The 144179-nt window shown below is 43.9% G+C and overlaps 2 protein-coding genes across 2 annotated transcripts; both read left to right on the top strand.

Moving 5' to 3' along the window:
- Positions 1-58908: 58908 nt before the first annotated feature.
- On the top strand, positions 58909-88541 carry LOC118770142 (semaphorin-3C-like). The gene is made up of 17 exons (XM_036517614.1): positions 58909-59030; positions 72604-72764; positions 73725-73787; positions 75957-76076; positions 78439-78529; positions 79733-79852; positions 80472-80614; positions 81051-81165; positions 81567-81636; positions 82646-82790; positions 83287-83509; positions 83632-83720; positions 84637-84678; positions 84909-85066; positions 86085-86152; positions 86503-86633; positions 88108-88541. The coding sequence occupies exons 1-17, from the start codon at positions 58925-58927 to the stop codon at positions 88495-88497; spliced, it is 2235 nt and encodes a 744-aa protein (XP_036373507.1). The 5' UTR covers positions 58909-58924; the 3' UTR covers positions 88498-88541.
- Positions 88542-99782: 11241 nt separating this feature from the next.
- gnaia (guanine nucleotide binding protein (G protein), alpha inhibiting activity polypeptide a) lies at positions 99783-118166 on the top strand. Its single transcript, XM_036517604.1, has 8 exons — positions 99783-100238; positions 111503-111545; positions 111863-112004; positions 112402-112559; positions 113956-114084; positions 115344-115473; positions 115790-115943; positions 117499-118166. Exons 1-8 carry the CDS (start codon positions 100121-100123, stop codon positions 117687-117689), a joined length of 1065 nt encoding a protein of 354 aa, XP_036373497.1. The 5' UTR covers positions 99783-100120; the 3' UTR covers positions 117690-118166.
- The last annotated feature ends 26013 nt before the right edge of the window (positions 118167-144179 follow it).

Raw genomic sequence — 144179 nt, 5'->3', positions numbered from 1 at the left:
AGTCTTAAGGGCTTAACCTGCACTCAGAAAAAAGCGTCTTAACCAGTTCACTCAGAATACCGCTGGTATTTTGTTTTACCATGATGATCCATGATGTTTCACTTGAAGATAGAGGCTGGAATCTGTGTCTAAAATTGCTAATGAAATACTGTATGAGGACACTTAATTTTTTTTTGTAATTATGCATTTTTAGAATTCAGACAAATATAAAAAGGAATGAGTGCAGAATAGAGTCAACTTGACTTTAATGATACTCTAAAAAGAAAAAATCACCTTTCTCATTTGTGCTTTTTTCACTGGTGTATATAACATAACAGTGTATGTAACATGGTGTATGTCACCCCCACCTCCCAAAATGGTAAAATTGGATTATTAGGTGTTATCACATTCCTTTTCTTCGCAGCATTCAAATTCACTCAGCTCCTCATACCTGCCCCAAACTTTAAACTTTACTGGGATTCTAGGAAATCCATTCATGGAAAGCAACCAACCAACTTCGCATTCCTTACAAAGTACATGGTTTTTACCTCATGTATTTGTTTATCATGGGTAGCACAGACTGATTATACTTAAGACACAATGACTTACATAGCATGCTGACCCAATTCCGATTAATTGATTAACTTACCTGAGAGTCAGCAGCAGTGCCCCAAACAGGATTCAAACCCACAACCGTATGGTTTGCAGGGCTTTTTTGATCATCACACAAAGTTTTGTGGACTTGGCACGCATTGCTAACCCTCCTCTAAGCATGCAAAGCGGATAACAAGGCATCTCGATGTTTTCTCAGCCCAAACAATGGTGCCATGCGTAGCTGGCGTTTTCCCAGACAGACAGGGAGGGGGGGGGGGGGGGTGGCAGAGCTGTAGGAACAGAAGAAACATTGTTTTGTTCCTGTGCCCTCGTGCACATAGCTTACAGCCCCTTTTATTCATGAGCGCATACAGACATGGGGGTTCGCTGTCACACAACCGCATCATTTTCTCTGAAATCACAAGTATGGGAGGCTGATCTCTTTGTTTTATGGGAGTTTGCATTACTGAGCAGCACTATATATGTATGCATGCATGCATTTATTTATTATTCTTTTACATAATTATTGGTCTTTGGCCCATGAAAGCCCTTGGTGCTATCTGACATCATCATGGAGCTAGTCATAGGAAGGCTCAAAAAATCAAGCGTGTTTTATGATGTAATCGGGATTGTTCCTCAGTGCCCATGGGTGAGCACTCCAGATGTTTCCCCCAGTGCCCTCATTATCTGTAGAGAAGAGATATGCAGGGATGCATGTGGGTGGATGGGGCGAGAGTGTATTACAATGAAGCTCTGTGCTTGATTAAAGCCAACTCCATCATATCTGTGTTTGACCTGTGGCATTACAGAAAGTCAGGTTTTATCGCCGATGATGATTATTATTTTAATGATTATTATTATTGTGATTAATGATTCATTGGCCTTAAAGGTTTTTGAATATACTGTATCTGTGAGTCTGCTAATGAATCTCATCACAGGTTTGGCATAACGTAGGCCAAACACAGACTGTGACAGTTGTTAAAAAGTGATGAGAGAGGCCTATGCATTTTCCTCCACCCGTTGCAGTGCAGATGTCTCCCTGAGAACAATAGGGCATTATTGAGATGTTGTTATACCTCAACGTTTGCCATTTTTGTCACGTTTACATGTTGTCTAGGTGTACCTCTGAGACAGCGGAGAGCTCTCACAAGCATTTCATAAAAAGGCAATAAAGCAGACAAAATCTTTGCTGGTTGTTTTGTTGAGCAGGAGCAAGAAACATAAAAATACTAAAGTTATTGTTTGAGTTAAAGGAACAGTAGGTAACTTCTTTTGTTGCTACCGCGCCGTGGGGCACTGTGCTCCATATTGTACCGCTGTCTTCATCTTCCCTGCGTGGTGATTGGCAGTTTCTCCCTCGTAAGTCTCCTTATTACGTCTTGGGGATTCTGGGTGTGTGTTTAATATTCCCCACCGTGGAGTGACTGGGTATGACATGTATTGCTGTTCTTGTCAGAGAGATGCTCCTATGTGACTTTTTTTGCTGTGTGCAGTGTCAATGATCTATTTCAAAGTCCAGTTTTTTCACGTGATTTTTCTGTATTCTGTGCTTTTATTTATAAGGTAAGAGTTTAATGAGGACTAGATGAAGCTGTATGACACTTGACTATTTTTAGGAGATGATTCATAAATCTTTTATTAACTTTCAAAATGGCATCCACACAAACAGCTTTAAGTACTGTATATATACACACATACATGGAAAAAAAGCAACTTGCAAGCACTAGGAGGCACCTAGGGGCAAAATGTGTGAGGATTGGGGGAGCTGATCTCCTGTCATTTGTAAGCATACCTGGATTTGGTATCAGGTACACCATACACCCCACAGAGCTGACATGGTGTGGTAAACACATTTGATTTCACATTGAGAGCTGACTTGGTTGTGGTAAGCTCATCTGATTGGCCAGTGACAGCTGACTTGGTTGTGGTAAGCTCATCTGATTGGCCAGTGACAGCTGACATGGTGTGAGCCAAAGAAATTTAGTTTCACACTAAATCTTGAGGTCACAACAACAAACTAGCCTTCCATTACATTACATTACATTACATTACATTACATTCATTTAGCAGACACCCTTATCCAGAGCGATTTCCCACACAAAAAGGAAAGTGTGTACATTCAAGTTGAATGAGCAACAGAGAATGTGAGCATAACACATTCTTACCTGGAAGACTATGATGCATGTGCGTTATGGACAGCCTCACTATAACAATTCAGGATGATTTTAATTCAGGTCTCTCTCAATGTGTGGGGGTAGAGCTCACTTCAGTTACGCTGTAACTGTCAGTGAAATTAATTTTAATTTAAATTAAATTTAATCACATGCCTTGTTTGTGAAGATTTCTCTTCCTTGCATTAAATGCTGTGCTTCATGTTGCACAAAATGCTTAGTTAGCGATTCCACTCTTGCCGTGGCCTCATAGATTGCACGTCCTGATTCATGTCAAGCAGTCACTTTAAAAAGGTTGAAATGGCACCCATTTCCTCTCTGTTGGGCCACATTACTTGTGGATACAACCAGGTGAAATAGCTTAATGGGTATACTCAACCTGGGATGAACAATGAGCTCTTCTCGTCAGTGTTATATATTATGGTTATCAGAGTACTCAGGGGAAATGATCTGGATCCTCCTTATCATATCCCACATTATTGCTTGATAAGGTGTATAATCTATTTTGCGTCATGCTGCCATATGTTTTGGCAGGCCCTCTCGTCTTTGCAGTCTTTATTCATTAATTTTGCATTAAGGGAGCATGTGTGGCTGTAGCTGAGCTCCGCTTGTGATGGCATCTTGGGCCGGCCTTTAACATCATAGTTATAAAGAAGCTGAACCTGATTTCAGCCGACGTGTACACACACACGGACACACACACGGACACACACACGGACACACGGACACACACATGGACACACAGACACACACGGACACACGGACACACACACACACACACACGTGTTAATAGCACACCAGTTGGGTGTGTTGGTTCTGTGCATGCCCCTACAAGGACAATAATTCTGAGCAGTTATCTGGCTGGCAAGTTGTTCTGTACCCACTTTAAACAGCTTTAACATCCCTTCTTTTCCACTGCCAAACCCAGAAAAGCATCTTAATTAATTAGTTGTTTCAATGAATTGAGCCCAGTTGCTTCTTTGGACACACTTATCTATAGTTCCTCAATACAAAGTGGCATGCTGTAAAAGTTCATGAAAACACATAATGAAGCTTTATAACTGTTTGCATAAAATACGCTAATATGAGCCTTCACCTTGGGTCTCTACCAGTGATGCAACAGAGAAGGAATTTTTCTGTAGAAGAGTATGTTTGAGACACGTGCACAATGTCTGCTGACAGTCTGAATTGAATCCATTACCGCAGCCACACTAAAAACAGACTCGCATCAGCAGATCCTTACAAGAGTATCACATCTCTCAAGGCCATGACCTTTTTTCTTTTATCACTGGATTCAGTCATATTTCATCACTTAATTACAAATCTTGGCCGTCTTTCCTGATGCCACCCGTGTTCGGAGTCATAACTGAACACTTTACAGCTCTATAAAAGTCCTGGCGAGTGGAGATCACTTCCTATTTCATCCTGAGGATTTTGTTGAGTCTTGTCAGTTCTTTGTCTACACGAGGAACGAAAAAAAAAAAATCACTGTACTTTATAGCTCAAAACTGCTGCGTGACTCACTGTGTCAGAGTGAAAACTTTGCTTGTGTCTGTTGAAGGGAGACAAAAGTGGATTTAGGTAGTGGATTTCATGCTGGTTTTACAGAGTGTGGAAGCAATTACTCTTCAGACTTCAAAATTTGAAACTGAGAGGCAGCGCTCTCCTTGGGGAAGTCGTGTCTCTTAATTACAGTGACGTTTTCTGGACTGTTAAAGTTGAGGACATCACATCAGTATTGGTGCCTTTGGGCTCCAATTAACTTTACTCTGTGTATTCTTGCTGGGATCTGATCAGTAATGCTCAGTCTGGTACTTAGGGTTCAAACGCAATCTGAGGTACATTCTAATGAGAGGGAAAAGTTCTTTTCAAAATGACAAAATGATCTGAATGCCTTAACAGCAATTACTTGTTGGAAGTATGTTTTGCTAAATTACACTTACCATAACCGATCTGACCTCAGGAGTCAAACCAGCTTTTGATTTTTGTGCAATTCATAAAGCATACTCAGATGCAGATTCTTTGGCTCGATGACTCTGAGACTGAACCAGCTACATTAATTCTGCTCTAAAGATGATAGTGATAGAGTCAAGTGATAGTGTGGGGTTTTGCGTATTTGGAAATAAACAAAGAACGGTTTGTGACGGTGGTGCCTGGTGGTGCTAGTGCTGTTGGCTGTGGGCCTGTTAGCACAATTAGTCTTTGTGGCAGTGAGACCCAGCTTTGCAGTGGACAACAGTGACATTGGGAGGCTACCTGAGGTTTTGGCTCAAGCCCAAACCAGCAAGAGTGTGCAAAAACAAATGACGCTGCTTTTTTTGGGGCAAAGGTGATGACAACTGAATCCAAACTGTCCTCATGGAGAGAGGGGCATCCGCCTACCTCAAGCACTGAGTATGCTGTTGCTCAACAAATGATTTACCCAGCTGCTGTTAGCAAAATGGAGAGATTGTGTCAAGAGACTGGCTTAACTAATTTACTGCCCCTTCCACAAGACATTTAAATTGGGAGTAGAAAATCAGTACTTTTGGTTGTCTCTATTCAAATCTAAAGGACTGCCAAGCCGGATTTGAGCAGGGTTAAAAGCCAGTGCTGCATGAGTTTCTTATACACCAGTTACACTCTACATAGTTAGACAACCGAAAGGCCATCAAGATCGGAATCGAGTTTCACTTCCTGGTTTCCTGAGTTGTGGGACATTTACTTGAGCTCAGGAGATCAGAGGTGCTCCACACTCCTTTGCTTAATATATTCTCAAGAATAATATTTTCTAGGAAGTTATTGTCTGGAAGCGAGGGTGCAGTTTCAGCAAGAGTCCATTGAGCTTCCCCCAATACCCTGTTCCACTGGCGAGTCCTCTTGAACAGATTTTATTATATTTCCAACAGGTATTATTTCCTTCACCTTGAAATAATGTGCCGAATCATTGTCTGATAACTAAGTATCCCTGCAAAACAAAATAACCAGTTTTCACTATTAACTTGATTTTAACTCCCCCAGAGAGGAATAAACGCTGTTATTTTGAGGAGTTCTACTCTAATTTGGGAATATAATAACTGACACCAAAACCTACCTTAAGCCTTGGTCCTGAAGCTGTCAATGGCAATGAAACTGCTGCTTATTTCACAAAACATTTGCATAAGTTAGTCATAATGCAGACTCTCTCCAAAGCCCACAGCCAGTTTAATATTGTTCTGCTGAACCTGGAAAGGTGCCCATTGAAGCAGACAAATGCCCCTCCGTATCTAACCGCTTTCGTAAGCAGAGATGTGAGCTAAATCTCCGACCTTCTCCTTTCCCTCCACCTTCTCATAAATACTGCCCCAGCCAAAAGGGATTATTGTTCTCTGGTTAACACAGGCCCTGAGGGATCCATTATGACAAATGGTCTGATCTCCAGCACTCATTTGCCTCAGCTTAGAAATAATCCGTCATTGTAAATGAGTACATCGAAGAAGGATCTCCTAGATGTAAGAAGGAAAACAGCCTTGGCTATACCATGTGGTGATGGATAACCTTGGGGATGTTCACATAAAATACAGAATATTCCAAGTGTTTAAGAAAACTTGGAAAAATAAGAGATTTTCAAGAAGACCTCCAATGATTTTCTGATCCCAGGCATTTAAATATAATTTGAAATGAATCTATAAATATTCCATTGTCTTTGCCAAATATACAGTGATCTTGCAGAGAGTGAAATCTTCCTTCTCAAATAACTTAGTCATGGTGCAATGAAAGATTATTAATTTGCTCATAACAAACCTCAGATGTGAATCTAGTTCAATGTTTATACAGAATGCAATACATTTGCACAGTTTATTCAAGTCCTTTTATGAATACAATGGCACAGCTTCTTATCAAATGTTCAAAAATGAAATGCCGTGACTCTCATAAATCAAGAATAAGGGGCCAGTAACGCCAACAGAAATTTTCATTAAAGTTAATTCATACCTGAGAATACCATATACAATTATTCAGTTTCATGAACTGGCTCTGCAGTTCATGAAACTGAATAAACGAGTAGTAATTTTGACGGCCTGTTTAAATCGAGGACATGTGAATAATTGTTACATGAGTACGCTAATGAAGCCAACATGTCTGCAGTCTGACATTGCATTCCAACATGGAGAAATGGCATTTATACAGTAGGAGGCAGATTCTTTTTCAATAATTGCCAGAGTAGAAAATAAGGAATTATTTTATTAGTAGTAAGTGCTTTAGTGTTTAGTCAGTGCTAAATATAAATACTTGCAAAAAAATAATTAACAGTGGATTATTATGTACAGCAGATGAAATTATTTCTTCATTTTGAGGCATGAAGTTATTGAAATCACTCAGTGGTTTTTATCTCAATTATTTAAACCCTCATAATCACAGAATACTCGCAAACCATCATTAAGGTACATACATTGCTATTTGAGTTCAGAAACCATCTTGATGATTATACTATTGTATGATTATGTATCCATGTCTTTTATCTTCCTACCTTTTAGTACATTCACATTCAGATTAAAAGCATAGTAAACAAATGTTTAATAAAATAATACTGAACTTATGTGGAATATATGTGGAATATAACTATGTTGCTGCCCCTGTCACAACAAATGCTCCTGTAATTGAGAAACCTTGAAAGCAAAAACTAAATTGTAATGCCTATTCTCTTCTCTACCCCATAATCTGTCTCTCTTTGAGAAAGCTGAAATAAGCATAGACATTAAATAAATTATGTTTATTATGTTTACTGTAGCTGAAATGAGAGTTGTGATAGGCTTTTACTTTTGTGTTCAAGGATGTTTGCCGCAAACGCAGTGAAATGAATATACAATACTTGCCCCTTCACTTGATGTGAACCTCAAGGCCAATGGTATGAAAACTGTACTTGGAAACAAGCCCTCCACTGTCAGTGTTAATAATACATATAGCTGCAAGCAGTTATCTCCAGGGCCAAGCACCAGCAAAGCAATAACTTTAATGCAATAAGTTACAACAAGGTTGTGGACATATTTCTCAGGTTATATGCCAAGAATTAAATGTCGATCCAAGGGATTTGAATGCCTGACCTTCTGGTCTGAGTCACTGCACTTTTAAATTGACTGTGTTGGCTATACAACCGAATCGACCAAATACAGAGTATGTAGGTATCTACACTTACTGAGTCATTTATTGCAATACATAATTGTTTCACAATTCATATTCGGCACATTTCATTATTGGTGGAACACATGTCCCCAGATGGGATCTGAATGCAATCTTTTGTTTAAAATGATGATACAGTGGCACCTAGGACAGATACTGATTTATGTCCATCCTGATGTAAAAGAGAGTTGATGAACTGATGTCTATACATTTACTACAATTCAACTCAAACATATCAGGCCGATTATGCTCTGACCTCAATTAATTATTAATCAGATTATCTTCTATTGTTCAGCTACCCACACCCCAGTCATAATTTTTATGAAAGTTTATGGCAGCATTTAAAATCCATTATATCCATAGATCCTTAGCTGATGATGGCCATATTGTTCAAGCTTTAATTCTCTGTTTAACCAGAGCTCCGAACACAGATTGGAAATCGGTCAACCCAAAGGGAATAAACTTGCAAATTCGCAGGGAGTTGTTTTCATGGGCAGTGTTTCAGACATAATCCAAAATGGCTTCCAAATCATATGACTCATCTGAAAACCGTCATTTACAAAGTCACTTGATATGAGGACTGGCAAATGGCATATTGACAATCCCTTCAGTCTGAGGAAATATATATGCGCAGCAAGTTTGGGGCTGTGCTGTGCTTTTTTTTTTTTTTATCAAAGATTTAAAATGGACACAAAAACATCTATTGTGGCGCCATCCTGAGGTGAAGTTGATGTCATATTGGTTGAACTGACTACTCCATGTACTCCAAAAAAACAAATTTTGATGAAGCATTGGAATTTAATAGCTGTTCTTCTGAAATGGTGGTTGGAGAAAATTAAGTTTTAATATAACAATGCTTTCACACACCCATTAGTGCTTGGATACTTTATTACTGCTGATTTGTACTTAAGATAAAGTACTATGGGATGGCAGTGTGGCGTAGTGGTAGGGCGCAGGGCTGGTAACCGCAAGGTTGTGGGTTCAGTTCCCCACTGGGGCGCTGCTTTTGTACCCTTGGGCACGGTACTTAACCCAGTATTGCCTCTGTAAATATCCAGCTGTATAAATGGATAATGTAGAATTGTAAGTCACTCTGGGTAAGAGCTTCTGCTGAATGAAAGTAATGTAATGTACTACACAATAATGTAATGTACTACAGGTGTTCACAGCTCAAACTCTGAGCTGTATGATAAGGCATGGTACATCCACCAGATTTTCTAGTCTATTATGTATGAGTGATGTGTTATGATAATCAAATTAATGTGGTAGAATTATGGAACAGAAATGTTCTTTTACTGATGAGTGAGGACTCCTATTGTAAATAACAGTGAAGACTGAGCGTTACATATTCAAATGTATTTTCATAAGTAGTGAAGCAGGATAAGGATAATCCATTTTTTGGCAGATTATTTTTCCAATCTATTTAACAGGAAAAATCTAATTCCTTCACGGTGGGCTTTTTCAATTATGCCAGTGTCTGTATTCACCAACCATTTGGAAAGAGCCCTCACATTCTCCTTCCTTCTGTTTAATTGATCAGATGCTTGTGCCCCCCCCAAAAAAAAATCAATTCCATGACTAAATCTACTGGTTATTCAGATTTCTGCATTAATCAGAGGTCACACATGCGCAGGATAATGCTGTGAGGATGACTGGTGCTTGTCTTAGGCTGTTAGTAAATGATGACAGGCCATCCACCAACACTTGACTAATTGCTGTTCGTACAGTGTGTTCGTTCAGCCGAGCGGGGGTTCTTGCCAGTGCTCCGAGTCTCAACTGACCCCAGTTCAGACAGACAGAGTGTAATTTTACATAACTGCCCTTCATTGCTGAGGACCTGAATATTTTGGAAATGTATTGGGGGAGCCAAATGTGTGCACGGCCAGCTGAGCTGGTTTATCTTCTGCTGTGCAGGGCTCCCTGCCCGGATGAGCAGTGTGATGTAAAATAAACACATTGCCTGAAAGACATTTTCATGAAAAAAAAACATTCTGTATTTGACGTATTTGCATTTCAATAAATTGGCATTTTGGTTAGCTTGCATATTGCCTAGCAGGCTGTCACCTCTAACTGTAATTTGCCCCCTCCTCCCATAGAGGTCGTTTCTGTAAGATGATGCGTTTTCTATGACAACGGTGTGCCAGTCTGAGCATTTTCAGCAGGACTGGTGAGGTTTGATTGGCAGATTTATTATCCTGTAGTCATTTATTTTTATCCATTTCCAACAGCCTTTTTTGAAACACTGCAAATGTACAGAAATTCAGAATTATATGTTGTATCATGTAATATTGGTCTGATTTCTGTGTCCATTATTAAGTCCCATGTGCTCTCCTTTATTGATGATCTATGCTATGGGCTCAGTTTAAATCTATGGATGGGCTTTACTTTACGAATCCTTGTCTGAATTTTTAACATAACCTCAGTCATTACTTTCCATCTCTTTGGAGCCCGTGGTACATCTCCCTGTGGATTCTCATATCCTGTTATAATTTAAATCAGAAATATATTTTGGGAGAAGATCTTGGAACAGGACCCAAAAACGGAATTTTTAGGATAACCCCTTTTAAAGCAATTACTCATACTTCATTATTTATTTCCTTGGCAGATGTACTCCTCCGGGGACACTACCAGAGCTTTCATTTCACATCTTATCTATTTATATATAGGGATATTTACTGAAGTCGGGTTAAGTACCGTACTTAAGGGTGCAACAGCACATTTTGGATTTATACCGGCAGCCCTATGGATACAAATACTGCCTCCCAAATGCAATTCCACAATGCAGCTCATCACGAACCTTTCAGGTCTGATTCTTGTGAAAATGTTTCGTGGTTTTAATTGAGCCGGTGCCACAAGCTACAGTACTCTGCAGGACAGCCATGTGTTCAACAGTCTAAAGAGGCTGACTGAATATACATCTGAGCATTCACTAGCTGAGCTCAAGGTGCTGCTGTTGCCTTGGCCGCTGTTGTCTCGAAAGGTAATGTTTTACACATGCCATGACAATGAAGTGTTGAAAGTATTTCAAACAGCATCAAGGCTGAGAATGAAAAAGTCTGTCCTTTTGGGCAATATTACAGTGTTGTTGTGCAGGACGAAAAAAGAGACAAATCTCTTGAAAACAGGGCCTGTCTGACCCACAAGAATGCAACTGAAATGTGTGTTTTCAATTACGCAGAAGCCACTCAACCATAGTCTCCCTCATCTGGCTGTCTGTCTGGGAGACTTTATGACGCTTCTTCATGATAAATCACTTCACTGTCGTTTAGACATGTGCAAAATTGCGGCAGATTTAATTCGGGAAACGGTACGTGACAAACCCAGGGTCCTCCAAATAGTTTCTCAGTGAAACCAAAATCGTTGTTAAGCCTTTCATTTTTTTTGGAAGAAACAGTGATGTGGATGAGACTGGAAACAAACAAACAAAAAAAAAAAAACAGACTTGAGGGCAAATAAGAATACTTGTGGGTTTCAGCTGAAGAAACTGGGATCTATACAAGAATGTTGAAACCACTACCAGCATCTTTTTGTGGACAGTGGCTGTAGAAAGAGAAATGACATGTAACTTCAGCAGTTTATGTAAAAATAGTTTTGTGGAGTTGCCCTATACAGTAAGCCTGTACTTCATACAGTAGGAAAATGGCCCAAAGTAATGTGTGCCATTTTGAGCTTAGATGGTTTTATTCCTTATACACCAATGTACAGTTTTTTTCTATGTTAAAGTTAAGTTAAATTCTTGATTTTTGATTGGTTTTAGTTGCATGGCTTCCTGATTTCTAATATTTTGGGCAAAAATCCATTCATTAGGCATGGAGTAGACCACGCACCTGCTCCGAAATCATTTTGCATGGATACACAAAAATAGAGCAATGATATTTATTGCATTGATTACTGAAAAAATCAGACTTTGGCTCTGTCAAATGTTTGCAGCTGAGAAACTTGGCTAACTGAGCTAGAGAGGCGTGGGCTGCTTGCATTGCAAAAATGTGTTCTTTCATTTGAAATCAAGGAAAAAAAGAAACCAGAAAAACAAACTTAAATATGTTGACCTGTGTAGACTCAGCGCTATTGCATTAAGGGGCCAAAGACAGGCTTGGGAAAAGCAACATACTGAAGATCTGCTGAGCAGCATTGGATCAGACATTTCTACAGGACAATAACATGGGTTATGAAAAACAAATGAACTGTGAAGTACAGGAAATAAGGGAGAGAGGACATTACAGTTTGGGGAGATGTTTGGTAGGGAGATCAAATGACACTTGGTCAGCTGTAATGTCAATATGTCTAAGATTAATGTCAGTATTTGCCCCAGTGGAATCCCCCAAACTTGTGTAGGAATGTTTTGTGTTAGGGAATAGCGGTGTGTTAAGTACAGTGAGGCGAGGTAATGATTTTGAAAGCAGACAGCCAACTTCGGTGTCCAGGAAGACTTGCAAAGCGTTACATTTCCGCATTTTTTCTTTTGACAGTTGCACTGAAATGCTTTAGGTTATGTACCTCGCACAAAGGTACAGCAGCAGTGCACCTCTTGGGATTCGAACCTGCATCTCCATGGTAACGAGCCAAGTTCCCTAACCATTATGGTATGCCGCTACCCAAACATTTCCTAGACTCTCCCTGCCAGATGGAAATACGTTTAATTGTTTTCCATATGTGGAATACATTTTCCCCTCCTTCCTTTATGTGTTTGTTTACAGGTTCTACTTGTTGCCTTCAGGTTTTTTTTTTTTTAAATCCCGGGTAATTTCCCCCGGGTGTCTTAAAGCTGGCTGTCAGCCTGTGCTGGAAGTGGGACAGTGGCCATTCTTGCGCAGGCAGAAGACTCCTGCCCGCTTGCTGGGACAGGGACTCTGTCTCGGCAGCAGACTGGTTCAGACTGTGGTTTGTGCTGTCCCTGAAGAGACAGGTTTTAGTACTGATATGGGACCACAGGAGGATGTGTTTTTGAGGGAATATTTCCCTTCACGGTTTCCTGTGTTCTCATACTCTCCTCTTTATCCAAGTGTTTATCTTCTGTTTATCTGTGTGTGTGAGATTTGTGTCTCACACCCAGGTCATTAAAGAGGAGCCATGGTTTCTTATATTGACCTCAACAGGACAGCCCATTTCGAGTCGAGCCCGGTTTGCAATACATGTAAATATTTATATATATATATATATATATATATTTGGAATTGGCAGATATTCTTTTTTCGGCTTTCGGAAAAGAGAGTACAAGTAGTTTTCAGATTGAGGCTTTTCTTCAACAGCTCAGGATGAGGCAAGGGAAGAATATCTATTACATCCTAAGAGCACTGATAGCTGCATGCCAGGAGAATGACAGTCAATGCTGCCGTTGTCTTTGAGTGAGCTCATTGTCAGTGTCCATGAGATTCCTCGGCCCTTTCCGGCGGCTGCATGCACTCACGTCAACGTCCCTCCTGTTCTCTGACCTCTGACCTCCGACCTCCGTGACCTTGCGCAGTTCACCGAGAGGCCCCATCGCAGGTCTTGCTTTTCGCATCATTCAGACTGTTTTCAGAGAGAGAGAGGATGAGATAAAGGCCTCTCTGATCCATAATTTAAGAGAGCCTTGGGCAGCCGTCTACCCAAAACAGCGGCTTCTTCTCTCCCCCAAAAATACAGAGGAAACCTGAACTGGCCTCACTTGATATTGTCTGGTTTGAGCCAGGACTTTTATATACTGCCAATAAAGACTAAAACAGATAGTGCTCCACTGATGAAGAACTGGCCATTCATTGACTAAGTCCTGTCACAGCACTGCAAGAAGAGCTATGTTGTGTTATACTGAGATGCTATAAACTACTAAACACACAGTGTGAGGAAGGCCATCAGTCTTCGTCATTAGTCTTCAGTCTTCACATCCGGAACAGCATTCTACAGAAATAGCAAGAGTGCCTTTATGTAATATTCAGCTGAGCTGTGTGCATTTTTTTGGTTTTAGGATTTATGTGCATCACATTTATACTGTCATTTCAGCTATGGAAGATTAATTGATGAGACCCCCTTGGCTGTTAGTGCCAGAGTGGCTTCCGTGTCTGTTCTCTCTCGGATGCAGATAACCTAATGGGCGTTCTTAGTTGGATACTGATCAAGTGACCTGTGATTCTGGGTTTAAATTGGCCATGTATTACCCATACAACACAAACTAAGTCAGCAGTAAAGAACCAACATTTCTTCTCCCTCTTATGAGATACTCGACACAAAACATTTAGAGAATTTTCCTCGATAATTGAGGATAATGTTTCTGTATGATTATGATTATCATTATGATTAAGCACAAAGATTAAGGACTACTTATCCTTAAGACATAAATATAATTCTGCACTATTAAAGGCATTCATCCTGTTAAAAATGTCAAACATGACTTTAGATATATCTAAAAGAAACAAGCTTCCGTGAAGCTCATGGATTGCTACATCATTGGTTTATTTCACATGCATGTGTCAGACTTCATGGATAGAACTTATGCATTAATTGAGTGCCAGACTATTGGGGAAGGTGGTCCTCCTTTCAATGGAGATTTATCTCCTAATCAATCACAAATATCTCTTTGTCTGCAGGTTTCAGTGTTCTGTATACAGCTCACGCATGCACCAGTGACCATGAAGTAGCTTGTTCCCCATTGAAGTGCTCCTATTGGTTCTAAGTTATTTTCTTTCTTAGCAGAGGTTTACTAATGTATTTTACCCAGAGTCACTGTGATCTCTGCATAGTAATCAGAGCTCATCTGTAGTTCTGATTTTAAAAATTATGCCATTCAAATCTTCAGTGACAGAGTGGATCAATTAAAAACGTTGTTTTGATCACGATCGTCGGGATTCTTGTGTCTGTCCCATTTTCCCACAATGCACGTCTCTGTTGGGACAGTAGTGTCTGCAGGGTGCGAGCGCTGACTTTGTGCCGATAAAGTAAAGGGAGGAGAGACGGCGAGCAGAGAGCGGACAGAGGTCACCTGCGGCCAGCAGGGTTGGGCGGGTGGAGGCGGGGATTCTGCTGTTCAGAGTCTGCTCAGCTGTTCAGCCCTGCAGGCTTGTGCTCTTGGCAGGAGCCCGGCGGAGTGAGAGTGCTCAGTTTTAAAACAGTCATTATGCTGGCTTGACCCTCCAGGTCAGAGGGAGGAAGGAACCTGTGGAAAAAAAAGAAATAGAGCCCTATATCATTAGGCCCTCCTGGACCACAGGATTCACTGTGTTAAAGCGTAACCTGCATCTCTGTGGGTAAACACCAGCCGGCAGGAATAGAAATGCACTGGGCCTTCGTCAGTTAAACATAATGCATGCCTTTCCCCTGCATTGCGGCATATCTCTTAGCTCTGAGATGTGATTTCCTCAGCTGTAGTGGACCAACGCATCCAGGCCTCTCAAACTGGTTGAATCAAAAGCTTGCCATACCCTTATTACTGAGGTTATGCAAACTTCAGTTAATTTATTTCAATATATTGCATTTCTGGGCTCCATTGTGTCTGAGACTTGGCAAACCCCTTGAGAGATATTGCTAAAAAGGTATTTTCTCAATATTTTGCGGTTTTAATTGGAATCTGCGGTACGGTTTACTGCTGCCCTGATTTAGATAACGTGCAGAATTTTGCTGCGCCTTTTCGTTTTGTTACACATAAATGCTGCCTTCGCAATTTCCAAAATCACTGTGGCTAAAAAATGTCATCCATCCTGCTGCTATAACAGTCAAAATTACCCAGAAAGCAGGGTAATAAAGGTTCCACAATATTCATAATGTCTTATTCATGTGGCTTGGAACTTCTTGAAAGCCTTAGACTCCAATCGACCTACACAACACAATTTTTTACTGTAGCAAAACCTCATTGCCTTATCCATACACACATTATACATTATATATATATATAGACACACACACACACACACACAGCGTTTCAACTTTCTGACAGCCATTTGACTTTTAAAAGTGACATTTAAATTTGGCACTGCAGTCCAGAATAAACCTGCCTTTGCAATACATTCACAGCCAAAGCGTGACGAATGTACTTGTGAACTTGAGGTTCTTTCATCCCAAATTTTAATTGGGCCAAGTGTGCTCACTTATTTGTGCCAGAGAGTACACCACTGTCCTAATCGGCAGAATTAATGGTCATATTTTTAGTTGCACTGAAGTCTGTTGCCAGATAGCACAGTGTTTGGCCCTGTGCCAGCCGCAGAAATGAGCTAGTGCATCATTACAAACCACGGGGCAGAATGCGGAGTTGCCATTGTCAGGCTAAACCAGAAAACGGATGGGCTCTGTGAAACCGAGAGATGCACAGCATGGCAAAGCATCCATAACCTGGTGCTATTTGTATAAACCTCTATATTAAACCAGCGGATGAAAAATAATACAATGCGCAGCAGCTGATTGAAATACCCTGGCCTTGTTATCCAATTCATTCCTCGGCTTGAATTAGATTTTCTCAATTTCCATTCCGGTGATTAACTAGATTTTGCTAACCTCTCCTACCTTATGAGTTTGGGGGGAAGTGCTGTGGAAACATAATGAGAGAGCTTGCTATGCATGAAGAATGAATGAATTGTAAGTGGACTGACCAGCTGTATTGTTGTACCTATTATAAAACCAATAAAGATGAGCATTTATTTATATTGTCTTGAAATGTATTTCTGTAGGCCATATTGTCATATCCTTGATGTATGTCGGTTACTGTACCAAACGTTTAAAAAGGCCCATAAACCCTCTTGAATTGCTTGAATTGACTCTGAACAAAAAGAAAAGTGGAATGTTTTCTTACCAGGGTCATGTTGTCTGCCAGACAGTTTTATTTCCACAGTTTAAAGGCATTTTGAACAGAAATGAGGGGGGTAGAATTATGGATTGCTTGCGTGAAATATGAAAGCTTAGAAATCATAATTTTGAAGTAATCGTCACCATGTTATGAAAATACACAGCAAATTATTTCTGAGGTTTGGCGGCATAGCGGAGTTATATCTCTTGATTTTGTACAAATTGCAGCAAAAAAAATTCCATGTTTTTGGCTCACTGTTTCTTGTTCATCTGGATCCAAGTTCATGAATTTGCACATTTGTATCTGTGAAAGGAAGCACAGTACATTGGAAAACACAGGTTTTATAGTCCTTTTTACCAAAGATTCATATTGATTTGTGTAAGTCTGTGGGCATTGTGTTAATCAGAATAAATTCACCTTCTCTTTTTACAGATTAGGCTGAGTAGTCTGTTAGTAAGTAGGGTAATTAGGTGGTGAAGAAGTGAGAAGAGTGAGTCAAAGAGGAAACATGGAATGACAGGAAAAAGGCTCAGGTCTGTCAAATCTGTGCAGGAAGTGATTGCTTGGGAAGTTGTCATGAAGGAGAGTAACTTCACTTTCAAAGCTAAAACTTTTTATTTCTTCTCTTAACTCCTTGTGGGGTCCACTCATGTACTGCAGCATTCACAACTTGTGGATATTGATATTAGTATTTTAAGAACAGAGGTATGAATGTATATTGAACTTATCAGGGGTCCAGAGAATATCACATTTTGACCTGAGTAAAAGGGAAAAAATGTCTTGCACAAAAAAAAAGATGCTCAACATTTGCAATAGTTCTTGTGTAGAATTTGAACAAGAATGAATGCAGAGGGGTGGTGAGGTGCATACTGGACAGGCTGGGGAGATGATGCTGTAGGTAAAAGGTCAGAATCAGAGCCCCCGCTGAATAAGGACCATCAGTGTACTGTGATACATAGAGATGTATATCGTTATTATTATTCAACTTGACGCTGCTCATTTTTTCACTATCACCATAACTTACTTCATAATTCTACCGCATTTGGTTATTAAAAAAAAAGACACAGTGCAGCTTTGCCAACAAAGACAACATTACTTAATTACCCAATTCCTGCATGGCGCAAACAACGTTTTCATTAAAAAGTCATAAATTGCCAGCATATGCACTCTTTTGCCTGGCCTCTTTTGGTTTGGATTGAAATTAGGTGGTTTTTCTGTCTCTTGGAAACTATAATTTTCTGAGATCAACCACCACTATGAAGTGAAACATCCCCTTTGGGACTCTTTTTTTTAACCAGATGTTCATCTTACAGTCCAAACAGCACTTTCCCTTCCAAATAAACACTTTTGGAGGGGAAAAATGATGGGGAAAAATGCAGAAGAAAACATTTTAAAAGACTTTTCTTTCATAAAATGAAGAATGAAGAATTTCTTCAAATTCGTTTCTTTTTTAACATGAAGCAGAGTGAAATCAATAGAATATGTCCCTACCCAGCTGCTTGTAGAACCATGTTGTGTAACCCTAATACCACAGCATTATGATAAACATTTAATGAGAACCCGTTCAGATTTGGCCTATAGATTGGGTTTGTAATGCAACTTGGGAATAAAATACTAAAATATTACGTAGCCAAAAACTGAATCTGAAGCAATAAGTCATTCATATTGAATGAATTTACGTCACTCTCAACCCACAGTGAGAACATTATCAGCAACATAATGCTGACACGGACTGGTGATTTCATACTGTGTCAAAAACTCACAGCCCTTGGCTCTTCTCAAATCTCACACGCTGCGGTCCATAAAATGCAGCTATTCATAAAAAAAGTAAGAGGGGGTAGATGCATATGCCACGCAGGAAACAGTCAATGTTATTTTTTGGTCCAGGAAAAGTCTGATCCAATAACAAGAATGTTACAGAATGATCGGGCATAGCATCAATAAGGAAGTCTCCCATCAAACTCAAGTGTGTCTGTTATCTGATGTCGGTCTGGATACAGACAGAGTAGCATGCAATATGTAGTGTGTTTCAGGTATTTGCGATGTATGTAATTCAATAATGAGTACTGAGACCAACAATCTGGAGTCAGAAAAAGCTGGGAAAGTTGGGCTGTATTGAAAATTATGTCCCTAATCTAATGGTCCATAATGGGATAAGCGTTGACATACAATGAAGCATACATAACCAAAACAGCCCATAAGCAACAACAACAATCTAAAATGACAACAGTAATTGCAGCCTTTCATTCAATTTTCACATACAGGTACTTGATAATCAGGGAAGGTGTATATACTCATCTTACTGTTGGCCCTCCCCCCATCATTGAGTCATTTTGCCATTGACAGTACGTATATAAGGAACATATGTATCAGTGTGTTGTGCTATATGTTCTACCTAATGTTGTTATATCACACATCCTGTAATGCATTTAGTCGGACAAAGACCTGAACCTGTACTGTGAGTAAAACATCACAGCATAAGAAAGTAATTATCCTGTGTTTCAGCTACATTATGGCATTGCAAATAGACACTCAGATATTATTCTCATAATGTGAAATGCTCAGGTGGTAAATAAAAATAAAAAGGTAATAACGCAATAACTGATACAAGAGTGAACGCACAGCTGGCATAATAACACTTATCTCTACAAACAACACTATCTGTAAGTGGTAGAAAACACTATTTATGGTATTCATGAACATGTTTAAGGCCATATAATAACTGGAAAAACAAATACACTGTCTAGCATGAGAGGCATATCCATTATCAATAATAGAACATCGGGTTTCTGCTCTCAGTCATAAAAAAGCCTGATATTGGAGAGAGGATGCTGTGCAGAAAAAGATCGATAATTAAGATTAATGTGCTTTTAAAGTGCTTTTTTTGGAAAAGTGAGATGAACAGAAAGAAAAATGAGCAACAAGGTTTCTTCACCTTCAGAGTGGAACAGGTGCGGCAACGTAAATTCAAGACGTGATTTTTTTACTTCAGTCATGCTGTTTCTGCCTTGTGAGTTTTTTATAACATGTGAAGCATCTCCTTTGCTTTGCTAATGTCAAACAAAAGTTCTGTTTTATCTATGTCTCAAAGACCAAATGCACAGCTCCATGTGTTTGAACAGTGCACTCAATCAGCCTATGAAGGTGTATGAGAGAGACTTCATTACATGGCTCTCCAGTCCGCCATACACAGTACCTGTATGTTCAACAGAAGGGGTACATTCAACAGAGCGGGTGAAGTTGGGTCGGTGCTGTGTCTATATGATTTGTTGGCGGTGTGTATAGCATAGTGGTCAGGAACAGGGCTCGTAACTGAAAGGTTGCTGGTTCAATTCCCCACTGTGGGCACTGCTGCTGTACCTTTGGTCAAGGTACTTAACCCAGAATTGTCTCTGTAAATATCCAGTGGTATAAATGTATGTCCGGTAAAATTGGTAAGTTGCTCAGGATAAGAGTGTCTGGTAATAACAGACCAGGCAGACTCACCATCACTGACAGTGAGACTAATAAGTCAAAGATATCATAAGTGTGAATGTACTGTGGCACCAAAGTTAAGCACTCTGTAGAGACTTACAGGAATGAAACACAGTGTTATCAAGGAATTACTAAGGGTCAAGGACATCTATTACATCAGTGCTATAAGAGTTTTAGTTTTCTTTTGTTTTACCTTTTGTTTTCTTTTGTTTTTTACATCGGGAAAAACCCAGGGGCAGTGTTTTGCCAGACGGTTTCTTTATATATCCACTAAACACTTCTGCCTTGAGATTCTGTTACAAATTCTGAATATCTTTTTCATTATTATTTTAAGCCATGGTTATGTAACTGAAATGATATGAAATAGTAACTGCAAAGTAAACAAATGCTATTTCAAATGAAAACAGATCTGAATACCTTTAAAGTAATGATATCCCAATAGTGCAAAACTTGAAATACACGTGTTATCTGGCTGTATAATCAGTTATATATATTGGCTTGCACAGTAGCTTACTGTTAAAGAGACTAGTGTCATTTTTTAAATCGTACCAAATTCAAGAAAAATAAAATGTTTTGCAGAGTAATAAATGTGAGGGATAAAGTTTCTCAGCTAAAATCATAACCTTTGTTAGCTTTGCTTGGATCTTTTAAGCTCCCTCATGTAGAAAAGGAGAAATACCTTCAATTGTTATTAAACATGTGGTTGTGGTTAGGCAGAAAGGAATGGTTTAAAAGTCAAAATTGCCCAGGATTTGCAGTCCATTTCATGAACTGTCTATCTAACTGTTCTATGAAACAGCCAAAACAAATCAAAATCCAGTGCCTCAATATAGACATTTTATCTTCTTTGCATAAGACATCTCTAATAAAGCACGTAGTGGGCTAGCCAAAGATGGAAAGTCGTCAAGAGCAAAGAAATGATTGGCTGCCTGTTAATAGTGATCTTCTGCTCTAGATCAGTCATACAAAGGATGACACATTTGTTTTGTTTGGATGACACCCCTGACTACTGATTTGAAAGTCATTTTCATGGTCAAATGTAGGCGAATGGGTATGTGGGGACTCTTGTATCAATTTGCACCACAAACAAGGTTTTCACAAAAGTCTGTCCATGAAAACATTGCTTATCATGCAGATGCATTCTGTCAGTGTACACATCCAGCTATTTGAACTGCAGTTGCCAGCAAGCAGCAGTTTTTAAACACCCTCCTCTCAAAAGTAAAGTGTAGAACAGAATTCTGATTTTTTCTGGAACATACTGCAACACTCGAGGGGTTACTGTTAGGTGATGTCGGGGTAATAGAATCTCAGGAACAGTAACATGGTGACATCATAGACGCCTGGGCATGGCTGTTCTGTTCTAGGTCATTCCTCCATTCAGATATGCGCAGGGTGTCAGGTTTTCTGGGTGATCTCAGCAAATAAAACATTCAATGAAAGGGGAAAAAAACATTTCTTTAGCAAGTGTGAATGGGGAAATATACCATTGACTGCCACACTTGGTCAAAGTTTCCTTGGCCTGTGAGGTCATGTTTATATAATGGTACATAGAGGTAAATGATGCATTAAAGTTGAAGGAATAAAATATATTTTTTCAGCTGTTTCCTCTACAGTGTATAAAGATCTCTTTACTTTTTCAGCAGTGTAGACAGCTTATATTTCAAAATTCATTGTTCTGAAGGAGCAACACAAATAAAAGGAAACAATGTTCTGGGAGCTCTGATGACAAAGTTAATGTGTATATGTTAAGATGTCATATTAGGCATTGCAGCCATGCACCATGTAAGTATCTTTTAAATTTATTCAAATAACCTCCTTTTCACCACTATTGAACAGCAGGTCCAGCTACAGTAATTTATACAGAGAATGGGATGTAATTAGCATGCTGTATTGTAGTCGAAACACCCACAACATGGTGTTATTAATGTGTCAGATACCAACAGCTGTCTGACATCAATTATTCTTCTGAATCAGCACTCCCTCTCAAAAGAGGCATTGTGGCCAGACAGTAGCTTTGATATAAAATTCACTTGCCTCCAGTTGTTACCATTGTCACATTGAAGTATTTTGTCCAATCATCTTGTTACTTGTATGTTTGCTGGGTAAATTTGGCACCATGCCAAATAGGAGTGCATCTACATTACATTACTGGCATTTAGCAGATGCTCTCATCCAGAACAACAAACATAGACTTACACAATTTTTTTTTACATATTATCCATTTATACAGCTGGATATTTAATGAGGCAATTCTGGGTTAAGTACCTTGCCCAAGGTTACGGCAGTAGTGCCATAATAGGGAATTGAACTGGCAACCTTTCGGTTACAAGTCCTGCTCCACTATGCTATACTGCCTCCCCCAAGACGAGCTGTTGACCAACTAGCAATGAATGAATGATGAATGAATGTAGAGATTTTCCTTGATCCAGGTACATTAAATTAACCCGTTAGACTCTGGCTTTGCGCCCTCATTCCCTCTCTTACAATGACTGGCTCGGGAGGATCAGGCTCCAACAAAATTGCAGACTGACATCTAATTTCTGAAACAGACATCTTATCAGACTGTGAAGGATTATTACGTGCAAATCAAGTGAGAAGATGATCAAGTGCAGTCCGCCACCCTGATTCCTTCCGGGTTCGCTCTGTGATCCATCCAAGCCCTGTATCACAGCCACAACTGTGTGAGAAAAGAGTCTATGAGCTATCACAAGCAACTTGCCTGCATAGTGTGAAACGCTATGTATATACTGCAACTTGTGTTAACAAATGTGTAAATTGGTGTTAGATGGTTGTGAGAAAACACCTTGCAATTACTATCACTCACGGTGGGAGAGGACTCTGGGACGATGACATGCCCAGACAACACCGTGCCACTGATTACTCCAGAGACGATCGCTGCTGCTCCCTCCCCCCCCCCCAAATTGATTTGTAATTCCGGCTAGCTCTCCTTGTAAGTCAGCTCATCAAATCCAAACGAGTCTAGCAAGCAGGGCTCTTTTGTTCTGGGAATTCTGCACTTTCCTCGATAGTTAAGAGCTTCTTTGCAATTACCATAATGAAAGTCACGCTCATCACTTCACAATAGCCCGTGAGTTGTTAGGCTGATTGCAAATTGTATAGCAACCAATCACTGAGGCAGATCATTCAATCATATGTTACATATTGTAAAATGCTTGGCTTTTGGAAAAAAAGGTGACTGTTTGAACTGTGAGGCAATTGCATTAAATTGCCCACAAATTGCTGTTCTTTGAATGCAGTTTGTGACTGCATTCACACTGACAGTCTTTAGCAGCTGTCAGTGTCAGGTTTATGCATATAAAACTCCTGTTTATTATTTTATTAACCGAGCAGTGTCATAGAGTAAGCCCTGCCTTGCTGAATAGCTATGAGGCAAAGGCACGGCAATAATATCAGGAACATTTTATCAGTCTCAGATTTTGCAAAGTAAGATTGCCTCGGGCTACTCCTACCTTTAAACAAAATAACAGTAAAATCTTTCCGAGAGTGGGGGGGATTTCAATAAAATAAACCAGGTGCGCTTGAAACGATGATTAGATTTCTTACTGCGTGCTGGTTAGGTCAGGTGGGAGGAACAGTTGAGGAGGTTTTTATTGTTTTACCAGTAGCAGAAAATGAAGTTTTAAAAAACACAGTGGAACGGTATTGCACATTTCAGCTTTGAAGGCAGTCCCTGAGCCTTTAAAAATAGAATTCAGAGAATCATTTCTGTTTCCTGTGAAGACTGATTACAGTTCACCATAGAGTAATGGATCAAACCTGATGACAAGCTACGTCTTTTTTTCTGCTGGATGAAAACTACAAATGTAAAATTTATTCTATTTATAAATCTATTCCTTTATTCTAAGTATATTATCCATCAAATGTATTCCAGTTCTGTATGCCCTAATATTTGAAAACTTCCCCAAAGACTTTAAACTGAATAGCAGAATACATTGCCCCTTACCCAATAGCTCTGATGAATACCAAAGAGATAACAAGTTAATTGTGAGTGACGTTTCTTTCAGTTAAAAATGCATGTCACAATGTGTCCAATTTAAGGAAAAACTCTTTTTACCGCAGTGGAAATAGAGTGGTTCCTTTCAAAACCTCTTGATCAACAGTATGACAGAGCTATGAATCTGGGATTAAAAGTCACTAGACTGTAATAACTTTGCTGGAAGAATAGGTTTTCTGGATGGTCCACACTGGTCTGTATCTGCCAGCTGAACCCAGAAAAGGGTAAAATGTGTCCAGAACAACTTCTCCTATGTTTTTATGGATTACTGTGGTTTTCAGAAGCACCTCTTTTAAAGCTGCAACCTTATGCCCGTTACAGCCAGACATAATTCCATAATTACCCTCCTACATCTCCCCCGGAGAGGTACAGTGCATGTTTACTTATTATAAACAATTAGGAGATGCACACATACAAGGTGTCTGACGTTTCAATATATTTCGCTGAACTTTCACTCTCCCTGTGATTTCAGCACTGCGGTCTTTCTCCATGGTGGTGTTCTGAAACACTGAAAAACTTGGAAACTGAGATCTAATGCCACATCCTTCTTGTTTTCAGCAGCACAAGCTGCACCATCATCATCTCTGACTCTGTCAAAGTCCATGCTCACAAGGGAAAATCCATAACAGGATAAACTGGAATTTCAAGATGAGTGCAATTCCTGCATGCAAACAAATGAGACTTGCCTTATGCTTTGAGAACATGTCATGTTACGAAGCTATTCCCACAGAGAGAGAGAGAGAAATCTGGATTTAATTGTGCTGTTTTCCCATTCTTGTTTGTCAAAATCTGTCCTCAAACATTTTGTGCACGCAAGCGCAGTACACATACACAAGAACGCGTTGAAAAATATGAACCAATATCCTGTTTGCTTTGGCAGATTCCGAGCTCCTCATTAATCTCACAGAAAAGGAAACCCCACGGGTCTCAGAACATTCAAATAAATGGTTAAAGAGGGCAATAAAACTGAAGCTCTGACAAATCGAAAACATTCTGCAGAGCTTAATCGCAGACAGCCAGAGCTGAAACTGCAACGCCTCTCTGGCCATATGTGTTTTTTTTTTGTCTTTCTCTCTGCCTGGATTTAAAAGACAAATGATTGTGCCAAACATCTCGGTGAGATATGTTTCCATACAACTCAACAACAGAGGAGAACGCTGCCCGCGGTGACAGCTGGATATATGGATCGACTTTCAATGCAGTGCTGAAAAGGTCAACCCTCCAACTTTGTTCATACTCATGTAAATAGCTTCAAAGGCAAACGCTTACCCGCTAAATGTAAAACGATTCAGCCAGGCAACGGATGTCGTGGTGATTAAATAACCAGATGACAAATACGCTGGAATGCACAGGCCCGGGTTTCTGACTCTCTCACTGAGCCCATATTCTAACAGGTGCCGGTTTGTACCTTTCACAGCCGAAGTCCCTAAAGTGGCACAGCAGTTGTTTGTTTTTTTTTTTTTTGGACAAAGTAATAGGACCGATGGAGAGTGGGCTCTCATAGTGGAAATAGTTAGACCACTTCCTCTGTGTTGCTCCTGGTTTTTGATCTTGTTCGTTATGCAGTATGAGGTGAATATCAATCGCTTGTTTGTTATGCTTCAACTGCACAAAATGAGCCCATGCTGAACATTCCAGAATGTGTTTATCTTAGCCTAGGAATTGCTCAGCGTCTGAAATCCTCACGGGCATGGATATTTGTCATGCAGCGGTTTTTAATGAATTAAACCCCTGTTCAGGTGGGCAGATGGAAGTCTGGGACTGCCCTGTGCAATACATTTCCCACAGAAACCACCAGGGTGCACTGTGCACTGTGTCAGTAAACTCAACACAGCCAGCACAGGGTGAGGTGAAGCACAGAGCTACAGAGCTGTACGTGGGGTTGGCCATACCAGCGTCACAGCCGTTTGCCTCGCATTTCCCCTTCCTTCGTAATGACTCAATGTGAAGTGCTGGCTCATTTCCCTGTGACAGCCTTAATGGATGCTTAGTTTAGATTGCTTCACAGGCCTAGGAGGTTGAGCTGAGTTTGTGCTGGAGGGCTCCCCACTCTGTGTATCACTCTGTCTTAATGGGTAGGAGGAAATGACCCCCTGTTTATTGAAAACTACACGGACCATTGGGTGTTTGTGTTTGCAGCGGACAACGGTTTGAGCTGCAATCTCCACGTAGTGTTGTGGAAGTATTTGTGTTCCTGTGGCCTGCTCTGGTTCCTCTGATTCATCCTGACCCTCTCACTGTGTCTCTGTGGCCTCCACACAGAGCAGCTCACTTTTTTTTCCCCTCAGAATAGCGGAGAGTTAAGTTTTAAAACGCACTGCCAACTTGTTCCTCACTGAAACCGTTTCGCAGGGCAACGGGCCTAAACCGCTTTAACTGAAAATGAATCACATCACAATCTTAATCTTTTTTTTTTTTTTTTCCTTAAAAATAGACCTGGGTCCCGGTGGCCAGTTCCCAGTTTGGTTTATCGGAGTAAGCCAGAGGATTCTGGCGTTTGGAGTAGCTGCCGCCTCAGATGACTCCATGAAAGACTCTGAACCGCGCTGATTCACTCTCTGGTGTCTGAGCTCAGCAAAAATCACTACAGAGACGGAACTCTCTCATCCTGTTATTTGGCCACTGCGGTTCTGCTTTGATGAATCAGGTGCATACACATGTACTGCAGTACAGTACTACCCCCCCCCCTTTAAATGAGAACTTTATAATTTTGAATATATTTCAGTGTAAGTGAATCTAATTTCATTTGACTTTGTACTCCGTCTTTAATATTCCATTGAGTCCCCTTCCACAGCAGCAAGCCTATTCCTTTAACTGTCCAGAGCAGGAACAGCTTCTTTTATTTCAGAATAATAAAAAAAGTCGTCATCTAATGCACAAAAATTACATCAATTTGTCGGAATCAAGAAACCGGAGCTGCAGACAGAGGAAATGGATTGTACCCAAGAAAGATGATTTTTTTTTCCCCTGTTTGTTTTTTCACAGTGTCTGCCCGGTTTATCTGTGTGTTGCAATGAATTTGCCAGCAGCCAATAACCATGATTAAAGTATTTTTACATTTTCAATTCACCTGACGGTACAACCAAAACAGTTCACTTTCCTCAAGCGGCAATACTGTATAGCAGTAAGGAGCAGGACTTGTTGCCGGTTCAGTTCCCCGCTGGGGCACTGCTGTTGTACTCTTGGGCAAGATACTTAACCCACAACTGCCTCAGTAAATATCCAGCTGTATAAATGGGTAACATGTCAAAACAATTGTAACCTATGTAAGTTGCTCTGGATAAGAGCGTGTGCTAAATGCCAATAATGTAGTGTAATGTAATTATTGTTTTCGGCATGCACCACATGCTGTGGTAAACGACGCGTTTAACAGAAACCCTGACAAACGTGTCGCTTGAAATGATTGAGACTCGGAACTTTACGCGGGGGCTGACCATCGGAGCTCTGTCCTGTAAGACTTAATGCTCTCTTGTGACTCACACGTGTGACGTGATCTCACATCTGAACATTCTATATGTATTTATCTACCTTAAGTTCCAGTCCTGTTGTTATAGAAGCATTCCATTTAAGGCAAGCCCCTGCCCCCAACTTTCCAGCTGTGAAAACAATTATTTCATGTACAGTTCACAATTAATAATCATAAAATAATAACGTACTGAAGCTTCAGACTCAGGAGGCTGACCAGATTAGCAGATAGACAGAAAAAGATGTGTCCCCTGGCTCAGCAAGGCAAGGCCCACCTGTAGCAGTCTGCTCCCGGGAGAGAGGATGAGTGTTCACAGTGATGTCAGCAGGCATTCTCACACCTCCCTGAGCCTAATGCTTTCCAGTGTAATGTTCTTTCAACGCTGCTAAAAGGTCCAGGGGTCAATGGTGGAGTTAATGACGTACAAAAGAAAAAAAGGGGTGGAAATTTGAGAGTTTAAGGGAGGTCATTAACCGTTCACTTCATTTTTTCCTGTCTGATCTAGCGATGGTGATAAATGTTGTCTGTAAAGCACTTTCAATTTAAGTCTCAGTATAAATTCACCTGTCTAGTCGTTCGTGGCGGAGGTTGATGATCATGTGATCAGACCCTGATTTTGAAGACAGGTAAACATGTGTTCCTCTATGACAGGTGGAAAGCCTCCGGGTACAGTGTTGGGAGTCTGGCTGGTTTCCCACACTTTTGTTGGTACAGCAGATTCCCTCCACACCTTCCTGTTGTAATGAACCCTGACATAGCTCAAGCACTGCAGAACGCTTCATCATGTTAGCATTGTTTACAACAGGACATATTATACAAAATGCTTTCTGTATCTCGTATTCTGAGTTCAGTTAGCTCCATTCACATTAAAAAAGTTGGTGTCATTTCTGAAATATCTATTGTTTTCATGTGTTTTGTGGTTGCTCTGTATGTGTACTCACTTCAAAAGCAATCATACTTCTTGTCAATCCCCTGCTGTTAAACTGTGGTTCCTATGGTTCCCAGCCTCCTCTGTGTTCAGTTTGTAATTTTAGTACTGAATAATGTTTGGTGTAGCTCCTTTTGTCCTCTTAATTACTTCTGCACTAAGTGCCAAATCCCACAGTCAAGCCAAAAGAAGCTACATGAAACATTTTATTTGCTGCAACTACAGCACTGTTGCTACACTGTCTACTGTGTGAGCCGAATATTTCCATAGTCTGAAAAAATTAAGCCCAGATTTGAGTGAACAGATGTCTCTCTCCCTCTAAGCACAATGGCAAACAGTTTACAGCTCCCAAAAGCACTATTCTTTTTTTCGAGGCTGAACAGAAAAGTAATAATAACGTTGAAAAAAGCTGCTAAACCCAACTCGCTGGAGCATTAATTACTGTTGAAATTTTTTGGTAGGCATTAGAGCACTTTTATCTTTTGGCAATATTCTGCTGAGAACATTGGACCCTGGCAAAGGTTTATGAAATTGTCACAGGCTATATTATAAATTTACATTTTTTAATAACAAATAGCTTTTTTTTTTTTCATCCAAGAGGCTGTCGTGTTGTGTTTACCCAGAGGAAGCGGCACTGAAAATTTGAAACGTAATGATAGCCAATTCTAGAAATACAGAAGCAGAGAGCTCGCCCCCCCAGCAGGAAAAACGTGTTGCAAATGGATCCCAGAAGAGCCGCCGTGGGAAAGGAGGGAAAGTGGCGATAAACACGGTCTCCTCAGCGGTGGTGGGAATCAGTCAAGAGGAGCATTTACGCTCTTTATAGAAACACGGTATGTTTGCACAGAGGGGTTGGCAGTGTCGGCATTAGGGACCCATGACACTGTGCTTCCGTGGTGATTTCATACGTCAGCTCCTTGTCATGAGGGGCACACCTGTCATGACGGACTGTGAGTTTAGGCCTGTAGGGTCAGTTCTTTGGGGTATGGCTGTGAAGGAAGGGGCTCTGTCAGTCAGACAGCCAGGTCGAGGACCCTCGTATCCCATCGACAGATAGGAGAAATTTTGGCAGAGACCCCCTTGACCCCCCCCCAACACAGGTCCTGGAAATTCACCTGTTGCTCGTCTTGAAACCATCTCACGTGGCTGCCACAGTGCCATGGAAAAAAAGGAGACGCCACACCCTGTAAAATAGTTTCAGTGGGGGGAAAGCACAGCTCTTAAAATCGCAGCCAGTGGAGGGATATGAAAGAAAGCAAGGCTGTGTACATGAAACGAAATGAAAGTAGATTAAATGAGTCTGGACAGGACAAATGCAATGAATCAAGAGAAGCTTGCCGATGTTACAGGTTGGGAAGAGCAGTCTGTCTGATGGGATTGTGTTGCTCCGCTTGGGGGTGAGCTACCTCAGAGACCAGTCTGTACCATACTAACATGTAGGAAAGCAAATGACAGAACATGGAACATGAGAAGTTCAGATCATAGGCCATTAGCCGCTACCAGAGAACTTGTTGTGTGCGTGAACACTACAAGGCATGATATAGCATGGCAGCAGAGCTGGAGGTGAAGGGACCTCATCAGGAAAGCTTACAGATTTCACCTCCGAGACATTTATGTTTTTGTACAAAAATCTCATTTGCTATATTCAGTATTTATATAAAACAGAGACACATTTTCGTAATACATCGTTAATCAAATATCCTGAATGTTTTCAATGTAAATATAAAACCCACACCTGTATAAACATTTTATCTGCTCTCTTCACCTCAACCCGAAATTTGTTTCCATGGCAATGATTTTGAATGGCTGCGAGATTCATACGTGGCCAGTTACTGCAGCTTGAACTGATCCAGCAGGAAGAAGGACCAGTTTGCCCAGAGGATCAGACCCTCTTTTCATGAACTTTTGAAGGGTTTAGAGAGTCCATTTATCTCTTTCCTTTCCTGTTTTTACATGTGCGTTTCATTTAATTCCAGTCTGTTAACAAGATAAGTATTTATGGGGCCGTTATTGTGACCAAATTGTAACTGTATTTTGTAATCAACGTTTTATGCATTGCAAAAAAGGGCATTTATAAAAGATTAACTGATGCAATCCAAGTTCTGGGTTCTTGAACATTTTGTATGTTATAGCAGTTTACAAAATCCACATCCACTAGCATTGGTGTGCAGGTGATATTTACAGCCCAAAGAGCCAGGAGCAAAAATTATATCAAAAATTTATTAAACTGTAACTTTCTCTGAATAAATATCAGTGAGTTTTAATTGCTGGATTAAAAAGAAACTTACGACGACAACCAACATTAATGGGCGTTTAATATGGCTTGGATTTTATTTTTTGTTGTTTTGGGGTCCTGAAGCAATTTATAATTGTAGTTAGTTATATTCAACACACAAAAAATGGGTCATTTATCAAAATAATTGACCTCAATGCAGAATCCAAACATAGACTGCCCGTATCTATTCTCAGCCGAGCTGGGATACCGCTAATACGGCCGGTCCCAGAGAGTTACGCTTTCGGGATATTTTTTCCCCCTCATTTTTAAATAAGTGATTATAGTGAGCCTAATACTGTCTATGAGTAACAGATGTCCAGTAGTGTGTGACTCATTCAGGGAGATGTATGATCAGGCATGCTACAACGCTCACCCTCTCTGGTGATGGATGATGGATCCTGTTCAGAGATTGGGTAGGAAGAATGGGGAAAAAAATGACTGTTGTCCACTGCTGAATGCAGCCACAGGACAGAGTAATGGCCACAGATGGATTCTAAAAACAGAACTGGCGAAGGCATGTATTCTCCACAAGAGGGGCCAAAGAATGAGCTGAGGGGGGAAAGAAATTAAACTGGTATCAGAATGGCATTCGCGCGGGGGCATGGGGCATAGCTGAGAAGTATACAGCATGGAGAGTTAGCTCTCTCTTTGTCTGTTTAAAAGGGAAGAAAGGTGTGATGGACTGCTCTGATCATTCAGCATCTCGGATTGTCTCCCCTGTTGAAGGCCCTCTTTCAGCAAGGTCTGCTGTAGTCACTATTTCACACACTGAGAGCTACTGTGAACAAGCATATATTTAGATCGGAGAACCACTTTGACTGTACTTTGAATGCATTTAAAATTTAAGAATACAATAATCATAACTATTTTAACACCCTGCTGGGAAACCAATTATGTAGTTTTACAACACATGGCTGGTAGCTGGCAGCACCTCTAGCCACAGCTGTACAGGGGACAGATTAATAGCACAACCTGTTGTGGCACCTTGTCGTGAATTTACACAGACCCATTGAGAGGATTTTTTTTTTCTTCATGCTTTATCCAAAGTACCGTTTAAGAGTTGCCATGTTGGCCTATTTCTCTGTGCAGTTTGGAAGAGAAAAAATAATCCGGTCAGACATCTCTCCTAATGGCGCCTAACTGCCATTTTATTTATGAAGCTTTGGCGCCCTCTTGTGGAAAAAAGTTACATCTCCACCAGACACTGGGCTGGAATGCCCCCGGGCACCAGCTGTTTATATCGGAGGTTGCTGAAATTAAAAGCAAGGAATGCTAATACACAGAGGCAATTCAAAGAACTACATCTGACCACCCAGGTCTCTTTTCAGTCAATTTATGTGTGAGATTTATGTTGGAGATGCAGCGGTTGTACAGACTTTCTTCAAGAAAATCTTGTACAATTATTATTATGATAGTTATTAAAACTAATCAGTTTACACGGATACAGTTTACCAGAAATCCTGATTTATACACCAAACCTTAAGCTGGTCCTGTCTTGGTTTCTGCTTCTGGAGTGTCTTAGCAAGGCAGCAGAAAGTCACTTCAGTCAAACTGAAGTCTACACCGAGGAAATGGTGGAATTCACAGTTCACTGAACCAACTGAATACCTTTCTGATAGTCACAGAGAGCAATGAGGTCATATTGCAGCAGAATCACAGCCAAGAATTCAAAACTGTCTTCAAGAGAACTCAAAGAGAATCTTAGAGGAAACTTTAATGATAAAATGCATTAACACATGTTTATTTCTGTATGTTGACCATCTGCTAGCTTTATGATGTCTGTTTTAATGTATTGTTAGAAGGGAGAGCAGAACTATAATAAATGAGCAAGCTTCTGTGCAGGCGTTATGACCATGAATCCAAAGTGAATGGATATGACCCTGAGGCCTTCAAAGCCATTAGACACACTGTAAGTGTCTGATATGTTCCAGACACCATATGACATGTGATAGCATTCTCGTTAGTCATTAATCTGGGAAAAGAAATAGTCACTAAATCACAAAATATGTTTGATCATAAAAAAAGTATATAAAATCAGATGCTTTATCACTGCTTAAATGTCACCTCTGGCTGTCAGGGACAAAATCGTAAAATATAAGGACTCTTTTCCTCGCCGTTTAATGGGAACGTCACATCAATGTTTTCGGCAGATATTCTTCTAGACACTAGATGGCAGTGTTGTGTTGATTTTTGACCGTCAATGAGGTCTTATGGCTGCATTTACTATCTGATTCTTCCCACACCAGCAGGAGGGCTATCAGTCAAAGAGGTTTTCCTCCACTGAGGAATAATATTTCACATTAAATTATCCCTCATGTGAATGTGAGTGGATCGTATTCTTGCTGCTTACTGGACGTGGTCAGCAATGACAATCATCCAATCGTACACCCAGACCAGGCAACACATAGGCTATCAGTCTATAAAAAGAGCATTGGGTTTATTCGGAGTAGGGGGCAACAACAACATGTTATGTTCACACACCGGTTGCCTTTAACAATTTAATTGAGTAGCAGAAGATATTTTGTTGGTATTTGGAGGACACTATTATCGTGTTTTTGTCCCTTCTGAAATAGTGCGGGGAGATTAAGACAAGTGGAGGTGTTCACATGTTCAGGACTCTTGGAGAGAGAGAGAGAGATACAGTACTGGTGATTCTGGGTGCTGCAGCTCCACCATCTGAACCTAATGACATCACTAGGAGAAGACATTCCAATATATACTAAGAACACTATAATATAGTTTATGAATCATCCTACCATCTATATATAGACCTCATGGCACTGGTGATCTGAATACAATTCATATAGCACAGATTATTAAAGCAGGATGTTTGCCTTTTGAATGCCGTTATTTCACATATGGTAATAACTGCAGTCTGGTAGTACCTGTCTCTAGAATTTCATATCCAGTGAAAACACCCGGTAGATTCAGAGCCACGTCTCAACCAGACGGTACGGGCAGTAATTTCTAGCAGACACTAGATGGCAGTATTTAACTGTTGCTTTTTTCGGCTGACCTTCAATTTTGTTCTAACCACTCAAATTCATAAGACCAATGAATCAGTCTCCTTAAATACCAGCATGTAAGATTTCATGTAAAACCGACTATGTGTAAAGAGGCTTTTTTTTATCAAGAAGATGTCTTCATCCGTATGAAACTCAAAATCATTTAGAGGTCCTTTGAGTTTAAATGTGGGTGGTTTTTGCTCTTGAAGTTTTAATTGTGTCGCTGGACAGCTTGTGGTAAGTAGGAGATCACAGCTGCAGTGAGCGCATAGCTGATCAAGGGCAAGACTGAAAACCATCAAAGCGAAAACGAAGGTAACTATCAAAGCCTGGGCTGGGCTGGGCTGACCGCGGGCGCTTTCCTGCTGTACGCTGGGGTTTAACAAGGCTCCGCTCCCAGTTCTCTCCCCTTTAATACGAGCGCGGCGTTCCTGATACCATCTGAAGCTGTCAGGACCCTCGATTAACTGCCGGCGTCTCCCTCGCCGCTGCCGTCCGCGCAAACTCGCTCGATCTCCTCGCCTCGGGAGCAATAACTGATCCATCACCATATGATTCCATCGGCTACAGTAACTGCCACGTTCTAATAAATCTTTATCAGCGGTCCACAGGACAGACAGCGTGCCCTAATGCCGAGGCCCGGGCCCGTGGTCCCACCCCTACCCAGCCACCTACACCTGGAAAGCCTCTCCGTCACCCAGAAGCCCCGCTGTGGGACCTGGCGCCCCGTCCCTCCTCCGGGGAGATAAATCAGGTCTGTCTCCCATGCATCAAACACATGCTTCCATTAAAAGCATTCCACTGGCAGCACGAGAACAGCCATATGGGTGTGATTCTTCGCTTTGAAATTACATTGAAAGAACATGTTCATGTCAGAAAAGAGAAGAAAAAAAGATTAAAGTGCTTTTAAGTAAAGAAATATTTGTAATAATCATCCACACACACATGGAGATATAAAACAGTTTGAATGTGACGTGTAAATCCAGATGGCAATGGACAGACTTTTTTTTGTGAAAGTCATGCGGATATTACAGACATGCCCGCTTTTCTGGCGCCCTCTAGTGGCTGGAAATCAGGTGTCGTGCAGCCATATGGTTACAGCGCTAAATCTTTCTGCACCGGTTGGCTCTCTGGCCACTAGCCTTATTCATCTTATTTCCCAGGTGCATTCCAGGATACGTTTATAAAGTTAAGCTCCATATGTTGAAAATGTTACTCATGTAAACCACGACACTGGATGTAGACACTGGAGTTCACAAAGAATGGTGTGTAACTCCTTGCCGTTTGTAGATCTCTCACACTGGTAAACTCAGCAGCTGAAGAAAATACCATTGACATTAGTCTGTAGTGAGGGCTGTTTTCCTGCTTCTTGGATCAATGACATTTCAGTAAACAGCCACATTGCTCTCTCCTGCCCCAAGCAAAGCTATCCTCTGTGCTTAATATAAAGTAAGTGCATAATTAGTGATGTTGCTGAGCACTGACCAGAGATCATCAGCTGCTAAGGGAGTCAGGTAAGAAGGTCCACCACACTCTGAGCAGTTAGATCCAGGATCACTCATCTGCTCCCCTTTACAGACAGAAGTGCTGAGTGTAACACTCACAGTACCCTGCTGTGAAAACCCAAATGATTTCCCGGGAGAAAGGTATTTGAAATGCACAGAGCGTTTGCCAGAGAGATGGGCGTCCGAGATGAGCCCTGAGGAAAATCTCTTCTCTTTAACGGAAGACAAGCCACTGTATCAAAGGGCCAATCCCACAGGCTGGGAGATATCAAAGTCAGGTTTAGGGTGCCTGCTCCATGTGCTGTTTGGTGTCTCCAATGAAGCAGAGCAAAGGTAAGTTAAGGAGCTATGATTGGCTAATGTCTTGTATGGAATGTGTAACAAGATAAAAATAGCAAAAATATGGGTCAGTTCGTAATTTTTCTCCACCCAAAAAAGAAAAAAATGTTTAGAATGCTATACATGGTATAACGCCAAGAAAAACCTTTTTTTTTTCAATAGCAGTTTTTAAAAGGATCAGTTTCCCTCTGGTAGTGTGGCGAATCGTTATGAACACAGGTTCGAGGAGCAGTAAAAATAGACTGAGACAGAGACATTGCTAGAGGTTATGAAGTTCACAGGGGCTCCTGTTATTGAAGACAACAGAGTGCAGGGTGAGTCCAACATTCCAGGCCTGCTCAGAATCCCGAACCACCAGCAGCGTGCAGATCAAAGGTGTGCCCTTAATGAGTCTGTGGCATTGGAAATCACTGATTCAGAGTTTAAACTTTTGGCATGCATTGTCCTCAGACCTGTAGAGTCACCCATAGTGTTGAGTTTTGATGATCGGTCTCGGGGTGCGCTGTGCTGAGCTGTGCACTTCGGCTGGGGTCCTCATTATGACCTCAGATTCCGGAATGTGCGTGAATGCGGGGAGATGAACACAGTTACCATGGCACCCGGTTGTGGAATTCAGATTTAATGGATTTACTGGACAGAACATCCCAGGCGCAACAGATAATCGCAGGGCTGTCATTGGCACATTAGCGCCGAGCACATACACAAATCCATCCTCCCGAGCAGCTCTTATTAAGTGTTGGAGGGTTTTTTTTTTTTTTGGTTGTGATCGCATGCGAGTTCTTCCACCTCTCATTCCAGCGCGAGCTGTTTACCTATAATTCAATTTGCCATTAGAAATCCCTCCACGGCGGCCTGGTTCCCGGGGGAATGCTCTTGCGGCTCAGGAGAGGATAATGACTGTATGCCGCAATGTTTAACTACAGCGTTTTGCACTGTGTTTGCTGTAATCCTGAATGCATTTGATTTGGCAGGCGTTGTCAACACGCCTGGAAATTTCTCCGGAGTAATCCAGCGGTCAGGCACTCGGTCTGAGGGGCAAGCTTTAGGTATCGATTTAGCTTTTGCAACCTCCTTAATGTTGATTTGTGGTCCTGCGCAGTACTCAGTGTCCTGAAGCGATGGAAGTAAAGAGTAGGCAGTGTGGCATAGTGATAAGGATCAGAGATCATAGCCGAAAGGTTGCTGGTTTGATTCCTCACTTGGGCACTGCTGCTGTATTCTTTGGTAAGGTGCTTAACCCAGAATTGCCTAAATTGCCATCCCTAAATGCTTAGGGTGAACGCATTCAGGGCCCAGGTGTGTGAAATGGGACAGGTGGAGGTCCCAGGTGTGTCCACTGCAGCTGAGGTTTTTGAATGAGGTACTTTACCTGAATGGCCTCAGTAACCAGTAATCCCTACCACTATGCTACACTGCCACCCTGTTCCTATGCTGAGGATAGAAATAGTGTTGTATGCCTATTTTTCCTCTGAAACCTGGACCTCTGGGTTAAAGGCATCCAATCAAAGGAACACATGCCCTGAAGACAGAGGTTTGGGGACACACCCCCCCACTGCTCAATAGGTCAGCAGAACCTGTGAGCTGAGCGGTTTGGATGGTTACTTGTGACCTTGAGAGACTCGGCTCATGGGCGGTCAATGAAGTAATTGTCAGCAATGGGCGAGGCGTGATCTCCATCACTAGGAATGGCTGTAGTTGTGTGAATTTTATGTGATTTGTCATTATTGCGAGACCGGGCAGGAAGCTGTGTTTGTTGAAAAGGGCTTAAAAAACCATTTTAATTTTAGATTGGAATGATCCTTTGAAAGAAGCTAATGGATCTGTGACTGAGGCATAATTTGAGTCAGAACACAGATGTGGAAAATGGCTGTGAACATTTGGGATGTGTTAAAGCATACACAGAGCTGTAATCAGAGCGCGACCAGCCATCTGAGAGAAAATGAGCTGATCACCGCTGCAAATGCAGCTAGAATCAGATATTTTACGGATGGATAGACGGATTAATGCTGTAATCAAGCTTTTCCCAAGACAAAGATCCCTTAACTGTACTTCTGACACCATGCCCTACTGTTTAAAGAGGATGAGAGAAAAGGTCTCACTTTGCTATTTCTTACTTTTTTCATGTTAATACGCTGCAGCAGTTTTCATTTCAACTATCTGCATACTCAAATACACATGTACGTACACACATGCATACACACGGATATACGCACATACAGGCATGCACAAATTCATTGATGCACCCACACACATATGCATGTATGCATGCATGTGCACGCGCACACACACACACACACACACACGCACACACACACAAACAAACACAACACACAACCATCATCAATGGGAAACATGAGTCAAACCCCGGCACCGCTGATCTGTCCTTAAGACTTCAGTGGGTCCATCATAGCGTCTGGCGGGGCACCAAACCTCCAGCCCTAATGGGAGGAAAACAGGCTGCAGTAAATGCACATCTGAAGCCTTTGCCCTTAAACGCTAACCGTGACAAACAGGATTTTCCATTCTGCGCATAGCTGTTTGTTTAGTTGTATCATGGATTTTAGAGACCAGAAATACGGATTGTGACTTGCAGGAGAGGGCTTAATTACAATGAGCTCCAGATGTGCTGCACACTTAATCTCTGATGTTTTGGGGGGTTTGGATCACCAGTGGGGAAACGGGGGGGGGCAGGAGGTGCTGGGGGGGTGAGTCCCCTGTGGGGGTGATGGGGGGGAGCCTTTAACTCTGTGCTAATCTCTGGTGAAGCCCTGTTGACTCAGTAAGAGATTGTTGTGGTTACCTCTTGGCCTGATGATTAAACAGTAGGATCAGAGAGAGCGCGGCCCCCAGAGACACCCGATCTCACTGGCGCAAGTGGGGCTCAAACTCTGCTTGGGAGCGGACTGTCACTGTGACATCACTGTCACACGCTGCCATGCACTAACTGTGCCAGTTAGAATGGCTGTAATGGGTGGCAGTGTGGCATAGTGGTAAGGAGCAGGGTTCATAATGGAAAGGTTGCGGGTTCAATTCCCATTGGGGCACTGCCGCTGTATCCTTGGGAAAGGTGCTTAACCCAGAATTCCTCCGTAAACATCCAGCGGTATAAATGGATAAAGGATGTAAAAACTGTATCCTATGGATACAAATGTTTGCTAAATGACAATAATGTAATGTAATGAAGCCGTTCCGTCTTTTCCTCTCAGTTTTTACTCAGAAACTGCCCATTGATGATGTGGGCTTGGTCCCATTGTGGGCCAACAGTGTGGAGCAGTGAAGAATGCATTGAATCTGAGACCAGAATCCTGTAGGCTTTCATTTCAGTGAGGACTCTACAGCAGCATCTTACAGCAAGGTTGTCTCTTAACTGTTTCAGTAATTACCCAGCTGAATAAATGTGACCTTTTCAAGCTGCCCAGGTCATAGGCCCCTGTTGAGGAAAGAATAATATTTACACCATTTAGCACAGTGGTTTAGTGCAGAGGAGCATCAGGTGTTTTAAGGAATTTCCAAATGTGGGTCTTGCTTTAGCTTTGGGTAGCCAAGACAAAGCTGGAACCAGAATCCAACTGAGGGAGCAAACTTAACTGAAAATCCATTTATCATCTTTCATTCAGCAATACTTCAATACATAAAATAAATGGTGTTTGTTTCAGAGCTGGCTGTGAGGTTCAAACACTGATTAATAAGTGAATTCAGCTGTTATCTTTGGCACACTTCAATGTCTCTTTTTAATCTGTTTGTTTTTGTAATGATTAATTTAACAAATAGATTTTATAATATTTTTATATGTCTCTACCTCCTTCAACTGTAATTATGATAATTTCAGATTATCTTGAATATAATGCATTGAGCTATGAAGAGTTATTACCCAAATGCACACATGAAACTCGCAGATATATGGAATCGGCACTCTGGGAATAGGTGGGAATACGTTAGTTTGTTTTTCTTAATTAAGTTTATTCATTTTTACATGTCTCATGGCAAAACTCATTTTTCTCTCTCAATTCTGTGTGCGTGTGTGTGTGTGTGTGTGTGTGTTCAAGAGAAAAAGACAGGGAAGAGAGAGAGAGAAGGAGAAACAGGGTGTATGTATGTGAGAAAGGTGTGTGTGTGTGTGTGTGTGTGAGAGAAAGAAAAAGAGTGCGACAGAAAGAGGGGCAGAGGTGTGTGTGTGTGTGTGTGTGTGTGTGTGTGTGTGTGTGTGTGTGTGTGTGTGTGACTCGTTAACACTCACTGGGGGACGGTAGGAACAGCAGAGCCTCTCTGGGGAACACCCGAGTGTTTGTTCTGAGAGACCCACGGCCGCAGGTCACCGGAGGCACTCCCATTATGAGTGAAGTGGGAAATTAGCTGTGAACAACTGGAGGATACTCCAGGGAGCCATTTCACAGATGCATGTGCGTTAGCCAAGCTGTCCTCCTGCAGGCGCATTACATTTGTGTATCTGTGTTTTTTATTTATTAATTTATATCAACAGAGCGTGTGATTTATTCGTCAAGTAAATGCCAAAAGCATGTGTGTTTGTGTGTGCGTGTATGTGCGTACATGTGCGTACATGTGCATACGTGTCTGTGTGGTGCGGGATGCATAATTCTGTTCTGTTCTCTTCTGTTTAGATGATTAGTTGAGCTTTTGGTCAAACCTGAGGACCTTTGCCAGAAACACAGTCCCAGCTGTGCATGTCCTCATGTACACACTTTTCATCAGCTGCAAATGCTACACCATCCTTTTTGCTCTTCTACATTGGGGATGTGAGTCTGGAGTCTGAGAATGGTACAGGACCTATGACTGACCTCACAATGGGCCTCTGACTATGCTCACAGTGGCGTATAGCATTAATGATGTGTCTGTGTGTGTCAGCCTTTTAATACATTACATTATTGGCATTTAGCAGATAGTCTTATCCAGAGCAACTTCCATTGGTTACAATTTTACATGTTGCCCATTTATACAGCTGGACATTTGCTGAGGCAATTTGAGGTTAAGAACCTAGCCCAAAGGTACAGCAGCAGTACCCCAGCAGGGAGGTGAATTGGCAACCTTCCGGTTACGAGTCCTGCTCTTTACCACTATGCTACACTGCTGCCCCAAATTTGGGAATCAGAATGTGTGAAAGTATGGAGATTGACCGTGTGTGGTCGTGAGCACAGTCATGCATATTTCACAAACAACTTTTTCAATGTCAAAGGCCTATGATCTCACAAAACCAAATGTTTATCCTTTTATCACATTGTGGGCAAGTTCAATGTCGTAATGTTTTTGGGAAGAGGTGTTTACTGTGTCACCAAACAGGTCCACAGATGCTTTCAATCAAGGGCGTGGATGTGCTCTCTGTTGACATAATGGTCATGCATCACGCAGAAAGGAGCAGAAAGTCTGAACCTAGGCCTTGGGACAGTCAGTATCTATATGAAGATGTTTGCATCAGAGATGCTCGTGGTGCCTGTTAGCATGGTGACAGCTGTAGTTTTGCTGAATCTGAAGGAGCTCCAACACCAGCTAACTCAATTATGTGGGAGTTTGTATCCAACACCATGTCATTCACACACTGACCTGTCATTGATTGATATTTGCCTCGGCCATGCTCAACCATAGTCTTGTTTTGTCATGATTTCTACCAGCTAGCTTGTACCTTGTCTGACCAGCTATGGAAACTTGGTCATGCAGCACTTCTGATATTTTGACTCCATGTATGGCTTTCACTTGTGTTGTACTCTCCCTCACTTATAAGCTACTCTGGATAAAAGTGTATGCCAAATGAATGAATATAATGTAAATGTAAATTTAAATAAATGCATCCAGTGTGTGTCTGCTGTTAGGTCTTAACTTTACTTGGAAAAGTCCTGGATCTCAGTGGTGGAAGGTCAGATGCTGGTCTTGTACATTATGTAACGAGTGGAAAGTTCTGTTCTTCCCAGAGCACACAGCATTTATAGCATTTCTTTGGTCCCTCTTGACAAGACAGAAATGCACACAGCATCTACAGTACCTGCAGATCTTTTACCGAGATACAAGGAAGCAAGTCACCCATACAATAACAGCAATAATTGTATGAAAGGATTTAATAACATATTAAGCTATGTACTGCATAGTTTACTATAGCATTAAATAGCATTATGTCTTTAAAAATAAGCCAAATGTGAAAAATATTTGCAGCTGTGAGGAAGTTGATTATCCGTGTAATGAGACAAAAAATATGAAACGGACATCTGTTCCGTGTTTGAGCAGTGTGACTGTATGGAGTGGGAATATAGAAGAGTTATTATGCAGTCAGGGATGCTACTTAGACTCTTTTTTCAAATGTACATATACGCAATATCTCATGCAGGCACAGGCTTCATTCTCACAGGCTAACACATTTGGCATTAAGATGTCAAAGCTAGCCAGTGAAATGCAAAAGGAAAAGTGTATAACCATAAAAGATTGTAATTAATTGTATGAGCTTTCCCTGATTATCACTGAAGCTTAAAGCAGTCTCTGTGCTAATATTTTTTTATTACTCAATAAGCATCTCAATAAGCATTTGCAAATTAGTGATTCCACTTGTTGACATTTAATTAAAATGGTGACTAAAACTACTGTTCTCATCCTGATTTCAATCCCATCAGCCATTGGAAGAAACCAAGCACCTTATAAAGGTCAGAGGTCAATCTGTCAAACAGTGAAGGAGTAAGCAATTTCATGATTATTATTTTCATTCATCCTGCAGTGTAGCTTAGTGGAGCTGGACTCGTAACTGAAACACTGAAAGGTTGTCGGTTTGATTCCCCGCTGGGACACTGCTTCTGTACCCGTGGGCAAGGTACTTAACCCACACTTGCCTCAGTAAATATCCAGCTGTATAAATAGGTAACATTGTAAAAAAAAAAAAACTGTAATCTATGTAAGTTGCTCTGGATAAGTGTGTCCTGTAAAATGCCAATAATGTAATTCAGTATAGTGTTTTGTAGAAGAAGGATTTTTTTTAATGAACAGAGCAGCTTTCTCAGAGATTCCCCAGCCTGTTTCACTGTGCCTGAGTGACGAGCTGTTCTGGGTCCCCATCTTCCTGCCCCATTTCCTCTGTCCCCTAGCTGTTAATGTTCGTCACAAACCAGTGAAAAGCCAACTGTGTTTCTGAGCTGTAATGGGGTTTGTGAGGATACTGAACCCGTGAAGTGATTGAATTCCCATTGAAGGTGAAGTGATGCAACAACCTGCCAAATCACACATGCACATTTGATCAATGCGCACAGAGGAGACGGCATGAATTTCCTATTGAGACACGCAACTCATTGCAGTTTCTCATGCTTTAATGCATTATTGTGGGCTGTGTGTGCCACTTTTGCAGATGCATCTGGTACTGCGCATGCTTTTCAGAAAAGTTGCAACGCCTGTCAGAACTGAGGAGTGTTTTATCATTTTACCTTGGCCTGGAGCAATCAATTGGGCTTTGAGTATGGCAATGTATCCATGGTCTGCATTGTTCTTTTACCTAATTGGCTGAGTTGTAATATACAGTTTTTAATGGTCCCTGAGCACATATGACCTTCATCATTACCTCTGACCAGTTAAGGCAATGTAATTAATGCTACTGGTGAACCCAGCTAGGACACACAATCAGCGTAATGCTGTCGGGGTATAGAGAGTCTCATTATGTCTGCCTATGTATTGTGCAGGGATGCATACCTCCCTGCTGAAACCTGTATTGATTTTGCCTGAGGTCGTCCCTTTAAATGCGATGGGATTGCCATGGCCCAACGGAGGGGTCACCTCTGTAAAGGTAATTGAACTGCCCGAGTCAGTTAGGTCATCCCTTTTCGTGTGATTGGATTGCTGGAGTCAGCCCAAAGGAGGGAGGAGGATCTGTGCGTGGAGGGGACGCTGATGCATCAGGAATGCAGTGAGCTGATACCCGTACCAGTCAGTTTGGAGTAGCCTTGGCTGGCTATTCCAACTACACTAATGGTGACCCAGAGTTTTGCAAAGAGGCTGATAGTTGCTCTGGAGTAAAGTCAAAGCTGAAAACTTGGTACGCAGAGATTTCAAACACGCACATGCCTAGCTGTTGTGACTTAGCCCGCACACAGCATGCAGATGAAATCTCATCAGACACCCAATGGTTGGGTCACGTGTGTACAGTGTGATGTCACTGCTGTGAGATGGCTTTTGGGTTCAGATAGCATTGCTTCATATTGCATCTGTTCTTGCTGGCTTTGGTACATCTCCTTTGAACATTGTGGTTCTTATATCCCTGCCTACGTGTGTGTCCATTATCTCGTAACGCATTACCTTCACCTTCTTCATAGCGCTCAATCTGCACTCGGCATCTGAGCGCCACGTGTTTACAATCCGCCCTGCTCATTGGCTGATTGTCACAGGGAACGAGGCGGCATCTCAGGAAACAAACACTGGCCCTGAAGAGCGTTTTAAGACTGCAGTGCTGCTGGAGCTGCCAGCTGAGAGCAGCGCGCAGTTTCCAGAAAACCATTAAAGAACAATTACTCTGCAACCAATAAATAACTATATAGAGAAATGTTGCTTTTAGGCATTGAAACGGTTTCAGACAAAGTTTTAAGAGAAATTTCAGTCATTTCAGACATACCCATAAATTCTGTTGAAAAGCTGTATATCAGAGGCAAATGGGGAATAGACTTAGCAAAAGGCAGTAAATTCTGATCACATTTTCCTCCACTGATCTCCATGGGTCACCCTAATTCATTATTTCTATTCCAAATATAAACCCAATAAACATGCATGCGAATTATTCATGCACCACACTTTGCACAACAACAAAGTTCAGTCGTCGTACTTGGTTAGTAAGTACATGGTTTCAAGTTCCTGACAAAGTGATACACAAAAGAAAATTCATTATGCATTTATGAGTTCTTTTACAGGCTGATAGCTGTTGTATAGCTGGTGGGGACAAAATAAATTGTTATGTGAGTAACAAGAGACCCAGGGCAGCAGCCCAGATGTTCTTGCTGTAGTGTTTCCATGATCCAGTAATTTCCGACTATGGACATTACAGTGCTGAGACAAATCACTTATCATATTAGCCCGATAAAACACTTCGATAATACTTAATAATAAATGCTTCTTTGTTTGCCAATCTAAGCATTGTTCACATATTTTTAAGTTTGCCTAACCTAAAGTGTCACTTATGGACTGAGATTCTGTTGGATTTTTTTTTTTACTGCAATAACTACGATTACTGCTCCAATTTAATTTGAGGGGAGGTCAGGGTTAAATACCATGCAAAATCGTGCTTACTGAAAAATAATTTTAAAACAAATGTTTGCTCCAGCGATGTTAATTCTGTGGGTCACATGTAAGGAAAATGTCTATTTTAGATTTCACTGTGTTAAAGCAAGCTGGGGAAAAGACAGAAGAGTGTCCACCACATGATTTGTGAGTGTGTAGTGTGTGTTCACACATGGGGACTGATTGGGCTGACCTGTCACCTGTTTTAATGCAGATCCAATTGCAGATGTTACCACAACATCTGGCTTCACCAGTTATTGTACTCACGTGCACATAAAATCAGAGATGAGCTTCCTTTCCACGGGTGAGAACCACAATGGGTGACAGGAATTATTATTATTATTATTATTATTATTATTATCATGATTATTATTATTATTATTGAGATTATGGATTTAGAATATCTTAAAGTCCAGGACAAGCCTGAAGAACTTACTGTTACCTCTGTACATCTAGAAAGAGGGAAAGCTCACAACTCAGCTACGTTCGGTGATGCAAAGGAAAAACAGGACGGGAGTAATATAAATGATGGATCTGGAGTGGATGGAGCGGTGCTCTGCAGATCTGCACTCGCACCGAGACAAAGCAAAAGTCAAAGGCGTAGCTCAGGCAGGAGAAAAAGGCCATTCTGCGGAAAGGAGCTGTGGTTATTGATTAAACAGCCTGGAGCTCGAATCAGTATGTCAGGGCACTGCTGATTAGTCAGGCCTCAAGGGACCACGAATTGAACTGCTGATACAAGAAAATAATGATCTGTTGCAATGGGTGAAAGGAGCCATTTATAGCGGATTGAATCTGTCTTGCAAGCAGGAACCAAGCGTCACTTTTTTTCTTCTCCGTCTGTGATAAAGCGCTGGTGGATGTTTCTTTTATGTGGACATTATGTATGTGCCAAATCTATTAAAAAGCTCATTCATCATGGAAAGTAACAATGAAAAGGATTCCAGACCTATAACATGGGTTACGAGGTGATTGAATTGTACTGTACTGATGACAGAAAGTGCACAGATCGCATGATTTACGTGATGATTGATCCTGCCTTTATTGAGGTGACCTCTGACCTCTGGAGGTATATAAAAATACAGGAGGTCTGAAGAAAGCATATACAGTATTGTATGTAATATAGGGCCCATACACCTCTCAATGACCCCTAAGGGTTCTCTCCAAGGAGAGGCCGTTAATCAAATAAGTGAGTCACTGTTTTAGTCATTTCTGCATTGTATAAAAAAAATAGAAAACAAATGCACACATCTCCTTTCTCCTTTCGTTAATAAAAAGCAGCAATGTACAGAGAAAATACGTCACATCATTGATGATGTGATTAATGTATGTGACGGAATATTTTGTCCTTGGAGAAAAATGAACCAAGAATTTCATGCAGTTACATTTATTATAATTGGGAGCAGTAATTTTATTTTAGATTTCTCCCATAACACAGGATGCAACAGTGTAAACTAGCTTTTCCAGAAGCCTCTTGCTCCTTGGAGCAGAGTTTCTAAGTTAAAATTATTGTTCTTGTTGCCGTGGAAAAATAAAACCACAGTATCACTTGAGCGGAAAATGGGATGTAAAATGTAATATTATTGGAGAATGTATATTTTGGCAATTTGGTTCTGTCCAGAATTTGGCCTGTTGAGTTTCCAAGGGAAAATTGGCACGGGTAAACCAATGATTATCCAGTAATGCTAGGTATAATTGATCATCGCACTCTGTGATTATTTTGAACGGACAATTACATGACACAAACTGCGAGTCTTTTAGAATCCCTAAATGTTTACTGCAGAGGGGGATGCACATATCAGCAGGATAAACTGCAGCCCGTATTCATGCAGTGACCTACTTAGTTGTTGCAAATTCTAACAATAAAACGTGGTGGAACAATGCGTGGTGGAATTCCCTTTCTTTTAGAGACCTTTCTAACCCGCAGACATGGTGAGTTCAGGGAGAGGCTGTGCAATTGCAGGTAAGTGAGGGTCTCCCCGGGGTCAGGAGGGGTATTAGGGGTAATGTTGTGGAGGAGACTGCTGCCAGCCCATTGGGACAGGCACTCCTGTTTCAGCCTTCATCATGGGCTCACGCGGAAGGACAACTGACAACCTGCATCTGTGTTTAATGTCAGACTGGGAAAGGGATACCACTTGACCTCTGACCTCTGGTAACTAAAGCTATTCATCATGCGTAGTGTAGCCGGGGCCAGACCGTTCTGACACATATGTTACCGTGCAGGTAGCATGTGGAATTCCTTTGCTGGAAAACGCTGTCTGCGTTCCTTAAGATGACGCTGATGTATGCAAATTGGTTGCGCTTGACCTTCCACTTGTGAGAGACCCTGCCCCTCGTTCACAGAGATTTCACATGGGATAAGGTGCACCCCATTTAACAAACGGCTATGAACATTGCACCCTGAGAATGAAACTGGGGAAAACAGCTGTCGTGGTGAGGACAGACAGAGAAGCTACACACAGGTATATCGTGACCAATTATCAATTGATTTGTTTTTATGCTTTATAAATTTTTCATCCAATTCCACACAACACATCAAGTAATCAGAATCTGGGTTTTCCAGCTCTCATTAGTCAATGTATAACACAGAGCCCAGGCTGTAGCACTGGGTTTCATTGGAGTACCTGCTACTCTACCTGATCAAACAAAGGCTGTACTGTGTGGTAGTCACTCAGTTTGACTGATAGAGATGGCTGTTGGCAATTGTTGGGGGTCAAAGGAAGTATTTCTCCCAATCTTGCAATTCCTTCTCTGGTCTGTAAGGTGCTTCTAATGCGATGACCAGATATTCAGCTCTTATTGTCTTTCTCCATGTAGGACGTTCCAGTTGGTAAGTGAAGGTACTAGTGTTTGTGTTGCTGTGCTAGCTACACATATCCTGTTTTAGCCAACTAATGTTCATAATGAGTTCATAAAATCTCAACACTTATAACTTCAGTAATGGCAGAGACAGACCTATTCTAAGTAGACAGAATATTTATTGTGCTTTATCGTAATATTGTAATGTTTTATTTCGGAGAATCTGCTATCTGGCTATCTCAACATATAACAGATCAGTGGTGCCTGCTTTGATTGGTTCATGGATGGTGATGGACAAGTTGACCCCTGACCCCCACCCAACAGGGAAAGAATGACCACTGAGAAGAGTCGATGCTGACATGTACCCTTTAGAGGAGACTGGCTGTAAAGAACCTCCAGTGAAGTTTGCTGCCGTGCGTAAAAATTAGAGACTGAGCAGACGTGACCTGAATCAAGGATGATGTCCACTTACTGTTGCTTTGATTTTAACTGATTAAATTTTAACAGAATAAGCCAGATGGAACGCTGGGCAGCGGGCTACAGTGGTGATATTTTATGACAGTAAAATGAAGAGTTTGGATAAATGGTATAAGCTGTTCTCAAACCTCCTTGAGATTATTTTCTACTGCTGTCATTGCACAGCTTTCACTAAAACAATAATGCATAATATGATGTTCTTTTTTTCTATATAAGAGGCTCTAACTGCATAAGCCAAAGCCATCAATGTTCATGTCTGTAATGTTCAATGTCAATGAAAAAACAAGGGATGATTATATCAAAGCTTTGACCCACCCTCAAAAATTACTAACACATTGCTAATAGAGCGTTGAGTCTGTGGCTGAAGCTACAATCTTGACAAGTATTAAAGCAGCTTTTTCATGCCAGCTTTTCACTTTCTAGGGAGTGGGCGAATAGGCATTTAGCCATATTCATTTTTATCAACTTTGCCATCAAAGCTGCAATCTTTCAACAGCCAATATCTGAGACATGGAGTGAACTAAGCCCACCTGTTTGGTGACAGCTGTGAGTCAAACAGTATTTCGTTTTCTTTTATTAAGCGTTCCACTTTTTCTCCAACAACAACACAGGCCAATCAAAACTGCATGACCGTCAGATTGGGGTATTCTGTGTACTCCTGGTAATGTGGTTCAGGAAGAGTAAATCAATTTCAGGTGGGATTTGCATGGGGGAAACCACAGCTGGGTTTGCTACTGATACATACACTCCTTCTCCGTGCCTGTTCACTGCATTACTGAATGCGTGCGTGGATACAGAAAGGAAATCAAACCGCTCCACTTGAATCGGTCTTATTAGATCATCTCTTAAAATAAAGAAAAGCATATACACACTATCCGCGGTGTGAAATGAAGCATGAAATCAACTGAAATGTATAACTCCAGTAATAAGTGTTTAAACTTTTTTGTAATCTCTTCAACTTATTTATTCTTTACACTATAAGGAAAGGCGTTAACATGCATGTATGTATATGTGTGCATTATATAATATCACAGTTTGCTGATAAATGAGACTGTGACTTTGGGCTGCTCTGTGGCTCTCTCCATTGCATGTTTTCAATTTTCCCAACACAGTCTCCTAAGCACCAGATGGTGGTATTTGGAGTGTTTGGCTCTCTGTACAGGAATCTGGTAAGGAAACTTTGTGCCTTCACCTCCGAAATAATCATAACCGCACCTCCCTGATTTCCTTGCCGTGCCGCATGCGAACCGCTGTTGCTTGACATTGGGCCTGCCCCTCTTCTGAGTCATGCAGCTGTCAGGACAACTTAGAGGAACTGGTTGTCTTGCTGTCCTTCCTCTCTGAACCTGCTCCTCGTTTGGGTAAAATCTGTTTAAGTGTGAGTAACATCTGAGGAAGAATGACACACAGAGTGTGCAGTGTGTAAAAGGGAAGCCATTGAGCAAATGGGAGGAGAGGGACATTAGGAACGTGTGTGTTTGAGGGGAACTTTGTCATGTGACAGAAATGGCAACCCAGAAGGGGATATGTGAGTCATTTGACTAAATTTTGCCTAAGTGGTTTGGAGACAATGTTTCATCATCGTGACCTTAAAATGGGTTTGCATGCTGTATCCCGACTAACAAAATGGGGATATAGCACTTTCTCCTCTGGAGGGACACATGGACAATACACGAGTCTTATTGCAAAAAGGGATAGTAACAGTTAATCAAAATTACCCTCGTGGTGTTTGTCGCAAAGCACCCTGGGATTTCACATGGGAAAGAAGAGCACTAAGCAGATAGTGTTCAATCTCCATTGCACAGGCATGCATGACCTATACATGTCAATAATGTCACATTCCACTGTCGTCTTTGTCTGTAAGGTTTAAGAATTTGCCAAGGGAAGCCCCCTGCAACAGTTATAGAATCCTTTCTGTCAGCCACAGATTAGCATCTGGAATGAAGTGAATTCGATCCATCACCTAATCAGCCACTCAAGGTCAGAAGTGACGGTTTGATGGGGGAGCGAAATCCAGAGCCCCCCAGCTTGGATCTCCGATGACTGCTGCTGTAGGTTGTGAACTCACCCCTCCACTGTCTGCAGAGCATGGACTACTGCTTTGCATCCTTGTCCCAGACAATGAGACCTTCCTCCATCTTGGTCCTGAGGAGAGGCAAGCAGCTGTCAGGACGGCAAGGCTTTTTACATTGCATTGCATTACATTATTGTCACTTAGCAGGCACTCTTATCCAGAGATACTTACATAGGTTACAATTTTTACATTATCCATTTATACAGCTGGATATTTACTGAGGCAGCTGTGGGGTAAGTACCTTGCCCTGGGGTTCAGCAGCAGTGCCCCAGCAGGGAATTGAACCAGCAACCTTAAGGTGACGAGTCTGTTTACATGGTTCTGCCAAATTCCAGCCGTATATAGGAAGAAGGTTTGGAAATGTCTTCATGTAAACCATTTAAAGGATCCGTCCGTTCACATTTTTTTGTTAGGTCCAAGTGGCATCAGAATTTGATTGGATTTGCAGAGGTTACTCATTTTAAACTCGCATTTCCCGCAGGATGAGCTCTTGGACGGCTCTTACACACGCACAGCCAGGGAGCATCCACGGGACTGCGGCTCGTGTCACAGAGGAGACAAGACGAAAGGCACAGGTGACCTTTTAAACTACAGGAAATGGCCTGCATCCCATGCCTTGGGTTCAATACCTTGTCCCCTTTTCATTTCAGTTCGCTAATTCCCGAGAGAAAAAGCTAAATTAAGAGCACATTATCTGGGATGCATGTTCTGTACTCTCGTATTCCCTGCGCCGAGAGTATGCCGTCCTCGTAACTTAGATATATTACATTAGGATGTAGGCAGGGCGAGGGGATCGGACAGCGAGCAGCACTGCCTATATGAGCTGTAATTACAGGAAGTCCTCCTGCACGGCGAGGCAGTCTGAGACACAGACGAGAAAGAGCTGAAATATAATGATGAAGTTCTGTGCCGTGAATGCTGAGGTGGGGGGGGGGGGGGGGGGGGGGGTGTGATGGTGCGATGTTAGAACTGATCTGAAACCATGCCCGCCCTGTGGGAATACAGCACCAGGAGGAATGGCACTCCGTAGCAAACTGTGAAAGACGAAGCTATTATTAGCAGCCTGACTTTAGACGTGTTGAGCGAATGGCCGCGACTTTTATTTTGGACTCACTCCCACTGGAAGAAATCATGTCTGATGTGTAGAGATAGTATAATAAAATAGTTTAAGTGCAGTTGATTATCAATGTCTGGTTTGCATTGGAATTTGATATAATAACTACCTCATATATTTACATTCACATTTATTCATTTAGGTGATGCTCTTATGCAGAGTGACATATTATTGTACAAGATATTGCCTACTGGATTTAATTAGCGAAAGTATGTATATTTCTGTCGTGCACATCGCAGTCAAAATTGAAATGTCACCTTAGATTACTTTTGAGGTGGAAGGCCGCAGTTTTATGCACACAAAGGCCATCTCTCAGGGACGTAGCCTGTGAGCCCCTGCTATAATTGTATCACACCGAGGGAATGCAATACTGGCATCACACAAAACGTGGACGTGACGTTGGAACCCGTCTCACCCACGAGCTGAGAGGCCGCTTCTTCGGAGTGGCAGTGTAAGAGCTCCGGTTTCATCCGTAGTGTTGAGCCCCATCTGTCTGATGTCCTTTAGATATGGTAATGCATGCTTTCCTCCAAAATCTGTCTTGATCAATTTCCCCTCTATGCAAAGCGTACCCATATTACAACCACAGAAATGTCCTAGCGTTCACGCTAGGAAGATGTATGGAGCAGCGTGTTAAAACATTAGATCTCCAAGAATGGTCTAAGTCACAGCTGAATGCCCAGACGGTTGGAATATTCTAGGACATCTCACTTCGGTGGTTTCAGCATGAGTGCTAATGACAAGTGGCATTCCCATCTCTTTGAAATCTGTGGGCAGACCCCAAGTTTTGTTTAATGGGGCTCGAAAACCACCTGGCTCTCCCACTCTCTTTCCCCACCCTTTCCTGCCAGGTCTGCCTCGGTGTTTATTACTGACTTCATTACTCTATTTGCTTTGTCATTTTAGCCTTTTTAATGTTCATGGGCCAAGCTGTGGCCAGGGGTATATGATACTCTCTATATACATCATATACAGTGATGCAAAATAAGACCAGCCTTTTCTGTGAGAGACATTGTGAATGACATGGGTCATTATTCAAAAAACATGCACACCTCATTACATTTTTGTCATTTAGCAGATGCTCTTATATACAGCAACTTACATAGGTCACAGTTTTTAATATGTTATCCATTTATACAGCTGGGTATTTACTGAGGCAATTGTGGGTTGGGTGCCTTGTCCAAGGGTACACCAGCAGTGCCCCAGTTACCACTGTGCTACACTGCTGCCTTATTAGTCATTATTGTAATTCACACATTCAGTGAGTTCGACTCACTTGCTTGCCTCATGATGTCCTCACAAAGGAGCAATGATAGCAATTTCACCATCAGCGGTGACCTGTTCTGTTCACAGGCTGCCTCTCCCTCCACCCCTTTCTCTACCTGGGTGTAGGTGTCAAAAATAGAGGGAGACTCTGGATCAGTGAAGCAGCAGCATTATTCCTGAGGCTTTCTTAAAAGGGAGACTCTGGATCAGTGACACAGCAGCATTATCCCTGAGAATTTCTTAAAAGAGGGACCCCGGGTTAGTGAAACAGCAGTATTATCCCTGAGAATTTCATAAAACAGGGACCCTGGATCAGTGAAACGGCAGCATTATTCCTGAGGCTTTCTTAAAAGAGGGGCCCTGGATCAGTGAGACGGCGGAGACAAACTCGGTGACCTTCTGGCAACAGCCATTGTTGAGTTCACGGTGGCAGCATGCGGGTGATTGATCTCACGCAGTGTGTAAAAGCTGGATGAGTGCTGATCCTATCTCTCTGTGTGGGATGAGATGATTGAGTGTGGCTTCCCGTTCTGACGTTTTAACATTTCAGCTGTTCTGGCACAACAGCCGCACGTCACTGTGACACGGCAAACGCCTGCAAGCACAGAGCAGCATGCATTCTCGTGTATGGAGTATGAAACGGTGACATTCAGGGAGCGCAGGTGAGACCGTGCCGGTACAGGTGAAACTGAGGTACAGGTAAGACAGTGACAATACAGGTGAATGTGGGGTGTGAGTAAAAAAGTGACATTACAGTTAAAACAGTGAGAGTGTAGGTAAAAGGTGACAGCACAGGTGAAATAGTGACTTTACAGGTAATAGTACAGTCACATATTTCATAAACCCCACACTAATTCTAATACTAATATCTATACTATTTATTTTCTTCTCTGTGCGATTTGGTGCAGAGAAATCACATTGCAAAGACTCATTGAAATGTGTTCATATTATTCAGTGCAGCCAAAAAAAATAGCCTTCATACCTTTATTGTTTAGATCTGGAATGAATGGCTTCGATGCTCAGAGCAAGCAGCTGATGCATGTGGCATATAATTAGTCCTATTATGAAGGTAAGACCTCTAAACACTCCCACTAGTCAGAGAGAGTTGTAGACGTGTCCTTAGAAAAAGGAAGTTATATTACCAGAATCAAAGCTGATCTAATGGGGTTTCTCCCCTTTCCAAGATCTGTATTATCATTTCCTTGTGTCCCATTAGACCTGTCTGTCTGGGAGAAAGGCTTTCAGCTTCATTATGCACATGATAGTAATTTACAGTCACTTGTCTGCAGTCCGATTGGAAAATAGGAGCCCCCCCCCCCCCCAGCCTTCCCACCCCCCTTTCAAGTGCATAACGGTTTACAGCCTCGTGAAACACTCTCTGGGCCGGCACGGCCCTCTGACAGTTTAATTGGGGAGGCGTAAATCAGTCCATCCATCAGAGAGGAGGTAATTATTTCCGTGTGCCTGTGCCTCACCCCCCCCCCCCCCCACCCTCCCCCCAACCCCCAGCCCCCTCCCACCTCCCCACCCCACCCCTCCCCAGGTCTCAAAGAGGATTTCCACCCTCTGCTCACGGAGGTTTGATTCTTCGGGAGCTAAAGATCCGCAGAGTGTTAAGCGAAAAGGGCCTGTGCACTTGGCAGCCCCTGTGCAATAAATTTACACGACAGCAACCGGTGCCAAGAGAACAGCAATGCGCCCGTCAAAGGGATCTCACCTTAACACGGACTCCTCAGCTCTCTGAAGCCGAACGCGCAAGCAGACCGCGTGACTGGCCTAGTGTTCATGGCTGCGCAGATTTAACGCAGTTGTTTATTTTAAGTTTGGCTTAAGTAGCAGTGTAAAACTTCACTTTAGTCATGTGATTTTGAAGATACCTGCATTCCCCCCTCCACATCAAAGCTGGGGACTGGACCTTTCTGGCGATGTCACACTACTTCTATTTTTTTTTTTTTTTGTATGGCAGTTTTGATGAGCGGTGACAGTGCAGAGATGAGGTCACTCCTGCATCAAACAGGTGAGCAGCAGCTATTTCTTTACCAGTGCGCCCGGGTCAAGAACCCTGTGGCTCTCACAAATATTATGTCCCATCTGTTGACACACGCTGTTGCTGTTATTGCAATCCCACAGGACTTTTGCCCTGCTTAGGTCCATATTTGTCACCATCCAGTACTGCCACTTTATAGACTTCTTATTTTTAACCCCTGCCTTGCTGTGTCAGCAACTTTTAGTGACACCACAATCCCCCCCGCTCCGTACCCCCCCCCCCCCCCCACCCTTTGCAATGAGGCCCCTCTCGTGCGCTCTGAGAGCGTCTGTAATGAATACCGCCTCCTCTCCGCACAGACCACACGCTACTGAGGCTCAGGTGAACATGCCCTGAGTGGCATTTCCACATCTCACCTTTAACGCTCACCTTTAACACCAAACCCCAAGCGGCCATAACGCACGCTCCTCCTTACAATCGCCTGTGTGGCCTCATTTTAAACAAGTACAGAGCAACATAAAGGTAACAAACAGGTAAACTGACACAGCACACATCTGTAAATTGATTTGCTCTATGACTTTTTTTTTGATAGGTTTTAATGTTGGCGTCAAGGGGGATTTTCTTTCTGTCATGTTGGTTTGAAGGCCATTATGCAATGAATGACTATTAAAGGAATGGCTTAAACAGGCAGCAGTGACTAATGGACCAGAGTGGTGTAAGACTGCACCCACAGCATGTCCGGTAGGACAGCAGTGTCTGTCTGTGTGTGTGTGTGTGTGTGTGTGTGTGTGTGTGTGTGTGTGTGTGTGTGTGTGTGTGTGTGCGTGTGTGTGCGTGTGTGTGCGTGTGTGTGTGAGGGAGCCCTCTCGTTCCCTGTTAGTCTCTCCCCGTGGCTCTCACTGGTGTAGGATTCTGCAGCAGGACCAATGTTTGTGCAGAGTGGGCCGGATGATCAGTCCGCTGTCTCGTTAGCAGAAGGAGGGAGGGAAGGGGGGGGGGGGGTGGAGGGGGCAGAGAGGGAACGAGAATGAGAATGGAGAGAGGGAGAGAAGGAGGGGGGCTGAGCTGAGAGGAGGGTAATAAGAAACCAGACCTTCCCTCCCTCTCTCTCTCTCCCTCCCTCCCTCTTTCTACCTCTCTCTCTCTCTCTCTCTCCTGTCTGCTCTACGGGCAGCTTGATCGGATAGCGGTGTCTGTCTCTCCTCCGTCTCTCTGGGGAAGTCACAGGGAAGACAGCTCATTGCTGGAGTAAAACGTTTCGGGAATAGACCGAGGAGCGCTGAGGGACCGTGTCTAAGGAGCGGCCAGGAGTGAGGGGTGCCAGAGGAGAACTCCGAGCAGACTGTCAAGGTGGGTCCAGAACTGCGCTGATCTCAGAACGGCACTGGTACACAGACACTGTGTCTTTACTCACAGCGAAGGGGGCAAGGCAGAAGGTAGCAAAACAGGTGCAGAGAGACGGAGAACTCAGAGGGTCCCGAATCAGGTGCAGGGTCCCCCGTGGTACAGCGGGGGACCCAGAATGACAGCTGAAATTCTGAAATGTTGAAACATTAATTTCTCCTAAATTGACATTATCAGTAAATCTAACAACCAGGAGCAATATTTTGAGTCATTTTAAAAGTTGCTGAATATATTGTGCTGAAGGTCTCTTGTTGTTTTGTCCGTTTGCTCAGATTGTGTATGAATATTACTGCTGCTCTACACATTTGTCTACAGGCTATTTAATTTTTCCCTGATTTTGTCAGGATGAATGCTACGGTTACAGCATCTTTATCTGACATGTTTGTAATAATAATAATAATAATTCACTAAGAAGTAACTAACAGAAACTCATCTGGTTCATTTACCCCCATTTGGGGAAATTATACATAACAACTGTGCCACATTGAAGAGAAGATATTTTCTGTGAAGTTTTCACGCATTGTTTTCATTATGGATGACTGACAGCATGGCTAACTGACAACAATATGTTCTGAAATTCGATAGGGCAATAGTAATAAGTAGATTGCCTTCGTTAGGGCTGGCCTGTCAGTTCGGTCTTTGAAGGAGGGCACAGAGAGAGGGGCAGAGATTCAGAGCTGAGGAGAGACAGGGAAGCCTCCCAACTCACGGACCGGGGCACACAGCTTCGGCTTCGTATGAATTCTGTGGAATTTGAGAGAGTAGGGTTTGTTATTTTAGGGGGTTATCGTGTGTGTGTGTGTGTGTGCGTGAGCGGAGGCGTGACCACATGTTCGCGTGTCAGCAGGGCGCTGATAGGTGAGTGGCAGGGTGTGGTGGGGATTCTCCAGGGGAGTGGCTGTTCACTCCTACCGGACTCAGCCCTCAGTCAGCCGCTATTCTCTTTATGTCCCTTACAGACTGAGCATTTTAATCTATCTGTGCTTGATTAATGTTGCCTTCCACATGCACAATTCTCCCCGTGTGTGCCAGTTTATCTCGGAATTGATATTTACATTAAGAAAACCAGCGAAAAGACTGAATGAAAAAAAAAATGAGACCATTCACTGGTGAATATGGAAAGCAAGTATGCAAGCAGCCTTTCTCTCGTATCTTTGGTAAGAAGCCGAATTGTGCTGGGGGGGTACAAGGTGTTAGGAGCAGACGAGACACTTCTTCAAAATCGTGATTTAATGGAAATGCTTGGTTAGTCACAATCGTAAGAAAGAAGTTTCACAATCCCCCGTTAGTGTGATGACTGGGCTTGTCTCTCTCTGGGAAAACACTGGCTTGTGAAATGTTACTGGCACAATTAGCAATTAAAACTGAAACAGGTTCAGAACAATGAAATGGGCGAGTGATTTCATGCAGGCAGCCAGAGCATGCACAATGAACATAATTAAGTTTATTATTGGTATATTTTCCCCCTCATTATTTCCCTCTGTGTGTGTTTCAGAATGGGTCTCTTTGTTCAGTTCGTTTTAATTGGTATTTCAGGAGCGCCTACCTGCCCTTGAACGGCATGTTTACACGGATCCAGTCCTTCGAGACAAATTAAATTGGACATTATCACAGGCTTCGTTCTCCCTTTCAAAAAGGTTAATTTTGTACGGTCAGGCTGCACAGGTTGATGCACAGGTTGGATGTTGACGAGTGAACCAGGAGCCTCTCACATCCATCACTTCACAAGTTATCGGTTTAGCAGCTGTTGCAGATTTGCACCAGTGTGGCACGCCTTATCGCTCCAGCCATTTGGAAAGCAGATGAAAATCCTTTGTGATAATGTCCTTTTGTGATAATGTATGGTAGGAGGAGGCGGTGTCCCCTCTTGCGGTAATGATTTCTGGCACTTGTTTGTGCGCGGGGTCTCCTACAATTGCTTTAGCAGCTGCACGGCTAACATCTACTGTGCTGTATACAGGCCTTTTCCTGGGATGTCTCCCCATTATGGGGAGTACTCTGTCTGCCAGGCATAGGACACCCTGCACTGCTGCCAAGATATTTCACATCGCCTCCATTTTCCATATGTTAACCCCCTTCAACCCCCCCACCCGCTACGCACACGCACACATACACACGCACAGACAGACACACACGCACACGCATGTACACACACACACACACACACACACACACACTCAAATTCCCATAAACTCCCTCAAACCAAAAATCCAGCTCCTACCTGTGTGGCCTGCTTTATACCATTCTGCAGCATATTGTAAACCCACTGTCCACCTGACCCTCCTGACTCACCCCTTACCTGCAGCTGCATCTTAAATGGAAAGCTGCACAGATTGCCAGAGGCCTGGTTTCATCCTCAAGGTCCGCATGAATCTTTTACGAGTCTCATGTATAACGCATGAACCTGGAGATGTGTTATATAGAAGCATTTTATTTCCCTTTATATATAAATAATATTCTGGAGTGCTCAGGTACTGCAGGCGCCGGGGCTGAAGAGGTAGACATACTTTTAGATTTCCAGGAGCAGTCTGAAGATGTGGAAGTTCTCACGCAAAAACACACTCTTACACATCAGTACAGTACCTGTCTATAAGTCTGCTTTTCTTCCATAATGGTGTGAAAGAACTGGCAACATCTGTCTTTTCATTCTCAAGTACTGGTCCATGAAGAGAGACGGTGAATAATATTTATGACTGTAATGTAGTGCATAATTCTATCCCATGTCTCTGCATTCCTGTCACCTTTGCTAAAAGGTTATTGACCATGAACCTAATGCTCTGACCTGATGCATACAGTAACACTACCTCTCTGTGGATCTGTGTTGGCTCTTCTCCTCAGGCCCTGAGGGCTGGGCGTGTTTCCTGAGCCCAGCGGTCATGGGGTGGCCGGTGGGGGTTGGAGTCCGGCCAGCTGGGGTCATGGGGCGTCCAGCGGCGTGGCCAACGGCCGTGGTCCTCCTGGTCCTCCTCGCCGACGTCTACAGCTTCTCCCAGCCTCTACCGAGAGTCTTCCTGCCCTTCAAAGGTAAAGACGGGGGACACTTCCTGTTTATGTCTCCAGCCTCCTGAAGCGAAACGTTGAAGAACCGCAGAGGCTCACGCCAGCCTTCTGTGGACCATGTGCAGGGCGCCAACTCGGCTGTCTGTCTCCATTCTGCTCCAATTCATCACACTTTATCTGTGATCAGCTTTCAGAATGCTGCTGCCACTCCAGGCCTCAGTGTACTGCAAACAACACATTTTGACAGTTTGTTTCCATTTCGTTTACCTGGATTGAATTCCCTCCCTCCTGTAGGGGCCCCCGTGATATAATGCCAGGATGACCCACAGAGAAATATGTCTGACCTATTTAATCTGGAACTGTGAGGTCGAGGACCGTTGATCACTCCTGTCCAGACTCCACTGTATATGTGCCTTTACAATACACAAGCCGCGGTGCTCAGAATGGCTCACAGTGGCCATGACGGGACATGGCTGTGCCCTCCGTCTCTCTCCCGTGGCATTTTCCAGGCCCTCCGTCCGCCTGGCAGGCCTTTGAGCTGAGCAGGCCGTTCCTCACTGAGATAATAGAGCTCTCCTCAGGAAGTCTGATCGTGGTTAAAGTTTAATTTGCGCCGAGCGTAACGGAGGCCCAGACCACCGCCTCTGCGCACTGTCACAGCACAGCGTTGCTCTTGTTCTTTTTTCTCGACAAAGAGGATTAAATGAAATATTTATGGTCTGATCTTGGGGTGAGTTTCAGCGGGAAAATGGGGCGTGGTGGGAGTGGTGGGGGGGGGTTCTCTGCCTCTTTTTATACGCACATAGAGCTCCTGTTGATGCAGACAGTGCGCAGGTACGACTGTGCGGGTTACAGCGGCGCTGATTGTGGTAACTGTGATTAATTGAGCTGCACAGCTCTGTGGGAGTTCAGGGAAGCACGCTCATAGTGTGGACAGGACAGACCGGGGGGTGTCTGCTCTGTGTCTTCGGCGGTAATTGAAGGCTGCGAAACTGCTGCACGGCTCGTTGCGCCAGATACTATTCCGGCAATCTGCACATTCTCTACTGGCCCTCCCGTTCGGGGCCCTGCCGAGCCCGGCAGCATGTGCTTCCTTACTTAGCGGTGGTTCCTCGGCACCGTGCATTCGTGGCCAGTGAGTAACCGCATTGCGCAGCTGATTGCCAGAGAGCCCCTTGTTTAATAGAAAGAGTTTTGGGATTGTGGAATGAAAAGAAGGCTAGCTCTGTCTCTTGCTCTCGCTCCTTTTTCCTCCCTCTCTCTGTCCCGTTTCTCTCTCCTTCTCGTTCCCTCTCCCTAGCTCATTTCCTCCGCACCTTCTCTCTCTGTCTTGACCTCAGACGGCTGCGTTGTGCCGCTCAGCAGCGGCAGAAACACACTGCTCATCAGCTCTCACAGAGCAGAGCACTGGGCTACGGGCCACGTGCAAGCGTGGCAGCTTGAAGAGCTTATTACACAGGAACTGCTCACGCACAGAAACATCTCCCAGCCTTAAAACATGGCTGTACTGTTCACTTCAGTTCAGTTCAGAGGTCAAAGGTTAGCACGGAGAAAAGGTGTCAAGCATCATGGTCAGACTCTCGATGTAGGTGTGTGTCTTCCTAATGGGCGTAATTTAATCATAATAGACACTGTGCTGTTTGGAATGGAGGAGGGGTGTGTCTCTCTGGAGTGTGTTTGTTTTGGAGTGGTGGGGGTGGAGCGGGGTCTGTTTGAAAAAGGGTGTCAGAAGATTTCTATAATGTGAATCTAGGGCAAAAGGGGTTCAAAACTATTTGAGAGGACCAGCCAGGGATCGACACTCAGGGCTGAGAGGGCTGCTGCCGGTCAACGCTCCTGCTTTCTTGTTTTCGCTCCCGTAACTTTATCCCGGGGTAACGTGGGTTCATGGGGCCGAACGAGTCTGCTTTCACTTCCAGCGGGAGAGAGTTGCTGTCTCTGACATTCCACCTCCCTCTCCAACTGTTTGCACTGTCTCAGGGCGGCAGAAGCCGGCATACAGTGATAATAAACAGCTAAAGCCATAGCTGCAGCCTTCACTAATAAACAAAGATACGCCAGTGATAACGCTAGCTCAGTGCTCAGCAAAAACAATAAGGAGATAGCTATGGCTAAACTCTGGGCAAGAGATGATAACAAGAAGCTAACATCAGAGCTTCAGCATTTGGTAGAACACAATAATAAACTGATATGACTCCAGCTTGACAAGACTTGTTGAGATTTTGGGAAAATTTTTCATTTCTACTGAGTAATTATTCACAACCGCTGAATTTGTTTATGCCACCATTGACAAGACTAATCTCGTATTGCCCTGAAGTCTTCATTAAACATCCCTAGGCTTGTGCAATTTCCCCACTAAAATAATTAACATTGACTTTTCTCTATGAGCTCCTGCAAAAACTGCACCTCACCCTCTCGGATTGCATCAGACCATCATGCTTGTTTTATGAGGGCAAATCTGACTGAGCAAAACGTGGATAAACGCAAGATTTCATGTAGAATAACAGTTTGAATTACAAAGCTAACATCCTTGAAATAATATTAGAAATTATTATGATGTATTAGTTACAAAGTGGATTTGTGTTTATTTCTGCACGGAGGATTTTACAGTTGTTTGGAGGCTATTATTTCTCAATTATTAATCCTAGAAAGACAGTATGTTGTGTGAGTTTCCAAGAAATGGGCCCTTTATTTTAAAGATCTTTTCTGGGTGAGATATTTTGGCTTTATTTGCAAAATTTAATTCATTTTAACTTGTGTATAAAATGGCAAAAGATGGATTATCAACAAGGAAGCACAAAGCGGCTTTATTATCAGGGATTTTCTAATGGACTGCCCTCCTGTGAACTAGAACTTGCCGTGGTATAGAGGATCCTTATACATTTACTCTGTTTCGAAGGGTTTAGTTTCACCCTCCTCCGTGCTTGTCATAACTTCTATGGTTTATATGCAGATATTCCTCTTACCGTCATTCTGCTGTGTAATCTTCTAGCATCTGTAATCTCCACTGAATTCATAATGCTCCAAACTAGGCACCCCCATATGGTCTGAACGTGATTTATTCAACAGTCTGCATAATATAGCATGGATGACCAAATTCAGTCCTGAAGATCCAGACTGGTTTCAATGACCTCAGTTGTTCAAGGCTCAGTCAATAGTTAGTCATTATTTAGATGGGACCTTGCATCAACTGTTTGCCCAGGTGTAGATCCTGGGTTGTGTATGATGCATCTAAAAAAATCCAGATTTTGGTTTTTGATGGCCCAGTTCTATGGGTTACTATACTTACTGGTTGTGCAGCAGGTATACAAAAAAGTTCCTTTTTCTGTCTCTGTGTCATTGGTTGCAGAAGAGCTACTTAGATGCTGCTTTGTGTGTGTGCGTGTGCGCTCGCGCGTGTGTGTGTGTGTGCGTGCGTGCATGCGTGCATGGCGTGAGTGTGGGTATGGGTGTGTGTGTGTGTGTGTGTGTGTGTGTTTTCTTCTTAAGCAGTAGGAAAATTGCTGTCGTGGAACTTTTCCCTCATTCCATTTCTGTAGTAAGCTGATTATATCAGCAGCAAATTGGAGGAGCAGGTATTCTGAAAAAGCCAACTAAATTAAACTATTTCCACTGTAAAATATTTGCAAAAGGCAGTGAGTAACTACAAAGACATACCTCTATAATCACAGTCAGAGTGGGATTAGAAAAGTCAAACTTTACCGAATTACTCTGAAACCTTGTGAATTGAAGTGTTTCACTTCTCTCTGAAGATAATGATGGTATAAATATGCATAGAAATATTTTTATAGCTTTGGGATTCCTAAAAAGTCTTTTCTAAACTCCAGATTTTAATTTAATTAAGAGCTATGTGTATTTTCAGTGAAAACACAAAGATTAATTTCAGTAAAACTGAAAATAGTCCAAGGTAAATGTCAAGATTTATTATTTAACAAAGATATCGATTTAAATTAAAGATTAAATAATGCATCACAGAGCCAATGCTCCATGCATCTCTCATAAGTTGATGCCTAGGTCATATTTTAAATGCACAGGTCAACAAAGATGGTTCAATATTGAGTGAGTTTTGCTGCCTCAAATAGACCATAAATCCACCATATTCCTTTGAAGAAGAAAAGAAACAAATTGTAATGCAATGGTGAGGTAATTCCATATGGATTTGACCTTTGACCCCATTTTATCCCTGTGATCCTGATCGACTTAACTGGCCCAATGGGTCGACCAGCATATGGTCCAAAGTTGTCAGGCTGGGTCACCCAAAAGCCAAGGGTCTGACATGGTTACTGGAAGGTCAGTTCCAATCTACCTGTTTTGGCTATGTGAATGAAAGCCGTTAAACCAAAAGTCATTTATTATTATAATGTTTTAATTTTGCTTGTTGTGTAATGTAGTCTGATTGTCACAAACCTCTGGATCTGATACTATCCCTATCCTACAGACACGAGAGATTCCAACACCCACATCATATTTTCACTTGTCTTCAGTAAAATACCTACGTTCAAATAACTAACTGTCAAAGGACATTGTACGACTCTTAAGTCAGTTAGAAGGAAACAGAAGTGTCTTCATTTCCACACATTTCAAATTAATCACACATTTGCCTAATGTATTTTTCCACTTCTTTCCAGGATTCTGTGCCAGCTCTTTTTTCTAATTCACTTCTCGAGGATTTAGGCTCTGATATTGTACCGCTTGCTAAGTGTCTCCTGTGGACGTCTAATCAGTCAGCATCAATAGCCAGGACTGTTTCTGATTACAGGCTGAGGGGGTCATATGGAAATGATTGTTGTGGACTTCAGCTAATCATGTGTACCTCTATTTAATCTGGCTTCATTTCAGGGCTCATTCAGCTGTTATAATATAAGATATTGCTTTGGATCCACACATGCCTGTCAATGTATCAATAGTACACCCCAACACCAACTAAAATTTGAGAAATATTTCAACACCAGATCTCATCTTCTTAGTTTCTAATCACTCTCAAAGTAGCTTAAAGCTTGAGTGTTTTTCCAGACAAAAGTCCAAGCCTCCATATTTCATATAAGGGGAATGTATTAGAACAAACAAATACAGAAAACACCGCTCCACTGGAATGCACCTAAATCTGTAATGCTTGGCGATTTATTGCTAGGTTTATCATTTAGTGGAAACTGTTAGTCCTATTACTGTGGCTGTACTGAGCAGCACTGGAGGGATATTTAAATGTATTTGGCGTCTCTGAATCCAAGAGTAATAGCTCCTGTGAGTAATAGTAATAGCTCTCTTTTAGAGTAATAGCTTGTCTTTTTAATGTTTCAATGAAAAAAATTGCCTGGTCTTGCCGAAATATTCCACAGCTGACCTATGGCATGATAAACCCGAACTCTAATGACCGTACATAATGATTCATAACCCTGTGACCTCACCATGCCTATGCAACAACGGAATGACTGCATGACCTTACCGGAGTCGGCCAGGAGATACGGCATTTTAAATTTAAATTAAAAAGTGTGAATATGGCCAAGCAAAAAAACATGCCAGCCATTGTGTACCATCCCACCCTCCATCTGATTGTCACTTTATGAATATGAGGTTTATCATAACAAAAATCAATTAATCTGAGAGTTCTTTTATCCAGAGCACTTTCACCTCTGTGGGATCTCCACACCAGCAGTCTGGCTGGGCCAGTGGCACTCTGACAGTAAATAGATATACATTTACAGCCACCCGGTTGGAAGGTCATGGGGGGCCCACTGGTCAGGGTTAAAGGTCGCAAGGGGCCCAAAGGAAAGCCTTGACAGGTGAAGAGGGGGCCAGGTGCTAACTGGGTAACGTCAGTGGCAACCATAGCTCTGATTGGCAGGTGTACCTCTCTCACTCCGTTGCCTGAGAGAGTATTACCCGACACCGTGTGTCTGCAGTAATCGCGCACATACTTGGACCTGTCACAACTTTGATATTAAGTAACTGCACATGAAATTAGATCGCAAGACCTTGTGTATGTACATGTGGCAAAGCAGTACTCAGTACTCACCCGCTCACCCTCTCAGTACCCTGTTTGTTTAGGCACGTGCGATCACTCATATGAAACAGAATATATAGCATGATGATCTATACACGGGACTCCTGTCTGGCAGAGAGAGATGGAGAGCAAAGGAGAGAGGAAAGGGCATTTGTTAGCTGAGGGCTGTTTTCCCCATCTCCTCCTCCGCTGTCAGCACATTGCGGGAGAATAGGATATGTGCTGATGGCTCTTCAGCAAGCGCACATTCTGACTGCCTGTTTAAGAATGCGGGGAATGCCGAGAGGACAGACATCCAGACGGCTCCGTCGGCCCACGCCGGGCGCCCTGGGTGGTCCCCCCGCAAGGGCGCAAGCCGCCAGCAAGCAGGGCCTCCTCTTCGATGGGCTGTCCTGTCTGTCCCGCAGTTTCACCTGTCAAAACCAAAATACCACCTGCCAGTCATGGAGCTGTCTGGTTCTTTATTAAATCGGAGAGGAAGTCCTCCTAACCGAAGGCCGGCCTCATTGTTTTTCCTTGTAACTGAGGTCTGTGCTGTATGTGGTATGACAGCACGGCATTGGGCAGTTTGTGTGAGTGTACAGACAGGGGGCAGTAGATGAACGAAGCAATGTAACTAAACCCTAGAACCCTATGAATTACCGTAACACTGGCAACTGCTCATGCCTATGTTTTAAAGGTGGGTTTCTATTGTGAAAACCGCTCAACATGCCCAGAGAATAATAATGAGCATGCTCATATAGTTTCTTTCATCCCTTTCATGAATTTCAGAGCACTTTAAAGTAAGGTGGTGACTCATTTGTCACCAATGTGTAGAAACCATTTGGGTGATGCATTGCAGCCTTTGGGTTTATTCAGACAGAGACAAATAACCTGGGCATTGTTAGATTGTCAGATTAAGACAACCAGATTGGTATTTTGGGCAATACACTGAGGGGAAAACTATTGCTGTTTGTGATAGATGTCAGTGTATCATTCGGGAGCATAGTTAGACCTCAGTTAAATGTCACATGCAAAAGGCACCTCCTGCGGCACAGTTTCCCCATCCCACACTCCATGTGTCCTAACCGAACCCAGCCCCACTTGGCCTTGGCTGCTTGTCGGATGAGGACCTCTGGACGATGTGGTTGCTGGCACACAGAGGATATGAATTCTGAATGCTCCAAGCTCTTGCTTAAGAGCGCTCAAAGCGCTTGCTTAAATATTTATCGAGGTGGGTGATTGAGGTCCGGCCCCTGAGGCTTCCCTTGACAACAGCGGCGCGGGTTTTGTTCGCGTGAAAGACGTGACGGCCTCATTTGCATGCGGTTAATTTATTCAAGCTTCCCTTTGGAGGAGCAAGTCCATTGAGATGAGAAACAGGGACTCAAGAGCCACAAAGTCTGGTGGGAGTCCGGCCCAATGGCGGTGGCAGCAGGGCTGAGTCGCACTGTGTCCTGTAATCTTTGCAGAGTTAATGCACACTGCCGAGCATCCAGGGAGTCCCTCTGCCCTCACACAGCCAAATGCTGTCACACCCCAGCTGAAAAATAACGTGTGAACCCCAGGCTATGTAGACGGGTTTGTATTTGCGTTTTTGCTTGCTCTTGGGCTCTTTTCTTAGCCGGTCTATTTTAGCTAACAGTTTATTTACTTCTCCTTGTGACTTCTCCTTAGTTCCCTTTTTAGTGCAGCCAGAGGTGGTTCTGACACCAGCCAGCGCACTGTCTCTCCCCGGCAGCTCTCTGTGGGAGAAGCTTGATGCCATTGTGTTGAGGTGATGTCACCCAGACTCCACGCACCTTGCTCCATATTTCTAATCCCCTACCCAGAGCAACCGACGCATGTGGTCATCGCTCCCCAAAAGCTGCATAGTTTCCAGAAATCATGGATCACATTTTACGATCCTGCGAGATGATAAAAAGGCTCCTTGTACGGCGAGCCAAGCCAAAGCGCGTCCACACTATTTACTGCTTGAGGCATTCTGGGCTTACTTGTTCTGATGAGCTAAATAAACAGACTGTTTGACTGCGATTCAGTAGGCGGAGAGGACTCCGGCAGAGCCTCTGTGAAAACACCTCCAGCCAGCTCCTCCTGTGTATTCAGTTTCATCAAAATGAATGTGGAAATGCCCCTGTCCATTTAATTACATGATCAGAATGGCATGCCCCCCCCCGCATTATTCACTGCAGCCAGACCATAGACGCGTTAGCTGAGCTGCCATGTCCTGTGACTGTGGGGGATGTCAGCCATCCATTTTTCCACTTCCGTTGTGCGCTCCCACTTAATCTTACACCTGCCCAGTGGGGGATCACTTCACGCCCCTCAAGGTTTCAGATAAGCGTTACAGGATAAGTGTCAGCGCTCATCGTCGTTCCAACTGCCCCAGCACGGGATGATCCTGATAGATTTTTCTTTCTCAGACAAATCAAGGTGAAAGTGCATTCGGTGAATTGATTATGGCTACAGGGGTCGTTTTGACCTTCAGCTACATGAGTCTGCCGTGGATTAGCAGTGGCGCTTGTCCTGCTTATGAAGTGTGCCTTGTGTGTCCAAACAGCCATGCTTGTAAAAACATCTTTGCTGCTCTGTGTGACCCTGCAACGACCCAGCGGTGTTTAATAATGAAGGGGTACAGCGGCATCGGGGACTCACCAAGGGGCTTGTCTTCCACTTCACAGACCCTTGAAAACACAAAACGCCCTTCAAAGGGGAATATTGTCTCCGCGCTGTCACCTGTGACGACTAACAAGATGTGCCGACGGCTTGTACATGGGCGACTGCTCACGGAATTGCTCCCAACGGTGTGGTCCCATGGCTTCATGGGTGAACGTTCATGGTCAAAGTCGGCACGGGAGTCCAGCCAAAAAGCAAGCTGGGAAAGGCGTGGCCCACCTGGACCCCTGAATAATGAAAGAATCTTAGCCCTCAGGATCTCCCAGTGCTGCTCTTAGACCACTCAGAGCTGGAATGAGGGCTGAGCATGTCTTCTGTGAGTACACAAAGAGATGAAAAATTTAAATGGTGCATGCTTGTTTTTTCTTTCTCTCTTTTTTAATATTTTTTGGTGATAATGACTTTTTACAGAGGCCTCATTTTGAAAATTGATGGAAAACTGTACAAAAAAAAAAAAAAAGAAAGATCTCAAATTATGATCTTTTCTGTCTCTCATGTGTTTTTGTACACTTTATGTAGACATATATGAAAATTAAATTCAAAATTAAAGGAATGTTGCTGTTAAAAGCAAAAAACAGTATTTAGACTGCATTATGAGATTTGTTTACCTTATAGTCGTTAAGTTCATTCAACAGAATCACAACTTTGCTCAAGAACCAACTTTGTATGGCGAAGGTTTGTTTTCCTGAGGTCTGCAGTCGAATTTATTGGCCAAACATTTGTTTACTGTGACCCCTTAGTAATGGAACCAATCTAGCTATGGAAATGGTCTCATTTAGTGGTGCTGAGTTCAAATCACGAATAGCTGGCAGAATGAATCACAGAAACAACACAACCCACAACAAGAAAATGTTTTGAGGGGTTTCAAACGGCATGACCAGCAAGCATTTCCACAAATGTTTGTGATATCTGGATTTCTGCTTGTGATTTCACTGTGGAGGAATGTGTCCAGGCCCATGTCTAACAAAACACATGTGGTCAGGGAACACCATAAACTCTGGATTTACCCATTATGCAAAAACGACGGCTCAAATATCAATGTTAGAATAACAAGTCGTAAGCTCACGTGGAGTACAGATCCCTTTGGTTTTCACAGCAGTAATTCATATTCTATCAAACAATAGCATTGCCATACAGTGCTTTAAGCAATAGCACTGTCTATTGCTTAAAGCACTGTATTCTTTCTATTAAGAGAATACAGTGAATACAATATTATTATTACTCTGTTAAGCAATAGCCTTTTCATACACTGAACATCAAAAGAAGTGTATCACTACGCATGCGTATATGTATTTAGTGCAAAGGAAGTACACAGATTTTGGAGATGGGCCCGAAAATTCATAGCTGATCGTGATACACTCAAGAGACTGTGGACAAAGCATTTAAATTGCACCCTTAAGGGGTATTATTTAACCTGTTGCTAATAGTGGCGAAAATAATGGGAGGAAAATGCAGAAATGAATCAACGTTATACGTTTATTAAGACAGCAACAGTATAATGCCATTAGTGGGCTGTAGGGCTGAGTCTGTCAGTTTACTGCTGCCCACTGTATAGGGAACACAGGACACCAGTTATGCATGGAATGCCTCTGTCCCCTGAGAGGCACCGGTCATTTGGCGATTCCACGATATAAAATTTAATGAAATGAGGTCTTTTGAGACCTGTTGGAGCCCAGATTGTCGATACAAAATACAGAAGAGGCAACGACGTAATTAATACGATGAGTTAATTAACAATGATGGAGGCAAACATTGAATATCCGATGGATGAAACGAAACAGAACAAACTAGCAGAGCTGAACAAACAGTCGAAGAGAAACATGAAATTAATTTAGCGAATAAATTATGTATAGTATTATAGTGGAGACAAGACAGTAACATGTACAACCATCTGCCATGTTCACAGCAATCCGTTCCAAATGTGGCCATACATTACAGCACAGTATATCCCTCCAACAACAGGCAATGCTCTGGGAGGCCTGAGCCAGAACCCTTCAAACTCCTTCTATATGATGGTTTTCACATTGTCAGGTCCGGCGCATCAGACAGACCAGGTCTATACAGTTTATTTTCTCTGAAATCATCCATAGATCGCACAGCGATACATGTCTTTTGATAATCATTACATATTGAAGTGAGCCAAGTGTCTCTTAAGGATTTTTGGCATGTCTCCATTCTGCCAATGAGAGGGTGAGTACAGATCTGATCATGTCTTTTATCAGATTATCAGTTAGTGGGTGGGACGTTTCTGTAGTTATAGTCCCACATTTTTCCATAATGTACCGTCTGCCCAATCTATATTAAGATAATGCTATCATAACTTAATCTGCAATGCAGCCATGTGGGTCCCAGCTTGTTTCATGACGGGAGTGGCGGTGAAATTAATGAATAATAATATCTTTCAACAGCGAATGGAGCTGCAAACACTGGTTATGACTTGCCATTGAAAAGGTTAGATTTAGGAATGCAAGTCTGTAATTCTATTTGTGGTAGAATAAAGACGGCCCCCAAAGCCATGTTTTTTTTTTGGTGATTCAAAATGTCTTTTGATATTGTATACACAGAACTCGCAAGATGTACTGTTTGTGTGTAATTCCACGAGGGAGTATAGATGTGAGATTTTAGGCGCTGATGTTGGAGTGATTAATGATTTGTCCATTTGGGCAGGGATACAGAGAGACACTGGATATGCAGGCGCGGCCGGCAGTGCCGGGTCTTGTGTCCATTTAGCTGCAGGTGGCAATGTCTTGTGACGTCCTCCTGCCGATCTCCCCCTGCTAGGAATGATTCCATTTGAAGACAGAGAGATCAAAGCCCTGGACTCTCCTGGCTGTAGAGCAAATTTTACATGAATGCGAGTCGGGTTAGCACTTTGTTCTGCTGGCAGACCATTTTGAAGGGCGAAAGGGCGGCAGTGTGGCATAGTGGGAAGGAGCAGGGCTTGTTACCAAAACTTTGCTGCTTCGATCCCCTGCTGGGGGTACTGCTGCTGTGTCCTTGGGTAAGGTGCTTATCCCACAATTGCCCCAGTAAATATCAATGTAAAAATTGGAGCCTATGTAAGTAGCTCTGGATAAGAGCACCTGCTAAATGCCAGTAACAAGGAGGATGGACCAGTTTTCATAAATGGACATAAATGTGCAGCTTCAGGACCATGTATGATTATAATGTATAGCCAAAACAAAGAATGCAGGCTTGCGACTTGTGATGACTCTTCCCTCTTGCAGTAAAAGTTCTTAAAGCTCCAGGCGTACTGTTTCACAAGAGACAGAGCGAAGCCTGTTGAATGTTGTGTTTTTAATTACGGTCTCAACCTTGGTGGCACACTGGCCTCATAGCTCGCTGGGAAATCTACTGTTTAACATTTTTATCCGGATCGGGCCTCTGCTGATCTGCAGTAATGCTATAAGCATTAGAGATGAGAGGTGTCTTCAGCTTTGAAGTCAGCCCCATGCCAAGATGGTTCTCCTCTACTCACATTTGTCTCGGAAGTTCCACAGTCAAGCTCTTTAGAAAAAAAGTCCATACATTTTGGAAGACATGGCATTATGTTTGTGATTATGCCTCCATAATGTCACACAGAGCATTAACTTCAACTATAAAGCCTGTATGTATATTTTAAAAAAAGTAAACAAGTCACGGGGTCATGCCTACATGTGTTGTACACTCTTGTGCTTCAATGTGGTGCGACTGATAAGATCATGAGCAGGTCTATGCAGAGCAGATTTATGGAAGCACATTGGAAACATGTTGTCATACCATAACAGCCATGAATCACCTATTAGGAAGAAATGAGAAAACACGGGAGTATCTCCCTTATTATCAGGAAGGACATCTGTATAGAGGACTATTCCCTTGAAAAGCAAAAATAATTCTTCAGCCTTGAGATGAGCAGAGCAACTTTTTTTTTACTACTTACAGAGGAAAAACAAGTGCTAAAACAATCTTGTAGAGGCAGTGAGAGTGTGGGTCAGCTAGCTCTCCACCTCTCCTTTCATTCAGCTCTGATTAGGAAAACAATTAATATTCATGAGCAGGGCTTAGCAGCTGAAGGGCTTTGATCCTCCCGCTGAGGGCCCTCTTTCTGTATTGATTCTTAAGGCGAAGGGAGAGACGGAGGATGTTTACCTTATCCCTCTCAGATCGGCACAAAGAGCTGTTCTGAACGGGTCAGAGAATCGACCACGGGAAAATTGCCTTTTCAAGGAGCTCTCCTTTCTCTGTATCTCCCTCTCATCTTGAGGGATGCCAAGCTGGCCGTCTTATTTAAGAGCGGCTGCGTTTGTGTTGCTGCTGTCTCCACTGAGAGGGGACACTCAATCTGTCACAAAGTTGAGTTGAGTTGAATGTATTCGCCCGTGGTGTTTTTTCTTCATCTTTCCCTCCTCCTTTGCCCTTTTCCTCTCTTACTCCTCCTCCTTCACCGCTGTCTTTGCAGCATTAATCTTCCCACTCTTCTTCTTCCTGTTTGCTATTTTAGTGAGATTTTTTTCCTTCGTTGTGGTGCCGTTTATGTTCTTGGTCTTTATTTTCTCCCAAGGCAAACTTATCACAGAGGGATATGCTAACATTTATTTCTCAGCTGGCATCAGGCAGTTCTGCATAGCCGTGTTATTAATGAGCAACAGAAACGGATAGTCCTTTCCCCTTTACTATTGAAACAATAGGGTGGTGTGTGTGTGTGTGTGTGTGTGTGCGCGCGCGCGCGTGCGCGTGCGTGTGTGCTAGTGTGTGTTTGTACTGGTGTAGCTGTATATTTGTTGCCTGAAATACCAGGGTAACCACAAGATTGCTCTATGCATTGTCCACTTACTAGGCAAGCATCTGAAATTACTTGACATTACAATTACTAGACATGGGCGAACTGGGATGCCATGGGCCACCCTTTGGACAGAGTAGCAATTTCATGGTTGTGTCTGCATTTGTGCTTTTGCACCTCAGAGCTGCAGGTCTCCCAGGCCTTGGAGCATTACAGCCTGTCCGAGGAGCCCATGGACTACAGGATCCTGCTGATGGACGAGGACCAGGACCGCATGTATGTGGGCTGCAAGAACCACGTTCTGTCCATGAACATCAACAACATCACCCAGGAGACGATAAAGGTGAGTATCTCTCAGTGAAGTGCGGTCAGGGATCACGACTCCATGTATAAGATATGTTAGATAAGATAGTATTTTGTTAATCAAAAGAAGAAATTGCTTGCTTGTATGTAGTGTGCAATGACCACATTCTCTCCTTCAGCATAAATATCAACACCCAACAACCGTTTAAACCAGGTGCACAGAATGGAATGTTCCAGGTTGTTTTTATGCCACCTTTTGGTGCACAGACTTTTTTTTTTTAAATGCTAAATATTGAGACTCCTTAGGAAGGGAACATGATTATTATGCACATGATGTATTTTCTTTAAATAGTCTTCTGCCCAGATTGCAGCATACAGCCTGCATTCCATAAACATTAATGAATGTTAATGCAGGTCCATTGGGTCAGGTGCTGCCTGATTTAATAGGTTTAGCTTGTTTATGTTCAATGTCTGCATTATGGTAATAACTCAGGCTGTCTCTCCTTATTGCAGTTGCAATTTTCCATTACAAATCATCCCATTCTAACAGAACTGAATGCATTACGGCGCTAATGTGAGGAGTTCAGAAGGTGTTGCACGTGTTTACCATTAATTCAAATCGGTCCGAGCAGAGTGGATGAATTATCATATTTCTGACTGGCAGATGTGAAGTAGATAAACACAGAGAGGCATTAAAAAATTCTCAATGGCTGCATTTGCAGAAGCGTCAGATTAATTCAATCCCCTAATTACAGAAATGGGCAATTACTATAACCGCTGAGAGCAGGAATGTTTATTTGCTTGATCCTATTGTTTTATAAGATCATTCTGTTTCAATTGATTCACTGGCGTTCCAGTCAGCCGCCTGTGTTGTGAAGACGCTGGCGGTGTCTGAGCACTCAGGCCCACTGATCCTGCCCCATTGTGCTTTTCCAGTGCAGAATGCCAGCATTTTCTATGAATTCTGCCACACGCTGTTTGTTTCTACCTTTCTCACCAGGTGTTTTGGCCGGCATCCAGCAGCAAAATCGAGGAGTGCCAAATGGCTGGCAAGGACCCCACGGTGAGAGGGTGAACAGCCTACGCTACTTGCTCTGATGAATGAGTGAATGATTTGATGTATTTGATGTATGTGGTTTAACCCGTCCCTTACTGGCGTCCATCTTTCTAAGAAACAGTGGTGGCATTACAGCACTGTGTCTCAGCAAGTCCCAGACGCGGCATGTCATGGGTTCGTCAGAATGAACTAAAATGCCTTCGGGACAGGCATCACAAAGCAAGCATCAAACTGCATAAATGGGAGACAATTATCGTTAACATTTAGCGATTAGCATCACTGGTAAAGCCTTTTATGGCGTGACTTGTGTTTGTGCTGACATCTGTATCTATTGAATTCTAGGACATCAGCCCTGAAGGCCTCATTGGCTACATTCACCTTAACTCCGTACGAGAGGCATTTTCATTGGCGGAATCAGATGATCCTGCACTTTTCAAATACATCTCCTTAGGAATTGTGCGTGCAGCTGACAGTTAAAATATCACCCGCCTTGTAGGCCCATTTTTTTTTTTAACAAAGTCCTGCTTGGTTCAGTGCCTAATGTCGGTGCATGTTGTTCTTAGGGGACTCTTACTTTGAAACAGAAGCCATGGCAGACAGTCAGGGCTGTTCGCCATGAAAGAGGGGCGGAGCCATGGTCAGACACGCATGGCTGGCGCTGCTTTAAGTTGTGGCGCACGCTGCGAACAGGCTCGGACAAATATTTGCAGGAGGAGTCTCTCCGTGCGGAGCTTTCCTCTCTGGCTGCCCTCTGTCCTCTTCCTCCTCCGTCTGTTCAGTTTCTGATCATTGCCAGGGTCCTCCGTCAGCCTTTGAACTCCATTATTTAATGGACAGTGTTGTGTGCGCTGGTGTCATCGCATCACTGCTTTTGTCAGTTTGTTATTGTTATTCCCTTGAAATGTATATCCATACAGATAGCATCTCTGGAACCAGATATGCTGTATACAGATGTATACCAAACACATGCAGTAATGTCTGGAGAGAGTTTGGTTTGCAGGGAGTTTTGTTCTCTTTCAGCTCACTGTGACCTCTTTATAAACCCTTATCGTCTTGATTTTTATAAATGTATTTATCTGTTTGGGAGGTGGTATAGAGTCTGAGAGCTGCGGCGGAGTGCAAACACTGGGTATCCCATGTGAGGCAGTGAAGGGGGGCGTTCTGGAGCTTCGGCTGAGAGAGCCATAGAGGGGATGCTAGTGTTGGAAGCTGCAATGTTTTCTGGGGAGTGCTCTCTGCGGAGGGTGAGCGGTTGCAGCTGCTGTTTCACCAGCAACAGCCAAGTTACTAATGACTCCCCTGGCGCATCTGTCTCCCTCCTTCTCTCTGGTTTTCTCCTCCTCCTCTTTCTCTCCCTGACTTTCCCCTCCCCTTCTCTCCCTGACTTTCCCCTCCCTTTCTCTTTCTGACTGTCTCCTCCCCCTCTGCCTCTGCCTTGGCTTTCCCTGCTCTGTCTCTCTGACTTTCTCTTCCCTCTCTCCCTCTCTCTGACTTTCCCCTTTCACCCTCTCTTCCCGATGTTTCCCTCTCTTTCTCTTTGACTTTCTGATCTTTACTGATGCACAGACTCCATCCCGCCTGTAGGTCCCACAATGAAGTAGCCCAGGTTATCACTGGATTACAATTCTCCATCTCGTTATCATTCACTTCACATTCACTATCATTTGCAATCAGTGATGCTTCTGAAAAAGGTTCATATGCATAATTTCTTTTTGCATCTCTTGAAAACTAAAACAAAAAGGTTACTTTAATCTAGACATGTTGTCAGATTAGGGCTAGTAATTCCTTCTGCGGCACTCTAAAGAATTACTTTTATGTTTTGTTGATTGGCAGATGATCTTATCCATGGTGATGCACAAGATGAGCATGTAGATGGTCTTGTCCCGAGTGATTCTAGAATCCAAGCACAAAGGCCACAAAACGGCACATCCAGCAAAACACCACAAATCGTTACACAAACAAGGGAACCACCATCCACACACAACCTCAAAAGAGCACTCAGCCCAACACACAAGTGCAACATAATGTACCCGACAGCAGTGTACCGTTCCTATATCAACACATACGTGGAGTCACGTTTGGGGGGGTATTTGCTACTTGATTGATTGATTATGACTGAAGAATTAATGGACTTATTGATTGACCTCCCTCCTCTCTCTCACCTTCTCTCCCCAGCATGGATGTGGGAACTTCCTCAGGGTCATCCAGCCCTTTAACCGAACTCACCTGTTCATCTGTGGCAGTGGTGCCTATAGCCCTGTCTGTGCATACATCAACAGGGGTCGAAGGCCAGAGGTCAGTGAGAAGAAATACTGGACTGAGTCTTCACTGTCAACATGTCTTTCTCCTAATATGGCATTACAGGGCTCCCAAGTAGCTCAGCCTGTAAACCCATACAGAAATGAAATATATTGTAACATACTGAGAAAAATGTTGTTTAGCCCCAGAATATATTGCAAATATATTTAAAGTATAGTGATGCAAAGGAGAAATATGCCAAAACACTACATATTTTAAATAAATTGAGAGAGAATAGATTGACAGTGGAAAAAAAAGATATTTTCTAAAATATATTGTCCATATTTTTGAATGGGAAGGTGCTTGCTCTGATTACAATTATTTTGACAATGCAAACTGAATGATTTGGCAACTCCTGCTCCCACAAAAACAAATTCTGTGTCAAACCACGCCAGTGGCACTCACCACTAACCACGGAAATAAAAATTTAAAAAATAAAAATAAAACCACCTCAAAAATATTTTGTCTGTACACTGAATCACCCCTCCTGCACACAACACACAGAACAGTAGCTAAATCAGATGGCATAGTGGGAGAAACCAGCAGCTATTGATTCTGATATCAGCATTCACCAAGTCTTGGCAACCTAGGTAACTGCACAGTTTATAAGTAATGGGGTGGGTGGCAGAATTCATAATGTATAGAGTTCTGCGGTAAATACATTATACTGTTGCACACTGAGACCAACAAGCTAGCTTTAATATTTTTAACATAATATTCCAGCAGCTATTGATTCTGATGTCAGCGTTCACCCAGCCCTTACAGCCAGGTAGCTGCACAGGCTGATCAGTGACCAATTCATATGAAATAGTGAATAGACCGTACACAGTTTTGCGTGGATACGTGAGTGACGACTTATGTCAATGTCATTCAAGTGCACTCATTTCTCAGCAGGTGTCTGAGAGTGTCTCACCAATACAGCATAATGATAGGCAACATCTATCCAGTACCTGAGTGCTGGAGGGTACTAGCTTACTTGCACCACAGCCCTACAGTGCCTTGTAACCAATTTTCAGGCTGCAGTAATTTGCTAAGTTGCCATCAGTGAGAGTTGTGCCGGTCAGTTGGTGTCAGCTCTCCTGTAGCACGCTGTGGAACTTGTGTGTAAAAATAGCAGCTGGCTGCGGGTGAGTGTGTCACAGGACATCATGCGTCTGGTCGTGGAAAGGTTCTGCTGAGCTCATAAAGCTCAATTTGTGAACCCAAAGCGGGTTTGAAAGGGGGGGGGGGTGTATGATTAAACATTAACCATGATGTGTGAGAAAAAAAGATGTGATGCACTCCCTAATAATTAATGGCAAAAACCTTTTGGTTTCCCATTAGTGGTGCCAGGTCTTGAATTTATAATCAGTGGGTGTGTCAGTGAGATTGAGTAATACGATGACGCCCCGGAGTCAGCCTGATGACAGCTCGGCCCTGTCAGAGGAAGGAAGGAGCTGCATGTCTGTGTGACGGACCAGGCGGCTGCTGTCTCCGGACGCAGAGAGTCTGGAAATAACAATCGTCTGCTCCTTCCAGGAGGAGAACGCACACTGTACCGCACGCACGGTCTGCAGCCTCCTGCCAAACGCCAATAAATCTGGTGCTCAAGCTCAAACTCACTTTCCACGAGGGTTGGTTTTTGTCATTTTGGTTTTGTTTGAAAACCCAGATTACGCCGTTTTTCCTTTCAGCTTTGGGCTCGTCGGCCCGGTTCTGCCTGGGGCTCTGACCCAGACAGTGGTATTTGGGGTGGAGGGGGTTGGGGGTGGGGGGGTTCAGTTGTGCCTGTGCAGCGTGCCGTTCTGTGACTCCCTAAGTCTGCGTCGCAGGCTGCGTTGCTTGCCTGTGTGCAGCTCGCAGCCGTGACGGACGGGCACATTTCTGTGCCAGGCCAAGCGGAACGCAACGCCCTCAGAAGCTTCACGGTCGGGCTGGAAACGGCCCGCAGTTTTCCTGGAGAAAGCCTCGGCGCCTGACAGAACCACATTCCCCAATCAGTGCGGCGACCGGGTGTGGGTGTGGGTGAGGGTGAGGGTGTGGGTGCGGGTGGGCAGGGGGTGTCCTCCAGGGAGTGCTGCACAACCTATAAAGCCATCGTCTGACTGGGGGGAGAGAGGGAGACAGCCAGCACTGTGAGCTGGAAGTGAAGGTCCTCACGGGGTGGAATTTCCCCCCCTACTGAATGGAATCAGTATTTAATGTTCCATTGAAGGGCTGTAAAAAGCAGCAGCCAGAGCCGTCTGTGTTACTGTTGCACAACCAAGAAGCTATGCGGAGTACAGCCAGGTGCGCTTTATTCCCAATATATCGCAGCGGAGAGGCGGACAGTCTGCATTCCACAAATACTCCACATTAAAGACTCTGTCCTCTCCTGCAGGAGCAAGTGTTCTACGTGGACTCGCGGGCGGAGTCAGGGAAGGGGAGGTGCTCCTTCAACCCCAGGGTCAACACCGTGTCCGTCATGCTCAGTAAGTCACCAGCTCTGCGTCTGACGCCCGCCCAATAAATTCACGGCCTCACGCCTCAGCCAGCACGCTCCTGTCTCTTGGCGCCGGCCTCTGAGCTCCGACTGGTTCCCCTTAATGTCCGGTCGACGGGGCCAAGGTGCGGGTAGGCACGCACAGCTCGGCTTTCGGAAACCTGAGCTCACTCCGTGCCCCTGCCAGCTGGGCAGAGTGGGACGTCCGGCGGCAGAGGAGTTACCCTGCCAGGCTATGCCTCTTCGCCTCCTCTTCAAACGGGACGGGCACCAGCGTTAGGCCTCTGAGTCAGGTTCCTCTGCAGGCAGACACAGTCACAACATCAGGGAGGGGAACCACGCATATGCAGGAAACAGCTCCCTATTTTAAAGGCCATTTTTGTTTTGCTGTTGGAAAAATATACTCACCAAAGGAAAGTTTTTCTTCACGGACAGGGTGACCCTTGTAAGAGTCATAACTTTGGTGTTTGGTGCTTGCCGTTTGTAGTTTTTTTTTCCCCCAGAGACTTTAAAATTGACACGAAAATCCTATTAGATATGTGTGGTGAATACTCAGGTCATGATAATGTATGGATCATTTTTCAAAGCAATACTAGCCTGTCAAATGAGACGTACAGCTCACTGGGTGATGACGGCCAGCTTCTATAAGCAGCTATAAGACTGAGGCTTCATACTGCGCTAATTGCTGAGGATGACAGAGTGAGACAATGATGCAATGATGGAATGATGGAGTGATGGAGTGATGGTGTGATGAAAAGGGAAAGAGATTAGTCTAATTAGGAGCAGTGGGGGAGGGGGGGAGGGTGTGCTGGGTCAGTGTTAATCCACTATGTGAGGCTGACGAGCTGTCTCGGGCTTCCACACCCACAGTGTCTGCGATCCTTGTCTCAATGCCTAATTAACGCAGAGATATTTTAAGGATATTATCTGGGCACTGGGAAGTCACAATCTGGTCGGAATGTTTGCCAATTGCAAAAAAAGCAAAAATTCACTAAAATGGTTCTTAAGCATGTGCCATCACAAATTAAGTTCCTTTTCTTAAGCCATGGGTGTCAGGGTTTGATTTTTTAGAGTCCCATGAGCTATTGGAAAAGCAGGCTCTAGCAGATAGCTGGCGGAGGAGTCTGCTATGTTTGAGCAGCTGCTGGTGGGACGTTGCTCAGCTGAGAGCTGGTGTTCTGCTTGTCTCCAGACCAGGAGCTGTTCTCTGGAATGTACATCGACTTCATGGGGACGGACGCAGCCATTTTCAGGAGCCTCACCAGGAGAAATGCGGTCAGGACGGACCAGCACAACTCCAAGTGGCTGAGCGGTGGGTGACGCTCATCAGCCCAAACAAAATGAAAAATGAAACACTCCTATAATTGCACATCTAATGTCAGGAATTGGGTAGAGACACCCTATAACTCAGTGCACTGCAGCAGTTTTTGTTAAGAATTAAGTCTTGACATTAAGCCAAGTCTTTCCATACCAGGATACCACAGTTTCCCTTTGTACATTCAGAGCTCCAAGTTTTCAGGATTTTTGGATACAAAATGTGTGGTGTTATGCTTTTATTGCAGGTTGTCATGTATGAATTTTCTGCGGGTTAGAGCAGGAGGTTTATTATTTATTATTTTTGAGGTTTATTATTTTTTTTAGAATGTTCATGTTTCATTATGCAGTTTATTTGAACATCAGAGAGCATTATACCCCAAGTGGCACCTTACAGAAAACAGTGTCACAGTCAAGGCATTCAGCTGGGGAGAACTTCTGTTGAAGTGGCATTTGATTTCAGCTGGATCTTTTTTCCTCAGCAATTCTATAATATCCTATGAAATATGCCTGCGGTACATTATGCTTCAGGAACAGCTTTGCTTTGCAGTGAGTTAAAAGAATAAATCTGATTCAGGAACGTGGCATATTCAGGTCTTGTTCCCTGTGTTTTGTAGAACCCATTTTCATCGATGCCCAGTTGATCCCAGATGGATCAGACCCCAATGACACCAAACTGTACTTCTTCTTCCGAGAGAGGCTGACAGACAACAGTGGCAACACCAAGCACATCCACACCATGGTGGCCAGAGTGTGTCCGGTGAGTGTGTGTGCGCGCGTGCGTGTGCGTGCGTGTGTGTGTGTGTGTGTGCGTGTGCGCGTGTGCGTGCGCGCATGTGCATGAAATGTGTGTATGAGGGTACCAGTGAGCAAGAACGTGCAAGTGCATGCAAGTGTGTGTGTGTGTGTGTGTGTGTGTGTGTGTGTGTGTGTGTGTGTGTGTGTGGATGAGGGTATGAGTGAACAAGAACATCCATGTGCATGCAAGTGTGTGTGTGTGCGTGTGTGTGCGCGCATGTGTGTGCACATATGTGTGTGTGCATGTGTGCATGTGTGTGTGTGCGTGTGTGCATGCATGTGAGGTGTGTGTGGATGAGGGTGTGAGCGAGCAAGAACGTGCAAGCAAGTGCGAGTGTTTGTGCAGATGTGTGGACATCAGTGCAGCATGGTCTCCATCTGTCACCCCGATCCCACAGAATGACATCGGGGGTCAGCGGAGCCTGGTGAACAAGTGGACCACCTTCCTGAAGGCCCGGATGGTGTGCTCAGTGGTGGAGCCAGATGGCACAGAGACCCACTTCGACGAGCTCGGTCAGTGAGAGATGACTCACATACTCTCAACCAACAGCAATCATTCCCTCCCAGTTAAAATTAGGATACAACCAGAGTGCTAATATATTTATTCTAAAAATAATGACTGTCACATTCCATGTTGAAGAAATATGAATATATTCTAAAATATGGGAATGATATAGTCTCTGGAATATGTTAATTTATATCTTTTATGCCTCCTTTTATGATATGGTTGTTTGTGAAAATGTCAGAATAAACAGTGTGGTTGAACACTCAGCACATATTTATCATTTCAAACAAACACTTCCCCAGTGTTGGTAAGACCTCGCCCTTGCCTTTGGCTTGAACTGTGCAGGAAATTAGGAAATGAGCTGGCTGATTGATGTGGCTTGTAATATGAGTTTGTCTTTTCCATTCAGAGAGCATATTTTTGCTGGAAACGGAACATCCCAAAAACCTCTTGCTCTTCGGTATTTTCACATCCACAAGGTAGGTCAAACTGCAAAACAGATTTCGCCCCTTTAAAATGCTACTCTTAGATGTGTTCAGTCCTGGCAGGAGTCATTTAGCCATGAATGGAAAACTTATTTTGAGCGAAGATGTCGTGTTTCAATGTCAGGCATCTCAATATGCTAGAGTGTAAATCTTCCTCTCCCAGCATCCTTTGGCTACCTGCCAGTAACCCATAAACCTTCATTGTTTATCTGAAGTACATTTGCATAATGGCTGTGCACCCCATCACACATGTACATCTGACACTCGCTGTTGTTCTGGCTGTGAAGGTGTATGTCAGTATATGTATGTACATACAGTATGTTAGTGTGCAAAAGGGTAGCAGAGTCAATGATAACACAACCCTTGCCAGTGTTGATGTGTACATAAATCACAGTGTTGTTTCACAGGTTGCACTGGGACCGTGAGAGTGAGGCAGAGAGGTCTGCTCCTTTCGGTGTGATTATGTTAATGGAGGGTATTTACTCAGGCAATGCTGATGAATCACTGGTCAGCGTCAGTTTTCAGAGAGGAGGTCAGATCTGTGAGCTCACCCGTCCCGGTTCCCCGGACCGCTTCCTGCTCACTCACTTCCATATACAGCCACACAGAGGCCGCAGAGTGAGGTGCTCCCTCCTCCGCCAAGCCAAACAGAGGAGAGCTTAGCAGCCTTCTGCTCGTAATTCTCCTCGCTCCTACAATGTTTCTTCCTCTCGCTGTTCGGAGGGCTCTGTGTTTCCTCCGCGAACAGAGGCTTTCTGTTCTACCCCCGCGTGCCGCTCGTGCGGCCAAACCGCACGCCCGTTTGTAGCGCGGGAGGAGAAACATCCCCTGCAGCGGCGTGCCGGTAAGCCCCGGGGGGGATTTTGTGTGACCGGCATATCCTGAAAACACCCCGTTCGAAAGGAGCTGTCTTATTTTCCGTCTGCTTTGTAACGGAGTTCCGAAGCTCAGACAGGGCGTGTGCTTTCTGTCTCCCCCCCCTCCCCCCCCCCCCCCCCCGCAGCTCGGTGTTCAAGGGCTCGGCGGTCTGCATGTACAACATGGCCGACATCCTGACCGTCTTCAACGGCCCCTTCGCCCACAGAGATGGGCCCAACTTCCAGTGGGTGGCGTACCAGGGCAGGATACCTTACCCCAGGCCGGGCACGGTGAGTTCTCAGGGAGCATTGAGAAGAGGAGCTGTCATAAGCATGGAAGATGATGATGTCATACAACTGAGACAAGCCAACACTGACACAATGTGCTTTAAGCAACGTCTGACACAGCTGTAGTCTAACAGGTTTCTGAGTGTTGATGAAGATGCTGATATGCACAAACCCACTAGAGATTAAAGTTAAAAGCTCATTAAAGCAAAAAGCAGTAGGGAATCCCTCTGGGACCGGATTTACACTGCTCAAGACTGCTATATTAATATTTATGTATATAAATGCATTTGTTTGCTGGTTTTCCTTTTAGGGTCAAGGCATTAAAGCTATACTGCCATAAAGTTTTGGCCGCAATGGAAAAAATGTGGTTCTTTCAAGGTTCATATGACATCAAGCAAACCATGATGCTGTCATCAGGGTCTGTGTTTAACTTGGTCCAAACCAATGTGTTCCAACTGGTAACTGGACACTGAAGAACCCCGTCTCCTCCCACCCACAGTGCCCGGGTGGGGCCTTCACCCCCAATGTCCACACAACCAAAGAGTTCCCAGACGAGGTGGTCAGCTTCATAAGGAACCACCCCGTGATGTTCAATCCCATCTACCCCGTGGGCAGGAAGCCACTGGTGGTGCGCACACAAGCAGACTACAAGTACACTGCCATCGCTGTGGATCAGGTCATCGCTGCCGATGGCCGCTACCAGGTCTTATTCCTGGGAACGGGTGAGAATATCTTATCATTGTGGCTAGGGTTGTTAATCAGTTAATTGCTCAGTTGTTATGTTGATTGATTGATTGATTGGCTGATTGATTTATTGATTTTTTTTTATTGATATACTCATCAGACAAAGGAACAGTGCAGAAGGTGATTGTTCTGCCTACCAACCGCTCCCTGGATGAGGACTTGATCCTGGAGGAGTTAGAAGTGTTCAAGGTTTGGGCTCCTTATTCTCTGTAGATGCAGAGCAAAGCTTTTACAGGGAGACATTCCTTCTTCTCCTGGTTCCCCACACCACTTACAGGTCATGGCTTTTCAGGTGCTTATAGCTTAGAGGATGGCCAAGAAAGAGGTGGTGTAGACCCAGCCACAGGAAGAGCAGAGAACAGGAAGCACGATCTTTTAAAGGTTTTATTCAGACCTATTGCATTAATTAGGACTCTGATAAAATTTCTCCTTGAGAAACTCTATGATCTGCTTCACCTACTTGAATGCATGAGTGCAGTGAACCCAAGCAGCATCCTTGTTTATGCAATGCAATGAAACGTATTACCCTGTGGAAAAGAGTTGCTCTTTCTGTGGATAGCTCTCTGAAAACCCTGATTCATGCAGAAAAACCTCTTGTGAGTTTATCTGCACGCAGTGGTTAAATGGTAATGATTGCTGGTAGTAAGGCTTTCTTCTGCCATCAGTCAGAGCAGGGTCTGATTCAAGCCACGATCAACCATGCATGTACTTATCATAGTACTTATCATGCTGCACAAATCAGACACAGATCAGTTTTGATTTCTGCTCTGTAAGCTCTGTAATCAAGAACCAGCCATAGCAATCAGCATTAATGATTCTGGTCTCTGCATGCAAAATATAGCAGTGTGATCATTGTTTGGATTTAGCTCAGCTGCTGTGGCTAATGGTTCATTAGGGCAGGGACAGGCCTTCAACATTGTCCCTTCATGAACAGATGTAAGCGCTATTAAGAAGGGAAAGAATGACTGCCTCATTGGAGAGAGTAACCGTAATTTGATTATTCTGAATTGCACGCGCTGCATAGATTAACTAAAAGAAAGGGATTGATTATGTGAGAGCACACCACAGTGAAACGTATCTCGATGACATGCCCTCTGTTTTTCAGGATCAGGCTCCTGTGACCAATTTAAGAATTTCCTCTAAAAAGGTAAGTTGATACAATCAGTATTGCTATTCAGAGTTGTGGAGTCTATTAGCTCTCCGCTGCGTTGTGTAATCCATTATACAGTAATAATTTCCGTTGAAAATTAAACAGGATGGTAAGGGGAACTTAAGAACATATGCACTACAATTCATCATTGTACGTTAGCCTGTCATTCATACGTGTTGTGTGTAAATGCTCACACATTGTGAACATGTGAACTGTTCATATTTCAGCAACAGCTATACGTGAGCTCGGAGTACGGCGTATCCCAGGTGTCTTTGCACCGTTGCCATGCCTACGGCTCAGCCTGTGCTGACTGCTGCCTGGCTCGAGACCCGTACTGTGCTTGGGACGGCCTGACCTGCTCCCACTTCTACCCCATGGGAAAGAGGTACAGGTTGCATCTGCTGCTCTTACCTGGCCCTGCTTGCCCCTGTAACACCATTTCACTAACTGCTGTAACACCACTTACCCAACATCACTTAGCCTTTAGCACCACTATTTACCCTGTAACACCATATCACTTATCAGATTACACAGCATCACTTACCCCTTTAGCCCCATATTGCTTACCTCTGTAACACCACATCACTTTCCCCTGTACCACCATGTTGTTTTCCCCTGTAACACCACGTCGCTTTCCCCCGTAACATCACGTCACTTTCCCCTGTAAGAACACATCACTTTCCCCTGTAACATCACATCGCTTTCCCCTGTAACATCACTTACCAAAATTGCCCAACATCACTTACCCTGTAACAGTTTGCCCCTGTAATACCACATCACTCACCCCATATCCTTTGTTGCCCCTCTCCACTTACCCCTCTAACCCACACCCTGTTCACTGTAACTGTTCTCTTCAGCACCAGATGTTCAGCAGTAAATTACAGTCAACCGCAGGTCAAGTTTCCCTTGGTTTAAGAACAGAAATGGTGCTTCCTAATAGTTCTAAAATGTTCGGTTTCCTGTCATTTTTGGCTTTCTGGCTGCACCTTGCTGTACAATAACACGCTGAAATCTGCCTCACACAGTCAGACGTGTCTAGCACAATGTGGTCATTCATTTTTTTGTTGACTTAATCTGCTTTTTCACTGCAAGTAGAGAGATTTGAAAAAAAACTGCAAGTAAAATTACTGTGCTTTCAAAAATGAAATATTTCCTTTCTTGTGAATATGTGCAATGTCAAGTAAAAATATTAAATCAAAACACAGAGGTTTGGGTACAATATAATGGTCACCCTCCATGTGGAGCGCATGACTTCAACTAAGAAAGGGCAAGACTATATGATTTATTTCCTTAGACTGTGTGCTCTAGTAATTCCAATGGAGTGTTTCTGTGTGTGTGTGTGTGTGTGTATGCATACATATGTGCTTGCATGTCTGCATGTGTCTGTGTTTGTTTTGATGCAGGAGGAGCAGAAGGCAGGACATCATTCATGGAAACCCTTTGACCCAGTGCAGAGGTTACAACCTGAAAGGTATCCTTCAATACACAAAGTCAATATGCGCATGTGAGGATATACAGGTACTCATATCCGGTTCAATATGAACACAGTTTAGATGCTGTGAAATTTTGTAATCTGTGTGGTTGTGTGTAGTCTTGTGTGTAGTCTTGTTTCAGTGAACAGGAACACAATGGAAACATTCGGTATGCTGTATATGAGTGAGAATATATATATGTATGGTTTCAGCAAGCAGGAGCACCTTGGAAAGGTGCAACAGGTTGTGTGTGAGTGTAAATGTATGTGTCTAGCTTCAGCCTTCAGAAATGCAGCGGAGATGATCCAGTATGTTGTGTGTGAGTGTAAATGTATGTGTCTTTTTGCAGCCTACAGAAACGCAGCAGAGATGACGCAGTATGGTGTGAAGAACAACACCACCTTTCTGGAATGCATACCCAAGTCCCCCCAGGCTTCCATTAAATGGCTGATCCAAAGGGACAATGACAGGAGGAAAGAGGTGAGAAAGCGTCGGACAATCCTCCCCCCCCCCCCACCATGCAGCACAGTCTAAACCCAAGGCCCAGATTCTAAATTCGTTCATTCATTCTCTTTGCTCCTTGTGGAACATAAGGCAGAAGGCCACAGTTCTCTTTCAGCTCGGCTTTTCTTTTGCAGCTCTCCATAAGCGATTCATTTCTTTCAGTTCCTGCTCACAGATTCAGAATAACCGTGAAGAATTTAGCTGATTTTGAAAAAAACGGTTAGGAACTTTTACTTTTCTCCGATACTAACACAACCCCATGTGACAGCTTTGCCACATTATGAAACATGTTGTGTGACAATATGTAGTGCTAAGGTGCAGGGCTTCTAACCCAAACCCCACCAGTGTAATTTCGCAGTGGTACATTGCTGTTGTACCCTTGGGCAAGATACATAACCCGATGATGTCATTTGCTCCGGGTAAGAGTGCCTGCTAAGTAACGGCCATGTGATGCAATGTAATGGGGAAGGAACTTGTTCTGCTTGTGACTCACATTGATTCAGTCTGGTCAGATCAAATGTACCCCAGTCTCGACCCTGAGGGGAAATGCCTCTCATATGACATTACCAGAGGCTTTTTTCAGGCAAAGTTATTTATAATCAGGATATTGGGTGGCACAACAGATGAGCAACGTTCATACGTAATGGAATTTCGTAGTGAGTCAGCCCACAGAAGGAAGGGCTATTCCAAAAGGCTTCGACCTTGTGAAACACCCATTGGTGCAGTGCCACCAGTTCAAATTGGGACGCCTGCCTGAGATGAGCTGGATGTCTTGACAACTTTTTCACAGTCTCCTGATTGTCTTTAAGAGCAACCTAACCACACAGACAGGTGGTATACAGTATATAAATATATCCGCATAGCGTTTCTGTGTAAAATTATCAGAAGTTTTTTGTTTTGTTATTATGAATTGAGGTGCTCAAATGAAGTTTGAGAAAAAGTTCAAAGTTTACTGTAAAAAATCAACAAGAATATGATTATTAATCCAAAATAAAGTGTTTGATTGTATATACAAAGCACAGACGAAGCATGTCAAAGTCTAACACACAAAAACATACAAAGGACATACAAAAAGAATAGCTTAGACAACTTAATAAATGCTTAGTATGTTTGACCAGAGACTCTCCATAGTTGAACCATAGTAGCTGTGTAGCATAGCAGTAAGGAGCAGTGCTCGTAACCAAAAGGTTGTTGGTTTGATTCCCTGCTGGGACTCTGCTACTGTACACCTGGGCAAAGTACTTAACCCAGAATTGCCTCAGTAAATGTCCAGCTGTATGAATGTATAACACGTAAAAAAAAAAAGGTAACCAATGTAAGTTGCTCTGGATAAAAGTGTCTGCCTAATAACAATAATGTAATGTAATGTAATGAATTTCCTAGTCTCCTAATAGTTCTAGGTGTTGTTGAATATGAATCATATAGGGAACTGCCTTGTATCTCTTTGCAGGTGAAGCTGAGCAATCGGGTGGTGTCCACAGACCACGGCCTCCTCATCCGCTCCATCCAGCCCTTGGACCAGGGCCTCTACCACTGCCTGGCCACGGAGAACAACTTCAAGCGTACGGTGGCCAAGATCCGTCTGAAGGTGCTGGGCGACGCCTTGGTGATGTCCCTGACAGACAAGCAGCAGTCGCCCTGGGCGATGGCGACCGCGCTCCACCCCAAATCCGTGCTGTCGGCCTTCAGCCCCGCGGAGGCCCAGGCGTTGCAGCAGTACTGCAAGGAGCAGCAGCAGGTGCAGCGGATGGGGCCTCTGAGGGGAGACATGGCCAAACTCAAGAGCCTCATGGACCACAGGAAGAGTCGCAACCGCAGGAACCACCTGCCTGAGGAGTAGGTGAAGGGGGCGGGGTAGGGGCGGGGAAAGGGTGGGGCTGTGGGAAAAGATCAACCCCCAAAGCAGTAGACCCTCCCCTGACTCCAACCCCCTACACTAATTTTACCATTTCAGCAGGAGGTTGCAAAGCACCCTGTGCTTGCTGTAGTCTTACATGCATGTGGTACTCTGACCAGACAACTGTGAGATACACACTCCTTTTCACCAAATCTTGGCACAGGCTTCCCACCCTCCGAACTCATGTGAGAGCTTCACCTGGGCCTGCTGTCCCCCTGCATGTGCACAGATCCTGCCTTACACCTGCAAGTATATATCCCAGGTGTCCATCTGCAGGTATATCTGCTCACCTACAGGTATGTGGATACCTCTGCTCACCTGCAGGTGTGTAAACATAGGTGCCCATCTGCATGTGAGCGGATATATCTGCTCACCTACAGTTGTATGGATACCCTCTGCTTACCTGCAGGTGCGTGGATGCAGGCGTCCCCATACAGGTGGATGTATGGGGACCGGGCTGCAGGGTATGCATGCATACACCTGTTCACCTGCTGGTGGCATCAGGAGAAAGGCCTCTCCTCTTCACCTATGGGCAAATGCTTATAGTTCAGTTTCTGCTTATTGCATAGATATGTGCATAATTAAATATAGCTGGAGACCATAAATAGTGTGTTGTGGGGGCAGTGCTGAGAATGACACAGACGTGGGCTAAAGCATCTCATTGTATGGGTTTCTCTCATGCAAGGAGAAATGAGGAATAAATGAGCAGAGATTACAGAGAATGAGCATACAGGTGGGGATTGAGGGTGTAAACCACTCACGTTCCAGGGCACTCATAAAGACACACTCTAGATATGCTTTACCAGCATGTTTTACAATGAGTACAGTAGTAGTATTTTATATTCATTTGTTTTGCAACAAGTGTATACATGCATTGACATCCACTCGCACGGTATGAATTCTGTAATACAAGACATGTGATACTTGTTATTGAACAACAGGGCCTTTTTTTCCTTAAAACTAACTGAACTGTTTCTCCTTAAGTGCATTTATGTTGATGTATTGTTTGAGCAGAGGAGATTTTTTTTTAAAATGTTCAGCAAATAATTTAGCTGAGAAAAAAAATGTAACCTCTTCTTGCAGAAAATAAAATGGTACTGCAGTGTGTGCTGACTGTGTAAACTAAATGTTCCCAGTAAGAATATGTTTCCATGGAAAGTAAAACGTTTAAAGGGAGCCAAAGTATACCAGCAGCTCAGCTGTGTACCATATGTACAGCTTTACCCCGGAGAGAGCTGGGGGATTCTCTTACAGGTATAAATCTGATATTCTCCACCTCAGCGTTCACAGAATTAAAAGCACTCACGGACAGGTGTAGATAACTTCCTCCTTTGCAGAACTCCAGCATATTTTCTGGTCTTATTGTGCTCAAAAAAGTCCTTTGGTTTTATTAAGATAATAATATGTTTCTGACAAGTGAAGGCTTAAATCTGGAAACCAAAAGCACTATTGTGTGGGGGGAGGAAAAAAATTAAAATACATTTACTTTAATGGCATATTTGAACTCAAACGCGTTCAAACATGAAATTTTATGGAATGTGGAATAACAATTTCTGTTGTTATCTTTCTTATGATTAAAAGATATTCTCCATGGTAAAATATAAAAACACTTTAAAAACAGATTTTGTGGAATGTGACCATTTGTGTTCAGGCCTCCATTTTCTTCTAGAAATGTGCTATACATTTTTGTAGAATAACCATTTTGTGGCCATTCATAATCTATCGATTTCATCCACAGTATTGCACTTTGTCATCCACAAAATAATATTTTGATAAATTACAATTTAGTGACTGTTTTCAAAAACGGTCATGATGAAAGGGTAAAAATGTGAAAGTATGTACTTCCATAATTCGATCAGTGTAGTTTTAAACATGACATTGAGGAGGAATGCCGAATTGGACTTTCTTTGCTATTATTTCTACACATTACACATTTACAGTGTGTGATTAGCCCTGTAGTGATAGTTTATTATATTAGAAGAAAATGTTGTTAGTTGTACAGAGTTCTCTGTGTCTTAGATAATCCATTTTCACAATTGTAAACTCATGTAATTGTATATGGGTTTGGATGTATTTTGGTGAAAAAAGTTGTGATCAAAATTGTATATAATTTCAGTATGTGTCTTCAGATATTGTAGACCAGATCTGCAAATTGCAGAGAGTTGTTTTCATTTTATTTCTGACAAAATGTTGTTCAATGTTCAAAGTTATCAGGCTGGGATCTCTGTGTATAGGAAACATTACAGATTTCAGAAAGAGCCATAAAAGGAAAAAATTAAGCTTCCTTCAGTCCTTCAGTTAATGTCTTCATTCTTCACTTGTGTATATTTTAACGTTAAGTTAAAAATTAAAAAATGTACATGTATTTTTATTTATGAATGTAATATGCTGAATGCCTGATTAAATGCATTAAAATCGAAAGGAATTTGACTAATGTCAGTCATGATGTACAATCTGATTTGTTATCTGACTGTCCAATAGGATTTTTATCTGTTTCATTGCTTTCTCCACGTTGTCACTGCTCGTTGGCTCGTGCAGTTTGATGGAAAGGAGATATGTCTGGAACAGGGCCAAGGCAACATCCAATACAATCCCTGTTTTAGACTGTCAGTATCACTCTCAGAATGAATTTATTTGTCCACGTTATTGTCTTTTTGTGACAATAATGGTTAGTATTATTATTTAGTGCAAAATTAAATAATAATTAAATAATAATACTAACCATACTATAATAATAATAATATAATAATACTATAAAGCACACTAAAAAGTGGGCACAGTTCTGGAAGAAAGAAAACATAACGTAGTAATTTCAGAGAAGATTTTCACTCTTTTTTAATGAATAAACAGACTTTGAAACCAATGTGCCATAAGTGTAATTATAGCTGTCTATTCTGAAGTAATTGCCTTTTCACACAATCAGGACAAAATACTTTTTTGTCAGTTCAGTAGGGAAAAGTAATATGACATAGATAATACTGGTTAGTTATCAATTTACCATCATCTTTAATGTCTTCTCAACAATGTACTGTGTAACCAAATATTTTTTATACAGCAACAGATTACAAATCAAAGCTGACAGAAGATATTGGCAGGACATTCTTCATGAGGACTTTAAAACACTTCATCATTAAATAAATGATTATCATTTCCATTTTAATTAACTGCAGCTGACAGTCGCTTAATATAATTTTTATTTCTTCAAAGAAACATAAGAAACCTTGGAGGTGGAGTATGGCCATTGGTCATAATAAATATTGTCTTTGCACATGCATACCTAACCCTGACCCCTAACCCTAACCCTAAATGTGTACCATTTTTCATGGCAAACCATATTTGACATAATATAACATGTATGTTTCTACACACATCACCAATTAGCTGAGAAATTACATAAAAAGGAAGAGGGGAAAACATTAACATGTGAATAATACATAAAGCTACACGTGTCTAAAACGTAATAATATAAGAGTAGTATAGAAAGGGAGATTAGAGTGGAGATAAATCAGCCTAAATGACTGTAAATAGGCAGTGGATGCCTGAATGTACATCATCTTACTCAGAAAATGTTCTAGGAAATATTGCTGTGGTGATATCTGCTGTCACCCCCTCCATCCTTCATCGGAACAGCCTCACCTGGCCCTTCCTACACCTGTGCCACACCTGTCCTCTGACGGCAGCATCACCTACACTGTGCCCAATACTGGATGCTCTGCCCAATTCTGGACACGAGGTGTGTCAACTTGTCTCATTATCCAGATGCAGAATCCAGGAGTGAGGAATATTATTATGAACAGAGTGAAACTGTGCAGATGCGGAACTAGAAACACCATGGGCTAAACATAGTGGAGATATTGTCCCACGTAATGTGTTTTTAGGAGTACCAGGAATGAATTACTAGAACATTTATATGAGGGGGATTTCCTGGTTAAAACGCCGCAGGAAGGATTTTCATTGTCACTGGGTACCGCTGTCAAACCGTGTGGTAGAGCTTCTTTAAGAAAAAAAAAAAATCACAAATCCACCACAGCATCCACTGCTGGGTACTGTGAGTACTTAGTGCCCTCTAGTGGTAAACAGTAATTAGGTGTACAGTTCTGAAAGTGTCATACGTATGGAATTCTTTGGTATCTTTTCATAATTTTGCATCTGATTAGAGCTTTTGCACAGCGATGTCAAGACTGACTAGGATCCAGAAGTTACTATCAATTTGATGGCTTAATTCTATCAAAGTGCAAAGGCCGTAATACAGAATTTAGCTACAAATTTTAAGCAGGGTTCTTTTTGAAATGTAGAATAACGTATTTAGACAAATTACAATACAACACAAGAGTAACACTACCTGTGTTCCTACGGTGTGTGTATGCGTTTATGCGTATACCTGTATGTACCTGTATGTGTGTGCCTGTGTGTGCATGACCCTTTGTGTGTGTGTTTGGGAGGTGATTAACAGTGTTGTGCTCATTTTTTTGTAGTCTTTTCTATCCCTTTACCATTTATGTATTCCATATAATGTTTGTTTTGCACTGGCAACACAAATGTATGTTTGTCATTCCAACTCTCTCAGTTGAAAGAGAGAGAGAGGAGAACGAAAACACGAGAGAGAGAAATGACAGATCGTACAGAAGGGTGTGTCTGTCAGCAGTGTGTGCAGTGTTTAGGCTCTGGGGGGGGGGTACCAGAGCTTCTTCCCCACCCCCCAGGGTCTTGGCACTGCACATTGCCACTTTCAGTCAGCACACACAGCAATCAGGCCGGCCCAGAGGCCCCGTGTTCTAACGAGCTCCACTCCCCTAACGAGCTACTAATTGATTCCCTGCAATTCACATGTGGCCTGCACAGAAGCTACCAGTGTTGGGGTGTGATCATTTACCTTTTACATGTAATGCTCCTTTGAATCTGTGTAAGGTTATGACATCATGCTCATAAAAACTTCAAAATAAGATGAAAATTAACACAGAGGGGTTTTGTTTTGACCATTGGATGAATGATGAACTTTGATCTAATTTTAGAAAGAGAGCAAGAGAAGAGAGAGAAAGATGCTGAGGCGTGGAGAAAATAACTATTATCTTTCTGGCTGTTCATACCACAAAGGTGATGATTGGATAGTTATCTTAGCACCTTTCAATGACTCTCTGTATCTTAACCTAACAGGCCTCACAATTACACTAATGGAAAAATTTACCTTGTGAGTCATGTTCTGGATTCACAAACTGCTTTGTGAGACATGTGGCACTTTGAGTTCCAATCTGTTTCATAAAAGTGTTTTTTTCTCTCTTTTTTTCTCTCTTGTCCAATCTGTTTCATAAAAGTGTTTTCTCTCTCTCTCTCTTTCTCTTTTTCTCTCTTGCTCTCCCGGTCTCTATGTCTGATTCAGACAGATTTTTTTTTAATCTGACTCAGCTCGGTGACATGAATCTGACACATCCTGCTGCTTGCTGTTGCATATTACCCGGGACCGAGGTGACTGTGTGCCGCCAGATAGGACAAAGACCGGCGTTCCCCGGAATGTGCGAATGGGACAAAGCAGTAAACCAATACACTGTGTTATTGATTGCTCCAGAGGAGCCAGTTCATTCAGATTAAACGCGAGCCGGTGAGTCTCTATCAGAAGTAACTGCCTGTGTTCTCCCGTGAGAACATGCGGTACTGAACGCCAGGGACACCTCGCACTGTCTCGTTCTCATATTCCTCGGCATAGTCCATTCGTTGATTCGCTTTGCCAGGCCGTGGTGTGTTTCTTGAATCGATTCTCTCCCAGCGTAGTTGCACTGTGATGGCAGAGAGAGCTCTCACCTGGTATCCACTCCCGTGTAAACTGTTTGTGGCAGCACAATACAGATCAGCATGGAACCTTTGCCAGGTTGAAAATTGCGCAGCTTCGAGACTACACACTAGCAACAATGCTGCAGCATACCATCGCTGTGAATGTAATGATGTTCCCAGCCCAGAGTTTGATGTGTATTTTCTCATTACTGTGTAGATTTTGCCATTTTTTCTTTCAGCAATGCTGGGAAATGGGATGCTTTTTTATGGTTGAAATTGTTTTTTTTTTTTTTGCCCTAAGGTTCACATTTAAATGACACCAGTTGACTAATTTGAAAACAACTGTGAGATGTGCAGCATGTAGATTTCAGCCAGGGCTGGATAGAAATATAATTGTTTGAAACCTGTACCTCACCAGATCCGAAACAAAAAGACACATTCTCCGCTTCAAATCAGGAAAACCGTTGACACTTTTTCAAATAACAGATTTACAGCTAGCTAGCTAAATGACAGGTAATTCATCAGCCTTCCTCATTTGTCAGTATCACCTGGCAAAATTAAAAGCTGAAGAGTACTAATACCTGCTGATGTGTTGAGGGGGAGCAATATGGTAAGATACAAAGAAGAACATTATTAAAACCTGCTTGAATAATGTCACTTGTGTGATATTCACAGACACTTGACAAAGTCATAGTTTCCATGGAAAGGCAGAAATGGAGCTCCATTAAGTCCATAGCTTGGGGGTTCCTCCAGCACTCCCTCTTTGACCACAACGGTGAGTAGCGAGCTGAGAAATAACCATGTGAGGCTCTCTGTCATTATGACCTCATCCAATGAGTGCGCATGTCTTCAACACTGCGCCTTACCCAGGTGCACAGTCAGTGTGAATCGGTTCACGGCAGCGTGCAGCTGGAGGCTGTAAGTGTTTATGTAAACGTGGTGAGGCCCTGGGGTGGCATCCAGAGCCGCCGGTGAAAGGGTTAAAGGCGTGGAAACGGCGGAGGGGGCGTCGGCCTCCGCGTGCGTGTCATCCCGGGTTGTTAAGTCTTAGCGTGCCGTGACATCCACAGGTTTGCCACAGGTCCTGTTTGTGCCGGACTGCTTTTGTCCCGCACCTGGCCTTTATGTGGTCGGGTAGGGAAATATCGCCGCACGAGCACATTCAGAAGGCTGTGGCGGTGGTTTGCATGCTTTTCCTGACTCCGCCATCTGAAATGGAAATGTTATGTAAAGCGAGAGAGTGGAAGGGCGCCCTTGTTCCATTCACTGCGTACCTGTATATCTCTGTGTGTTCCCCTGTAAATTAGGGCTGAATGTTCAGCCACCCCTGTGACCAGATAGACCACAATTGCCCTGGGTCCAACCTTCAGGAACAATCAAAAATTCTATGTATTCAGCACTCGTGATCGTAGCCGTCCTTAGCCGGATACACTATGACGATATCTGATTGGACGGTGCCCAAGCAGACAGGTGTCTTAGTCTGTATCTCAGAATCCTCATATTCAGCAGGCTTCCCTTATGGACTTTTATAATCTTATTATTTGTCTTGTAAATTTCCCTTTGTAGTTTCAGGAACCACATGTCCCCAGCCAGGTGATATGTTTTTATGCCAAGGAATTCCCCTGGATGTTTTGTTTTTCATCATTTTAATTTTTATTGCTATTGTAAACCTAGAAAAACAATCCGTAAACATTCATGAAAGATTAACATCTATTCTTGTTCCCTGAGGAGAGGTTTTTACACTTCCGAAAATGAAAGCAACCACACAGCTTTGATATCTCCAGTAAGCTGTGAATGTTCTCCTTGCACCAGAGATAAATGTGTTATTTTTAGCAAAGGCTCAGTTCTCCACGGTGTCTGTTGTACTGATGAGGAATGCTTGTATCTCAAGGGGACTAAAACAATATGGTGTGCACTAAATTGCAAAACCGTATCATCTTTCTCCTCTATCATACTAGTAATTCATTTTACTGGAGATAAATTACAGCTTTAGATGATTTGGGGGGTATGTACCCCTGAATAACTGCAGACATGAAGGGACAGACACAGAGAGACAGAGCGTCGAACTCGGCTTTGCTGAAGGCTGCTTGTGGCAACAGGGAGCTCTGGAACGCCTTGATTGTGCATCTACGTGGCTGTGTAAACAGTATCGATCCTCTGCTTTCTGCTTATTCAAGCCGCTGCTTCACATGCAAAACCATATTTAGCCAAAAGCACAGCGCATGTCCGAGACCAAGAGGAGCATGGGCGTGAGAGGGGTGAAAGCTCAGGCTGATAGTGTTCTCGGAAAGTCTAGTCTCGTGATTTGGCCGGACATATTCAAATAGGCTCCGTCTCTCTCTCTCTCTCTCTCTCTCTCTCTCTCTCTCTCTCTCTGGGAAAAAAACCAATTGCATCTCTGTTGGAGAATAAAACCAAAGAGCATGATTTTGCAAAGATAATTTAACTCTAAGGGATGAACTGTGACCAGTCATCTTACACACCAAGCAGGTGTATAGTGGGTTTATGCTTTCCTCTGCCAGTTTCTGCTGGTTAGAACGAGTTTCAGTGTGAGAGAATAAATAAAACAGATAAAACTTAAAATCTTAAAATACAAAATGACACAGATAGCTCTTAGCAAAGTAGCAAAGTGAAGTAAACAATGAAAGTATGTCTTTAATGCCAAATGCTGTGAAAAGAAAGGCAAACAATAGTCCTAACATTTCACAAAACACAGCCTCCTCTTCAACATAGTGACTGCATTAGTGGTGTACAGTTCCTTCCTTGTGCTGTGAACAGATTGTATTGCAGTGAATTTAAAAACACTACATGCGGATGTATCTCAGCACTCAAAAACAAAAATATCTAAATATTCTTCATACTTCACCAATTTACCTACTTATCACACCGCATGTGATCTGACAATGTGATCCATCTATCCCACAGCTTGGTAAGCATCCTGACACCCACCATTGTGGTATCATATGTCGTCAACATAATTTTTGAACCCAATAAGGGAACCAAATAACCCCGACACTAAAAACCACTTCACCCCTGCATATCTGAAACCAGGTTACCGCACGCACGATTCTTGTGATCAGCACAACTTGATTTTTCCATTCCATTACCTATAATCAGTGGTGTAGCAAACAACTCTAAAAAACACTGAATTTGTGAATGCAAGATCAAGATAACTGCATGATAACTCCAGTTCAAGGCTGCCCCCCCACCTCCACACCCAAAAATAAAAACTAGACTCAATATAGCTCCCATTTGCCTGCTGTTATCAGTGATCGTAGCATGCTCATTCCTTCTGCCTGTGTTAATGTCACAAGTTATTAATGCCTACACTGATGGAGGTAGCACAGTTACAAACTGCTTTCTGACTCTGAGCACAGTGCGTTCCTCGCTCCAGACACAACGGAGGGCCACCTGTAAGGTGAGGTACGCTGGCCTACCTCTCCACAAAGGGAAAAAGGTAAACTCAGCAGTGTCCAAAAAAGGAGCGTTGGCCTGGCTCACAGGAAGTCCACCCCCACCTACAAAGACGTTCATCATAATCCAGACAGCAAATATAAAGTTTAGACTAGAACACAATACACCTCACATGTCTAGAGAAGAACCTGGCGTGGTTTGCAAGGGCTGGATAGGAATGAGAGGCCATGGCTGGAAGCTGCTACCTCTTTAAGCACACAGACACGGGGAAGACAGCAGAGAAGCGAGCCATCACCATGGAGACAATGATAATAACGTGAAACAAGAGACCAAGGTCCCCGGCTCTAATACACACACACACACGCACGGACTCAGACACACGTGTCAAATGAAATTTTCACAATTACTCAGCCGGTGGACCGTCACTCATACTCAACCTCTTAATGGACAGAATGTTTTTAAAGGAAATTTGTACGTATAAAAACAGTATCGCTGCGCTAAGTGGATGGTAACGGTGTGCATACAGGTGACTGAGAAACAGAGCTGTATTTGCCCTTGAGAAGAAGTCACATGACTTCGGAGTGGACAAAGACAAACATAACAAGAATAATCAAATATTGAAACATGAACGTACCAATAAAAAAAAGACTCATTTGTACATGAATCAAAAGAAACAGATTCTTCTGGCCGATACCAGCTCAGGAAGTGGTTACACCCCTAGCAAGACACAGCTACATTCTCACAATATTGCCACAACATTAATCATTGTCACTGCAACACTGTCAGTAGATATGTGCCACCTACAAAAGTGCAGAAAAAGCTTCGAAATAAATGCTCCCTGTTTGAATGAAAATGTTTATGAATGTGAGTTATCATATTTGCAGCAGTATTATAGGAATATCACATCTAGATGCAATGAACTAAATTCAAAACTTCTTGCAAATACTACTGAAATGAACATGCCTGCAAACTTAACCACATAACAATTTAGTAGAAATTGTGTCTGTGTATTAATCAGATAATTCCAGGCACGGATTCCTCAGTCCACTGGTTGCTTGAATCATTCCTTCGAAGACAGTAATAATGGTGGAGAAATGGGTATGCTCTCAGAGTAATGGCCCTGAGAAACCGAGGGAAAGACGGGTGTCCATGGGATTCCTGGGTAAACAAACGACATCACTTTCTGAGAGACAGAAACATGTAAGCATCACTGCTTGGAAGCACACCTTGCTCTGTGCTCTCTGCATAACCACCAGAATATGTGAATATCGGTCAGTGCAGTCATGGGTAATCAGGGGAGCAGTGGAACATTTAACAGTTAGTCTCTGCCATTTGGCAGACGCTCTTCTTCAGAGAAATTAAGAATGGCTCACAAAGTAGACCTAGTCACAGCCACCTTTAAATGTTTCCTTTAACATATTTAGTGGAATAATCATTTTAATCCCGTGCACGTGATGGATTCAAATACAGCAATTTTGACACTACGGAATTATTTGGATTTTGGCCGTGAAAACGTTATAAAACCTGTAGCAATACACATCGCTGTCGTCTCTCTTCATGTCCAGTTTTGAATGCCAGAATATGTCATTTTACCTATTAATGTGTCACTTAATTACAAGTTAAATGAAGCAACTAAATGCATTATGTTGTGGACAATTCTGAGTTTGTGGGCCAGTAACGCACGAAATGTGGATGTTTGAAATCAGATTAACAATCCAAAACATCTTAATCATGAGGCATCTCATAAATAATCAATCATTTTGGATTACTAACAAAATGTTACAACTAACCATTGTTACAATTAAATTATACCTTGCAAGGCTGGTCATAAAACCAAATCTTGATCTTAATGACTGTCCCGTCAACAGCAGCAGCTCGATAAGACGATGTCCTTTGCATATGATAGTCACAGTTTTAAAAAAGGTCTTAAATTTGCGGATGCACACGGTCCAGTTCAAAATACAACGCAATTTCAAACCTGTCTTCTGTTAAAAATGCGCGCGTTCTCGCTCGGTAGCACGCGTGAACGCGCAGCCGTGTATGAGAACAGGAAGCAGCGATCACCCGGTGATTGAATGCGGAGACGGACGCGCAGCGAGTGGGAGCGTCTCCGTGGTTTCTACCACCGTTTTCCCATTGAGCAACATCAAGGGAAGAAATATACTTTGAGATCTAAGACACGCATCCATCAACAATCGCGGAAGGCACACAGGTTGTAGCACAAAATCGGCTACCGCTCGAAAGTCGCTTGATTCTTTCGCGTCCGGTGATCTAGAGCTGCAAGGGCGCCCGTGTGGTTTTCGGGGAGTATTTTTTGCTCTTGCATGCTGAAACCGTGCATATTTTATATTTTAATTTTGACGCCGTTCTAAGGATCAGTGCGAAGATGGGGTGCACATTAAGCACGGAGGATAAGGCGGCTGTGGAGCGCAGTAAAATGATCGACAGGAATCTTCGGGACGACGGAGAGAAAGCCGCAAGGGAGGTCAAGTTACTCCTCCTCGGTAAGAAGTGGGAGATTTTGGTAAACTTTCCGCGGTGACCTGTTAGTTACAACGTGGCTGCTTCGAGCCACCGTGGGGTTTCCGCAGTTAAATCGCAAACTACCAAGCTAGCTAGCTAACACACACGTGAAGTCGGCCATGCAGTTTGCTAAAATAATTTTGTTTCATATAGACTGGTCTTCTAACGTTTAGCTATCTAAAAGCGGAGTGGTTTCGCAGCTAACGTTAGACTGACTGGGGGCAGTCAGTGGAGGCGTTGTAAGATTTATCCAGACATCTGTTACGTTCATCAAGAAACGGAGTTAAGTTATCTGCCGTTAGCTGGTAGTGCACTTTAAATGTATACTGTAAGCGTAAGCTTTTTTCTTTGAATGCGAGGAACAAAGGCAAGGCAGTGGGGGTTTGCGATCGGTTTGGTGTGTGCAGCGTAACGCATGCTGGTTGCCAGCCAGCAAACTTCGCTACTGTGCTCTAGCACGGAAGTGTAGCTAATTTAGCTAGCTTGCTAGGCATGATACCAGTGGTCAGTTTTCGTTCATTTATATTTGTTTTCATGGGTTCACATGCGACATACTGATTCGTTTGCTAGCTGGAATTGTTTTAGCAAAGGATTTCTGGTTTGCCATTTGTACCGATGTGCATTTTTAAAGGCCCAGATGCATGTTCTGTGTGTTGATTATATTTTGGCGAGAAAAGGCTAATACAGACTACATAGTTACATAGCGAATTTACCTAATGTCAGTTAGGTTACCCTTCCTCCATTTTTCTGCTCAGGGAGCTAGCTCATGTTGTATATCAGGAGATATCATTGATGTAGTTAACGAAAGCTAAGATTGTGGGACATATAGGTTTGGCGACGCATACCTGTTGATCTAAGTATGTCCCTTGCATCGATGGAAATATTTGTTTGAGGAATTTTTGAAATCGCGTTTACATTTTGTGTGATGCTCGTTTTTTTTGAGACGCCATCGTTTCCTGGCTCGCTTGTAAGCAATGGATGGTGAAAGTTTCTGTTTTAGCCCGCAGCCGGTACGGTATCTTAATGGCTGCGGATGCTGCCGAATGTGTTCATAGCCTAGCACGGTGTTACCAGGGAATTTCGCTAATGGGGTTTATTTTTCGGTCATTTATAATACTTTTATGGATATTCTTTATCCAAGATATTGGGTTCATTTATTTTATCATGGCAGCTACATTCATTGAAGAAATTATTTGTAAATGAGGCATGGTTATATTTATGATTTAAGGGTAACGTAAGGTCTTAACGTTATGTTGTCTGCAGTGGCAGGCTTTTGATAGAACAGCAAACCAGCAGGACCATGGCAAGTAATACTGTCTTGGCTTTGGAGAGCAGCTAGTTGTTTATATGTTAAATAAGATATGTTAAATATCCCGCTGCCAAGGTTTTCAAGGTAAAGAAGTTCCGTACGGTGTTTACATAAACATAAGTTTCGAAACCCGAAATCCGTGGAAAATTTCCACGTCGTGCATGGAGAATTCCGAGTGATTTCCAGAGAAGTCTGAACGTGGGTGCGTTATTGTGCATTCTGAAACTTAGGCAGGATTATCCCACATGAAGTGCGCCAGTGTGTGATGGATCTGAGGGGTAAAAAACACTACTGAGGTGTCGAGAGAATTTTAAAATGTTTTCCTTTCTACCTGTGACTGCTTACAAGGGAACCATAAAAAACACCTTTTACAGAAATTCCCCCAACTCATTTTAAAAACTGTCGTAGTACACAGCGCCGCATTAGAGTTGCGGTGACTTTGAATTTCCAGAAAGAAAAAAAAAAAACAGTACATGGCCATAACTTGGCTGAACTTGGCTGGGTATGGAGGTCAGCTTCGAACAGGTTAGCCCCGGGTGATGGTGAGTCATCCAGGTCGCGATGTCAGCGGGGCAGGTAGGGATGAGTGATGAGAACTGTGTATCAGCGGAGCAGAGGGGGGTCGGGGTGGGCGGGAGGGAAGGAGAGAAACACTAGAGTCATCAACATAACAGTGCCGGGGAAAAATCATAACAAGTAAACACAGGCTCAAGGGATTTGCTATGGTGAAAATGAGCAGGGTCCAAGCACAGATCCCTGGGTGACCCTGGGTGAGAGGCAGTTAAGAGGTGGTGCAGAGTCTCTCCAGAGCAATCAGTAGCAAAGCCCAGAGAGGTGGAATGTGACGCATTGGTTAAGTCAGTAGGGAGGTCTGGAGGGATTAAATAAATATAAATAAATCTTTAAAACGATGCTCAACACTTTTGGCTACTGCTGTTCTCAGCATTTTTAGGACTGAATAATTGGTGTGCGGAAGTTCCAAATATTAAAACAAAAAACAATTTTGGTGGATTTCTGCACCCACCATTGAAGGTAATCAAAGCTGGTATCCACATGTTTTGATTTTAGGGGATTTGTTTGAAGTTGCGTCGTTTATTATCGTTTGAATAGTCTCATAGTCCTCGCCAGTGCTGTTTCCCAGCAGAGTTTCGTGGCACTGGGTGAGATGTGGGAAATGTCCCGGATGTTATCGCAGTTTTTCACCCTTTCTTTTTTTTGTTGGTGGTCCTCGTGTTTGTGTGGTGGGCCTTACGCAGACACAGCAGGGGGGGCAGTTCAGAATCCTGAGATAGCCTTGACCACACACACCCTGCCCCCGTCCCTCTCACCCAGCACCAGTGGAAGTACACTCCCCCCTCCTGTGCTGAAACAAATGGAGTTTCACCACCAGCCCCACGCACCGACACCGCGGGCATTACCACATAGTGCTGCGTCAGACTCTGGATGTGGTAGTTAATTGTGGCAAAATGAATGTGTTGCTTTTCTTACATGCAGATAGGCGTGGTTGTGGATTCCCTTGGTAGGATTAATACATGAATAATTTGAGTAAATAGTTTGAGTATGCACTCTGTCTGGCACTTCCCCCACCTTCTTGACAGCAACTCTTGGCCTGGGCTGGCTGGAACCCAGACGTGAGTAAGATTTTCTTTGATGCATCCTGTAAATGTGTCCCCTGTAAGTAGTGAGCGGATGCACGTTTTTTTTTTTTCACTGAAATACGCCCTGTATTTTCCCAGATGCTCAACCGTGGAAGTCCGTTTCAGTTCACATAACGGTTCACAAGGGTTTTGAGAAGGTTTTTGGATTTACACCAGCTAAAACAGTGGGCATAAGATGTAAAAATCACCCCATGAAGGAATATGCTTAAGTCTGGTTGATTCCAAGTTTGAACAGGGAATCAGATAAGGCTTAAGCTAATTTCCAGCTAGTTGTGCATTATCTTAATATTGTGCCTCACTTCTTGAAAGCAAACAATATCTGTGAATGGCTTGTGAGTTTCTGTTGGTGTGATAAAGCTGCATGCATTGAATATGGTCTGTTAGGTGGGATACTCAGGCCTGTGGAGAGCTCTCAACACCATGGAGCAGATGCTAACAGTTCTTCTTTCTCTCTGTCATGGAAGTTGTTCAGTGCCATCTTCTGCCGGTCATAGAGATTTCATAGAGATGGAAAAACATAAAAGTAAATGGCTGAAATGAGAGCACACTAGAGGGGGAAAATATGATAGAATAAATATGCATCAATACAGGGAGGTTAAGTTAGGTGGACAACTGATGATATTGAAATTAACATTTTGAAATGGTTTGCATCTATGAAATGTGTGTTTTTAAAATGTACGATTTTTCAGTTTATATAGATATAAATTACCTGTGCAATTCGTGTAACGGTCGTCTTTGTAAAGATAAGCTGTATTTGTCTTCCATGGGTTAAATGGTTATGATGTGTAGCATACTGTGTGTAATACCCTGCAATAGGGGTAGGAATGGTACTCTACCCTGCCTTTAAACTCCAAAGCTCTAAACCTTGTTGTAAGGCTGTGGACCATTGTTTCATATAGGCCTATAGCCTAGTGTTTAGCCATACTACTTAAAGACCTTACTTTTATTTTTATTTTATTTTTAGTTCAAAATGATATACAACTTAAAAAGTGTAAGTATTCTTCCGTTTTGTAAAGACCATCATGCTAGCCGCAGTGAGAGAGGCGCGTTCATTCACCTAGAACACCTTGAGTTGTTTGCTCTCTGCGTAGTTGAGGCATCTGTGGTTACCAGGTAACACAGATGGCCTGTTCAAATTACCAGCAGGGATGGCAACGGTCGAGTAGGCTACACAAACGAAGCCGAAGCTGGGTAAACTGATCTTACCCCATACGGCATTAAAAATTGAGGAGCTGCAGTTTTGCCCTTGCTGTGGGCTGATGAAATGATGGAATCGGGGTGTACAGGGCCTGCAGACGGGGAGCAGGAGGCCAGCCGTGTGAAGAGTGCAGATGAAGTGTATTGGAACCAGGTTAAGAGGGGTGTGTGCTTTTATGACTCTGTGCTGAGTTTGGCATGAAACTGACACTGCTGCCCTGACCACTGCTCCATACTGACCACTGCTCCACACTGCTGCCCTGACCACTGCTCCATACTGACCACTGCTCCACACTGCTGCCCTGACCACTGCTCCACACTGCTGCCCTGACCACTGCTCCATACTGACCACTGCTCCACACTGCTGCCCTGACCACTGCTCCATACTGACCACTGCTCCACACTGCTGCCCTGACCACTGCTCCACACTGCTGCCCTGACCACTGCTCCACACTGCTGCCCTGACCACTGCTCCATGCTGACCACTGCTCCACACTGCTGCCCTGACCACTGCTCCACACTGCTGCCCTGACCACTGCTCCATACTGACCACTGCTCCACACTGCTGCCCTGACCACTGCTCCACACTGCTGCCCTGACCACTGCTCCATGCTGACCACTGCTCCACACTGCTGCCCTGACCACTGCTCCCTGACCACTAGTAGCGCTGGGCCGTCTGCAAGCAGGTTAACCAGGTGCTGCTTCTGCGCTTGTCCCCGTGTGTCTGTGTGAATAGGATAACTAAAAAATCCTAGATGATTTATGGTGAAACAAATTAAAGATTGCCCATGTTAGACAGCAGAGTGATTCCCTTTCCAAACCGGTACCCTTCACTGTGTAGGCTATTGGAGATCTGCTCTTCTCTGAGCTACACACTACACCCTCGAGGTAAGAGTCTGGTAGCTGTTGATTGTTGACAGAACAGACCCTGTCACACACAGAACAAATGGTAATCATCTTAAGTTCTTAAGGTTTGTCGTGTGTTGTGGAGCATCTGTCAATATCGTCGTCATAACTCTGGCATCATAATCACGGCATGCCTTTCGAGGGACCTTTGTGTTTTGTGACTCACTGTTTGTAAAACGCCGTAGCCCGTAAATCTGAGGGGCAATGTAGGAAACGTTCCATTCTCCATCAACAGCATGTTCCCGATGGCGCGGAGGGTAATTTCCTGCATTTGTCTCAGAGCGTGTGACTCATAAACTTAAAAGCAGAAAGTGGGAGGCTGGCAGCTGATGAATCTAACGTGTCGGCTCTGACACGGCGACGGGATTAAAGACTTCCTTCTTTCATTTGCCTTCACGCCTTTATAGAGCCGTAGAATATACCCCCTCTTTCTGATTGGCTGGGAGCGCATTGCTGGTGTGCTGTTGCATGGCAGTTGCTCCAGGCCCCGAAGCATTTGATTAGACTGAAGAATCGAGCAGCAGTCATAGGGGGTACACCGTAAACTCACAGTGCTTGCAATCCTGTGCATGCAGCACCAACCTCTTCCTAGATGGGAATTCAGTCAGAGTGCTGACATCGGCAACAAAAAAACGAAAAAAAAAAACCTCTTTTTAGGGAGTTCTAATATTCTGTAACGATAATAGCAGTTGCAGTTGTGAGGTTGCCAAAGAGGCGTGCTGATCAGCCCGAAAATTAAAGCCACAGATTTGGCACTGTGACTGTTCTCTCTTTATCTGCTGTGTAGGTGAGACCCTGGCATAATTAAGGTCCCAGTCTGTGTGATGAGGGCCAAAGGGCCCGTGATGTCACCAGAGTAAACACAGAGGCTGTTGTCGGCTTTGTAAATAACCTGCGGGGGTGAAGGCAGTTTTCCAGCTGTCCCGTCTGGATGCGCAAAGATCTTAATGCTTTATGCCTGTCGCCTCTCAGATGCTGTTAGTGAATATGTTGCCGTAATGGCAATAACGTGACAATGTTTCTCAGAAATACTCATTGAATTTCAGATCACTATCTCTTATACTCTATGCTCCATCGAAGCCATAAGACATGAAAGGTTATATGTTTTGGGGGGGAAGGATCTTGCAGGCTATCTTTAAAATGCAGCCAGGATGTTTGTGTAAAATGAAACTATTTAAAAGTGAGCAGTTGGCCATACAAAACAAAGGAGTTTAAAATCTGCATGTTAAACACCATTTGCTTCTCTTGTGCTCGATACATTCGTAGCAGTCTTCAAGTGGCTGTTATAATCAAGGCTAATTTATGGCTAAAATCACACTGGATGTGGTGGCTCTAAGCTGAACTTTGCGTTCTTATTACCATACTAATGAATGACGAAGTAGATGAGAGCACTTCTAATTTCCATCCATTTCCATCCCTCTTCAAGTGCATCATAACCTTTTGGGTTCCTCAGTTTCTGCAGTTACTTAAATTCTGACTTTTTTTGGTGACTCTCTTCAGCCACTAATGGCAGAGTCAGACTTTAGGAACCCCACTGTGGGTGGAGCTACATTGTGCTACCAATGCTTTTATCTGTCTAATAGAACACTGTGATTGGTTCAAGTCAGTCATTGATGCATGTGACTCCGCCTTTTATGGAATTCATGAAGCCTCATTCTAACCCTCACTGATTCTAGTGCTTTAACTTTTTGAAATCAGAAAGAATGGGTGAAGTTTGACACGGGTTGCTTTTATTCTTTTTGTGTAATCTTTTTATTTGTTCTTGGTCTTATTATTTTTGTCATCCTTTATGTGCTTGATGTTTTACTATTTTTAGTTTTTCTTGGGCATTGTTTTTACATCACGTTTGTATTTCTTATCTTTTCTGTGAAACACTTCGGGCAGCAATGAGTTGTATGAAACTTGTTGTATAAATAAAGTCTATTAGTATTAGATGTTGTGATGCCTTCCCTCTGCAAAGATCAGTCTGTAATTCCTTTGTGTAATTACCTTAAGCTCTAAATGGCCAATGGAGCAGCAGTCAGCCAACCAGTGATGCGGGGGGTGTTGAACAGGGGCGTGGTGCCCTCGCTCTCACTCTCACCCGGGACCGTTTAGCAGTGCTGGTTTGGCGTTGGAGGCCTGAGGCTGGGTACAGCAGGCTCCTCCAGGGAGCGCAGGACCACAGCGGTGGCATATTAATTAAAATAATGTGTCCTCTGCTGGCATGATTCTCTCAGGATAGGTTCCTGCTGAGGTAGAGCTCTCTGCCATCACTCTGGAGGGTTTCTTTACGTCTGTGTGCAGAGTGTCAGAGTCAAGGCCCTGCTGGTCTGAAGGTGTTGCCTTAGAAACTGTGGATCATGTGACCAGTCCCAGCTGAGACACCATTGTACCTGTGAGCAGGGATGTGAGCTGAGTGTGTGTGGTGATGTCATTGTGGGCATGGATGAAGCATGTGCATGCATGTGTGTTTGTGTGTGTTTGTGTGTGCATGTGTCAGTCCACCCATGCTTGTGGGTCAGGACTGTGCCTTCTAACAGGGTTGGAGAGGGTCTGTCTGAGAGGAGTCATCTCTGCAGTCCCACACACTTATCTATTTCCAGCTCCCAGCAGGAAGCCCTGTGAGACAGGGCCTTCCACAGACAGCTCACAGACAGGCATGAGACAGGGCCTTCCACAGACAGCTCACAGGCAGGCATGAGACAGGGCCTTCCACAGACAGCTCACAGGCAGGCATGAGACAGGGCCGTCCACAGACGCCCTGTCTCATGCTCACAGGGAGAAAACGCATCCAGTGAGAGACAGAAACAGGAAGCTGTCCTGATGACTCCTCCAAGGTTAGTGGCGTTTCCCCTCAGTGACCTGTGTGCTGGGGACCGACTACAGGCACTGTGTCAGGATGAAGGTTGTGTGGGGAAATGTCCAAAAAGCTGCGGTAACCGCGTTCATCTGCGCTGTTAAAGCAGGTGCATACCTCACAGAGCTACCATTTCTGCCTCTGTCGCCTAGCTCCCAGCCTAGAGATGTCTTCAGTAGCAGGGCTGGTTGCCATGGCAGCGTGACGTGCGAGCGAGCGCCAGCGTCAGGGTGGGCGAGATTGTGAATTCTGTCACATCTCTTTTCCTCCTCCCGCAGTCTCATGGTCCTCCTGTCCACAAGGGCTGTGGAGGTGGGACTTTAAAACCAGGGGTCATGGGGGTGCTGGCTTCTCTAAAGAAGCAAGCCAATAGGACAGGTCTACCCATAATGCACCATTTGCTATAGACACATATCTTTGCAGTTTGCTGTTGAACAGGTGCAATGCAGGAACCTTCGGGCTGTAGAGGCCCCTTGGTTTTGACCCTGCCAGTTAGGCCGGGGGTTATAATGATGGAGAGCTCCTCCATTAATACTGAAGATCACAGTGAACATGGCCTTTACCGCTGCTACACCATAGTTCAAGGCAGCTCTGGTATTGTACCTGGTGCTCTCTGACACATGGCCAGAAGATGATGTGCCAATCAAGGAAGCTGTGGGGAGCTTACAGTGATGACACCCCAACTCCATCAACATAATAAACAGATTTTTTTTTTGGCTGTGGTTTGTTGAATTATTGATTATTGATTTGATCAGGCCTATGTCTCTGTTTTGTCTTCCTCTGAGCTGTTAATGGCTCTGTGTGTTGTGTTGGCCCTGCTCTGGGGTCTCCTGGATGTAGAGTCACTTCCCTGTGTCCCAGGGATATGTCTTCGGATCTGTGTGTTGTGTTAGCCATGCTCTGGGTGCTCCTGGAGCCAGAGCTTCTGCCATGACTCCTTCAGATCTCTGATTGGCTCTGCGTTTTGCGTTGGCCATGCTGTGGGGGTTGCTGGAGGGAGATTCACATTCTGCCATGCTGATAGCTCGTAGCAGTCCCTGGCAGGCTACAGTGTTGTGTGCCTAGCTGAGATGCTTTATCTCTGCTGATTCTTGCCTGGTTTCTCTTTTATATCCTGACTCTCTTTATGCAAGACTTCCTGATTTTTCTCTGTTCTTCCACATGTGTGTGATACTTGTCAGGCCTTATTGTTAGCAAAGCTCTGCTGTGGCTCATGACGCTCTGCTAGACTCTCTGCTAGAGACGCTCTGCTAGACTATAATGTCTGGCTCAAGCCAGACATTATAGTCTTTATATTATTATAGTCTAGAACCATGTTGCAAGTGGAAAATGTTTTTTTTTTTTTTCATGCATATATTTTACAAGCCATCATCACCGTCTTTGGTCCTGAACTTTCGTTGACTTGCATTTAAATTATAGGCATGCTTTGAGTGACACACACACACAAACAGCAGGGACTATCAAATGCAAATTGGTTTGCATGTAGGAGGATAAGAAAAGGAAGTTGGTACTAGCTGCCTTGCAGTATCTAATTGAATAAAAAGACTCCAAATTTTGCATGTTTAATTCTTAAGTAATCATAATAATTACTTTAAATTAATTAAGCAAACACTTGTAAATGCATTTAAGTAAATGCACAAGTGGTGTTCCCTTTGACATTTCCAGGCTAATGTGTTTATTAGAGTTACACTGTGTCTGGATAGCGAAATGAACAATTTATGGATCGGTGTGAAAACACCAGTAAAGAAAGTGCACACTACAAGCACTATAGCCTTTGTTAAATTCTCCGCAACAGCATGTTGTAGTATTGTTATGTTTGTATATAATTGGCAGCATTGCAGCACAGAAACCTCTCAGAAGATTTAAAAGCAGCCTAAGGGTCCTTGTTGAAAAAAGAGAGAGCTGTTATTTACAGTTGCCAGTTAAGTTGTGTATTTTGTTAGGCCTTAAAAGTAATTTTAATTTTTGTGGTAAAACATAGTAAAACCTATATTTGAAAATGAACCCCAGGGGAAAGTGCTTGGTGTCACGAACCGAGTAGCTGAAACAAGGCTTATTTATAGGCTTAACTAAACACTCCGGCTGCTTCACTGTGTTTCAGTTCATTTTGATGCCATAGAGACTGGGCAGAGCAGAGATGGTGGTGGCGGAGAGAGGAGGAGCCCGCAGCTGAGTGCGTTTGAAGTGGAGCCTTCAGTCCAGGCCCTGCTGTAATGGAGACGTCAGGCAGCCTTCTCTCTCTGGACCGGGCTGCATAATGAGATTACTCTTCCACACTGCCAGAGTCGTTAAGGCTTCGCATGCTGCCATCCTCTGCACCCTCACAAATCGCTTTTATTTTTTCTCATTACAATTTTTTTTTTTAATAACTGTACACCAACAGAAGTAAACAGATATAGAAATGCATAGAAATGATGATAAAATTGACAGGTTTTATTAAAGTTCTTTCAGGAAAATTACAACTTTAAGAGTGTACAAGGTAATAAGCAATGATGGAATTTAAATTGGATTCATTATTGGATTCAGTGTGATTGATTGATTGATGAATAAGAAGGGATAATTCAGCCAGCGTTAGGAAGGGAGGGGTTAACATTGCTAGCGGCACTGAAGCGTGAGAGAGAAAGTGAGGCCTGTATCGTCAGTGATGCTGCCACAGAACTGAGGCTGCCTTCCAGGACAGAAGCGCACAGATCCACAGCTTTGTGCTTTTATTGTTATTCCTATTATGTATTTTTATTCATTGTCCTAACTGATTAAGTAAGAGTGCTTAGAGTTGCCTTAGGCTGTTTTTGTGAATGGGCAGTTTTGTCTGCTGCTTGGCTTCTCTAGAATAGTACATCCTATTCGAGCTCACCGCTAGTCCCCCGCGGTCTGCGGGACGTCCTGTTACACGGTCCTGTTTGCTGCTGCCTGTGCCTCCCCTCAGGTGTCAGGTGTAGGTGTCAAAGTGGGGGGTAGTATTAATGACTGCAGCATGTGCTGGCCGGGGGGGGTTTGGTGCGTGCGTGCGTGCTGTGTCTACAGGTGCGTACCTGCACTGGAATGCCACAGATCCAGTCTGAAACGCACGCCATGCTGTCGGGGTGAGCCGCACGTACCCTTAGCAGGCCAAAGTGGCTCACAGAGGCCTGTCCTGACTCAGAGGAGGGCATGGAGTTCAAACACACCTGATCATTGCACCAATGGAAAGATGGGAAACAGTGGCCAGATTCTCTCTCTGAGTCCTGGCCTCAATAAACAAGCAATTCTGCAAGATATGCAGCATTTGGAGTATCTGTCTGTTCAATGAAAGTGTTTCTCTTTTTTCCCCCCACCCCCTTCCTCTCTCTCTCTCAGGTGCTGGGGAGTCAGGAAAAAGCACAATTGTCAAACAGATGAAGTAAGTCCCCGCTACCATTTAGATTTTCACATTAACTCCTGTAGCATTGCATGTTAGATTGCACCGCCCCCCCTGCTGATTCCTAGTGTTTTTAGAGGGCAGGAGGCATATATACATACAGTATGTTGGCACGATACATGTATTTTGTCATAAGCCCCTTATTCCTATTAAAATTTCGAGCAACTGCATCAGTGTCTGTAACAGTAGAAGATGCCAGCATCAGCGCGTCTGTTAATCTCCTTCCATATTTACTTTCAGTCTGAATTTTCTTGTGATATTGTTGTGGAGTTTCTCAGTGGGTGTGCTCCCTCTCTCAGGATCATCCATGAGGCAGGGTACTCAGAGGAGGAGTGTAAGCAGTACAAGGCCGTGGTCTACAGCAACACCATCCAGTCCATCATCGCCATCATCCGCGCCATGGGCCGCCTCAAGATCGACTTCGGAGACCCCGCTCGCGCGGTGAGTGCGTGCATGCGTGCGTGCGTGTATGTATGTGTGTGTGTGTGAGAGAAACACTGTGATGGTGTTGATTCGATCTGGCTCAGTGGGGTGAAGGAGTACTAAGACCCAGTGTCAGCATAGTAGTAGTGATGATGATGATGATGATGATGAAGGTCCTCTGTCAGAAGGACACAGCAGTTGTTAGTCTCCTGATAATGGTCATGAAGATTTTCACAATCATGGAGAACAAGGTTGCACTGGGAGAAGCTATTCCTCAGGATAATGAATCTGTGTTATAGTGATGGTGGTCATGGTGATGAAGGTGGAACTGAGAATAGCCCTTCCTCAGAGCCATGGGGCAGCTGTCTGTGTTATGATGATGATGAAGGTGGCACTAACAGCATCTCTCCCTCAGGACGACGCGAGGCAGCTGTTTGTCCTGGCTGGCTCGGCAGAGGAGGGCTTCATGACGGCGGAGTTGGCGGGGGTCATTAAGCGCCTGTGGAAGGACGGGGGGGTGCAGGCCTGCTTCAGCCGCTCGCGGGAGTACCAGCTCAACGACTCCGCCGCATAGTGAGTGTCCTCCTGCAGCCCAGGCTCTGTCTGCAGCCCTACACTTATATACACACACACACATACACACACACACACACACACACACACACACACACACACACACACACACACACAGGCACCTACACACGCGTGCACGCACACACAGGGCTGCTCCATAATGATACTGTTGTTATACATAGTTTGGCAGCTTATTAACCTAGAACCTGCTGTCAGTCCTGTGAAATTTGTTTACTGGTGTTTTCAGATGCCTCGAATTGTTTGTTAGGGGTTATAACCCACTATAACTAGAGTTTAAACCACTAGATAACAGTCGGGCTTGTACATCTCATCAGAGCCTGCATATGCTTTCAAAAGGAAAAGAAGCTGAATATGGCCGCATATCTGCTCTGTGCTGCATAGCTAGCTTTTTTGTGAGATGGATGGAAATGATGATTTAGCCTGACTGCGCAAGCTTATTTCTGGCAGCCAATGAAAAGGTTAAGCACTGAGAGCGTTCTGTGATCTGATAGATCCCATACAGCCTGGCTCCACGCAAAGTCCTGCCTCTGACACCGCTCGAATCATGAAGGTTGTCATGTCCAGTGTGACACCTGTAAGAACGCTCGCAGTTCCCCTCTCTGTCCCTGCCGCCTGCGCCTCCGTCCCCAAACACTCCCACCATGGTTGCGCATCGTTGGCATGGTGATGTCTGTGTTCCGGGCCAGCGGAAAATGGTTTGTTTTTGCGGAATGGCGACGCGGGCCTCTTGAGTAATGGTTATGGAGTGTGAAAGTGCTCTAATCTTCTGCAGAGAAATACGCAGAGATAGCCTCACCAGCAGGAGATTACAGCGCGTGCTGTTTGCTGCTGCTAATCTTCGGCTAAAGGCCATTTGTCATTTCTCCTCAGCGCTCTTTCACTTTCCCTTCAGGGTGTGTGTTTTATCTGTGTGTCTCTGCTCTGTGTGAGTGTGTCTCTGCTGTGTGTGTGTGTGTGTGTGTTTGTGTGTTTCTGCTCTGTGTGTGCGAGGATGTGAGAGAGATAGAGAGAGAGACCCAAATGGAATTAGAGAGCCACAGCGTCTGCACAAGTGGCCAGCGGTTCTGTCCAGCGGTGGGTTATCACTACTAAAAATGACATCACATGAGGTGGCTTCACTGGCTGTTGGAAACAAGCTTGAAACAGTGAGCACGAATCAGACATCAGGCAGTATGTTTCCCTTCAGGGGTCTTCCTTTTTAAAGTTACGTTCCATCCGGTCATTGGAATGAGTGGCACAGTGGTCCAGAATCACCACTCCATAGCTGTTTCTCTTAAATCAGAGCAGAGCTGTGGATATGTTCCGTATGAGCCCCCGCCTCCAGTAATCCCAGACCTGTCTCGGTGACCCTCCCGCTCTCCTCCCTGTGTTTCAGCTACCTGAACGACCTGGACAGGATAGCCCAGGCCACCTACATCCCCACCCAGCAGGACGTCCTTCGCACCCGAGTCAAGACCACCGGCATCGTGGAGACGCACTTCACCTTCAAGGACCTGCACTTCAAGTGAGTGTCTGCTGAGTCAGAGGTGGAGCACCGCTGACCTGGGAACAGCCAGAGCGAACACGCTGTGTGTTTCAGCTGTGCAGAGCTGTGGTTGAGGAGCTGTACTAGGAACAGCCAGGTGGTATTCCCTGTCACTGCCTGCTAGCTGTGAAGTGCAGTAAATTGAACGGTGCTTGACTGTGGCAGTATAGACGGGTGATGTGGGAAGTGGTAAAAGATTCATCACCCATGGCTAAGGGTGTTTGCTCATCAGAGAGGTGATTCACGCAGTGCTGTGTATCATTGCTAACATGTTTTCAGTCTGAGCACAGATTGTGCTAAGGGGATCACCCTGGGACAGTTGTCTTATTAGCTCAGAATGGTTTGGGTAACTGATCCTGGATCAGTGTTTGAGAGCACTGTCTCGCCTTGCCTCTCGCCTTTGCGCCGTCGGTTGGATTCCTCGCTCCCCGCCCGCTGCAGGACGCTTCCTGTGGGCGGGGCAGTCGGGAAGCGGACTGGTCTCTCTGCACGTTGCCTGCATTCTGCGGTATTTAGAGGCGGTCCCAGTGGGATCCCGAGGAATTGAGCTGTGGACTCGTGCCAGAACCGAGCATCTCTACGAGCGCTGAACGGTGTCATAAATCTCTGTTGCGGGTGCTGTAATTTATGGGAATGGCTGAAGGTTAAGAGGCACGGGGCAGCTGAGAGGTGCTGAAGGCTTGTTCTTATGGCCTGAGCATGATGAGGTGTGGAGTCCATCTAACCCCCCCCCCCCAAAAAAAAACACACACGGACACGCACGCGCGCACACACACGCACACTCCCCCTTTCGTCCAGCTGTAACACCCCGTGCGCCACTCACTCCCCTGCCTTTCCCACCAGCCCAGCCCAGCCTTCCCTAAAGCACAGAAATTCCAGCCACACCCCACACCCTGTACAGCTGTGTGGAGCCCCCTGGTGGCTATGCTGAGCTGCATGTCTGGACATGTGCGCAGTATGCCTCAAGGTCTAAGCTGAGCTGTGTCTGCCTGCATCCCTTAACTGCTCGTTTGAGTGTGTTTGTATGTATGTATGTGTGTTTAGGAGTGCAGTGTGGCTGTTTGTATGTGTGTGTGTGTCTGTATTCATGCATTCATGCATGTATGTGTGCACAAGCCTGATTACATGTTTTGTGTGTGTGTGTGTGTGTGTGTGTGTGTGTGTGTGTGAGCATGTGCATGCCTGCATAAGTGTGAGTGCATTCATGTGTTCATGCATGTGTGTGTGTGTTTCCCCAGGATGTTTGACGTGGGAGGTCAGAGGTCCGAGAGGAAGAAGTGGATCCACTGCTTCGAGGGCGTCACGGCGATCATCTTCTGCGTGGCTCTGAGTGACTACGACCTGGTCCTGGCGGAGGATGAGGAGATGGTGAGCTGGTGCACCCCCCTCCCCCCTTCCCATCATGCACCTCTAAAAGGAGACTGTAACCTCACCAGCACGTGGTCCTGACTCTTCCTTTGCCAGTGTATAGATACTGCTTATGTAAACTCCCATTCGTCGCTGGCCATGCTGAATCTGGAGAGCTGATCTCATTGTAATTGTAGCAAAAAATACCATATCAGCTGTCTGGATTTCCGTCGCTCACGTCCTACCCGTAGCGGAGTTCTCCCTTCCTGCGGGGCCACAGCAGAGAAGGGTTAGGCTGCTCTCACGCGTGCTGACGCCTCCGCTGTTCCCTCCACAGAACCGCATGCACGAAAGCATGAAGCTCTTCGACAGTATCTGCAACAACAAGTGGTTCACAGACACCTCCATCATCCTCTTCCTCAACAAGAAGGACCTGTTTGAGGAGAAGATCAAGAGGAGCCCTCTCACCATCTGCTACCCGGAGTACGCAGGTACACACCTCTGTGTGCAGAGACACCTCTGTGGGATACTTTGCTGAAGGCCAATAACGTGATGCAGATGCTCTTACCCAGTTTACATGTTGTCCATTTATACAGCTGGATATTTGCTGAGGCACCTGAGGGTTAAGTACCTTGCCCAGGGGTACAGCAGCCGTGCCGCAACAGGGAGTTGAACCAGCAACCTTTCAGTTACAAGCCCTGCTCCGTACCACCATGTTACACTGCCTCCCTTAGAGTTACACTTAGACTGCATACGTGCTGAGCTCACTAACACTGCAGCACACCCACAGTGTGTAACACACACAGGCTGCAGCTGAGTGCAACAGTTATGCCCCTCTACTGGGCTTCAGCCCACGGTCCACTGATCCAGAGTCAGTACGTGCGAGCGCTGCAGTGTATTCCGTCTGCTGCCCTGTTTCCTCACACACCACAGCCGTTGCTGGGGTTTTACTCAGCGTGAGAGGTTGAGCGGAGATATTTCACCAGCCCGGCGGTCCGTCCGTTCGGCCTTTACTCGGACGTGCGGAGATAAGGCACCGCAATGGCTGGATGCTGTTATTTGCGCAACAGCACTCCATCACTGTCGAAATCGCCCTTCGCTCCCCTCGCGGCGCGTGACACACTTCCTGTTGTCATGGAAACGCGCTGCCTGTTCAGTTGTGCTCGGCGCTCTTCCTTGGAAAAAAAAACAAAAAGGGCTCTCAACCACAGCACGGGCAGCGGCGGAGCATGCCGCTAATGGTACCCCGCTCGCCAGAAAAGCGTATGTTCGAAACCCCCGGGGGCCCCTGTTCCTGTACCCTGCAGTAGGACGCATACATGTTTTGGTAAACAGCAGCCTCTTAGAGGGGCAGGTCTTGTAAATGGTATGCAACAAAAAGAGATCTTTTTTTTTTTTTTTTTCTTTACAGGTTGTCTGTGAAGCAGATGTTGTGAAAGAGAAAATATAGGACCAACATGTGTACCGTGCAGTGAAATATTATCTGCAGCTGTAAACGAATTCTACAGTGGGACTGTGACTGCGAAGTGCTAGGGTTGCACAGGGGATTGAAAACTTGTTACCAGCAGATGGCAGGTTTGAAATCCAGAGAGAGGTGCAGCTGTTGTGTAGAGTTCAGGTTTCAGTAAATATCCACCTGGATCCCTGATCAGAGTGTATGCTTGCAGAAGTACAAGCTCTGTAAGCCTCCCTGAATGACGCTTTCTTCTAAGCAAACCATTGAGAGCGGTAAAGGGGGCATTAAGTGTAAAAGTGGCAGTGTAGTGTAGTGTCATGGTAAGTGTAGCAGGGCTCATCACCAAAAGGTTTCCTGGTTCGATTCCCCGCATTGATGCTGTACCCTCAGGCAAGGTACTCAACCCAGTATTGCCTCAGTAAATATCCAGCTTTATAAATGGATAACGTGTAAAAAATTGTAACCTCTGGATTGGAAGAGAGCTTCTGCTAAATGACAGTAATGTAGATGTAATGTCAGTAAGTGACATCCCTCTGCCAGGTTATTAATATCTAAAGGGTGTGTGATTTTCGTCTCCCCCCCCTCGACAGGATCCAACACGTACGAGGAGGCTGCTGCCTACATCCAGTGTCAGTTTGAAGACCTGAACAAGAGGAAGGACACCAAGGAGATCTACACGCACTTCACCTGCGCCACCGACACCAAGAACGTGCAGTTCGTCTTCGACGCCGTCACCGACGTCATCATCAAGAACAATCTGAAGGACTGTGGCCTCTTCTAGAGAGCGGGGGCGTTCGGGCAGTGAGATGCGCTCGCTCTCTCACTCCCTCGCTCTCTCTCTCTCGCGGCTGGCGGGCCTCGTCCCACCTGTGGAAAGGGTGTAAATATGCGCGGTTGGCGATGGTGGCGGTCGCGTGACCGCAGCCACGCTCTCTAACGCAGTGATTGTGTGTGTGTGTGGGGTCAAAGGCCACGTTGAAGTGTGCTGATCACTTGTACGTGCTTTGTGCACTTATTACGTGTTTTTAACCGTAGAGGCTGTTTAACGTGTACAAAAATCTAACCTTTTTTCACCTTGATGAATGCAGGTTTTCTTTTTCGCTAAATTATACAAAAGAGGGCAACTGGGATCATATATTCGTCTGAAAAATAAGCATCAGATACATGGCCCTGTTCTCATTTGCATTGTACAATACCAAACACACAGAAAAGTGCATTTCTTTATAATACATAAAGGTTGAAAAAGGCTTGGTCCAGCCAGCCAAATACTGTTTTTTTTTTTTTAATTTTTATTTTAATGAGGTTAAGGTTAGATATTGTTGATTTATCAGAGGATTCTGCCCGAAGCCGTAACACTGTAGCTGTACGAATGCATAGCATGTTCCTGTGTGCTAACGTACTAACAGGGTTCCCCTGCCTGTGTCTACAGGATCAGAGGATAGCATAGCTCAGCGTGTGCTTTTAAAGGGAACAGATGGAGTGAGGGACACCGTGGACCAGTACTGTAACTGTACTATGATCCCGTTTTACAGCTTTATTTATGCTTTCGTCTTGGGACGTTTTAACATTTTAAAGAGATCATTTGTGTAGGATGTTTGTATAATTGTAACTGTTGCTGCAGTTTACTCAAAGTTTTTTTTTTTTTTTTTTTTTTTTTTTTTTTTTTTTTGTATGTTTTTATTTTGCCGTGTTTTTTTTTTTTTCTGCCTGTTTTTATAAAATGAGATCTGCCTTGGGTGGAAAAAATGTTTTTCCCAGATAGTTGGAAAAAAAAAAAAAGGATTCGGTTCAAATCCATTTTGTTGGTACTTGTGCCTTTTGCATGTCTTTTAGCAGTCCTTGTTAAATGCATCGTTCCGCCTGCTAAAATGTCGCAACATGGAAGTGTACATTTTTCATATTTAATATTTCCCCTGTTGAGTGTGCGCATTCCTGCACCGGAGATGGTCGGAATCTCGGTTTAAGTGGTTGGAAGTTGGCCAGACTGTGGTTGTGCCTGTCTCGCACCCTTTGTGCCACAGTGTGGCGCTAGAGTGGCCACACTCTGACGCGTGTCACAAAGACGGTTTTAAAAAGGACGATTCCTCCTCCTTTAGTGGACATTTTTAATATGGAAATTATTAATATGGCTATTAAAACATTCAAACATAGGCGGGATGTCTAGGGCCTTTGAGCTTGCTGTCTTTTGTCAGGAAGGAGAATCAAATTGCTGTATGTCATGATCCTAATTCAGAGGAGACAGCCGTGTAGAAGGTAAACCGAAATGGAGGGAATCTCATTCCGCAAAGTGGTGAAGACGCACCGAAAGGAGAACACGCAGCGGGGAAACGCGAGGTGATTATGCGCGAGTGAGAGAAACCGCCACCACTGTCTCACTGTAGCTCTGGACCCTGCGGAAAAGGGGATGTTTGTAGATTCCTTTCCCTTATTTTGCTAATAAAAACATTAACAAACCAAACCGTGCAGCTGTGGTGTTCTTCAGTGCTGAGACCAAGCGCCTGTAGCGTGCCTGCCCCCTGTCTGAATGAGAACCTCCATTTACCCTACTGGCCTGGGATCAGATTAGTCTCCGTGAGCCCGTGCGGTGCTACGGACAGGGCCCTGAAGTCGCTGACTCCGGGTCAGTGCGTTTGAGGTTTGCAGACCCAACCCTCTGGGAGCGTCTGAAGACAGGACGAAGACTTGTTTCAGCATTAGCTCCATGCTCCTGGATTCTCATGTGTTAAATATGATTTTCCAACTGACCCCTGTATATGGTTTACTGAAGCAATTTAGGTCCCATTCTCAGGGAGGCAGGACCCAAACCCCCAGAACCTGGACTGGTGCCTCTCTGAAGTACTGGAGTTTCCCCCCCACCCCCCAAAGATTGGGGCAAAGGTGCTGCCATCATACCAGTTTTCCAAATTTATGGTTCCCTTATCATTGCTGAGATGCTTTTGGCTACAATGGGTGATTGCATGGCCGTTTTTCAGATTGCTGTTAAGGCAGCATGTTGGTTTCACATCATCCTTGCATCGCTAGTCTCACCCTAATAAGAAAACATGAGAGTTGCAGGATTAGCCTGATATTTTCTGATGTAAAATGGCAAAAAAAAAATTATTTGTTGTAACAAACATGCTTTTCAAAGAGCTTTGTTTCTGTGGCGATTTAACCATAAAGCACTGTGTTGGAGTGATTTCACTGTGAGACATTTCAAAGCACAGATACAGTATTGCATCATATATTGTTGCATATGAATTTTAGGCATTCATTTTAGTCAAAAATTATTGGGCAATCTGAAATTCATGTTTGTCCTGATTTGCTCATACTTTTCACTGGAGCAGTGCTCTCACTTGAAGCAAGTACAGGTGTCTGTATATAATCTTCTTGGCAGGGCCCCCTCCATACCTCCCCCGCTTCCCAAAAAAAGGCACCATAATCATGCTGAAATATTTTGGGAGGCCCGTCTATGAGACACTGATACAGACATGAGCAGGGTATCCTCCTCCAGCTTCTCGTCCTCTTCATGTATGGTTGTATGGTCCAGCACGCAGTCCCGATATTACTGACCCCAGGTGAGCGGGAAACGGCGTGTTTGAAAAATAATGGGATGCCGTTGCTGTGGTAACGATGCAGCAGCGGAGAGTACAGGTAGTCGTGTGGCTTTGAGAGGCAGGATGCAGGAGACAAGACGCAGGGTTTCGGCTCAACGCCCACAGCTCTTTCCCATAAATCAGATTGGATTATCTGGTTGACAGAATCTAATTTCCTTACACAATCAGAGAGGGGGGGGGGGGGGGGGGGTTAGGCATGTTTTCAGGTCCCTATGTAGTCATTCAAATTAGGACCAGTGGGAACAGTGGAGCTACATTGCAATGCAGGCCTGTTACATGCCGAAAGCGTGATACACATGCTGTAGTTCAGTGTAGTACTGGTTTGCAGTTGTAGCTAAATTCTGACATGCTCGTGCAGATCTTTCCAGCACTGACATCTTAAGCAGCTGATGTGCACCACATCTGTGCCCTTTCCCCCTAAGGTGCTTTTTATGGGAAAGTAAACAGCGGTAAGTGTAGATAGCCTCTGTTCTGTCCACTCTTGCGTTTTTCAGGTGAACATGAATGGCGGTAAGTGTAGCTGGAGAGAACAGTGGCTGTTTTTTTCTCCCTGTGGTGTGTTTTTCAGTGGAACTCAAAAGGCGGTCAGTGTAGACCGCCTCAACCGGTTTTCGCGCAGTGCGACCGCACATTCCCTCAGGGATCTGCACTCCACAGTAAAGGCCCGGGCCCTCTGGCAGCTGCTCTTCCAGCCCCCACTGTACTCTGACAGCCCAGGCCTTAGCGGTGTGCGTTTTACACCACTGTCCTGCCATTCCCCATGGTGGGGGTGGGGGTGGGGGGGTGGAGTGATGCCCCATTTACTCACCGTTAAGCCCCCGCAGAGCCAGGTGCACCACTGTCAGAGATGCGAGGCCGGTGTGAGGGGCTCGCTGCATGTGGCAGACAGTCAGACCCAGAGCCGCAGGGGGCCTGCAGCAGTGTGTACAACCCTGAGAGCCACGCTGAGGACGGAGCGGTGTGGAGCCAGAGCAGCAATGCTGGCAGTGTGCGCCTGCTTAAGGACGCTGGAAACGGCCCGGCACAATGGACGCGTTATCTCCCTCATTACTGCGCTTGTTTTCCTAAGCCGGTACGGGCCGCTCAGGAGTCAGGCAGAGGACAGATAACACCGCCTTATCGCAGCGGCAGAAAGACAGCAGGACACACTGTCGGACGGAGCCACACGGCAACCGCTCAGCAGAGCCCACCGCGTGCATACACACACACACACACACACACGCATGCACGCACACACGTGCGCACCGTTAAATTCGGCAACAGACACATTCTCCCACACACTCTGGCTCCCCCATTCACACATGCACCCAACGCGCACACACACACACGCACACATTTCTTTTGACACACCAGTGCACGTGCACACACACAAACTGTCATGCTGCACGGACGCGAAACGCACACATGCGTTCTCACTCTGCCTGCCACCGTTAAGGCAACACGGGGAGACTATTAGCTTGTTTGTGCAGCGTCTGTTTGGCAGCAGAAGCTAGGTCGTGCTGCAGCTAAAAGCGTGCCATCCACCCCCCACGCAAGAAATCCAGCCCCACGGACCCCTGTCATTTTCACATTCCCCATTATGATGTCATCAGTCCCGGGCTCCATGGAAACGGAGTGATATTCCTTTAGACTGACAGTGCCTGTGGCTCGGTGGAGGGGCGTTATAAATAGCTCCTGATGTTTCTGTGCAAGGGGACAATGACAGGACACACTTCAGGCAGGCGCCACGTCAGAGACGGCCTCTCCTCACCGCGAACATTGTGTCTTCAAGAGGGAGCGGACCGCTCGGCCCCCGCCTTGTCTCTCGGGTAGATCCGGTCTCGGATGTGCTCTTTCAGACAAAGCTGCGAAAGTTAAACCCCTCGTTTGATTTCCCTCACATTAGCACGACGACTCCAGAGGTCCTCTGTCATTTGCTTAAAACTCAGTCACAGCAATTTGGAAAAAGTAGGTCACGGAGTCTCAAAGCGACGTCAGCACCCCCCCCCCCCTTCTGCATCTTACAGATGAAGTTCTGGTGTTACAGCTCTCCATCCCTTTGTTCTAAGCCTGTCTCCCTCTGCAGATAGGAGCATACGCTCTCGGCTGAGTGTTCACTGACACACAGAGACCCCTCTTACACAGTCACAGATTCGGGACAGGTGACTGTCACGTTGGAAAGGGCCGAGGGCTGTCAGAGCACCCCAGTCCTGCACAAAGGGCATTGCTCAGACCTCCAGCTCATGCCATTCATAGAGGGACCAGTGTTTTGACTCGATAGTCCTCAGCATGTCACAATCAGTCCTCTTTGAGGATTGATTGTCTGAGTCAGGGAGCAGCTATGCAACTATGTGGTCATTCTTGGAACAGAGATTGTTGGTAGCTACAGCGCTGCTGTTCTGTGAACCTTGGCTCGGCTGTCATTGAATTCTGTGAATAAATCTTGTGCATTACTACGGTGCATATTGTTGCCCTCTTCACTAAGACTAACAGGTGGGTGACTGCTGCTATATTTGCTTACATTTTTTTTTCCTTTTATGCAGTCATGCTTGCATCACAATGGTAACTCCAAACCATCGGTCAGGGTTCCAAACCTGTGAGGGCGGAACACAGAGGCTGTGTCCATGGAGACAGGCGACTCCTGTGAATTTCCAGCACAAAAAAAACCTGCCCTGTGAATAAGCCGCCAAATACACTGAATAACTGTCCATGTGACCAGTGTCAATACAGTGAATACTCAATATATGTAGAAGCAGGAGTCATCATTGTATATTCGTCTTCCTCAATGTCTGCCACAGATGGAGACATGAATATATAAATAGGGGAAAGTGCTGCTGCTCATTTATATTTAATCTCTTAATTGGTCGTTAAAGAGCTTTTGAAGAAAAATATGCAATTAAAACACGTTTCCTAACCTATATATGTAAAGTCTATATGGCAGCATAGCATTATTGCTTCTGTTCATGAGACAACATATCCATCTTTGCAGTTGACAATGGCCTCTGGTCCTGTGGGTCATGGGTTTGAATCTTTGTTAAGACTGTGCTGTTGTACTGACAAGGGATGTCTCAGTTGCTCCTGAAAATGTGTGCTACTCTAGATATGGATGTCCACAAAGGAATCATCAAGTAATTGCCAAAAATCCAGGAAGAGAAGTAGTTCAACAGCCTGATATCAAAACGTAATATAGACATAGCCCAATTCTTTCCGACAGAGACCAGTCTTTGTACATTCGCTACAATTGCTTGTTCACTGCACCCTCTAGTGGCAAGAGGTGGTAGGTGGTTTGACAACATGCAATAGAAATATTTGCTAATTAATACGCAACTTAATTTGCTCCAATGGAAAATGTCCGGCAGTACATGCATTTGAAAAGGTTGAGTGCAACAGTGTCTTCAATATTTGTAATTATTCCGGGAGAAATTAAAATGGCAAAAAGAGCAGGAGCTATGATATACTTCATGTGTAATTGACAAAATCTATTTGCTAACGCGTAGTTTTTGTCCTCTGCTTTTCTCAGAATTGGTGTAAGTTTTATTCGTGGCAGTGATTCAGAGGGGTATGACGTGTGCATGAAAATATGCATGTCAGGATGGCTTCCACAAATATCCCGAACGCCGATCAAACGCGGCTGTGGTGCTGTCCGGATAAAAATAACATTATTCTCTCCTGACTGCCCGTTAATCCACTCCTGATGTGCCTATAGATGGTAGCAGAACAATAGCCAGTCTGTTGTGTACAGACGATGGTGTATCCGGTGCTGATCGCTTTTTTTTGCACTCCCACAGAAATATTTGTTTTTGGGAATAAGAATTTTGGCTACATAATGATACTGTCATTGTGTTAAATGATCCTTTCCAGGATATTTGGTTCAAGGGCATAACAGCAGTGTTGTGATAACATGTATACAGAGAAAGTAATGTGTTGTTTACCCTGTCGTTCTTTTGGGTCAGAGAGAAAATGGTTTACTGTACACATTGTGGTCTTATGTTATGTGTGCCTGTGTGCGGTTGTATAGGCATATCTCTGTTTCTGTGTGCATGTGGTTCGCTTAGGAGAGAGGTAAAGGGTAAATTGTGAACCCTTGTCTATAAATATCAGTGTAGATCTGTCTATAAAATATACTTTTGTTAAATTATTTCCACCTGTTTTGATCAGTTTCATCAAGAGAAATAAAAGAGCTTTGGGCAGAAGTTCACGATGGCCACATTTCACCTGAGTTTCTTCTGCTTTCATTGCATTACATTATTGGCATTTTGCAGGCGCTTTCATCCAGAGCAACTTAACATGTAAAAAGTTGTAACATCTATCCATTTATTGAATTGAATATTTACTAAGACAATGCTGGGTTAAGTACTTTGTCCAAGGGTACAACAGCATCGCCCAGTAGGGAATCAAACCAGCAACCTTCTGGTTACAGGACTTGCACCTTACCACTATGCTACACTGCTGTGCAGTTTGAAAGCCACAATAACACTAACCAGCACTTCATCAGCAGTTCACCTTGCTCCCTCTGTCAGTGAAGTACACACAGGTGTGTTCAGCTCCTCCCCCGAATGTCTTTGTGAAACTCGGGAACGACTCCGCGTAGAGAGCGCGTAGGAGGAAAGCGCCTCCTGAGATTTACTGCGGCTGAGAGGCTCGAAATGCGATTCAGGACAATAACGGAACCGCCCGTTAAACCGCTGCGGTGACACTGACATTGAAAGCAGTCAGACGCAAGTGAGCCCGCTATTAAACGTCTTTGCGAGGCCGCTAAGCTGACAGATGGAACGCATCCAATTATTCTTTATTTATTTTTCATCAAACGGTGGAGTAAAAGGCGACAAAGAATGTAAAGACCTTCCTTTCGACATCACAACGAGATCAAATTGGCCATTAATGAAAGGCTACAAGAAGCAGGTAAATGGAAAATGTGAGCTGAACACAAACACTCCCACAATGCACTGCGGGAGACACAAGGTCATGCAGGCCGATTCAAAAATATGAGAATGTGTCACTTGGCCTTGTTGTAATAGTGAACTTATTATCTGTTTTATTTAAGAGAATCAATTAATATAATTTATAGCACGTAGATGCCACGTTGCCACACCTTGCCATCTTGTTCGTGTCAATAATGTTGCGTCACTTGTTGGCAGCTTGGGGGAGGTCAATTGTGGCATATGGATCACCGTAAAAATACGTGCAATGCAGTATGAATCTTTTCAACTGCGCACCAAGCAGAAATCAGTATTTAGTGTGACTATCAGTTTTCAGCGGGACAGGGTGGTCAGATTAGTCCCAGTCAGACTGCTTTGTGTGTGATTTGGGGACAACCAGTTCATTAATAGCCTGTTCCTGCTGTTACCGGCATAAAAAGAAACTAATTAGCGACAGAGAACGTTGTATTATACAGTCTTAGTAAACGCGTTCATCAGTAGAGGAGGAGTGACCGTGTCCCTAATTACTTCCCACAGTGCGAAAGAAAACACTCACTATTAATGCTGTGTAGGGTTGAGACGGCCGCTTTGCTGAATCCATTTATTCATCCCGGCAAGCGCCGGGGCGTTCTGCGAAATTAATGACGAGCTGACTCTTTTGATCTCAACCTCCGGAATAAACAAGACAAATTAATAAAATATTTTATTATTCAGGCGCAAATGAGTCTGTTTTCCCCCGCAAATACAATGCAATTCAAATAGAAATAATAAGGTTGACCCCCCTCATGAAAACGAGAGACCGGTCATTTCGATTTCTTCGTTAAACAACAGAAACGAACGAGCTCTCGTTAGGGTGGGACCAAGAAAACCCGGGAGCAAGCTGAGATGGGCATTAAAATTCTCCTGTCATCCTCTGGAAGAATGCAGACGTGCTGTACTGCTCTCTCTCTCTCTCTCTCTCTCTCTCCACCTTTTTTTAAAATAATTGTTCAGGTTTAGAGGTGGAAATTAGTCAAACTTGATTAAATGTACATCTTTCATCTGTACGCCTTTATTTAGAGTGGCCTTCAAGTTTTAATTCAAGGTGCATTTTAACATAAAGCACACACAGGGAGTGCTTTTTAGTTTCTGCATACTTTTGTGTTAATTTAATAAAAAAAAAAAAAAACAATAAAAGATAACGACATCTTATGTACGACTCGCTTCTTGACAGTTTAATGTGATATTTTAGAGAAATACCATTTTAAATGGTTTTTGAACAATGCACCATAGACTTGTAGTCTGGTAATATACTTCATGTAGTGTACATTGCATAGTTGAATGCTTGTGTTTGATGACGTCTTTCTTGTTTTAAATGCTGCAGAGAGCTCAGACCATAGGAGAGGCAGTCTTGGTAATTGGATTTTTAAACTGTCTAGCTGAAAGATTCACTCGCTATTTGAGCGCGATCTTGAATTTAGAAGTACAAAGAAGCTCTTCTAAAATTCAGATTCCACACGTAAGCACTTTCTGTGCCAAGCCATAACTTTTTCTGCACCGTGACCTTGTTCGGTCTGATTGCTATCACGTCTAGCTGTGTTGCAGTAATCTAGATGACAGCGTCACTCTCTTGTCGATATGAAGATTCTTTACGAGTATGAGCGACGTCGCCTTATTCTCAGATGTGAAGACGTATTTCTCCTCCGCCACTCTGCTCCCGTCCGGCGGCGGGACAATTTATCGTTCAGGAAAAGAAGCAACGCAGTGTCGTTTCGTGAGACTGGGGACATGGGTAGGCCCCGGCACCGATGCAGTCCTCTGTGATTCAGTACTGATTTATAGATATGAATTCAAGACATAGGCCTATGTGTCAGCAGGTTTCGTCACGATTTTATTTTATTTTTCTTTTTGCAATCAGACATGCCCCCCCAGATTCAATGACTCACTGCGGAAACGGAATGTGGTGTTTCTACGAAAGATATGAAAATATATATTGCCGCTAAATTTGGGTTGGTGATAACCAGACAACTAAAGATTTTCTCGATCCCCAATGTTCTGCTTTTCGAAGTGCTAAAAAGAACAGAATGTAAAACTCTTGTAATAATTGATGCTGTTTAATGAGACAACACGCCCCTTGTGGCATGACAAACCTTTGAAAACTTCTATACACGTGGAATGGATGCTTTAACGAAATTGAATACCCACTGATAAGTATAGGCGCTCGCGTGTGTTTACGCGTCTTCAGACTGGAAGATTCAGACAGAACTTGGAGAGCGCTCTCTGTGTTGCCCGGGGCTGGAAACTCGCGGATTGAACAGGGCCACGGTAATCTGCAGACGGCTATTTAAAGTATCCCTATCGCATCTTTCTTTGGCATCTCTCTCTCTCTCTCTCTCTAACAGGCGCCTGACTTCCCTTGAAAACACAGAAGCAGCTGACGGGATTTATCACGTTGTTTAATATGTTTTTTTTTTCGTGTCTTTGTTGAAATGAACGCCTAACAAATGAATGATAACCAGAAATAACAAGGCCTAACCGAGCCCGTGTCGTCTACTGACGTCAAAGAATCAGCTTTAATAAACTAGAGGGATGAAGATAATATTCAAGGTTGTCTCAGATCTTAATGATTAAATCAAACCAATTCAGATGGACTTTACATAATAAGTAAGCATCTTTAATTTGTAGGATAAATGAGCCCTATTGCTGTGGAATGTTAAACACTGACTACTTTGTACCATCTATACCTCTAACTTTATAGATGTAGGCCTACTTAAAATATTATAATTTGTGTAGGATATGAATTCATTGATTCTTGTTTTTCAGGCATTGTCTGTCTGTAAGTTTTTCCTTTTTTCATTTTTACAGAAAACTCCAGGATACTTTTCTTTCCTTTTCGTACTATGAAACAAAATCCAACGTCACAGTGAGGAATCAATACTGGAAAACAGAATACGGAGGTTTTGTTTCATATTGTAACAAAAACACCCTTCCGATTCAGGTGATACATTCAGCAACTTCACTTTAATCATCTATTAATATCTTTCATTATTTAGTCTCGTTATGTTTTTTTTTTTAATCTCCGTTTACAACCAAAGTGCTCCCGAGTCGATCGATCCAAATGCGAGCGACAATACGATCGCAGCTTTGTGAAGTGCCCGTCTGTGGAGAGATCAATTGATTTAGTCTTGAGTTTGTTTTACACAAAAAACACTTTGATCTGATCACAACAAACCAATACCCTGCTGTTTACGGCGCGTCCATTTTCTCTGCATCAGCTCGGCATAAATCTGTAAGAAACGGATCTTCCTTCTTCAACAAATCAAAATCAAATTAGAGTTGTATCTTTGGAAACATGACAGTAATATTTTTGTACCGCAGGGCACATTTTGAAAGGAATTTGACTCCCTGGTGTTCCCATTACTCCACAGAAGTAATTGAAAGATAACTGCATTCAGCCGTCCGGCGGTTCTGTTCTGATATGGTGATGAGATTTGATGCCATTCTGAGCTGATAAACCCGAGATAGGGCGAGGGATTGAGCAGGGGGGGTAAAAATGAATTTAAGATATTAAACCTTGAGATGAGAAAGACGGGGCTGATCCTCTCGGGATCGATATGGCACTGACACCGCACAGAACCACTATCGGGGCGTCAGTCCCCGGCTCTCGGTGTGTCACTGAATGAAACGAACGTGAGGTGCGTGCATTTCTCTGAGGGCTCGCTCCTCAGAACCACTAGATGGCAGCATGGTTCCCCCGCGGTCCTCAGTGTTTTCACTTCAACGGTTATGTTTGGTCTGAGATAAGGGAATTTAAAAAGAGTGTGGCACGTCTTCCAGTGTAATGAAAACAGCTGTAATTACATAAAAGGCTATAGATGCACCATCTTCTCCTGCCTATTTCGGCACTCGGAACTGCGGTGTCTGCTGATTGCACCTCTCACCTGGAAGTGAGGAAAAGGCCCCAGATACACAGCAGCACAGCTGATTTTGCCGGGAGCCCTAAAGTTGTTACCTCCTCCTTTACCTCAGCCATGTGGAAAGTAAACCGGGACAGATTTTGCTAACAACACATCAGCCAGAGGGCGAATGGAGATGTCGAGCCCTCCAGCCGGCAGGAGTTCCAGCTCCAGTACAGCCGTGTGCATTTGTGCGTGTGCGTGTGCCTGAGAGTGCACGCATTATGTGCGTTTGTGCAAGCCTTTCTGCGCACTGGATGTGTGACATAGGTCCTGGCTTAGGCATGTGGGGAGAAGACAGCCTGTCTGAACGGAAGCCAGGCTGTGGGGCAGCAGTGTAGCATAGCGGTTAAGGAGCAGGGCTTGTAACCGTAAGGTTGCCGGTTCATTCCCCCACAGCGGCACTGCTGTTGTACACTTGGGCAAGGTACTTAACCCACAGTTGCTTCAAATCCAGCTGTCTAAATGGATAAAGCTTTCGCTTTGGATAAGAGCATCTGCTAAGTGGCAGTAATGTAACGTGTGTTTTTAGGAGCTGGGTCAGTCAGAGCACTGCAGCGCATGTGTGTTTCATCGGTCACCCTTGAACAGGACTGGGCCAGGTCTGTGTCACAGGTGCACGGCTCCCTGCTTCCCCTCTTACTGTCCTACTACAGAGCTTCTGTGTGAATGCAGCTGTGTGGAGAATAAAGCATTATTAAGGAGCATGTAGATCAGGGGTGGCCAACCCTCTCCTGGAGAGCATGAAACATGTCCTGCATGTTTTAGATCTCTCCCTGCTCCAACACAGCTGATTCAAATGATCAGTTTGTTATTCAGCAGCTTCAGGAGTGCATAACGAGTTGATCATTTGAATCAGCTGTGTTGGAGCAGGGAGAGATCTAAAACATGCAGGACATGTGGCTCTCCAGGAGAGGGTTGGCCACCCCTGATGTAGATGTTAGGTAAGGTCAGTGTAGCAGAGTTGTGGCAGTGTGGCATAGTGGTATGGAGCAGGACTCGTAACCAACATGTTGCTGGTTCGATTTCCCGCTGGGGCACTGCTGTTGTACCCTTGGGAAAGGTACTTAACACAGAATTGCTTCAGTAAATATCCAGCTGTATAAATGGATAAAGTAAAAATTGTAACCCGTGTAAGTTGCTGTGGATAACAGCGTCTGGTAAATGGCAATAATGTAATGTAAATGTACTGTCAAAATCACCGGTCAAAGTCTTGTGTGGTGAATGAAGTGTGAAGCACAGAAAACAAAATTTACATAAAACTTCAGCAAACATTTTCCCACACTGGCACTTCATAAACATGTTCAGGATGTCACACAAAATGTGTGTGGCCACCTCCCCCCCAAATGAGAGCCATAGAATGCATATGGCACAACAGCAGGAAGTGGTGAATGGGAAAGCAGCCAGACTTGAATGTTGACTTCAAAGCACCACTCATGAGAGGGTTGTAGAGACAGGATGGTGTCCATTTGAACAGGCTTTTTCTCCAGCATGGCACCCCCTCGGAGAGATTTGGGTTGTAGAGACAGGATGGTGTCCATTTGAACAGGCTGAGTTTTCTCCAACATGGCACCCCCTCGGAGAGATTTGGGTTGTGTGGACAGCATGGTGTCCATTTGAACAGGCTGAGTTTTCTCCAACATGGCACCCCCTCGGAGAGATTTGGGTTGTGTGGACAGCATGGTGTCCATTTGAACAGGCTGAGTTTTCTCCAACATGGCACCCCCTCGGAGAGATTTGGGTTGTGTGGACAGCATGGCTTCCATTGGAGCAGGGTGCGTTTTCTCCAGCTCGTCTCCCCCTGAGAGAGATTTGGATGCAGCGCACTCCTCCTCTCTCTCCCTCTCCCTCAGCACTGCGGTCCTTCTCTCCTGATGAAGACGCGCAGGTCTGAATTCGTTAGCTGCTCTTGGCATCTCCTGAAGCCCCATCGATCTCCTTGCGGTCTGGGCTGAACTGAATAAAACCAGTCTTCAAAAGCCCATTGCTTTTGGGTTAGGAAGGGAGAGTACGGCAGAGATCGAGGTGTCGGGGGAAACTGAGAGAAGCTATCCAAAACTGCTGAAGATGTGCAGAGAGAGAGTTGGAGGACAGGATGAAAAAAGAAGATTTTTTTCTCCCTGTCACTGCGTCTAATCTCATTAGATCTGCATATCCTCACAAACCTTGCTTTGTTGCCACAGATTACAATTCCTTGTCAGAATTGCTGTGGTGTAATTGTAAGAATTCTATTTCCTTTTCCATTTTGGTCTTTTGATCTATTATTTTAATCATGTCATTACACCATGACGCGCATTTGACGGCATTCTGCGAAACTGAGTCAGAAAGTGATCCAATCTCCCTCCCTGCTATTAGTATAGCACCAGTGGTCACAGCAGAACAGAATATGCCACCATCCGATTGAGCTGGGACCCAGCTGGAGAGATTGGGACTGCTCTCCTGGTCAGACCCTTCAGGACTTTAGGGCTGTCCTACTGTAGCATCACTCTGTTAACCTATCACCTCAGACCTCGTTCGGCTCTACCATCCTTCCTGCAATGTTGCATCATTATCATGTTTTGCAAAAATGGGATTGTTTTGCATTTTGAAGTAAAATAATATAAGTAATTAAATACATTTTTAAATAAATGCAAGGGTATTTTTTTTCACATGGCAGACAGGATACTGACAGGATAGAAAAGTAAATGAGAGCTGTTAAATATGCAGAGAGATTAAAAAGTAGTGGTACTGGTGTTCAGTAACATGCTGTTGCATTAACATCATTCTCACTGGTGTTCAGTAACATGCTGTTGCAGGAACATCATTCTCACTGGTGTTCAGTAACATGCTGTTGCAGGAACATCATTCTCATTGGTGTTCAGTAACATGCTGTTGCAGGAACGTCATTCTCACTGGTGTTCAGCAACATGCTGTTGCATTAACATCATTCTCAGTAACATGCCTTTGGAAAATGCAGTAAAAGCGTACATCAATACCGCTGGTCTTCAGTGACACAGTGCATGACTGGTATTCATTAGATAAAATCATGTGACCACAGCAAGGTTGAGGCTGTCATCAAATTAAAGCCTGTTCAAAGCTCATGGCAGACCTCTTGTTGATGATCTGCATCATTGTGCTCAGCAATCTGGCTGGATTACCAGTCTGAGAGGATCCAGAGGACCTGCGTGGATCTCCATGTGTGAGACTGTGGATGATGGTTTCAGTCTGGCTTCATCCCTTTGTGAGGTGTCCTGCAGAGTATCCACTTTAGGCATGATGTTCTCACACAATTTCCTTCACGTTCGCAGTGTTATCACAATGTTACAGTGATACAGTGATGCATGGGAGGTGTTTTGTGCGAGACGGAGAGAGGATTATGATTTTGCTGTAATCCTATCCAAAGGGCATCAGGATCTGGCCAACGCACACACACACACACACACACACACACACACACACACACACACACACACATACACACACACACACATACACACACACATGCTCAGATGGCTGTGGTACAGCAGAGAGGTCAAATACAGAAATTTGACCATTGGTAGCAAAGAAAAAAGATCAACTCTCTCTTTATTCCAGAACTCTTTATTCTAGTTTAGTCTCCTCTGGACTGATCTGAGAATGTGAGTTCCTCTCTCCACAGTGAGAGCCAGAGTTTGAGAGACTTTGGTCTCTTCTGACTCATGTAAAAATGTGGGTCCCTTGCTCCAAGCTGAGAGCTGGAGTTTGAGAGAGTCTAATGTCCTCTAGACTGATCTGAGAAACGTGGGCCCTTCCATCTAAAGTGAGAGCTGAAGTTTTATAGAGTTTAATCTCCTCTAGTCTGATCTGAGAATGTGGGTCTTTCTTTCTAAAGTGAGAGTGGAGTTTGAGAGAGTTCAGTCTGCAGTGGACCACAGCGCCTGAGGGATGTCTGGCCCCAGTCTGCTCCTGGGATTCCACGCTTCGCTACGCCCAAGGCCCCGGCTCTCCACAGAAGGACAATTTCAAGCGCCTGCTGCAAGGGAACTTATGTTAATTAAAGCCCAGTAACCTACAAGAATGAAATAAAGCACTCCACAGCTTCCTTATGTTCTCATTTCCTTCAAATTATTTTCCTCATCCTTTTTGTTTTAATTTACATAATGCATTCCTCTCATAAGTTGCATGCAAAAAAATTGATTTTTTCCTGACATGTAGCATAACAAATGTACTAATTCATCTGATTCTCCTTATCGCAGGATCAGAGAGATAACCTTAAGCTCCATCTCCTGTTTTTCTCTGTCTGAGCCTTTTCTCCTGTAAGAGGATAAAGTATTCATAACACCGGGAATGGGGAATTCACCTTTGAATGCCACCGCATATTTCCATGATATATAGGAAGTGCAATCTGGCATCCGAGAGCGTGAGGGTTTATCGCGGCTCTCTGATCAGTATGTGTGATGTTGAGCTGTTTCTCAGGGAGGGAGGGAAAACATTCAGATCGCAATGCACATCAAATGAACACTGCGCCTCAGCCGGCCTCGGTAAATATCAAGCGCAGCCAAGGAAATTAATCCAGTCTTTTAGACCATACATTACGAGCCTGGGCTCAGTGATGGAAATACCCCCCCCCCCCCCCCCCCCCCCCATACACACACACACACACCCCAAAGGCAAGAGGGGAAACCTGAGAGGCACTGAGTTCTAGTCTTCATGACAGTACCTCTCCAAAAGGGCTGGCATTGTGTGAGCGTAGAACCTCCCTTGCTGCCAACTCCCATGCCGTTATTTCTGAAGAGTTTGTTTTAAATGTTAACTTCGTGAGAGGAGGCAAAATGTTACAAAACAATGTCTGCTCCTTAACGTTGGTTTGTACTTTTCCAATTGACAGCTATGTCAAAGCTTTCATGCTATCCAGCCTTGGCTATGTTTCAGCTGATGTCAGTCGGGGAAGACGTGATGAAGCATTCTTGTCAGGTGTGCAAACAATAGCCAATGGGGAGAGGGGGTGGGGTACTGGACTCTTCTCAAGGGGCTCGGTGGAGTCCACCGAGACGCCGATGGTGTTGCTCCATCACGGGCCAAACCGTGCGAATGGGTTAAAGAGCATCGGCGAGGCGTAAGTGAAATGCAAGCAATTTGAGTCACCCTGGATACGGCTGTCTGCTCGGCATATCGAGCAGGATCGGCAGCAAATCCGGCGAGGGGAGACAGCCTGTCATCTGCTGCAGCACCGACTGAGAAAGTCTGGCGCGTGGCACCCGGGGTAATGAAGCCATCTCCTCACGAACGGCACGTCTCCCTGCTATAGTCAGGAGCTGGAGCCGCTCCGTTTGTTAAACCGGACAAAGTCACGGCAGAACTGACAGCGTCTGTCTGCGGTTCCTGCTGAGAAACACTCAGATTACACCTGGTGCTCCCCGCTAATAAGGCTCTTGATCTGGGGTGTCTCATTCCTCACCTTAGTTTCACTTTCATTCTGTCACCTTAGTGCTCCTCTCTGCTGTTGGTCTCGAGGAATATTGCGATTCTTGTGACACGTAGCACAGGTTGTGCTATGTGACATCAGTTCAGTTGCAGTGGGGCCCTACTGGGGACTACTACCTTCAGGCTTCTCTTTGATCAAGCTGCTCATTTGCTTCTCACAAATACATGCTATTCCTCACCATAACAGACTATTTGCCCCTTACTTCATCCATGGAAATGCATGATCTTTTCATTTCATTGTCTTTCATGACAAAGCAAAGAATCTTAAGCGGACAGTAGAAATCCTGTGACGACATCAACAGACAATTTTCCAAACTGATCCTTAATCCCATGAATAAAACCATGATTTGATTTGTGACCTCACTGTAAGATGCAGCTGAAGGTCAGGCCACATGGTTCTGTCATGGTATGTAAAAAAAAAGAATTTATCTCCTGTCCCAAGTATTACAACTTCCTGTAGTGTTTAGAGGGATGATCTATCCACTGGCAGAGTGAATTGGCAAACACGGGGTTAAAACCTTTTCAGCATGGTCTATAAAATCACTGTCCAGAAATCCATCCCCCACCCTGTTGGCTTTGCATTAAATGTTCTAGCCTCCCACCCCAGAAGAGAACACGACTGTAATGAATGTTTACTGTGACAATGAACCTGGGCAGTAATTAATTAGCAGTGCTTGCGTTATCAGGGAGGTGTGGGAACAGAGCTCTGACACTCAAGGCAAGAGATCTGTCATCCCCCGCATGTCCCCGCGAGACCAGCACGGGTCTAGTGGGGAATGCTAACCACCCAGATGATTGCTCACTCAGTCACTCGTCACTGAGAGTACTCTCTGCTAAACTGACTCTTCATTGAGCTCCATCTACCTTAAACACTGCACTTCACCAAGGTCAGTGCACACAAGTGATGTACGTTGGTTACATCTTGTCCAAGTTGCTCCTCTCTGAAATTAGTTTATGCTTAGTTTACCCATTATTGAGGCTGATATCTGTTGAATGTATTAAATGTGCTTCCTCTGGTCTAACCTCTGTTACAATATTATATCACATAGTTGTCATTTTAGCGGACACTCTTATCCAGAGAAACTTACATGGGTTACAATTTTTTCGTGCCATTTTTACAGCAGGACATTTACTGAGATAATTGTGGGTTAAGTGCCTTTCCCAAGGGTACAACAGCAGTGCCCCAGCAGGGAACTGAACCAGCAATCTTTTGGTTACAAGCCCTGCTCCTTACGACTGTATTACACTGCCACCATTAAAGTTACTCTTACTGATATTTGCATCTCATTGAGGTTCGTCTGTGAAATCTGTGCTTTAATAGGGATACCCTTTGCTCAAGTTACTCCTCACTCAAACTGAGTACACTTTGATTGCTCCTAAAATGAGGTGACTTCCTGCTAAATGTACTCTTAATTGGGATTTGTCTGTGCTAAATGTATGCTTCACTCAGGCTAATCTAAAGTTACCCTTTACTCAAATTTGCATGTCCTAAATGTACTCCTTACCCAGTACCCTATTATCTATTCACCTCTGAGGGCAGGCTGAAGGAAAGTTAGGCAGAGGATTAGATGTTAGGTATTAGTTCTTGGGGTAGTCCACAGTCTTTTTTTTTTGTTGTTTTTTTTTTTTTTGAGTCTTTTCTGAAGTTACTTGTCACTGAAGTTAGTCTCTACTAAATTTACTCATCACAGTGATTAGTCTCTGCTAAAGTTACTTATTGCTGAGTATAGTTTCTGCTAAAATTGTTTGTCACCAAGGTTAATTTCTGTTGAAATTACTCTTCACCGGGGTTAGTTTTCTGCTAAAGGTACTTTTCCTGTTTCTTCATTCTTGTCTGAACTCCCACTGGAAGACAGGCAGCGAACATCATCTGTCTGTCTGCTCACCACATGTCTGCCACCTCACGCTTCATTTGATTGCACAAACACTGGCGGTGGTTTTGTTTCTGACACTCTTTTTGTGAAGAAACACAGATAAAAAGGCATTTGCAACGACAGCAGAATTTGGAAGGGCAGTGCGTTTTTTTTTTTTTTTTTTGTTGTTGTTGTTGTTTTTTGGGAAATGGACCGGAGCCTCTTCTCAAGGCTTCTTCGTCCTGTTTGCACCACGTTAGATTTTCAGTCAGGTCTCCTGTGACCTTTGCGGTCTGGGGGAATTTCATGACATTTCCCGCGGTTGTGCCGAAAATGTTTCTCTGACCTTCTGCGTCTGGAACAGCACCCGCTCGTTTCAACCCCAGTGGACTCACAAAAAAACATCTCCCTGTATCCAAAATCAATAGTTATCGTGCCTCGCACCCCAAGTCAACACCCCCTCCAGGCTTCAGTGTGCAACCACCTCAGTCCTGTGACACTGCCATATTGAAATGCACTCTGAGAGGAGTCGCAGAGACCCCCCATAATCCTACAAAAATGCCACCATGGTAACAAATTCCATAAAGGTTCTGTCTGCTTTCATTTTTATTAGGAAATTACTGAAAGACACGATTGTTTTTTTTATACATTAATATGTTTTTTTTTTTTACATTTTGGATTGGTTTCCTGGCTTTGTCTGTGTCCTAAAGAATATCATTTATATGTGGAAGGAAGACATGTTCCGCTCCCAGATCACTGATGTGCTGGATATCACTTTACTCACATAAAATTCTCATTTTTATATGAGGCACTCATAGAGCGAGCTGACACATTTACGACAAATGTGCTGGTGGAGTCAATAAAAACTTCTGATGCGCTCCCAGAGATGACATATCGTTCTGTCACATCTGTGATTTCCTCAGTCTTTTACCAAAAACCAAGAGTCTGAGCAAATTCAGACCAAGAATGCATCATTTAATGGGCATGTTTAACCAATATACACTGCCTCTAGTAGCCCGTTGACCTTTTATCACGAACAGGTTTGATTTCTCATTTGAACCATTTGACCACGTCTTGATTTGCGCAATTTGATTGATCCACCAGCAGTTATGTTGACAGTGAACTCTTCAAAGAGCTTAGCTATGAACAATGCAACCTGTGGGCATCCACATCTGGTCAAAACATCCTACCCTGGACTTTTGTCTGTGTGTTTGCCTGTCTCTCTCTCCCCCTCTCTCTCTTTCTCCCTCTCCTTCCCTTTCTCTATCTCTTTCTGTCTGTCTTCGACTCTCTCCCCTACTTTTTCCTTCTCTCTCTCCCTCTTTCTTGCTCTCTCTCACTCCCTCTCGCTGTTTCACACACGTTGCAGACAGAGATAAGAAACTCATTGCTCTTTCCCTCCCTCTCTGTCTCTCTCTCCCTGTCCTTCTGTCTCTCCCTTTCTCTCCCTCCTCACACTTTTTCCTTCTCTCTCTCCCTCTCTCTCTCTCTCTCTCTCTCTCTCTCTCACTCTCTCTCTCTCTCTCTCCCTCTCTCTCTCTCCCTCTCTCTCTCTCTCTCTCTCTCCCTCTCTCTCTGTCTCACACACAGGTTTCAGAGAGAAGGAGAGATGAGAAACATACATGCAGGGAGGAGAGAAATGTCACTGACTCACTGACGAAGCAAGCCTCGCTCAGCCTCAGCGTCACCGGGAGGACAGGAGAGTCCTCTGTTTTCCATTGACGAGGAGAGCTCCTTCACCGCAGAGCCTGGGTCCTCCAGCCCACATGACTCAGCCTCTCAAAGCTCCACTGCGCGCAGTGGCCCGGCTCTCAACTGGGGTATATTCCACCGCAACGTGAAACCGTCCGAAATGGACAGCATGTGCAAATAAGCGCCACGTAGCATTACCGCGTGAGTAAGCTAACACCACAGTTCACAGCGCATAATGGAAAAAAGAAAATAAAAATTAATCCTGTGAAAGGCATGTGCACATGAGGTGGGCTATTTGTGAATTAAGAACATTAATTGACTGCGCCCTTGTGTGACAGCTGGAGTTAATGCTGGCTGAACTGCTTATGACCTGGGTCTTGTTTCACATTGTGACTGAATTATCATACTGAAGAGATAATTGCTGCCAGAGATACAAAAGGCCACAGGTACTTTTCTGCTCACTCAGGGTCAGGTGCTTTTGGGTAATGCTTACAATGCTCTCAAATTTTGAAAGGTGAAGCCACTGGGTTCCACTGCATTCATTTTGCCAGCAGGGGGCACTATAACCTCCACATCTCATGGGCATCAATTAATTTCATCACCTCTCCATCTCACCACGAACCGTTACATAAAGCTGGGTATTTGACTCTCTCATTGGGGAAGTGTATATGTTTAACCTTCCTGTCTGAGCTCAGAGGGCAAGAATTAAAGAACCTTATTTTTTCGTGGCAAGAGAGCTTTTTGCAATTTAAATTCAGTTGGATAAGTGCATAATTCCCACTGTTTATGCAGAATCTACCAAAAGGCCTCAGACACTAAATAAAGTAACATTTTTAATACGATATTTGACTACAGCTGGTTTATGATATTTTCATCGGTATTCATGCTCTGAATATGCCTTTGATTGATGTAAACTCATTCCCCGTGGAGCTCTTGCCCTCTTTATTTCTGCAGACTGTCAGCAGGGCCTTCTCAGACTCTTACCTTGAGTCACTCTCTGCTTTACTTATTTATTTATTGCATGTTTTAAGGCTTGCAGAGGCACAGGCTGTTGTAAGACAGAGGTTCCTGTCGATGGCCCATGTTCCTATAGTTCCCCTTTAAACATTAATGCCCCCATATGCCTGAATGTTAATTGTATTCCAGAGGTATTGTGTTTGCTCAAGACGGTGGCACGGCGCTGTGTGGAAAATCAATGATTTTCGCTCAGACGTGTTTGTTTAAGCCTGTTTCAGATACCTGCTTTTATTTATTTAGCATCTCCTGCCGGATGAAACGCGAAGCCTAAATTACTTTCAGTGCCGAGAATGCATGAGGTGAGGATTGTGCTTCCTGCTCATTCATCACCGCTGCGCGCTGAAGAGTCGTGGTTTGATCCAATAAACCATGTTTGATGTAGAGATGAAATATGAACATTATCATCTTGTATTAATAACAGGAAATATCCGCACGCTGGAGGGGTTTTAGCCCCGCTGTAATCCTGGAAAATAAGATTTCTCACTGACACTGGCCAGGAACACAGTCTGAGACGTGGGCAGTTTGATTTCAGTCACAATTTAGCTTCTTTAGTGTCTGTGTGTGTATGGGGTTGTGTGTTGTGTGTGTGCGCATGCAAGTGTGTGTTTCACTGTGAGCTGTGCACGTGTGTTTGTATGCGTGTGTGTGTGTGACTGTGAGCTGTGTGTATGTGTATGTGCATGTGTCACTGTGAACTGTGCTTGTGTGTGTGTGTGTGTGTGTGTGTGTGTGTGTGTGTGTGTGTGTGTGGTGGTGTGTGTGCATGTGTACGTGCATGTGTGTGTCACTGCAAGCTGTGCATGTGTATATTTGTGTGTGTGTGTGTGTGCGTGTGTCTGTGTGCACGCGTGTGTGTGTGTGTGTATGTGTGTCACTGTGAGCTGTGCAGTGATCGGCTGCCGTTTCTGTGTGTTGATCTTGGATCAGTGTAATCCTGATGAAAACCTTATGCTGTTTAATCTCCAGATTTGACCAGCGTTACTCTCCTTTCCTGTGAAACTCTCCTGTCCTCTTTATGGGGGGAGGGGAAACCTTTCGCTTTAGGCTGCTGTTCCAGCAGGGGGTGCTCTCCATGTACCCACACAGTCAGCTCCTACACCCACTATAACACACACCCTCCGACATACACCCACATGGCTTACATTTTGTCCCTACTCCGACCTTCCAACAGCCAGACTGGTACACTCATCCTGCAACACTGCTTATAATACTGATATGAGAATCACCCACGCATAGTGGCCAAAAACACAGGGACAGAAATTCCCATTCTAATGCTGTTTAAAAATTCTGCTTATTAGAAACCAAGGAATCTGCTTATAAGAATCAATTTGGGCTCCTTTACAACATGCAGTCAGATGGAGTTCAAAGGGCCATAATAACAGAAAAATCCATTCCAATTTGAATACATTGTCTCTCTTATCTTGCCTTATTATCAAACACCAGGAATGTATAACAGCTTGGAAAAAAATGTGTAGTCTAGCTAAGTGCCTGGGTGACAGTTGACATGCCAATAAGAAAGATGTTTTCTATAGATCAGAAACACCATATTCTTGCATCCCAAGTCTTAAAATCACTGAAAGAAACACAGAGGGGAAACTGGGTATTTTACAGGTTACACTAATGGCATTCCATCATAAAAAAGATTGCAAACAGGCAACACACTAGATTAGCATGGAGACTCGCAAAAATCATGTACATGAGTCAAACTATAATTTTATGTATTAATTTAGTCAAGGACATCTGGCTACAGTATTGTAGGTGGACCAGCAGCAGCAATTCACAAGGTGACATTCAAATAATTAATGTGAGTCATGTTATTTCCATTTTAGTTAATAAAGCATTGTACAAAAACAGTCAACACTTCAGAAGCATCTAGGTCCTTGTTTGAATAACTTGAGGGGTGTTTGAAGGACATCTGGCAATTAATTAAGAGAAAAAATGTTGTTTTAAACATGAACATCATAAATTCATTTGGAACTCCAATTTTAAGCATCATTGATTTATTATTACATTTACACAGTGGACGCTCTTATGCAGAGTGATTTGCCTAGCGTACAGTTTTTACCTGCCATCCATTTAATCAGCTGGATGTTTACTGAGGTGATTTGGGTTAGATATCTTGTTTAGAGGTACAGCTGTTTGGGGGTTGCAAGCATTGCTTCTTAGCCACAGCGTCACACTAACCTACCCACCCCTGGTCACAAATAGGTCTCACGGGAGACAAGCGAAATGCCGTGGATATGTGTGTGTGTGTGTGTGTGTGTGTGTGTGTGTGTGTGTGCGTGTGCGTGCACAAGAATGCATGTGTGGGTGTGTGTGTGTGGTCAACGCTCTACCTATCATGTCAGTACCACTTTGGCCAGTGTGTGTGAGTGAGTGCATGTGTGTGTGACTGTAGGCCCCGTATGCACCTAAACTGGCTTCCGCTACCCAGCCTGTACAGAATGTGTGCTTTGCTATATTAACCTGGTGCAAGGGTCTGCTCTTGAGCTTTAGTCTCATCAAATGCTCAAGGCTGCTCACCCCAGCACATCTTCAGAAGGAATCCCTTCTGGCACCTCCCGCTCCCCCCTGTATTACGTTGTATTTGTAAATGGGTAAGACAGCTCACCAGATCTGTGCAATCGCTCATGAGCTCACAGTGGATACAGAAGTGCTGACATCCTGGTGCTTTTGTTCTGCAGGAATCACAACAGAATGATTGCAGCGGATTATGCTGATAATGATAAGGAGCCTACGTACAGCACAGGAGGTAAAATGTTTTAATATTAAAAATATGGGTTTTTTTTTAAAGTTTTTTTAATTTATCAATTAACTATCAATACAAGACCATTCCATATAGTTAACAATTAGCTCTGAAAAGAACTCTCTGGCTATGGTTTTTTGTTTTTTTACAGGATAAATGTATCTACCTGCACTTGACTCTCCTGGACTGTGGTCCGATCTCCTATGGTATGTGGTGCCGGCCACCAGGCTGTCAGCCTGGATTCGGTTTCTGTGGAAATGCCTCTGGCATGTTTCAGGTAAAGCTGTCCTATAACTATGGAGGGCCAGTGGAAACTGAGCCTCCCTCCTGATTGCTAATCTGCATAAATGCTTCAGGTCAATGGGAGCAAGCAAGAAATTACTGGTGGAAGTATTTCTAACAAAATGATGTCCATCCTTCACTAAATGAAATATTTAGATACTCAAAAACTTACGACAACCGATTACTGCCAGTAATTTCCTATTTCCTCCAGATGACTTACTCCATCGCCTTGGAGCTATGAAGTTATCACCCTCAGTCATCAAAATAATGTCTCATACATATCACGCAATATATCAGATTATAGTCTTTAACCAGCAAGGCATTTACGAGACTCACTTGTTCACACAGACCAGTTAATATTTCTCAGATCGCTTGACATCTTCTCCCTCCAAGTAGGTCACCTAAAATGAGTAGAGTGAGGTTGAGCTATGGGCTGCCACTCCTCTCCCCTGTAAGTGATGAAGAGACCATCTGAGACGGAAATGCATGTGTATTTTCTGTCACACAGCCTCATGGCGTAGCGTGAATTCCTCCCCTGGGCAATCTCCTGCACTCTCTCTCTCTCCCTCTCTCTCTCTGAATTGTCATGATTGCATCCCGGGCCGTTATTTAATAAAAAGATGAAATCTGAACTGTGCTGAAGGGAAAAAAAAAAAAAAACGCATCCCATAATGCTATATTCACACTCCATAATGATGCCCACAAGGGATACAGATCTGCTCTGAGGAGGCTCACAATCATGATCTCTCTCCCACTCTCCATGAGCGCTGCAGCAGAGAAGGCACAGCTCTTCCGCCTTCACTGCACAATGTGGTCCCTCTCGCTGTGGTAATGTGCGTCCTTTGATTGTTTTTTACCGAGTTCCTCCATGAGAAAGGGCAATGAGAGAAGGGCTTTAGAGGATTGCTGGGAAGCTGAGGCCCAGAATGCATTTTAATTTGGAAATTAATTTTTTTTTTTTTTCAAAGGAAAAGAATAAACGCCGCTCCCCTTTGCTCGTTCTGGAGCTCGACGTTGGGGGAATTAGTACGGCTCCTTTGAAGGCCGTCATTCTCCGGGTAAAAAGCAATCTGTCAGTGCAGTAATAGGGACAGATATTTCCTTTATTACAGCGGGCAGGATGCGCTGGGCTGGTCTGTTTAGACACCATTATGACAGCGTCCAAACAGGTGAGAAGAAGCAGCCTCAGACTCATATCAGCAGATGTACCATCTGCAAAAAGCACTCTCCTATCGAGTATAACACTGTGAATGGGTGCACAAACAGGGAATGAGGGTTATGAGGTTGTAAAAGAGCAGCAAGAGGCAGGCTCCTTTGCCTGGCTCATTGGGAAACACAGTGTGGCCCCTCCCATGTTGGGCCCCCGGACACCGACGTGCCCGTCAGCTCTGCCTGATAAGTAGGAGCAGCGCTAATGGCTCCAGACCTGGGAGGTGACGAGATTGAAGTGATTTGTTTCAGTTCCCCTCATTCTCGCCAACTTATCCTCATTCCCCCCATGGCAAGAAAAAAAAAGCCGGCTTCCTGAGATTGCTGGCAGGCGGGGAGCTGACGATCTCTCTTTGTCCTCATCCGGCCCGCTTTTTTGTGTGGTACCTCTCCTGCGAGAAGCATTTTTTATCTCGTTTTTCTGCATGGAGTGTAAACAGTTGCCCATCGACCGCAGGGGCGGAACAAAGGTTCTACCGTTGGCTGCTGGGATGTGGCTTTATCTCACGGACCAGACAAGTTCAGTGTGAACATCAGCATTACCTTTACTGATAGCCCCTTCACACACACACATAAAGTGACTGCCACAGACATTAGGGGGCTA

The sequence above is a fragment of the Megalops cyprinoides genome, chromosome 23, assembly GCF_013368585.1.
Source record: "Megalops cyprinoides isolate fMegCyp1 chromosome 23, fMegCyp1.pri, whole genome shotgun sequence".
Classification (NCBI taxonomy): Eukaryota; Metazoa; Chordata; class Actinopteri; order Elopiformes; family Megalopidae; genus Megalops; species Megalops cyprinoides.
The sequence above is the reverse complement of the archived record's forward strand: the minus strand, read 5'-3'. Positions and strand labels throughout refer to the sequence as shown.

Coding starts and splice junctions, on each gene's coding strand:
- LOC118770142 (XM_036517614.1), top strand. CDS start 58,925: ATGGGGCGTCCAGCGGCGTGGCCAACGGCCGTGGTCCTCCTGGTCCTC. Junction 73,788..75,956: donor TGGCTGGCAAGGACCCCACG/GTGAGAGGGTGA, acceptor TTCTCTCCCCAG/CATGGATGTGGGAACTTCCT. Junction 78,530..79,732: donor CACCGTGTCCGTCATGCTCA/GTAAGTCACCAG, acceptor GCTTGTCTCCAG/ACCAGGAGCTGTTCTCTGGA.
- gnaia (XM_036517604.1), top strand. CDS start 100,121: ATGGGGTGCACATTAAGCACGGAGGATAAGGCGGCTGTGGAGCGCAGT. Junction 112,560..113,955: donor CTCAACGACTCCGCCGCATA/GTGAGTGTCCTC, acceptor CCTGTGTTTCAG/CTACCTGAACGACCTGGACA. Junction 114,085..115,343: donor TTCAAGGACCTGCACTTCAA/GTGAGTGTCTGC, acceptor GTGTTTCCCCAG/GATGTTTGACGTGGGAGGTC.